Source organism: Lissotriton vulgaris, chromosome 1_2 (genome assembly GCF_964263255.1).
Source record: "Lissotriton vulgaris chromosome 1_2, aLisVul1.2, whole genome shotgun sequence".
Classification (NCBI taxonomy): Eukaryota; Metazoa; Chordata; class Amphibia; order Caudata; family Salamandridae; genus Lissotriton; species Lissotriton vulgaris.
In genome coordinates, this window is record NC_141686.1 from 153,894,337 (window position 1) to 154,038,515 (window position 144,179).

Sequence of the window (144,179 nt, forward strand, 5' to 3'; positions counted from 1 at the left end):
CACTAGCATTTATAAAGCGCAGAGCTACCTCCAGAGAGGTGTCCAGGCGCTGGGGGCTGTCGGGAAGATTAAGCGAGCTATTGCCCAGAGTCACATGGTGCTGGGCTAACCTGCTGCTGGCGATCAAACTGTTTCCACAAATCTTGTGGCCCTCAGGTTCAAATGGACCAAGTGGGTGAATGAAGTTTCATGACAAATACTGCAAAAGAATGGAGCCTTTTCATATCATAGCCACACCTAATTTGTTGACTTTTAGTAAGGAATTGAAAACTGTTTTCCAGATAATGATCAAATCTAAGCCCACTTAACAGATCTAGTGCCAAGACTACTCCAGGTATATATTTTTAATAACATAACAAAACATCTATAACACCTGTTCCTCTTCTGTGGAGATATCACCTTATGTCCCTCAGCCTTATACATTAGTTTACTCTTCATGTTCATGACTGATGCACTTAGGGCGCATCCGGCCTCCATGTCAGTCGCTTTATGATCAGCACACTCTTCAGCGCAAGCGGCATTGAGGACTTGTTCAAGCTCAAAGTTTTCTTCAGCATTCGTCGTCGTAAGGAATCTGACAAACATCCATTGATTACTCTGAGGCGGGGAGTTTCCTTGGGCTGATTCACAGAACTAATCTGAGACAAAATCCTAAACTTACTACTTTTGGTATTCAAAGGCATTTAGTAGTAGTAAAGTTAGGATTTTGTCTTAAATTAGGATTTTGTCTTAAGTTAAACTTAAGTTAAACTTAAGTTTGTCTTAAGTTTTGGTCTTAAGACAAAATCCTAATTTAAGACAAAATCCTAACTTTACTACTACTAAATGCTTTCTGTGAATTCCAAAAGTAGTGAGTTTAGGATTTTGTCTCAGACTAGTTCTGTGAATCGGCACCCTCGTTTCACAGGAATCCAGTCTCTAAATAAACTCATTGATGATTTCACCTAGTCTCTGGCATTCTTGACTGCATTTTTATCTTTCATAATCCACATTTGCCACTGGATTAAATTGGACATTCCAGGTTTTTTGATTTGTTCATACATCACTTCACTTTGTTTTGGTGTCTTTTTCATGGCTTCTTTCACTCCTTCACCAGCCACGTTTTTCAAATACTTTATGATCTTTTTCATCTATTACATCTATGAAATCTTCAAAAGTCTCTATCCATGCAGTCCATCTATTGCCAATATTATGCCTTTTAGCAGTATCAAATGCAGATGGTGGTGTTAATAATGCAGCAGCAGTATACACTTTGGTGGACAGTAGTAGTCTCTCATGAGCTTCTTGCAGAACTTGATCGGGCCGAGCTTCTCTAGTGCCTTGTGACATGCTAGCTTTGGGGTCAGCTTTAATGACTTTTGGAGCTTGGATCTGGCCCTATTTCACTATCAGAGCTCCTTGCTTGAGGGTGGTCTAGGGAGTTGTTCTGGGCCCCAGACTGAGTGGTCCACAGACATCAACCTGTGCCAAACATTCTTTCCCATTCCCTTTGCATAAGGACACTCATTCCTCTTACATTTTCTAATTCCATAAGCTGCACTTTACAAACCCCTAATTGACTGATCGATTGATGATGCTGAGTTCCAGATGGTTATAGAGAAAGCCCCTTGCAGATGCTGAAAAGAAATCTGGAGATCTTGGAGTTGCCATGCATCTCAGTGTTAGGTAGGTACATTTACGACCTATTGGTGTCATCAACCACAGAAGATTTATGTAGACAAGATATTGACCTGTTCAATCATTTAGATGAGACTGGAAATAAAGTGTCCCCAACCAAACCCCTATATTTTAAGAAGGAAGTCATGTATCTGGACACCATATAGTGAAAGAGGCTAACAAGGTGCCTCAAAAGAGAATCTCTGCTATTCTGAAGATGAACCTTCCCACAACCCAAAGTGAAGTGAGGATGTTTCTGGAAATAGTGTATCACTGTTGATTCCCAACTTATCTCTTAGGGCCTTAGGGCAAAGCCTCTACAGAAACTAACACACAAGGATGTATCTGATCCGCTACCTTTGGGCAACAAATGCATCTATGACTTCCTTGAGCTGAGATAAAGTCTGTACCGCACCTCAACTCTAGGAATGCCTGACTGTAATAAAGATTTTGTATTGTGCTGCAGTGAAAGGGATGGATGCTCCCTATCTGTGCTTACACAGATCCATGGCAATTCTAAATACCCTGTTGTCTATTAGTCTTTCACTCTTGATCCTGCTTACCCTCACATGAACACAACACATGACACATAGTTGGCTGACCAAGGATGGGCAACAAATTCTTGCAATTGACAACATTACTCTGCAGAGGTGTACTGGTCTCAACCCGGCAACACTGTTGCTTTTGCCTGTTACTGACGAAAATGATGATGGGGTTGATCATGATTGCTTTTGATGTTTGGAATGGTGTACCAAGCCACAACCGGGCATTCAAGATGTCCCTCTGGAAGAGCCCGATTGTATGGTGTCTAAAGACAGCATTGCTTGAGAGATGAACAAGGATTTTCAAAGCAGCCTATATTGTCTGCGCCTTTCAAGGGGCACTGGAAACCTCCTGGTTGTGTAACATGACCTCTGCACCGGTGGCTGAACAGACCGCTTCAATTATCTGAAATGTGAATTATGTTATGGACCTTCTGTAAGCTTTTCAGTTGCCCACTGAAATAGCGGCAAATGTGCAGCACACAAGAGTGGATATGATTTTGTTGGCAAATGCTATGCCGATGAGATGACCAGATACAGTGCTCTTGGGTCATGCACATTTAACAAGACTATTGAAATAATTCTTAAATTTATATTTCTACAAGCCACTTGTTGACTGTTACTTAAATTTGAGAAGAGGTCAAGAGATTGCAAGAAGATGCTGCAGAAAGTAAACAGGGGTATGGGTCAGAGCAGAGAGTTTGAAGAATCAGGATACTGTCTCGGGAGAGTTTTACCGCCAAACACAATGTTACCTGCTATGTCTAGACATTTTCATGGCCCAGTTCTTATAGGGAGATACACAATGGTGTGCATGGTTAAATCACTCTGGTTCAATCCTTGTTTTTTGTGGCATTACTAAGAATCTGTGTCACCAATGTGCCACCTGCCAGCAGTTAAATGTAGGTAGAAGGACCATGGCAACAATGAGCCACATGAGAAGATCAGGTGATCTTTTCAATGTTATGCAACTTGATTTTGTTGAGATGCCCGTATGCAATGGGCTTCGCTACATCTTAACAGTAGTATGCATCTATCACAATGGGTGGAAGCATGACTGACAAGAAGGAATGACAGCCCCACTGTTGTCAAGCTGTTATTTTGGGGATTGATCCCTTAATACAGCCTTGCAGTTTCTTTGGATTCAGATTGTGGAACACACTTCAAGAATTAAGTGAATGTTGTGTGTAGCCTTGCAGGTGGATCAGAGGCTCCAGTGCAGTTAAGTTTAAGAACCCATGAGCACAATTTTTTTAAGGCAAGAGTAGCAATAATATTTTTTAGTTCCTTCATGTTGTAGAAAATATTATTCTTTATTAGAACATGGGAATGTTGGGAGCTCCATTGAAAACAATGGAGTGCTCCGGGCTAATAATGGCTGGTATAAGCCTGGAGCTCCAACATTCCAATGTTTCTTTGTTCACAGCTCTGACTGTGAACATAGGCTTTAGGGAACCTGAGGGGATTCCAATCCCCTCGAACTCCCTGAAGGCTTTGTTTTTTTTGTTAGAACATTCTGTCCTCTAGTGACAGAATGTTCTAATAGCCTTATAGCCCTTCGTAGATGGGCTATACCGCTATTAAAGTCCCTCTCCCTTGTTAAAGGCCCTCGCCTTCGGCTCGGGCCCTTTAACGCTGGAGAGGGCCTTTAATAGCCGGTATAGCCCTCTACGGCGGGCTATAAGGCTATATTCTTCACAATTTATTCCAGATTAATGTTATTTGGGCAGTTTTAGCTTCAGATGTGATGAAATGTATGATACTCCAGTTTTAGGGTGTTAACACTCTTACATGCTGGATAAATTGTGATCTCCAAATGAACAGTCATGAAACTATTATTCCAGACAAGCAGTTTTTTGTTGTGTGTTTAAGGGTTTGTTTGTCAAAAGTTACAAATAACATGATGGACATACATCAGTAGTCCATACAGCGGATTTGAATATGTTATAGACAAAATATAATTAGATTAAATGGTTATTTGAGGGGGCACACATATATGCAGGGGTTTCATGGAACTCATTGGTCACAGATTTGGATTGAGAGCTAGTGAAGCTTTACTCTTCTCTTCAAATGCAGGGTATACACAAATTAGAACACACCAGAAATGGAGGATATATCATGATGATTAAAGTGGACAAATGTTTTGATTTAGTCTAGTGTATTCAAAGGGTTAGAAGGGACATTCTTTTTAGTTCAAAGTTGGGGATCTACCATCTACTTTCAATGTTCAAAAGTAGTTTATTGAGACTATAAATATATATATTTATATATATACGAACAGACAAAAACGCCACATAAAAGATACCTACAATAGAGAATTAATTATTCAGTAATATGTACACTCACTGAGTAAACAATTAGAAAAGACTACCACATAGATTCATCAAAGTGCCATTCTGCGAATTTCTAATTGCGAAAAATAGCGAATCGCAATTTGAAAATCGTAGAATGGCATTCATGAAGAAATGCGATTGAAAAATGCGAATCGCAATCGCCCGCAATTTCCGATTGCGATTTTGCCACCATCGCTTACATTTCTCAGAATCGCCCGTTTTCCATGTTGAAATTGTGATCTTGCAATTAGCGATCTCGCAATTTGCGATCTCGCTAACTGTGAGATCGCAAAAATGGGAAGTCGCATTTCGAGCCCATTGATGACATCACAACCAGGAAGTAGGCTTTTCCCTCCCACAAACAGATCATTGAGCCAGACAGTGGAAGCAGCATTGTGAAGAGCTCCACAATAGTGATTTTGCAGCACCCCAGCAGGACACATACCACCAACATGTCCCAGGATGCAGCAGGGAGCAGTGGCCAAGGAAGAAAGAGAAAAATAAAGTTCTCTGAACAAGAACTTGAGTACCTCATTGAGGAGGTCTGTAAGGACCATGGACGCCTCTTCGGCAAGGACTCCCGGAGGGTGCCAGAGGCAGACAAGCGCCGGATCTGGCTGCACATCCGCGCAAAAGTAAATTCTGTCGGGGTGAGCCAGCGGTCAATCAACGACTTGAAGAAGCGTTGGTACGACCTGAGAGGTCGTGCAAAGAAGCCCATTGTGGAGAGGCTTGGGGAGCGACTTGCGACCGGTGGAGGGGATCCAATTGCCACAGCCAACACTCCATTGGAGGACCTTGTCGAGGACACCCTCACACCAGAAACCTGTGTGGGTGTTATTCAGCTGGATTCGTCCCGACCCAGCCAACAATCACAAGGTAAGTGCCATGTGACTGCGACCCCGTCCTCAAACAATGCCCATGACTACTGAGCTGTGATGCCCGACTACCTAGATCGTCCAGGCGTTACTGTATTAGGCACCTTAAGTCGTTCCTAGCACGTAAACAAAGCGCTGACTAGCCCGTTCCACTGCAACCACTAGCTTGCTGGTCTGTACCTTATTCCATCGCGGCACAACCACGGTTCTTTGCCCACTTACGAGCATGTATCGTCCTCACTCGCCCTGCTCTGAACCTTATTTTCATTGCGGTTCCACGCCCACTTGCGAGCATGTATTGTCCTCACTCGCTCTGCAACCAGATCACTTGGAAACCCTGGAACACCGCCACTTTGTAAACGGTTGTATGCACTCTTCACAAGGATCACTTGTTTCAAATATTATTATTCTGCTCTTAAAGGATATTTTTTCTTTTCTTCACTCCTTCCTTTTCAGGCATTTTAAGGTTTTAGCGATTAAGGCAATTATTGTTTTGTCCTGATGATGGTCCCCATTACCCTTTAAGGGGGACCGAAACGCCATCGGCTTGTCTAGCGCCTTATACAAATACTTGATTGCTAATTATTGTAATGGTGCTTTTTTGACATTTTCTGTATAATCTCAATGTGAACAGAAGAAACGCTTGTTTGCCTTAAAAAACCCTTCTATTTTTCACCATCTGTAACCACCCCGCTAGTGTTGGGCACAGGCTTGTGTACCACACGGGTGTACTGTGGAAGGTATCTCCGCTCTATTTGGTATAACTGTTTATTAAGTAAACTTGAAGGACCTCTGTCCGGCTGGACATGCCACTCCAAATATAGATCTGACTTTGTCTATATTTATTTGTCATACACTATGGAATGCATGGGACCATTGTTGTTTGAATGAGCATGTCTCCTGAGCTAGCAATATGACATTCCCAGTAATGCAGGCCATGAACACCTGAAATGCCCCAATGCATTGTGGTAGTTGTAGTATTATCATAATTCCCCAGATAGCCCAACACAGCCAGACCTGTCAAATCATAGTAATTCCAAAAGCCAGTCAGGGAAAGCAAGCCTGCATGCATGTAGCAACATCTCATGTGCAAGATACATATCATTAATCATGCACCCTTGTACATCACAGGTGCTGCCAACCAACCCAGCACTGACAGCCAGGCCCTACCTATCGAGGAGGTAGCGGAGGACACCGAGGGAGAGGGCCAATCTGACCAACAACCAGGTCCATCCCAGCCACCTGCAGTGATTCCACCACCACCACCCCGTGTCGACAGGGCCACCCCTGCTGCCACAGGTGTCCAGCCACCACCCCAACAGAAACCCACGGCAGTTGTACAGGCCACACCACCAGCGGCTAGGAGGCAGATGAGGTGCACAGCCGGAGCAAGATCCCAGTCCAGCGGACTGAGGCGCAAGCAGCGTCAAGCCTCTACAGGCACGGGCAGGGCACTCCATCTACCTGATCCTGGCCTGGCCATTGAACCTGGCAGCGATACATCTTGAGCTGCAGAAGACCGGCCAAAATGTCGGACAGATGACAGCAGCTGTCTGTGAAAATAGCCAGCTGCTGGTAGCCCAGCAGGACATGACCCGCCGCCGCCACCACCAACTACAGGCCCGCCTGTCGGCCTACACCAGGTCCAACCATATAGTAGGCAATGTGTAGTAAGTAACCAGGAGACCACAGGAACAGCAGAAGAGGTTTATTGCAGGAAACAGAGTAGAGTAACCTCAACACAAGCTGGCCAGGCACAAACTGTCACCAGCTAGAACACTAGAAGGGGACAGAGCCATGTACATTCTGGAATGGATTGACACAGGTAAGAACCATGGTGGAGTAAGGGAAATAGAAGAGGGATAAATATACAACACAATGCTACATCGCAACTTTCACGCAGATCACTTGCCATGCAGGGGCAAATGGTACTGTGTTGCCAATATGTGGCCAGGTCACTTGAACTGCTGACAGCAGCAGTGCTCAGCATGTGGCCCACTGCCCATGGTGAACCGGGGGGGGTGACGATGTCAGCGAGGTTGCGTCGACCAACAGCAGCATGTCATTGTCGCCGGTGCCTGAACGCCACCCCAGCAGCAGGCCAACAGCAGGATCATGGGCCAACACCGTCCCTCAGGACCCTGAGATACCACTCGGTGTGTCTGAATGTAGGCGCCAGTGACACCTTTAACACTGTCTGTAGGACCATGCTGGACACCTAAGCAAGCCCTCTACCCCTGCATGGGGAGGTATGAAGCAATACTGTCCTCATGTCACACAAAGGAAATCAAAGGCCACAATATTGTGAATTAACAATAAAATTTTATGGTCTCACTTAACTCCAACTCATGTCATTATTACATTTGTCATGCACGAGTGCAGTGTTGTGTGAGGGGAATGGGTGCACTAGAAACAGTTAATAGTGATGTGGTTGCGGCGCCTGTGTCCTTCTGCAGGATTTTCCCTGTGTGCATGACGCACATGTGGAGGTGGGCGGTTGTCCCCTGCCAGATATCTTCACTGGTATCCGGCGCTTGGTAGCAATGTTGTGGAGTATTGCACACACAGCCACGATGCGGTAGCAGACCTCAGACGTGTATTTGATGGCCCCATCAGTCTTGTGAAGTATGCAGAAACGGATCTTCAAAAGCCCAAATGTCCTCTCAATGCAATTTCTTGTGCGTATGTGTGCAGCATTGTAACGCCATTGCTGTGGTGTGGCAGGGTTGAGGTATGGGGTGAAGGTACTCACGGAGACCATAGGCGCTGTCACCTGAAGGAAAGAAGCACAGGGTGAGTGCCTATTCTGCGCAGATACATGATCACAGTGTACTATTTGGGGGCAGGTGTACTTACCTAGTAGGGGTCCTTCGCCAAAGTCTCCCCTGGCCAGTCGTGTGTGCATGCCGCTGTGCCGGAATATGAAGGAGTCATGTGTGCTCCCCGGATATTGCGCCACTATGTCCGTGATGATAGTCTTAGCGTTGCACACCATGTGGATATTGAGGGAGTGGTAGAACTTGCGGTTGCGGTACATGTATTCTGTTTGTGCTGTTGGGCAAATGTGGATGTTTGTACAGTCAATGCATCCTATTACATGTGGGAATTGCACGATGTTGTAGAAATGAAGCTTGGTGTCATTCAAGTCCTGTTGGGTGGTCGGGAATGAGATGTAGTGGTGTAGCCGGGTCAGCATTGCCTCCAGGAAACTCCTTAGGCAGCGGGACATGGTGGGCTGGGATATCCCCCCTGCATCAGAGACTATCCCCTGGAAGCTTCCGGAGGCCAGTAGGTGCAGGCTGCACAAGACATGGACATGTCTGGACACGGCATTGGTCCTCCTTGTTGGGTGCTGCATCAGGGGGTCTAGTTCCTGGATCAGCTTGATGATCATTGCCCCATTCAGGCGGTACTTAGAGTAAATTTCCTCATCAGTTTGGCCCAGAAGGGTGATCCGCTGGCAGAATATTCGCTCTTGGATCCTGTGTCTGTTCTGTGCTGCTTGCTGTAGCCTTCGCCGCCTGACCACCATGTAGAGTCCTGGCATTGTGAGAGTCCTCATGCTCCAGCTGCATGTCCTTAAGTGTGTTTGGTCAGGCCTGCACCTGTTGGTAGTTTGTTAAAGTTAGTATTATTATTATTTTTTTTCCTTACTGGTTACCACCTGGTCTTGGTTCCCCTTAAGTTGCGCGTCACAAATAGCGATTTTCTGGTTTTGTCGCATTTTGCGATTTTACTTGAATAGCGATTGCAATTATTTTGCGATTTCGCAAATTAATTCGCAGAATCCATGGTTTCTTGCAATTTCCAATTCGCTAATGGGCTTCTTCCTGGATTCTGCAAATTACTTTGCGAACTCGCAATTTTTCTTTAGCGAATTAGCAATTTTAGAGTTTTCACTTTCATGTATTCCTTTTCTTCAAATTGCGATCGCAATTGCTAATTCGCAGCTATTGCGATCGCAATTTGGCTTCATGAATCTATCTGTACGATGTGAGCTATTGAACAAGATTCGTCAATCATGAATTTCAAACATTAATATAAGAATGTATGAACATATTAAATGTCATTAAGAAGCACTGAAAGAAATATATGTGTCAAGAGTATGCTACACCATATGATCGATCGCCACAGATTTGTTATAATTATGAAAGGAAGGAGATTGGCCTTTTTCAGATATATTACTCATGCACACCAGGTATTGACAGAAAAAAGTGTTAAATTGTTCCACTTCGATGTAATTGATTTGATAGCTGAAGAAATAGAAAGTCAAATAATTTCAGTGACAGACAAAGAATAAATAAGAGCTTTAACTTTACAAATACTAAAGTTGAATGATATGGATACCTTCAAATTAAAAACATCTTAGCAGTGACATCTCATACATCAGAACAAAACTGGTTGGACAATTATATAATAAACATTTTAGGGACATTTGCAATGCCAACAATTTGAGCTGTCAATTAATTTTGCTTTAAATAATTTAGAAGGAGTCCATAAGCATACAGGAAAAACCAATTGTTTGGCAGAGCGATACTGGTAACCATCCTGAAATACTGCATATCCATATTTTTCTCAGTTAATCTATAGAAAATTTAGTTTTAAGATCCAAATTCAATACTTGTTCCTGTTACAAGTGTCATAAAGATTGATACGTAACTCTAAGTCAGATATTTTTGCCAGTGGGAAGGTATTATTACATGCATTAAGAATAGAGTTACATAATAAAACATAGGTTATGATGCTTTGACTCTGGAAGATGACATTTACGTTTTAATTCTAAAAAAGATAAGAACATATTGCTTTGAAACATATCTTACATAAACAAAATACTGGAATCTTTCCAACGTTTCAGAATAATATGCCTTTGTTCATTTTAAATAAAGAACTATACCAAAAACATATTTTTAAAGTTTTAATACTGACATGAAACTTAGTATAAAATTCTAAGAAAACCAGCATTGTACCATTAATAACGGGAGAGACTTTTCAAAATGTGATATTAGCAATAACAAGATTTGCTGGCAAAGGGTCCACAAGATTGCGGTCAACTAGATTCCATTCCGCAAGAGAAGAGGGGTCACTTATGAATACATACCTCTAGAACATTTAGCTAGTTGTTGAAATTATATTTCTTCCAAGAATCTTTATTATTCCATATAAATGAAGCAAGTAATTTGTTAAATTCTTTTTAAATATAGCAGTAACCTGGGTAATAAATATATATTTGTGGAGTGATAACCATTTTAACATCTTAAACACTATCCCACAAATTCAAATAAAATGATAAACATTTCTATATTTGTTATTTATTTCTTTTTTAGTATATTTGCATACTTTAAATCAATAATTATTTAATAGAATATGAGAAAATGACAAAAAAATACTTACATCTAGAGGGACTCTAAGTAATAACCATTATTTCAAAGCATATCTGGAGTACAAAAACATTTAAGGGAATTATTTTAGGTTTGTTAAGATATGATGAACAGATCGCTGAAACTTTTCAGACACTCAACCCCAAACACAGATTTGGGTTGAATCCATCATCATTCTTTAGCTCACTTCGCCACCTCAGTTCAGACCCAGCTATATGCAAATTAGTCTTGAACCTGTGCCTCATGGGAACAGTCCAGCCCGAACTGCCAAGCCAGATCTTGCCTGAACCGGAACAAGCATCCTGGGACTGTTTTTTGGTTAACACCCTTCATCAGCCAGGCTAGCTTGAATCCAGTGGCAAAGTGTGCAAGGGACCGATGTCTGGGCATACCCTGCCAGCTTAGGGGGAACAAAGCAAACACAAGGAGATGATGGACGGAGCACCAAAACTTTTTAGACACTCACCCCCAGTCACAGATCTGGATAGAATCCATCATCATTCTCTAGCTAACTTCGCCACCTCAGTTCAGACACATCTATATGCAAATCAGTCCTGAACCTGTTCCTCATAGGAACAGTCCAGCCCGAACAGCCACGTCAGGTATTCCCTGAACTGGAAAAAAACATCCTGGAACCAGTTTCTGGGTAACACCGTTCATAAACCAGGCTAGCTTCAATCCAGTGGTAAAGTGAGCAAGGGACCCATGTCTGGGCATACCCTGCCAACTTAGGGCGAACAAAGCAAACACAAGGAGATGATGGACAGAGCGCAGAAACGTTTCAGACACTCACCCCCAGTCAGGGATCTGGTTTGAATCCATCATCATTCTCTAGCTCACTTCGCCACCTCAGCTCAGACCCAGCCATATGCAAATCAGTCTTGACCCTGTGCCTCGTGGGAACAGCCCAGCATGAACTGCCAAAAAAGGGCTTCCCTGAACCGGAAACAATCATCCTGGGACCAGTTTCTAGATAATATGCATTTTCTCAGAGGAACGAGTATGCCCAGACATGGGTCCCGTGCTCTCCATGCCACTGGAGTCAAGCTGTCTTGGCTGATGAGGGGTGAAACCCTGAAACCGGTCCTAGCATGCTTGTTTCTAGTCCAGGGGGGACCTGGCCTGGCAGTTCGGGCTGGACTGTTCCCATTGGGGACAGGGTCAAGACTGATTTGTATATGGGTAGGTTCAAACTGGAATGGCACGGTGAGCAAATAAACAATGGATTTAGGCCCAGATCTCTGTACTGGGGTGAATGTATGACATTGTTCTGCATTCTGTACATCAATTGTTGTGTTTTCACATTTAAAGTATAACCAGAAGACCATACTGACTGATAATGCGTAAAATAATTAGAACAATAGTAGACAGATTTCCAAGATGTAATAGTACATAGTCATTAGCCTTTAAAACTACATCTTGAATGGCACTACCTTTATTGACATGCAAATTACAAATAATGTACTGTATGAGTTCTACAGCAAGCAAAAATAATAGAAGAGAAAGTGGACATCTTTGCCTAGTACCTCCACATAAATTAAAAGAAGGAGAAGTAAAGCCATTATCAGAAATTGTAGGTGAAAGGGAGTAATGTAATGCTTTAGCCACATTCAAAAACATGTACCAAAATAGAAAAACACAAAGGGCCCAATTCACAGAATGAACTTGAGATTCAATCCTAAACTTACTACTATTTTGGTATTCACAGAATGCACTTACTACTTTTGGCATACACAGAATGAATTTACTACTTTTGGCAAACTTAAGACAGATGTAAGACAGACTTAAGACAGACTTAAGACAAAATCCTAACTTAAGTCTGTCTTAAGTCTGTCTTAAGACAAACTTAAGTCAAAATCCTAACTTCTGTGAATACCAAAAGTAGTAAGTGCATTCTGTAAATACCAAAATAGTAGAAAGTTTAGGATTGAGTCTTAAATTCATTCTGTGAATCGGGCCCAAAGTTTTTAAACAACATTTTCCAATTAACCTTATCAAACGTTTTTTCAGCATGCATTACAAATATTCCAGCATGGGTTTTAATTGTATTAGTATTGCATCGAACAAAACAAATATGTCTTTTGGTGTTATGAGCAGACAGAAAGCTGCCTTTTATAAAGAACTGTTTGATTAGGCTGTAACATGGAGTGCAAACTAGGTATTAATCTATTTGCCAAGATTTTGGAGTCTTGATTTATGATTAATTTTGGCTAATAATATGAATATGCTCTTTATCAGGTTTTGGTAATCAATAGCAGGAATTTATTTCAATGAACCTTCAGCAGTTGTTTCAGGCTGAAAATCATGAAAAAGTGAAAGCAAAGTTGAAGGTAATTGTGACTGAAAAGTTTTATTAAAATCAGACGGGTATGCAGACGAGGAGTTTTCTTAGAATTTAAATATTCAATAGCAAAGTAAACTTCCTCAATACTTATATGTATGTCTGATAGTGTTCTAACATCTTCATATATTTTCGATGAGTTTCATTCATTTAGAAATTTGTGCAAAGTACTTATGCAGTACCAAAACCGTAACACAACATAAGAAAAATGCCAAACCAATTAGACAATATAGAGTACATTTTTATAAATAAAATGTCAAAAACCACAAAATCTTTTGAGGGAACCCAAGTTATGAACTTTGAAAGTTTAAACATATAAATAGCTACAAAAAGGGTTAAACTTCAATCCCAGTCACAGTTGGGTAATACCTAGAAGCAAGTTAAGGTTGACTGCAATGCATACAGGTCAGATACAGAAACCATGTTCAACCCGGTTGGGAAGTTTACCTTCTGACTTAGGGCCAGATTTACGACCATTGATGTGTGCGACTCACAAATTGCATTAAATTGCAAATACTAAACTTTAATGTACAACAGTGTCAGAGACACTGTTTGCAATTCCCAATAGGGTCGCAAATTGCTTGCCTCATGCATATAAATGAGGGTGTCGCAATTTGGGATCCCATTGGGAATGTCTGGAACACCCAGGGATGGTGGCCTGCTGGGGTCAGCAGACTACCATGTCTGGGACTACTTTGTCAATAAAGCAGTTTTCTTTTTAAATGCAGCCCGTTTTCCTTAAAGGGCAAGGGGATGTATTTAAAAAAAAAAAAAAGAAATGAGACGTTTTTGTTTCATTTACTGGGGAAGGGGACCCTTTGGGACCCCTTCCCATTTGCGAATGGCTTACCACCTCTTGAAGTGGGTGGTAAACTGCGAGTGTTTTGCGACCATAAATGCGGTTGCAGAGCATTCCTACATAGGGTTCAGAGTCATTATTAGGAAGGGACGCCCTTGGAATGCCCCTTCCTAATAGCGAGTCGCTGACCCTATTTTGCGAGTCGCTATTACACTAGCGGCTCACAAAATAGGGTTTGTACATTGTGCTACTGTTTTTGCGGTCGCAAAAGGGCAAAATGCCCCTCTGCGACCACAAAAAACAGTCGTATATCTGGCCCTTAGTCTCTTAAATGCAAGTTAAAACCCCCCAGCAGGCAGCAGGACAAGACAGCAAGCTGAAGCTGAAAAAGTTTCCACATTATCAATTAGCCACTGGAGGAAGTTTTGATGAAGCCGTTGACCTGTGCTGGGAGAGCTCACTGTGGCATAAATTTGAATTTCGAGCCCAAAGAATGTCCCTTGTCAGCCAAATACGTTTGGCGCCTTCAACTGTTTAAAATTTCTACTTTTGGACGTAGTCACTTTTCTGGAGCTAGGACTCTTACAGCAGGGCAAAGCTGTAGTCAAAGAGGGCTCCATGAGGCCAGATACCTTCTCCTCAATGTCCAGCTGAATTGAATTTGCTGCTGCAGAAAAGCTCTGAGCGTGGAGCTCAATGAATCTTTGGCCCAAGAGCAATGCAATTTTCTCAAATTAGTTTGGAAGGTTGGTCCTGGTCCTCCGGATCTTCTTGAAACCAAAATGTTTCTAGATCCCATGTTTCAGGAGATGATAGGAGGAGTGCACTTTGGCATCGGTCAAGGGTCCAGGATCTTGGGGATACCACTTGTGGGTGAAGACTCACTCCAGCAGAGGTCAGTAGCAGGAACTAGGGCAAGTCTATTTGGAAGTGGTCAGCTGGGCAGTTGCAGAACAGGACTCTATTAGCTTCTTGTGCAGTCCACTTCTTTATTCTGGATAGAAGAGAAAGAGCAGGTCCAGTTGTCTAGGCTCATCTCAAGTCACAAACAGCAGGTCCAGTCCTCTTCTGTTCTTCCACAGGTCCATAAAGAGTTCTGAGGTGGACACAAGGGAATTCACCTTTATGCTTGGCACGACCCTTCGGGTGGAGAACACCCCTTGCCACTACCTAGACAATATTGTTAAAGATCCCAGAGGTAACTCTAGCCACTTTTGCAGCATTCGCCCACTGCAAACAATCCAACAGTGCCCCTTTCTACCTAAAACCAAGATGGCAAAATATTTTTCCCATGTGCAAAGATTCTGTGCCCACCCCAAAGGTTTCGGTATGTTAGTGAGCAAACCCTCAGCTTTGGTCACTCTAAACTAGATCTTGGGGCAGCTCCCCTTTCTCTGGGATTGCTGCCTGACTGGCTTGAGGGACAAATCAAAAGGGCAGGCCTGGTGTCAGCTACATTAGTTTATGACAGTGGCGGCGTCTTTGAAGTTAATCAAGTTCCGGTGCACAGCACACAGGCCATTCTGTTATCAGGACACTATACCTCCCCACACCTAAAGCCTTTTGTCCCTGTTCTGGGAGCAAGTTCACACTTTATCAAGGGGTGTATTAAGGTGCCAGGTGACAGTTGAACAGTTGAAGCTCATGCAAATAGGCTTCTAAAGGCTTTCGGCAGGGAAATTACTGAATTGAGCTTCTAATAAATATTTCAGAAAGTCTAATAATGACATTTTTAGGTGTTTCCTAGCCAGAGGAAACACTATTAAATGTAATACTGTGTTGCAATGCTTTTATATGAAAGAGCCAGCCTTGCTACAATAAAAATAGTTTTGGGGACTGTGTCACTGTAACGACATATGTAACATTACATGTCCCACTTTTAAATTCCATTCACCCTGCTTTATAGGCAAAAAGGCCTCCTTAGGACTAACATATCTTTAGAAGCATGGTTTGGACCTGTAAAAATGAGTTATTTTGAGAGTTAAGTTCATGGCTTAAAATTGCACAACCAGGATAGAAAGGATGCTGCAGTCAATTAGTGACATTTTTATACTATCCCCTGGGTACACTGTACCATATACTAAGGACATATTGGTAAAGTCAAATATACCAGTCAATGTTATATTAATTCCATTATATTTAAAAGATGGAGCACAAGCACTTTACCACTGATTAGCAGAGGTAGATGCACAGAGTTCTACAGCTAGAAAGAAATAGGGTTCTGAAAAACAAAATGCATGGTGACCCTTCAGAAAGGTCAAATTACTTACAATGGGGAATTGTTTTTATACCTTATTTTTAAGGAAGTAACATATACTTCTTATCCCTAGAAAAGATAAATAATGTTTCCAATTTAGAAATGTGGGGGCATATTACCAAGCAATAGCGATAATTATCGCTATTGCTTGGTTAGAGACAAAAATTTACTGCAGCGCTGCGGCGATTTTTACCGCAAATAAACCTTGCTATTACCAAGGTTTAACGCAAATGCGGTAAAATTCGCCGCAAAGCATGAATATCGCTGAAAAGTCAGCGATATTCATGCATTAGCGAGCTAATGTTCTTAGCCATGTTATCCACCTCCCATTGGATAACATGGCTAAGAACTGCTCAGGGCAGGTGTTAGCTTTTGGAGATATTCCCGCTTAGCGCGAATATCTCCAAAAGTTGGTGATAGGAGATAGCGACTGTTTTCAGTCGCTAACATCTTGGCACGCCCACTTTGCATGTCATTAGTGATAAATATCACTGACATGCAAAGTAGGGCCAAAGATGGTCGCTATCTCCTACTAGCTGTCGCTAACTGGTGTTAGCGGCAGCTAGGTAATAGGGAGATAATTTTATCTCCGCTTTCTTGGCTTTTAAAGCCAAAAAAGCGGAGATAAACCCCCTTGATAATATGCCCCGTGTTTCTCTAGATCAGAGTCTTGAGTTAAAAGCTTTATTTTCATGCACCATATTTGAAACGGTAGTTCTACTAATATGGGCTCTAAAAGCATCCTAAGGTATAAATGCATTTTGATAATTTGAGATTTGATGCCTCTTGACAGGGTGACAAAGACCTTTAAAATTTAAACAAAGCAATTTTTATACACCATTTAGCAGGCATTTAGGTATGAATATGAATTAAATATCATAAGCAACAGCAATACGAAGGCACACAGGAATCTTATAAAATCAAATGAGCAAAATAGACAAAACATAACAAATTCCTAAATAGAAACCATATTAAAAACGATATTGAAGAAAAGAGGTACTAACCAAGGAAACGACACACTGCAACGGGCTGCTATTAATATCTAATCTGATGAGACTAGTGACAACATTTTCTGCCACTTGAGTTTGCATCAAGGAACGATCATGCTGATCTATAAACAAGATCAAGTCGGTTGATGAGCTTGGAGGAACTGGCAGACATTGCGTTTCCATAATTTCATTGCTGAAGGGCCAAAGAGACCATATTGATTACCAGTATCTTTAAGATTCGGCCTTAAATGTGATAGTTGTTTACAAATTATCACAGTTTTTTTAGCACAATCTTGGTGTATAAAAACAGTATTGCCTTCCTGCATTAAAGAAGAGATTCTGCTGAGGATAAGATGGTTATGCCTCAAAATTTTGAACATATTTTGCGTAGCTTTCGCTTAATTAGGCTTCTGGAGGGAAGAAATGCTGTTGTCAATGTCAATCTCAAATGTATTAAAGAAAGTTAAATTCAGAATGTTGATTAGCCAGTTATCCAAATATATTTTAGAGCCTTGACCTTGAACAACTTCGGGCATCATGAAAAAATGCAGGTTACATTGTCATTTATATTGTTGGTTTTCTATTTTCTAAATCCAAAAGCTGTCACTAACCAGAAGACTAACACGTTCAGTTACCATTTTATGATTTAATCTCATTGTCAGCCACTTTCACTGATAAACCAGTAGGCCTCTTTGAATATGTTTAATGTCTACACATATACACTCAATAATCTAATGAATATTATGAATCCTCTCTAGGATCTTATTTCATGACGTTTTGTGATTCTACTACTTTTGATTTCTATGGTGGTGTGAAGCTGTTTCCTTTTGTACAGATGAGACTGAGCTGGTTTCATATCTATATCTGACAGCATAGCATAAAAAACTGATGTCAAATTAAATGAATCCAAGTAAAGCTATAAACACTTTACCCTTAACTATGCTAAAATACCATATCTCAAATTCACAATTAAAATTGTGACAAAAGTGCTCTTTGAAACTGTAGTAAATATTAGTAATTTTATGAGAGAAGAGGTAAAGCAAGATTGCTTTTGCCTTTTAATGGATAACGTCTATCCACCATTATAGAGTTTCAATTTAAGGCAGCGAAGATTGGAAAAAACACCTAAAATATGTCGGCCTCCTCAAAGGGATTGACAGAGTGGCAGATCAAATCGGCCACAAGTGCCTCAAGTGCCACACAAGGGGATGCTGTATTTCTTCAGCTAACCAGTCAAATATTGCCACAGTGCCAATAATAATCCCTAATTAATTTCCAATTGTCAAAACAATCATAATGATTTAAAGGTATGCATGGTGCTCAAAGCATTGTGGGCATCTTGGAGCACACCAACAACTGATCATCCCAGGCAAGCAATCTTAAATTTCAGTCTGGCTTGCAAAAGAGACCAATGGAGGATCCAAAGAGATTTGGGATGATATGGTCATATGTACCCATCTTGAACAATCAGCCCAGCTGAATATGGGAAGACAAGTTAAACTTTCTGTCTTATTGCAGTAAATGTGCTTTTTATTTCACCTTATGCCTCTAGGACAATTCTAACTGTCTACACACACTCTGGCCATTACTATGTTTTGGTCCATGGTCCATAGCTCATATCACGCCAATAGCACGAAATCACTTTATAGACCCATGACCAATTTCCTAACTCTTACACAGCCAATAAATGAAATCATTATTTTGTAGCATATTTCTGAGTGATACTTAAAAAAGCCTGAATTGGGGTTGTGTATTGAATTAAGGTCAACTAATGAGACTTCCATCCAAGGCCCAAATCATAGTATACCATGATGGGAGGATCTATATTCAGAACTGAAAGTTTATAGTAGTACGCTGTCCAGCATAAAAATAGAAGGGCTTTATATTGAAGTACATCAGTACTTTTCAACTGCCTTCCACTACCAGGTAAATTAAATTTCCCGTATTAGAGTATGAAAAACAGTATTCATGGTATAGCTTTTATTAATATTAAATTAATTACTCTATTTGTGTTATATTTACAAATGTATAGCTAATGTGAATGCCCAATGAACACTTGTTAAAATATCATTACTTCATATATCCTAAATGGCAGTTTAGAATTCAGCAATGTGCACCATGTTTTCAATTAAACTCATGGCACAATCTATTGCATTTTATTAGGTTAAAATTCAATAGAAACATTAAGAATTCTGAAGCATATTTGAACAAGTTCTGAATATTTTGTTTCTATACTACAATGCTCAAAACCAGTAGGCGACAATTCACTGCCAAATTATTTTTATCTTGGTCACTTGCAACCACTCTCTGTAACTGACATATTCTTGAGCATTCCTAATTTGATGTAAATTATTACTTTCCAACCCATGCAATAGACACTGAAATTAAACTTGCATCGACATTTCCAGGTGATCTTTCATGTAATCACATATTCTTTCTTGTGTAGGTGTATTCGTCCCTTTAAATGTCATGATAATACCACAGGCAAAAATGCACTTGAAACATTTCAGTTCTCCAGAATATCTTTCTATTTCAGTGCTACATTTGCACTTCTATATGTATTGTATTTATGCAAGGTTACTTGTATAGTGAAACCTAGTTGGCAAGCAATGAAGAGCTGAAGTGTGTATACAATAACGTACATACATTTGAGGCCTCATAAATCCTTTTCAATGATCCAGTCATGAGGTCTAATGTAGAAGTATTACTGTTAGGAAATGTATTGATTCATATATTTTGGTAATTAGTTTGGTATAGACAAACATTTCAGTACTAATGGCTTAAAGTGTTATCATATCCTTAATCAGTCATCATGAACACGGAGTTGTATTATTCACATAATATACAATGCAGCACTGTGATGGGCTCATCCTAATAATTTTTTTATTTAGAACAACCAGAATCCTGAGATTGTATGTGATCTTAAACTGAGAATCACTTAGAACCAGTTTCAGAGATTAATCATGATCCCTCCAAAAACACACCCAGCAACCTGATTAAAACAACTTCTAAGTGTTCTCTTAACTGTTCCTCCACTCTTTAAAGACATCTTGAACAGTTCCTTATGTTAGGATTGGAGCAACACAATTTAAATCACAAAATAAGGCATTGCATCTTATCTGCTTAGTGTGGAGGAGAGGGAAAGATACACAGCCGCGGTTGGTAGTGGGTGTACCTGCAGGGCGGTGACGTGGGGAGGGGCAGGGTAGGGGTAGTAATCTATGGATTAGGGATCTTTACAGGTAAGTAAACATATAAATAAATAAAACGAATTCTGTTGCACGCACTGCATCATATCTGGGGATGCAGTGCACACAACAAAAGTCATTTTATTTATGTATATGTTTACTTACCTGTAAAGCTCTGTAATTCATAGATTAATACCCCCAACCCTGCCCCTCCCCCTCCCCACGTCACCGCCTTGTAGGTACACCCACTACCGACCGCGGCTGAAGATACAGTGCTCCTCTCCCTTGATACAGAGAAGTCATTAGAGCAGGTAGACAGGAGGTCCCACATGGATATCATTCCAAACATTTGGTTTTAGACAGAGCTCTGAGGGCTAGGAGTGTGCCAGCTATCAAAGACCTATGTTGCAAATTATGGGTAGCTATTAGGGTTTGGCAATTCAAAGGAGCACCCCACAAGGTTGGCCCCATTCACCCTCCTCGTCACCTGTAATAAATAAAGATGCCTTTAAATCCTGTGTTTATCTTGTCACATTGGCTAGGCTGCAAAGACAAAGGTAAAATGCAGATCTATGTCTTCTACTGCATATGTTTTTATAAACTCCTCTCACTTTGAAGTCAGAGAAAGCAAAGTGAATTATGTGACAAACTTGCTGGGGTACATGAAGTGTGAATAGAAATGCTGTAGGATGTAATTTGTTCCTAACACAGAACGAAATGTAAATGCCTGTAATTGAATGGCACACATTCATCAGTCAGGAAAACAAAAACGGCCAAAAAGTGTTTTGTAATTCTGAAATGTAATGGAAACAAAGATTTTAATAGGATCGAAACAAATCAAGAGAGGTTACTTGTTCACGCACAAATAAATATTCACTGGCACCCGATTTCCACACTATATAATTTGTGTGCGATATAGGTTAATCAGCAAAACTGTATGTCTTTGCAAATGTACTACCACACAATGCACTACAATGTACTACCACACAATGCTTTAGTTACATTAAAAAATTGCCCACCGCAAGTCCATTAAGGCTAGCTTGGTCGCAAACGTTTCTTGTACCAAATGGTGGGTAGGTCATGGTTCCAAAAAGTTTGTGAAGCACAATTTAGGAGAGTTAACCTTGGACCATACACCTGGTGTACATTACCTGGGTGTTAGGCTGACTGTCAATCTATTTATATAGGTAGTTAAGGATATCAGGGCACTAATCAGGATGGTTTAAGCAAATCTGATATCTTGGTGTCTGGGTATGGTATTGTACATATAGATGAATAAAAGATGTAATAAAGTTGATGATTTATCCCTTAGATACTACACGTGTTCCAGCTCTTCCTCTCCGGAACACTCTAGTAGCAGTAACAAGAGATCTGTAATGCCTTTGCTTAGAGAGATAAAACCCTGAGAATGAGTTGAGGGAAGCATGTGTGGCACCCAGCTCCATCACGATGGATTGGTTGGGGATTCCACATATTCTACTCTTTTGTCAGGAAACACATTTGAGATACCTGCTTGGAATGGTGGCGAGGAGTAATGGACAAATTGTGGAGCTCCTTAACCTAAACCTTTCATCGCATCCCTTGGTGATGTCCCTTGGGTGACACAATGTATATCTCACCTGTTGTTGGCTCCAATCACAGATCTAGGACAGTAAAACCAGAAACAAAGGTTTAACCTCTGATCAGTCCCATCTTGCCTCATTATTTGGAAATGTGGAGTTTATGTCAGGATTAGATAAGAGTGAATTTAGAAACTGAAAAGAGGGACAATGCAGTAAAATACAGGATCTATTCCTTTTGGAGACATCAGGTAGTTTAAAACTTTTTCAAAAAATTGTCTTGCGCTAGACTGAAAAATACCATGCTGGCACCAGTGGAATAAAAATTAATATTTACTCCTAAGTACATTTATAAAAACAGTAGGATTCATATGAATAATTTAATAAAAGACACAATGATCATTAGGAGACCTAGGCCCCCATCATGCCCCAAGGCTTCCCTGACTGCATCAATGATTACTCTATTATAGTTTTCAAACAAAATACATGTGATCTGACACAGCTAGTAGGAGGCCTACTGCGGCAAAATGAGAAAATATAATATGAAATGTTAAAACAACAGGTGCTGATCACTCATTGATCACCAACTACATCAAAAATTATTAGATAGAAAATATCATCATTAGAATGACAACAGCACATCATTCCTTGAATAGTTGTCAGTGCATTTTTGGCCATGTCACCTCAACGAGCAAGTTCTGGTAAAATCTTTCTAATTCTTTACTCTAGGTCCTGGGCCTAGTTACTAAAAAGGACTGAAGTGTAGTTTAATGCATCCTCCCCAGAGTTCCAGGTCCCTGCTGCACAGCCAGAGTGTGAAGTCAAGTAGAATATTGGGAGTGTTTGGGTGGATTGACTATCAGTTGAAGATCTGGGCTGAGCAGCAAGGATGCTGCTCCTGGTGGGGCTTACTTATCTACTTATTTACCTGTAGCTTAAGATCAAATAAACCTTCGTATAAACTTCGCTACAGTTACTGGACTGTCACTTGCAACCACATCTAGTTCTCTTCTGCACTTACTATTGCTCATAGGCGTTTTGCTAATCTAATTATATGGTGCTGTATTTTAATTGTAATTTCACCTTCTACACAACCAAGGCATTGGGTCCCACATCATGAGGTCAAAATAGGTGCCATGAGTTGCTTACTTTGAGAAATTCCTTTGTAAATTAAAATAAATGGGGCACTTTGTTTCTAGTCTCTATCACTTCCTCACCTTGCAGGGACAGAGACAAAGACTCGTTTCAATTACAGTTGAAGGCAGAGTTATTAGGCATTACCTTGGATGCACTAATGGTGAAAATATATCAGAGAGCAAATAAATATGACAGTAACAATTTATAAGATTGTATATATTACATACATCGCACTCGAAGCCCTGCTAAACCAAGTGTATTTGATAAGAGAAAAGTTGAGGATTACTGGTGTGGTTCTGGTGGGAGGGGTGAAATCAAAGACATTTTATTGGACTGCCCCTTCTTTCTGCATTTTGGGGTGCTATCTTGAAAGGTCTTGGGTTGATAGTGGGAACAAGCATATAGATGTGCCCAAAGTGATTTTGTTGGGGAGGTCATCCATGGAGGATTATTCATTACACTCTGTGAAAACGAAGACTATTTCTCTGTTGTTGGTAATGGCCCAGCACATCATATTGACACCATGAGGAAAGGCCCAAATGGTGATTGTTAGCAATTTGGTTACTAGTTGACTGGGGTGTAAGCCCAGGTCAAACAGCAACCGCAATCTTAGTCAGGTTAAGGGGCAGGCAAACCCAAAATTAACCTGTGCTCAACCCTCTGGTAGCTCGGCACAGAGCAGTAAGGCTTAACTTAAAGGCAATGTGTAAAGTATTTGTGCAACACTTCAAACAGTAAAACAGTGAAAACACGACACAAAATTCTCCCACACCTTGTTAGCAAAATAGAGCTTAATGTAAAAAATAAAAGAAGACCAAAATGACAAAAACCCAATCAGTAGAACTGGAGTAAGCATTGTTAAAGAATAAACTATAAATTGGCGCCTAAAAGCACAAAGTGTCAACCACAGTTATCTAGTTACACTGGACCGGGTCAAAGTCAAAGGTTCAGGCTGACTGCTATGGAACAGGAGTCGGATACAGTCCCAGATGAGTCCAGCGGAAGTTTTATCTTTTCAAGTTTTATGCCAAGAGTCCAGTACATGTTGGAGAGGGTGAAGGGGAGCAAGAAGACCTTCAAGGGTGGTTGTCGGTGGTTGCAGTGTAGGGCAATGAGCAGGCTGGGCATCACGTATGGTTGGGCTAGAGCTTAGTGTTGGCAGTCTCTCACAGGTTGTCAATGCTGCTGTGTGAAGAGATGGGTGGGCGTCAATTTGTTGCAAGCTGAGGGGTCTCTGTGTGAACAGCCTAAGTTACACCAAGGTTACAAGACCTCAGGAGTTAAGGAACTCACTGCAGGTGGGCCCAGGAGCAGGTTGGGACCTTTTATGTTCCTGAGGCTCACATCAGGAGGTCAGCAGACTAGCCCATGGAGTCACGCTGGGGTCCTGTATTCAAGTTGTAGGCCCAGTTCTTCTACCCCAGGCAAGAGGGCAGCAGGCAGAAGATCAGCATAGCAAGGCAGCAGTTCCTTTAGAGCAGCAGTCCAGCAGAGTGGCGATCCTTGTAGCAGCGCAGCAGTCCTTATTCCCAGCACAGAATCCACAGGTCCAGAAGTGTACTGAACAGTTGGTGTCTGAGGTCCTTCTTTTATATACAGCTGTGGGTTTTAAGAGGGAAGCTGCTTCTGGATGCATTGCCTTTAAAGTGCACAGATGCCCTGCCTTCCCTGGCCTGGCTCCAGAGTAACTACATGAAGTATGCAGCCTGTTGTGTGGAGGCAGGACACAGCCTATTCAAGTGTAAGTGTGCCCAGCTCCTTCCTCACATCCTGACAGTGATGGCCCATCCAGTCACACCTAAGCTCCTACTGTATGTGGCCATCTAAGACGAATACACAAAGCCCAGCTGTCACCCACACCCAGTCATGTGACCCAGAGATGGAATGCAGGCACCAAATGGCTAAGGCCAGAATATGCTAACTTTTTTTAGAGTGTAAGTAACAATGGGAAACCCAATCTACCATGGAGGCTTGGGCAATACGGTATAATCGAGTAGATGTGCCTACAAGGGATTTATTTAATCTAGAGTATTTGGAAATGAATTGTTGTTCGTAACTTGAGGCACGTTTTTAGTGTATTACTTGCAAAATGATTTCTTCTAATTAACTTAAATATCATCAATTAATGCATGAATTAAACAAAAAGACTGCTTTTTTAATCACTTTAAAGTATGAAAATATATCAAAGACACTGGTGTCTATATTCAGAAAATTGAATTTATCTCATTTCAAAAGATAACTTAAAAGGGTACACAATCATTATATACACAATGCAGCAGGAAATTATAGTTGTATATACATTTCACACATTTCTCAGTTGCAATTGTGGACACCTTTTTCTCAAATCAATACAGAATAGGCAATCCAATTATTTTTTTTTATCAAAATTGCTTATAATATCATTTGAACAGGAGATAGGTGCCGTGGTCGACGTTTCGGTCTATCGCGCTGTCTCCGCTAGACCATCTTCAGGACTAAGTAAGTTTAAAAATTGGTTGACCCCTATTAAAACACAAAAAATAATATATTAGTTACTGTGTACTTTTTCTTTTTCTTTTAATTGTCTGAAATAACACCCATGTAGACAAAGAAAAGAGTGACTTTAAAAAAAAAACAATAGTAGTAAAAGTTTTTATGTCTCAATCCCAATAGATGAACAAAGTAAGGTGACGAAAAATGATGAAAATGGCACTTACTCTGAGGTTAATGCCAAAGATAATTTACCTTTTGGTTTTCCAAAATTAATTGGATCTGCACAAGATCAATCAGCGAGATATATCCAGAGTTTATTTTGTACCAAAGATATTCAATGGCACATGAGCAACTATAAAGAGGAACAAAGTGTCAGCTTTATAGATTTCATAAAGTGCTGATATCAGGAATTGTTAGAAGTTTCACAAATGAATAATAAAACTATTGATGGTTGTTATTTTCAATAAATTCAAGAAGCATGTTCCATCAATAGACAATCATGATGTTAAGTTTATATATCAGTATAACCTGTTTACAGGAACTGATATTATTTGCTAATAAAAAGCAGGACTTGTTCGTAGATCTCTTTATTGTCAGAAGTGACATATATTGGTATCAATCACAATGATATAGTATCTTAGTTGTTAAGGATAATTATGCCCATAAGTTCCAAACAAACAAGAATATCTTTGTCGAGACAAAACATATTTGTTAATCTTATAGGTTCTAAAGATAACAGTTTTGCATGATTCACAGTAAATATACCAGTATAACCTGTTTACAGGAACTGATATTATTTACTAAAACAAGGGAGGACTTTTTGTGGGTCCCTTCATTGTCAAAAATTAGATTTATTGGTATTAGTCATTACGATATAGTATTGTAGATATTCAAGGCAGTTATGCCCCAAACAAATAAGATGGACTTTATCGACGCAAAACGTATTCACTAAAAACCGGGAGGTCATGTTCATGGGTCTCTTCATTGTCAGAAATGCCATATATTGGTATTAGTCATAACAAAACTTATTCCCGGGTCTTATGAGTTCCAGAAATATTAGTTTTGCATTATTCACAATAATTAGATTAAATAAATCCCTTGTAGACACATCTACTCGATGTTAACTTTTTAAGAGTGGCATTTTTAGAACTGCAATTCAAAATCCGACTTCACCATAAGTTAGGTTTTTAAATTAGGATTCCAGAGACACCAAAGGTGAACTAGTTATCACTTCCCATTTGAACTTGCACTTATAAAATGTAATGAGGCACCTCCAATGTTATACTATGGGAGAGAAAGGCCTTGCAGTAGTGAAAAACGAAATTGAGAGTTTTCACTACCCTGACATGTAAAAGCGCATGCCCTACTTTTTAAATACATTGAACCCTGCCCTCTGTGCTGTCCTGGGCCAACCCTAGTAGTGACATATATGTCTTAAAAAGGAAAGTTTGGCCTGGCAAAAGTTTTATCTGTCCAGGTGAAAATGGAAGTTTAAAAGCTGAAAACACAGGCTGTGCAAAGGCAGACCTGATATATGTTTTAATGGCTACTTAAGTCAGTGGGTGGTTGCCAGCCCACGAGTAGCATTTAATTTACAAGCCCCAGGTACATTCAGTACCACTTTACTAGGGACTTAAAGGTAAATTAAATATGTGAATCGCGTAAAAGCCAATGTTGCTTCTTCAGTAAGAGGTTCTGGGATCTATTCTTCTTATTTTATAATCTTGCCTATTCTTTTGGGTTTTTTTGTTTTCTTTTCTTTACTTCAAGCATCCCTTTGGTGTTACAAAAATATTATTTCAGACGAGCTTGAAATTAGATAATTGACAATTCTTTTAAAGGAAATCACCTTTTTTCCACACATTATATTAAGAATTAAACAGGAAACATGTCTCAGAGGCCCTCATTTTTAGAGATTAAGGGATGCGATGAGGGCCACACAGGTGTTTGCACCCGAATTGGGAATACATTGCTAAAATACCGCCGGGTCTGGTGGCTCAGTGGACTAATGCGTCTACTCCAGGGGCCTGTGTTCGACCTCATGGTCACAGGTTCAAATCCCGGCGGGTCCACTCAGCCTTTCATCCAACTGAGGTCGATAAAATGAGTACCATTGAGTTGGGTAACAACAAACATCTGTTATTCAGCGCCAAGATACCCGTAGTGGTGAACGTGCGCTTTACAAATACACATGTTATGTTTATCACACACAAATGATTACAAGTAAGACATGGCGGAATTGGTGTGGTGAATTTACTGCCCAGCTTGTGCTAAAGAAAGTGGGCAGCATTTTCCTCTTAACCCACAGTCGGAGGTGCAGAAATCCCTATGGGGAGGTAATGCTGCTCTCAGCAAAAACCACACAGACTGGTACAGATATTTAACAGAATAAAGGCTAACCACTGAGTTATGTAAGTCAAGAACAAGTAAGTGGGACTTGCTGAGGGAATAAATAAATGTAAAATCGAATGATTGCTGAAAGAATAAAGGTGGAATGTGCGGAGAGAAATGGAAGAAAGAAGAGGAGAGCAACAAATAATTGTAAAAAAAGAAGAGACAGGAAAGAAAGACAGATTGAGCAGGAGCATCAATTAGGGGAAGCTGAGAGTTGCCATCATGATCATTATGTTGCTGCTTTGCATCTTAGAGGTAGCTTAAAACACCTGCGAATTGAGCAATATTTTAAAAGTTTGCGTTTAGCTTTTTCTAGTTTGGGTAACTAAGTGTCTGCATCATTTAGCATTCATGGTAGAGTAACAGCCTGCATGTGAAAACAGCTATTGTTTAAAACATAAACTACAGTAGGCCATCACTGGTGTCAAAGGTCATATGTTGACACTTCCTTCCTATGATGACTTCAAAGGTCTAAGGGGATATTAGGTCACTTTAGCTACTGCTGTGATCCTAATGAATCATGGACCTGGAGATGGGCGGCGTAGGATGATAGACGAGATGAATACAGACATAAGTAAAAAAACAGAAGGCTAAAAGAAAGGATGGAGCATGACTCGAGAGAGAGGGCTAATGAGAGACTTGGAAAAGAATGTAAAGCATAGGCAAAAGAGAAAGAGGACAAAGGATTAATAAGGCAAGGAAAATCCATATGACAGGAAATCAGAGGCAGTTGTAAGATAGCAATACAGAGATGACGACGAAGGTAGGGCAAAAGAGAAGGGTGCAAGGCACGAATGAGCTGAAAGGATGTAGGGGGTAGTTGAGTGCAAGGAAGAAGAGGAAAAAAATCTGAAAGCCGGAAGGAAAGTTTGTTGGGAGGGAGAAATTGAGACAGCAGTAAATATAGAGGAAACCCTAAGGCAGGGAGAAAAATGAGCCGTTTTTGTGTTTGGCCTTTGATTTTTGCAAAGTGTGGAGAATGGATTCTGTCCTGGGCAATTAGCACATTGTTGAGAATGACGCGATACAGGCAGTGGTATTTTGGGCCTATTGTTTGCAGTGTCACTGTTACTAAAGAATTCTCTTTCAGTCTCATTACACACTCCCTCCATTGTCCGGACTCTGCCACCCATCAGCCTCCAGCTGGGTGATAAATGACCCTGGCAAGACTAATTACTGGGAGGGCGTTCAGAGGAGGGGAAGGCTTAGCGCCTGATTTAGAAGCTGCAGCTAATGTGGGCTTTTGGTCAAGGTACATTGGCATGACTTCCGGGTCACGTGCAAATGTTGTCCGACCTAGAACCGACAGCCTGGCACATTGAAAATCAAAATATGCTAATTATGTTTACCTTCCTGGAAAACCTATAAAGAGTTACACCGTTACTAAAACTAATGCGACGGCTTCTCCCTCATTTGTGAAGCAGATAATGCAATTAACTCTAATGTGCTTGTTTTATGATAACCCTAATGGACCCCTGGTTTAGAGTTTGGAGGATGGAATACTCTGTCATAAACCTAATGGATATCCGTCCTCCAAATTACAAGATCATGATAGCCTAAGGGCTTGTATTATGGCAGATGGGAAGAAAGTCATGGTGTGACAGTATCTTTAAGGGCGTGGCTTCAGGGGGGTGTTTGTGGTGTTGCACCACCTGCTGCATTCTGTAGTAAATAGTTGGGCACAGGTGCTTTAAGTCGGCTATGGTGAGGTGTTTGCCAGCTTTCACTTGGGATTACTACATACATATACAGACAGAAACACACACACACACACTCTCTCTCTCTCCCTCTCTCGTCTCAGTTTTAAAAATTATTTTACAAAAATATTGAGTTTTAAGTACCATTCACAATCTGCACTTTACTCTCTTCGTACTGATCCTTAAGCCCCTCTCATGCACTGATTTTCAAATTATGTATTTTAACCAGCAGGATTGTTGGGAAATATGAAGCACCCCAGCCCCAATTTCACTGACTCTGCTACGCCTGTGATGATCGCCCATCCGCCAAACACTTCAGCAGGCCTTAAATCTTTTCACTATATAAAACTGTCATGTAAGGATAACTTGTCAGTTATATACCTCACACCTGTGAAGATCATACAAGTCACATGACCCACGTGCTTGTACCCGCTTGGCTTGCACATGCTTGTCATCTATAGGATGTTCAGGGGGTCAGCAGCAGAGTGAACCGGAACCCATTGCTTAGAGCGCCACATTCCCAGGCAGGCATCACACTGACAAGCACTCCCACACAGAGATAAGCTACCATGGACACCAGAAGACCTACATTGGGAGATAGAAAAGAAAGATGTTTTATATTGCTGATCGAGTCTCTTTTGTAATAAACAAGTTTACTTCCCTACACAAACACACAAATACAAAAAGCCCAAAATGAATCTTCAAATACTGCTTGACACAACTCTTCACAACGTGACACACTCCTCACCACCACTGCCAACATCCATCACACCCCCACTCTTGCCAGGCCCATAAAGTCAAATAATGCGGTTATATTGTCTAGGGCGTAGATTTTATTCACTTCAAGCAGGATAATTCAGGACAACCACGAAATGGATATAAGTAAACTACTTGGATACACAGAATATACATGTTGCACCCTCTAGTGATATTTTCATGTCAAAGGCACTAAGATATTAAAATGATTATTACATTTCAGCAAAGTATTAAGCTGTCCATCCTCATGAAACCCCTACTGCGCACATTCTGCCGGCAGGTCACAACGTGCTACAGCAAACAGTTGCATTATCTGAACCAGAGCATGGCATAACGCACAGGCTCTCAGAGGTACCTGAACAATGTCAAAACTTTCCAGCACACACCTATCAAATACATCAAGACATTAGAATTGTCATCACAGGTGAGCATAGCCTTATGTTGTTCGTAGTCTTGACACCTCTGCTGCACACCTTGTGCCGGCAGGCCACAGCGTGCCGCAACCAACAGTTACCTTACTTGAAATCCAGGGCACTGCATAGCGCACCGGCCCCCCGAGGTGCCTGAACACAGGCAGTCTCCCAAGATTCATCTCAGTCCTTAAGTGACGTGTTCGAGCAGTAGCGTTGAGGACCACCGGCAGGCCGGTCCCCCTTTTTACCGCCAATCCATTGCACACTTCAATCCTACCCCGTCTTGGGGTCCATCCAGTCACTCAACCTCCTTTGTTGAGCATGCCCCTTCGTTGCTAACTGTCAGCGCTCCGCCACAGGGCGAGAAACTACCCGGAGCCCCCCCCCACTGGCGTTGACTGTGCTCCCGAATAGCCCCCAAAATTGTGTGGATGAATATCTCTATTCCTTTTGTCGACAGGTGCTCACCATTGTGATGGAACAGTTCAGTAGACCCCGGATGAAGCAATCTGTGCTGTATCGTACCCATTGAAGAGCCACATAAGAGTTTATGTATTGAAGAATTCAATTTGCGCACAGAGTCATTAATGGCCTTCACTGAGGCCCCACCCAGCCAGAACGGCCTTGGTATCACCTCTGACCACAATATCAATGTTGTAGGTAGATAGTTTCGAATCCTAGCCAGGACTGAAAACAAGGCCTCTCGAACTCCTAGTCTGCCTAAAGGCAACATGTCATTCCCACCCACATGAATCACCAAAACGACCGGGCGAGGCATCTCTTTGGATTCTACAGCTTGTTGTAGGTGTACCAAAAGCTCCTTTAACCGTAGTCCCCGTACCCCAAGCCAGTGATGTGTAAACCCAGCCGCCCCTTGTGCTGCCTCCAAACCGGACTCATGAAATTGCTGCTCCGCACTGCAAATCAAGGAATGCCCACACCAACAAATATGCACTGTTTTGCGGGAAACAACTGTAATAGAGAGAGAATTGGTGTTAAGACCAAGATTGAAGGCACCCTGAGCATCACTTCATCCCTTAAACGAGACTTGACCGGACATACCGATGAAAACAATCTGACTACCAACGACCCACTTTTTTGATTGCATCCGCTGTCAATCCCATCGCCGCTGCTGTGGTGGCTGCCCCTATGCGAAAAGAATGGGAGCTAAACTGCGTGTAATCCTCACCTAGATATGCCAACGCTTTCCTAGAAACCTGGGTAAACTGATACCTTGTCATTGGCACGCCATCTTTGTGCACTAGAAGCCTTGTCAAGGGGACCACCGGGCGTACCTTAAGATAGTCCTGTGTCAATGCTACTGGACAATATGCAACTTGATGAGCCGCAAACAATTTCATGCATATTTATATGGCGCGAACTCGACCCGAAGGTGCAGGAGGGCTTTACATGCCCCTTATAGACATTCTCCCTGCAGGCACGGGAGAGTAAGGGATACGCCCCTTTCTTCGCTGGGCCATTTGTTCCTTTGAACGGAGGCTGCTCGGCAGACCGCATTACCACGAAGCGCTTGCCCATTTCCTGCTCCCGCAGCCTTCCTCTCACTCTACGTGCATCTCTCCTTAAGTGAAACAGCCATGCACTCCCACACGACCAACTCCACGTAGGCCATCCATACCAGACAGCAAACCACCCCCTTGACCCTCACATACCTTCCACTAGACCCCGCCTCCCCTCTACAGACGAGGTTCTTCATTGTCTGCAAACCCTCTTTAAGCATCTTTTCCTCAACATGACACGCTTTTCCCGCCTACCCTGACCTCGAACCTGGGACTCCCAGGCCAAAGGCGCGCGCTCTGACAATTGAGCCACAGTCACTGCCCCGATAGTTATAGTGAAACTACCGGATACTGTTATCTTAAAGAAGCCGACTGATGAAGTTGATTGCCACCTCGCTGCCACGATTCCCATTACGCGCCTACAGTAAAGTAAAGTAAAACACTCCCACGAGAAAACCAAAACACCTAAAATACAGATAGTCATTATAAACGCTACTAAAACTGAAGTAAATAAAACTGCGCCGGCCCCCCTGAACCCACCGCGTTGGTCTTCGGCCTTCAACCAGAAGCTCTGCACTCTTGGCCGTCTTTTCCGTCACTCTGCGGCTGTGGTCCAGGGAGACGAAGAGGACGTCCCCCCTCGAGGCACAGCCTTAAATACCTGGCAGATAAGATTCGGTTTCGTTTACCCCTTGACACTCCAGAACCGAAACATAAGCCAGTCTGGACCCCTCCTCAAACCAGCCCCCAGAGTGATGCTTGGTCACATGGCGCAACTAAGGGCGCCCCTCCTCTAGGCGAGTGGGGCTCCTGCTCATAATCATCATTCATCACCACTACCTAAAGAAACATACACAAACAGAAATATCACACACACACATCGCATTTCAACACTTGTGCTCACTTTATTGGGTTGTCACTTTTCTTAGAAAAAATATCTAGTAAAAGCAGGATTACTAGTAATACTAGTAAATATTAGTAAGAAATATAGGGGCAGATTTACAAGCCCCTTGCGCCTCTTTTACGCCGCCGTTGCGTCACTTTTGTGATGCAGCGGCGGCGCAAAAGATGCACCATGGTGCGGGGTATTTAAAACATGACGCATCTGGGAGATGCGTCACGTTGTAAAGCCCTGCGCCATAAGGAGGCGTTCCGGCGCAGGGGGGGCATTCCTGCATAGGAACGCTTCCTAAAAGTGGCCGAGTGAAATCTACAAGATTTCACTCAGTCACCTTTAGGCCAATGCTGCGTCAAAACCCTGCGCCTGTTTGAAGCAGGCGTAAGGCTTGACGCAGCATTGGACAGATAGGGCACTCCCGAGCCTTGCTGGAGCTGCGTCGCGCTTGCGACGTAACTCCAGCAATGCGCCGCCTTTACGGCACAGATGCGTCACGCATGTGTGCCGTTTTTGACCCATGGTGAGCCGCATTGTAAATGCTCGCACCATGGGTGGCGGAGCTGCGGTGCACAATAACTGGTGCATCCCTGGGAATGCACCAGTTATTGTAAATCTGCCCCCCCGGATTGATGTAATACTGCTGGTAGTTTTAATTTTTGTATTTTACATTTTAAGCATGCAGCACTTTAAAAATATTGGGGAGGTCATGAAAAAATGGTTACATTTTAATACATTACCTATCCAGTTTATTTATTCAATTTATGATTTTATGAATGTATTTTACTGATATTGAGGAAATCTATGAATTAATTAATTATTTAAATTTTGTTTTATTTATAAAGTTTTGTATAGTGCGAACATGACCCTAGAGGGTATCAGAGAGGTAGGATACAGTTGTAAAAAAAGAAACTCGTCACATATATGAAAGTAGCATAGTAAAGCTGGTGTCTATGGTTGCACATCAATGTAGTGGTCATACAGAGCTTTGGAATAATAGGCAGGATAAATAAACAATAAAACTTAATGTATCGAAGGGCAAAATTACGTATTGTATATGATTTTATAGAGTTTTCCAAAATATTTGAGTGATTGATTAAAATATATTACAGCAAATGTGTTCCATATAGGATCCGTGCAAATCATTAGTACGTTACATTTTCCTCTGAAGGGCAGGATATCTGTTTATAAATTCTTTAATATTGTCATTCCACGAATTATAGTTTTATATCTTTTTTAACGTTATTACTTTCCAACCCTTGACAAAAGCAATGTGTTTTTTAATTGTTCCTCCGCTCCCTGATAAGGAGCTGACAAAGAAAATGCAGGTCACTTTCCAGAAACCCATTTTAACAGCCAATAGGCAATGCAATATACAATTTTTATATGCACTGTGGACATACTTCTCCAGGATACTGGATGCATCAATGTTTGGACTTTTCTTTTCAAATTACCACAAACCAAAAACCATACCACCACCACCTTCTACCGGTTTATATAACATAGCCGAATGCTCACAATATTCTTTGGGTCTGATAAAATAAAGCAATTTATTACGAAAACAGAAATTTAAAAATCACTGAGACAGAGGTGGTTACTAATTCCATAGTACGTGTGGCATACGCCGTTCAGTACACAGTCCTCTCCAGCACAAACGGTAGGCAATGTTAAAGATAAACTCATAGTACTTATGGCCCCCATCATGAAAGTTAAGGCTGCCATCAAGCATCCACAAAAAGAGCAAAACATATCTGCTTTGCATAACCATACTTTGATATTCACACTGAAAACTTGCAATTGCTCGAAAAACAATTGTTTCCAAAACTATCTATAAAAAAAATACTTCCAACAGACATGAGTGAACATATAAATTATTGATGGATGTTGGAAATGGGATTTCTGGTTGCCAGGGCATGCACCTTAGCCAGGCAGAAACCACCACTCTAGTCAGGGCAAGGGAGCTACACAGCGAAGATAACCCCCGGCTCACCCCCTTGGTAGCTTTGCAGAGCAGTCAGGATTATCCCAGAGGCAATGTGTAAAAGCGTTAGTGCAACACACACACGCAGCAGCGACACACTAGAAACACCCCAAAAGAAACTCCACACAAGGGTATATAAAAAAAAAAGCCTTTGTATTACTCCTAAAACATATTAAAATGTAATCACATATATATACACTGTGCCACCTGGCACTCAGTATGACTTTACAGGGATTATATACACAACAGGGCCAATTGGGCCACTCTCATAACCTCACATATATCACAGTTAGTGAAAATAACTAGTAATTACCGTTAAAGGTACACTTAGCCAAACATATTAAGCATTAGCAACAGTGCCTCACCGTACCCACTTTCAGAAGGCACACCTTAGGCAAAAGCTTTAGGCATAAATCATATCATTGATGCACTGTAAATAATGACAAGTTGCACACAGCACCTAATGGCATTATGTCCCAACTAAAAAATAGGAGCGAACTTCAGGCCATCTGGCCTTAACCTCGGGGTCCTGTCTGGGGCTTCCTGCCAATATCCTTGTCCCAAAGCGAGGGCTCTCCATGCTGCGTGTCCCTTCTAACACAAGGCCTCCAAACTGGCCCCTTGACTGCTGATGCAGCAGAAACAAGGCCCGTAATACACAAGGGAGGACATCGCTGCTACCAACTGATAGAGCAATGCCCTTGAGGGGGGGAAGGCCTTACTTAGTCTCCCCCGTGTTGGCAATTCCTCCCAATGGACTCACTCTCACTCCGGCGAGTCTGGTCCCAAGAAGCTGTTGTGTGGCCTCTCAATGGCCACGGCATGGCACTGCGGCTCCTCCATTCCTTTAGGGGCTCGGAGAGGGGGATCGCTGCTTCTCCCAAGCACTGAGCCGTCACGAGGCTCCCGGCATGATCCCGCTTGTGGGACTCTGCCCACAACCAGGCGTCCTTCTCCTGACTTCTGCCTGGGGTCTCGGGACACTGACCCATGTAGCTACGGCAACCCGCCGAAGCTCGGCAAGCTATTGGTGCAGCCGACAGAGTACAGAGCGAAGTCTCCATAGACGCTGCCCCCAACCAGGCTCAGGTGAGCCTGGCTTCCATTTTGCGGCTCTCTCTTTTCAACATGCCCTGCCCACAATCAGACTTCCTTGTGCCAAAGCTCCGGGCACAACCAGACAACACAAAGGAATGCCCATGCCCGTATTACTACCCAGCAGGACTCTGGGATGGCGATGGCTTCCTTGCACAGCGTTTTTGAGCGCAACAGCTCATGAAACGTCCCTCATGCTTCATGGCAGTGTGAGCCCACACCTGGGGCTCAGGCCACATAGGAGAGGGTGGTGCTGCCAAAGCTGCAGGGTAAAAGAGCTCCTCTCTAAATCAGCCCATTTCTTGGGCAGCTGGATAAAAGAGTGCTCACCATGTGTCACACACGGCACAGCTGGGCCCAGGCAGGCCAGCTCACAGGGCCCTCCAGCAGGAGGGAAGTCCTTCGTGGCGGTTCCTCCTGGCGCCCAACAGTCCTCTCTTCACAGCTCCTAGGTACCAGTACAACATTTTCATGGGGTCACAGCCCTAATACTTATACCAGTCAGTGTCTTTGTTCTTCCCCTTGGCACAGGACTAAGCCCAGTGCAATCCAGTTTTGGGGGGGGCACTTAAGAACATCTTTACAGAGCACAACAACCTCCTTTGTCATTGTATGCTCAGGCCCCAGACACAGGACAGGGGGTGGAGCCAGCATTGTGAAAGGCAGGCACAGTCCTATTCAGGGTCAGGTGCTACTCCTCCCACAACTCCAAATGCAGATCGGCCTATTCAGCCTAGCGCTGACTCACCAAGACCCTCTGGAGCCACTGCACCGCCCCAGCCCTTGTCATCCAGAGCCAGACATGCAATACACAACAGGCAGGCACAAAGACACATAGCACACAGAAATGCCCACTTCTAAAAGTGGCATTTTTAAAATAGTGATAATAAATCTGCGAACACCGGTATGCAACATTTATCGCCATTATTCCGCACATACCAAACTTGATCATGCTACTCCTCTCATGTCAGGAATTACCACTGAAACACATATCAGGGAATCCCCAATGCATTCCTATGAGAGGGCAACCTTACAGTAGTGAGAAACCAAATATGATGTTTGTCACTTCCAGGACATGCCACCCAGTTAAGGCACATGTCCTACCTTTTACCTACAGTGCACCCTGCCCATAGGTGTAGCTAGGGCCTACCTTAGGGGTGACTGATATGTATTAAAAGGGGAGTTATAGACGTGGCACCCACTTTATGTGCCACGTCACAGCAGCAGTAAACAGTACACGCAGGCCCTGCATTGGCAGAGGCCTGAGACAGGTTTGAAATGCTACTTTGGTGGCTGGCGCAAGCAGCGCGTCAAGCCCACCAGTAGCATTTAATTTACTGGCCCTGGGCATATGAGATACCACTTTACAAAGGACTGATAGGTACATTAAATACACCAAACAGGTGTAGGCCTATCTTACCACATTTACCATATAGAGCGCATGTACTTTAACACTGGACAGCAGTGATAAAGTACCCAGAGTCCCAAAACCACCGACAGGTCAGAAGAAATACCAGGAGGAAGGCAAAAAGTTCAGGGATGACCCTGCAAAAAGGACCAAGTCTAACAATGGGTGTTGGAAAGTGGGTTACTGGTAGGGGCAAATGTAGGTCTGCCACTGGCAATAAGGCCACTAACACATGATAGGACTCAGCATAGGTCTTAGAAAAGTATTCCTTTGTTCAACCCTTGGTAACGTGGCTGCGAGCAGACAGGCTTAACTTCAAAGACAGGTATGTAAAGCATTTAAAAAAAACACAATTTCAGTAAATAATTAAGACACAACACAAAATAAAAATCCAACACCAATTTATAAAAATAGGTAATATTTTTATCTTTTAAATGACACCAAAACGAAAATAATCCACTGTAGGGAACCAGAGATATGAATTTTAAAGATTAGTCACTTTCTAGTGCTTAGAAACCCCCAGTACCCCTTAAGTCATTTTGTTTTCTCTGTCAGGGACACACCTTTATAAATTATTCTGAAGAATTCTCACCACTGTAGTAGGCCGCCTTCTTCAGCAAGCGGGGTCCAGTTAAAACACCTTCCTGGCGTTCTGCTTGCAGGGACCAAAGTATCCAACACACAATCCAAGGTTCTGGAATCTCCAAGAGGGTCCTTGAAAGTGTGAAACTTTAATTCCGCAATCCACTTGAACAAAACCCTTACAAGTCCACTGGTACTCCAGGCTCTGAATTGTTTGTGGGGCTGTTCAGGTGAGCTCTGTTAACCTGTAGCTTGTAGGGAGTTTCCACTCTTGAGTCTTTTAGCAGCAAGGTAATCCACAGGGCTGTAGTTTCAGATGGTGCTGTCTTCATAGGTCAGGCCTTAGAGTTCCTTGCACACAGCAAAATCATCAGCAGGGCACTTCTTGCTTCATTCAGTTTCAAGCAGCAGATCTGGAGGGCTCTGCCCCTCTCAGATACTTATTCAAAATTTACTGGGTCAAGCACCAGGTCACTGCTGACCAATGAGAGCAGGGCAACTCCTCATAGTTATGACCAAATCCTGTGGAGTGTGGCATTAGTTTGTCCCAGAGAGCATCATCCTTCCAAATCCATAATGGCTTATTTTCCAGCAAGGAGGTAAGAGCTGGCTAAACACACCCCCTGGGATATCTCATTTCCATGGACCATCCTCGTACCATCTGCAAATACCTTTCTTAAGCCTAGTCCTGACTCTGGGTCACTACTGTCAAAGTGGACTAAAACCCAGGCCTCCCCTCTTGCCTTTGAAGAGAGTAGTTTACAATGCCACCTCCTGGCCTGGCATTCCTAAAGAACAGATCACTGCCCTCCCAGCAGCCTGGCTAATCCACTTAACTCCGACCAATCAGGCAGACCACTGAAAGGCTGAATTTGGACTTACAAACAAGAAAGTCTCATAACTTATTGTATCTACACTTTAGGAGAAATTCAACAATATAATATTGTTGGATTTACTACGACCATTCTGGGAAGTCTTTGAATGGTCCGGCTAGTCCTCTCCTATCAATATTTATTAATCAATCACTTCCTACCATGTTAACCTATGGGCCATGGGGTTTGCAATGGGGAAAATGACTTGCGCTACTTTTGTAGCACCAGGGCATATAAAACAATATTTTATAAGTATTTCCCTAATTTCTACCGGACCCCCACCCTTGTGCAACTAGGGGAGAATTCAGGGGTTCTGAATCTGCAGAAATATTGCAGATCAACCTCACCCAATTCTTCCAGCATCAAAGTCGAATTTGAGCACCTCTTTAAGACGAATGTCTGACATAATATCGACAGACAGAATATCGAAATGCAAAAATATCGGAGCAAAAATATCGACAGCAAAAATATCGGAATCCTATCTTCATTAAGGTAAGTACAAAAATATCGAAAAAATAATATCGTAGTACAAAAATATCGGAATCAAAAATATCGTTTTTTAAAAGTATTAATAATAATGTAAAAATAATTTTAAAAGACATATAATTTTACAAATATTAAATAAAAATATTAAAACAAAATTAAAACTAATACATATACATTTAAGATAAATAAAACACTTAATAATTTAATGTAATTTTAATTTTTTTCATGTAATTTATTTGATTTAATGTAATATTTTTTTGTTTTTACCCTATACGCCTGTACCCCAAAAACCCAAAACTGACCCTGAACCCTAAAAATATCCCTGTACCCCAAAAACCCAAAACTGACCCTGAAACCTAAAAATACCCCTTTACCCAAAAACTGAAAACTGACCCTTATCCCTAAAAATACCCCTTTACCCAAAAACTGAAAACTGACCCTGAACCCTAAAAATACCCCTTTACCCAAAAACTGAAAACTGACCCTGAACCCTAAAAATACCCCTTTACCCATGAACTGAAAACTGACCCAGAACCCTAAAAATACCCCTTTACCCAAAAACTGAAAACTGACACAGAACCCTAAAAATACCCCTTTACCCAACAACTGAAAACTGACCCTGAACCCTAAAAATACCCCTTTACCCAAAAACTGAAAACTGACCCTGAACCCTAAAAATACTCCTTTACCCATGAACTGAAAACGGACCCTGAACCCTAAAAATACCCCTTTACCCAAAAACTGAAAAGTGATCCAGAACCCTAAAAATACCCCTTTACCCAAAAACTGAAAACTGACCCTGAACCCTAAAAATACTCCTTTACCCAAAATTAATTAATATTATTTAATTACCAATAATTATTAATTAACAATAACAATAAAGTAAATATATTAGCACATTTGCTGTAATTAATTTAATTTAATAATTAATATTATTTTTCCCAATTAATTATTTAAGAATAACAATAAATTATATATAAAAAATTACTATAATTAATGTAATTAAATAATTAATATTAATTAATTACCAACTAATTAATAATTATAAATATGTACAAAATTATATTAATTAATTAACTAATTAATAGAAATTAATTACCAATTAATTATTAATTAAAATATGTACAAACATATATCAATTAATTAATTATTATTAAATTACTTCCCACCCTATTCCCCTATAAACCCATAACCCGCTACAGAACATATTTATCAATTAATCAATTATTAAAAATAATTAAAAATGATTTCTCAATTAATTAATTAATAATTCCTACTAATTAATAATTAATTTAACATAATTAAATTACTTCCCACCCTATTCCCCTATAAACCCACAACCCGCTACAGTAGCAAAAGACAATATTTAATTAAATTACATTAAAAATAAATCATAAAACATAATAAATACAATATAATACACACTAAATTTATTTAAAAATTGATATTAGTAACATCGAAGTTATTTATTTCGATATTATTGACATCGATATTTACAACTTCGATATTACTGATATCATAATAATATCGATATTAAGACTGTCGATATTACTTACCTTCGATATTTTGTCCCACCGATATTTAAACTTCGATATTTTTGTATATTGATATTTAAAAATCGATATTTTGTCTGTGTACCCTTTAAGACAATGTGGGGAGTGAAATGTAAAATTTCACTTTACCAGGCTTCTGAAAACTCATTTTATAAGGGCGCTCCTTGTAGATAGCTGACCCCCCACCCCTGGGATACCTAGGGGTGACCCTGGGGGTCCCTAATATGCAAAAACATGGTAGGTTTTTAATTTTTAAGGGCCCTACCCCCAAAGTCGAGTTTCGACACAATTTAAGGTTTAAAAAGCTGTCCTGGCCACCAGTGCAGCTTTTAAACTGACCTCAGGCTTCAGCACTGCACTGCACACATGCTGGTGCAGAGAATCTGCTGGCCTCTAAACTGCCATGCCCCAGGATCCTGGAGACTTCTAGGTAGTTTCAATCCCCTGCCCTATTACATACTAGGGGCTTAGGTGGTAGGTCAAGCCAACTACAGGGGTACCCCACCATACTATAGTGTACCCTAGTGTATGTTGGGTGTCTTAACTATGTTCTAATGTGTTCCTTTTAGCTTGGCCCAGTCCCTGGGTAAACAGAGCCCAGGGTCAGTCAGAGTCAGTTACCACCAGTTCCAGTCAGCAGAATGTTGGGGGTGCCCAGGGCACAGGATGGCTTTGCAACAATGGGCAACAGTGATTTACGGAGATTTTTTTCTCCAAGGGGGTCTGAGTGACGTCAGATAGAAAATAGGAGTGAAGCTCGAGTTGTCACTCAGAACCCCGAGGTGAAAGACATCCCCGTAATTCACTTTTTGGTCATATATATTGTTAAGTTATGTATGGCCCCAAAATCTTCTTCCCTATCTTTCAACTGCTACCCAGGGATAACACAGCGATACAAAAGGGGATGATGGACAGAGTGTTTGAGCAAATCAAACACTCACCCCCAGTCAACTGATCTGGGTTTAATCCATCACCATTCTTTAGTTCACTCAGCCACCCCAGTTCAGACAAGGCCATATGCAAATCAGTCTAACCCTGTGCCTCATGGGAACAGTCCAGCCCGAACTGCCAAGCCATGTCTTTTAGGGATAACACTTCCTGTCCGCCCTGTCGCACATTAATTTGTTTTTTATCTGCAATCCTTAACCAACCCGGCCACCTACTGTACATTCCTTCCCCCTCCTGCAACTGTGCTTTCTGTCTTATTCAAAACGTTGCAGAAACCAGGCGGCGTGTATTTTAAAAATCTTAAATTGATTCTAGACTGTCATTTGAAAGTTATTTTATGTGATTGAATGTTGTTAAATTATTTTCCCATAAGTATTCTTTTTTGTATATTGTAAGATTTTAATTAATCAACAATAAAGTGGACTTACTTATTCAAAACAGCCAAGCAGAGCTGCACTGACAGGCTCCCAGAGAGCCCTGTCAGCCTGACCTGGAAGGCCTCGATGACATCGCAACAGTGGGTAACCAGTTATTGTTTACTGTTTTTATGTCACAGCAGTAAGTAGTGACATTAAGAAACTGAAATAAACAATAGAGGCTCTCTGTGAGAGACATACATAACAGACAAAGAAACATGCGAAGAAAAATGTTCCTTAGGAACAAAGGATACATGTAATAAAATATAAAATACACATGAACACTGCACACAAACATGGGCACAAGGGCCTGCATTCACACCACAGCTAATATCACCACCTTTACTAATGAGACACATGTTTCTTCTGACCTATCATGCACATTTGAACGTCTAAACCATCAGTGACTGACCTCGGGCTATTGGGAAGAGAGTTGTGGTGCCGCGGCCAGGGTGACTGACGTTAGGGTCTGGGGATTATGATTCGATCCCCAGCACTGGAGGCAGATTAGCCCAACACCATGTGACTCTGGGCAGTAGCTTGCTTAATCTTCCGATGGCCCCCAGCGCCTAGAGACCCTTATGGGTTATTGTGCGCTTTACAAATGTGAATTATTATTATTATTAGGGTCCATCAATCACACTCTCCTCATCATGAAAAGTCCACAGGAGCATCTTTGTCTTCAACTGTAAAGAATACTCCAGCCTCAACATTTATTTGGTATATAATGCCTAAATATGCTTCGATACATAGACCACATGTTTACCGACTTTCTGGCATGATATAGTCATCCTGAATGACATGATGGTTTTTGGCATGGACACACAAAGCACACATCCAGGATTTCTGTCCCACTAGCTCAGTTGCACACACAACGTCCAGCCACACCCAATACTGTTCTCCAGTCACATCTACACCCAACGTTGGCCATGATTTACTTCCCACCTTACCTCCATGGAAGAATGAGAGGTCACTTTGAAGACTTTGCTGTGACACCCTACCGCAACTCAATAACATAGCATGCGTATTTGTAAAGCACACGTTCAACCAGTGGCATCTTGGCGAAGGATAATACGGGTTTATTGTTACCCAATGGTCCTCATTTTATCGACCTCAGATGGATGAAAAGCTGAGTGGACCTGCCTGGATTTGAACCTGTGACCATGAGGTTGAACACAGGCCGCTGCAGTGCAGACACATTTGTCCACTGAGCCACCGGGCCCAGCCTACAGAGTAATACAAAACCTACAACAGGGGAACTTGTCTAACCAAGATGCATCATCGAGTAGCTCTTGAGGTGCTCAAACAGAGATTCACGTCTCTTCAATAGGGGATATTTCAAATAGGGCATCTTTCAGTCCCAGTTCCATCCTCTGGTAGATGGCCAATTGCAGGCATGTCTTAAGCTCTGCAACTGAAGATTACCAGTAATAGTCACCCACAGGCCAAACCTGACGGATCCAATGCCTCTCTTGAATGGAGCAGTCAAAGGCCACTGTTAAGGCAGCATCCAGGGACCAGTGCTGAGCAGTCGGATAGTACTAAAGCCTGGGGGGCTCCATCACTGAAATGTACACAGATAACCATTCCAGAGGGCTCTTATATGACTTAAACATACGCAAGCTGTTCTGGCTGTGTGGCATCTGATGCATGATCGTGTGTGAGCTTTCCTCTCTCAGATCACCGGAGTCGCATTGATGCCCCCTGCCCCACTCACACGGACCTTAGCCTGCAGAGAGATGGGACAGGGCAGTGATGGCTGCAGTGAGCAAAGCACTGCTCACACAAAGAGCAGCAGACAGGTGCTGGGGAAGGGACAGTTCGATTGGCAAGGAAGAAAGAACATGATGTTAAGGCACAGCGTTCCTCGTCTTTAAAAAATAAATATGAACTCATGTGAATTCCTGAAAGCTGTAAACCAGCACTTATGCAAAAGAAAACACATTTTGGTGCACTTAGGTGGCTTTCTTATTTTTCAAAAACATTGGCCCACACCAACAGCGCTTTACTAACTGATGCCTCAGAGAAATTGTATTTCAAGTTGTACAATAATTTGCAAAACTCTGTTTTCAAGTTCCATTATTTTATTACGTTATTTTAAAAGCTATCACTAATCTTACTTTTATTCATCCGTATGCATTCACAATTAATCAGGAAGAAATCTGAAAGCATTTTAAGTAGCTTCAAATTGCTACCTTTTGCGAACTTGTGTGCACGTTTTTATACTGGAACCACTTTCAGTAATACACGCTGAGCTAACAGCTTGCAGTATTAAGGGAGAGCACTCACCATAATAGTAAAGTTTTTTGTAATATGAATCATAAATGCAACTTTGAACAACTTACACACATGGATACACATCTTTTCTTAGTGGCAAACTATCCTCTTTCGTAGATAATAATTTGGCACTGCAAATTATTATCAGCTGAAGGGTTTGTGATGCAGTGAATTAGGCTGTCTTATCCAGTGAATACAATAAAAATGAAAACATGTTGTCCTTGACTCAAACTATATGTTCTTGGTGTTGAGAGATAGGCATTCCACACACCTGTATGTGAGGTGGAGAATGGCATTGGCCTTGGGAACTCACTGTATTTAGCTTGTATTTGCTATGGGACATGTATTGTTGTTGGGACATAACAAAACTAAGCGCGAATATCTAAAAAAGCTAACGCCTGCTCAGACCAGTTCTTAGCCATTATATCCAAAGGGAGGAGGATATAATGGCTAAGACCCTGTTAGCGATAATGCGTGAATAGCGCTGTATTCTCAGCGATATTCACGGATTTCGCCGCTATTGCCGGAAATATTATTGCTTTTGAGATAAACGTTGCTAATAGCACGTTATCTCGGTGATAATATCCGACGATGCACGGCGATAAAAAAATTGCCGCTAAGCCTACTTAGCAATAAATATCGCTAGTTTTTGGTAATATGCCCCTTTGTTGCTAAGACAAACAGCGTCCATTCCAGAATACGAAGTGGGCTTAATGCAGGAACTGGCGTGTGCCTGGAGAAAAACATTGGGGCCCCTTCACTTTTGCGAATGCATTACTGCCTCCTTTTAGTTGTTGGTAAAATATCAATGTTTTTGGGACCGGATTTCAGTCACAAAACATTGATACATTAGAAACTGATTTGGTTTGAATGAGACGCCTACATCATTTAAGACTAATAAAACAAGATTAGTACATAAGAATTAAAAAACAAATGTGTTGAAGAGTAAGCAGTGCTCCAGGATACCACTGCTACTTTTCAAACAACCAATAAAAGAAAGTAAACTTTTCTTTTTTTAATACATACTGTTTCTCTTACAGGAAATGAGATGTAGTTTAAAACAAAGTTTACTTTAATGAAAAAGCACTCTTAGGCATGGTGGCCTGCTGACCCCAGCAGGCCACCTTCTTTGTGATGGCCTCCAATCATAGTGAGTTGCAATTTATGACCTCCCTCATTATTATTCATATTGCAGTTCAGATTTTGACCCACTGCAATTCGAACATTTAAGAACTAACTTATTAGTAAATAAGTCAGTTGCTAAAAATGTTTACTTCTCACAAAAAACTGGTTTCAATTTGCGATCAGATATTTGTACATTTGGCCTCTACCTCCTAACTTGCAATGAGGGCTTCAGAATATTTTGGGAGATGTGTCAATCTTTATAAAATGATGACCTGGTTTGACCGTGTCAATAATAGTGATTATTCGTTTTCTCGTGAATATGAAAGCCTTTTTATTTTCCCATTTATTAATGTTGCTTCAAATTTCTGATGTAGTTCTGGAAACCTTCATTTAGTCTTTACAATAGTATTTTTTGTCTGGGAGCCTCATGTGTCAGTATTTAGTCTTGATCTGTGCCACCGATCACCTGTGTGGTGAATGGGCATGGAAAGTTCTGAAGAAGTTATGGTTTTCTTTGAGGGCTCTCTCCTGATGACCGAAATGATAGCGCAGCTTCACATGAGCACTTCTAAGTAAGGATGAGCATTTAACCTTTGGAGAATTCAGTATTTTGTGTGTTGTCACTTGGTTTGTCCTTGTAAACTTCATGGATGGACTTGCTTGGTAGTCACTGAATGTGGGGCTGGTGTCACCGATGGTGTTCTCTGTAACAGCCCTAGTCACCTGCAACCTACCTTAGCATCACCACGCAGGTAGTGTGCTACATGCTAAGGCACAAGAGGCAGAGTCCAATAATGTCTGGGTGGTTGCTGGACTCACTGTCCTTGTGACATAAAGGCCCACATGCATCATTGTTTCATTTTGCACTTCCTAATTTGCGATTTTTAGGGAATCGTAAATTAGGAAATGCAAAATGGGATGCATGTACATTTTCTCAAAATATTTGAGAATCGGTAAAAATCGCAATTTTTACCGATTCTCAAATATTATGCGATTAGCAAAGTGCGAATTCGCACTTAGAATATCGCAAATCCTGATTGCATTTCAAGGGTGGAGAGGGGGGTTCAAATGACCCCCCCCCTGCACCCATGAAATGTTGTTTTCGCATCATGTTGCACACACACATGTCCTAAGGACATGTGTGTCCGTAACATGAATGTGTAAAAAATGCTTTTGCAGCGTTTTTAACACTTTTTGCAAATTTACCGAGTGGTTCAACCACTCGGTAAATTTGACACCCTAATTGCGAATTCGCAATTATAAAAGTAATCATGCATTGCTTTTAAGAAATAGCAAATTTGCGATTTCTTAAAAGCAATCGCATTTTTAGAAATCGCAAAAATGTTGCGATTTCTAAAAATGCTTGATGCATTCCAAAAAGCATTTTTGGAATCGCAAACGGCCGATTTTAAGGAATCGCACCGTTTGCGACTCCAAAAATGCTTGATGCATGTGGGCCAAAGTCCCTAATGTCTGATCTATTCCGGCCAGGCCCCTAACTCCATCTCTGACAAAAATCCTGAATTCTGTCAACTGACTGTCATATCTGTTATAAACAATAATAACATGAAGGTTGTCCAACTGTATCATTCTTAGAAATGAGAGAGTGTCAAGTTATTCCCATAATGACTCAGATATAACACCTAATGAGACTGGACAAAATGTCCCCTTATCAATATGTCAGGGTCCTCAAGACAATTTGTTAGATAATTCATCAAAGAGGTGTAGCTCGTATTCATGTACCCTTGCCTTTCAGCTTTTTAAAGATATATCTTGAACCCTTTCTCTGGTGTCCGTAATCAATGTACCACATTCCTGAAACTATGTCAGAGATGTTCATCCCTAATAATGTTTCGAATTTAAGGACCACCACTCAACCTCTTAGGTAGAAAGGTCCTTTGCCCCAGATTATCTTACAAGATACCAAATTTAACTATTGCCAGCCCTTAAAAAAGATGATGCATCTTCCCTGACACTGATAAGAGCCGAGTTCCAGAGAGCGGCTGCTACCGCAACGCGTGTTTGCCCTTCTCAGGGATGCTTCACCATGGCTCTTCCTATAACAACAGCCTCAGCTATCAACAAGGTATGCAGTGCACCACTTTGCCCTGAGAAACCCTAGACTGCAAATTACTCTACTACATGCTCTCCTAGAGTAGTGCATAGAAGTAGGTTGTAGGGTGTTAGACGTTTAAATGACATTTTAACCATGTTATAAATGTTCATTTTATTCTTATTGATACAACATGACTTCTTGCTGTTTTTATGATATCCTTTGGGATTATTTTAGATATACTAAGGGCCATATGTATCAAGCATCAATGCGTTCGCAAATGGCGAAATAATTCTTTGCGAATGCATTTTTGCTAAATGGTATGTATCAAAGAAATCTGCGTGCAAAATAAGGAATCGCAAAATTTGGGATTCCTTATTTTGCGATTGCATTTAAGTCATTGCAAATTTTGCGATTCCTTAAATGCAATGTAAGAAGCCTAAAAAAAATTCTAATTGGCCTTAAGGAATCGCAAATTACCACCAACTTCAAGTTGGTGGTAATTAGCGATTTCCTTAAAAAATTCACTTGTTTGCATTTTTCAAATTGCCCTTAGGGCAAGTATGTGACCCCACATGTGCACCCATGCTTATTTCAGGGGTGCAACAGGGTGTCCTTTGGACACCCCTGCACCCTTGAAATTGCATTCTCAATTTGCGATTCGCTAATTGCTAATTGCAATTGAGAATGTTGAAGGACTGGGTTATTTAGAACCCAGCGGTGCCAGGGCACAACACCTGAAACCTTCGTGGGTAACCTGCTCCGGCGTACGAATCACAGAGACACGGGACACTTCCTTCGGCGTCAAAGATTCAAGGTTTATTTGCTGCAGGGAAACACAGAAATCACGGAAGTACAACAAGTGTAGTTCAGAGTGACTGCTTCAAATTGGTTCTGCGGATCGCTCCTTTTATACACGATTTTCCCATAGGGTTGCATAGCACACAAAAGTTTATGACCCGGTTCCCACAATTATCCCCCAGAGGGGTCGCTTTGGTCACTTTGATACACACAAGGTCCGGAACATAAGTGCGGAAACATTTGGCGGTTCCCAACTGTAAAAACCCATCTTCCCACCATTAGTGCATTCCAATCAGCAATAAAACAGATCGAAATAGGAACAAGGACAGGTGCAGAGGAAGATGGAGACAGTGGGGAGATCGGAAAGGGTGTAAAAGGGGAGGTATCGGGAAACACGAGATACAGGCATCAAAGGGACGTGCCTAATGAGATGCACGGCTGAGACAATAAGTCGGTACGGCAAGATGAGCCTCGAGCGGCGCCATCTGCCTTACAGTATCATCCCCCTCGTCATAAAGACACTTACAAAGGACATGTGTCTTCCGCAAATATCTTGGGAGTCCTAGGGTCGCGAAGCGGACAACGTCCGTTCGCTGGCTACTTGAGGGCAAGAGACAAAATGGATGCCGTATCTAAGATGGAACCCGTGGGTACAGATAGAAATACCCACGTAACAGACGAAAGGTTTAGGTTAGCACAGCGAAACTGCGTACACCCACTAAACTCGTCATTTGCGGTTCATAGATACCAGACTCGACTATATTCGTGCGAGTCGAAAACACCACTTACAATCGTCACGGAACCTCAGACGCTCCTTTTGCCCTCATGTAGGCAAGCACTAGTCGGAATCATACTCGATATTCATCAGACCATCTAAATGTTGTTGTAGCATAGCTCTGTCCAACCGAGTTCCATTGGTAACAGGCGGCTGTCTCATACACGTTGTAGCACAGAGGCCACATAAGGCAGGACCGCACTGCACAAAAAGGCAACACGTGAACAGGAACGCCACAACAACTCCGATAATCATCAGAATCTTCCAACCCCAAGTCGACATCAGGCCCCAAAACCACCCAAGTAGCGTCCAATCCCCTACATCCACGTGTATGGATTCAGAGATCTTATGCAACTTTGAGATGGCTTGATAAACGGTCGGAGCGTTATCAGGAATGAAAATACAGCAGCTCGAATGGATCACCCTACATACCCCACCTCGATCTGCTAAAATCACGTCTAAAACCATACGGTTTTGTAACGTCATAAGTCTATCCGCCTGAAGTTCTGTGGTGATATTACCAAGGGCACTGGCAGTAATATTAGCTGTCGATTCTACCACTCGAGTCAACTGTCTCAGGTTCCTACTATTAACCATAGGTCCCCAAAACGGGAGGAAACCCTTGAAAAAGTCTCCTGCCTCTTGACCGGCAGTATCCTCTTCGCTAATTACGCCTCTCACAACTCTAGTCTTGTGATAATCTGCATCTACAGTGAACGTCGGAGGCAACAAATTTGCAATGAAGCATGAGCCCATGAAGTCAGAGGGCAACCATGCATACGCACGATCATAACAGATAAAGTATGTACCCTTGGCAGCCAGAAACACAGGGGACGAGACCATCGGCAGAATGGAATTTTCAGTGCAAGCACTCTCTCCAAGTCGGGCTTTCGATCTTCGGCCACGACCCATTAGACAGAAATTACCAATGTGGGGTACGACCCATATCGGAGGCGAGCTTTTAAGCTGCTTTTCACTAGTGAACACACTATACTCGCCTCTACTCAGGACCCTGTAGGCTTGTACCTCTTCTTCTGGAATAAGCGAGGGATCATAGATATCGCTATCTAAGTCCTCTATTGCTATAGACAAAGGTTTTTGATACGAACTAGGACCAGAGTAGGGGGAACGTGGTTCTCGAATGGGGTAGAAACCTAGTGCGCTTCGAAACATTGTTTGAAATGCTCGAGCGGACCCTTGGGAACTATACGGTAACACCAGATATGGAATTCCCTTATCCGTAGTATGTGGCATCAACCCACACACCCAACAATTAGTAGTGTTGACGACTAACTGATGCTGGTGAAGGAGCTGAATAAAGGAATTATTGCGGAATTCTGCACGTCTAGCCTGCTCGTGTTCGGGTAGAATGTGAAAAGAATGGGGAGATGCAACAGTGGTAAGTTTAGGATCAGGTGTAGGAGTAGGTATGACAGGAGATAGAAAACAAGACATCATGTAGTACACCCCACCCGCCAATAATGCAGAAACAGTCAAAAACAATACGAATATTTGGAACATAAAACATTTGGTACGACTGAGTTGTTGTAACTTGAATCTTTGTGCCTGAGCTTCTTCCAAGTCCATCAGCTTCGAAAACGCCATCCCCTACGACCGTCCGCAACGTCTCTTGACGCACTTCGTTCCGTGTAGCAGCAGTCAATCCCTAGGAGTTCCCAGGAACCGACGGTCTTTAACCTAGTGTCAAGACCTGCTAACCAGAAGGAAGTACACGCGCGGCCCTACGGCCTTTGTTGCACAAATATATATATATATGCGAAAACAATGTCTCTCAGCTGTGGAAGCAAAAAGTACAAGGAACGAAACTCAATGTATACATACAAAAATAATCACAATAATACGAATGTTCAAACTAATCACGGAAAACGGGATAATGCAATTGTCAACGAATCAAAGCAGGATCTTTTATTAGTCTTTAGTGCTAGATCGCAAAAAGTATCGGGTTTTCCCAGGACGTGTCTGCTCATCAAACAAAGGATCCGTTGAAGAGACAGCGTCCTGCTGATCAGTTGAATGTTCTGGTCTTGAGTCTTTTGGTGATAAATGTTCAACAGTGTCTTTCTGCTGCACTGAGGATTCTCCGACAGGTTGTGCGTCGCTAAAAGGTACAAACGCCGGCAATCCTTCGGTTTCAGTTGATGCAATGCCTCTCCTCACCCACGAGTCTGCCGGCAACGGAATAGGGACCTTCTTCGTGTGGGTGGCGTGCACCCAGTTCTTCCGTCCCTCAAGACGAACAGCAGTCCTCGTGGCAAGGAGAACTTGGTAAGGTCCAGTGAACCTGGGATCCAAATTGTTCTTGCGCGAAAAGTTCCGCGTCACCACCCAGTCTCCGGGCTGGAGCTGGTGACCTAGACCCTCCGTCTGCGTCGGCAATGCTTCGTAAACCTGTTGGTGAATTAACCTCAGTTTAGCAGTCAAGTCATGAAGATAATCGATCAACATTGGATACTCAAGATCGCAGAACACACCTGGCCTAGGAACCCCCCAAACATTCGCAGGACGACCGAACACTATTTCATAGGGACTAAGCCCTACTCGGGAGTGTACAGTCGCCCTAGTTGACAGTAATGCTAAGAGTAAAGCGTCAGGCCACGAGAGACCAGACGTAGCCTGAATCTTTGCTAGTTTTAGTTTAAGGGTGCCGTTATACCCTTCAACCAAACCAGCTGACTGGGGATGATTGGCGCTGTGGAATTTCTGATTAATTCCAAGGCCCTCACACACACTCTTCATCACACTCCCCACAAACTCACTTCCGTTATCTGACCACACAACTCTAGGCATTCCGTACCGAGGAAAGTATTCCTTCAGTAGGATTTTCGCAGTAGACAAAGCAGTATTGTCTTTGAGAGGATAGGCCTCGATCCATCGGGAGAATGCGCAAACCACAACTAAAACGTACTTCAGGTTATTGCATCGCTCCATATGGATGAAGTCCAATTGAATCACCTCAAAGGGACATGAAGGGGGAGCAAAACTGCCAGGAGGAGTTGGGGTTCCCTTACCAGGATTGTACAACATACACACCATACAGTTCTTAACCAGACGTTCAGCACATTTCGTGATACCATCATTCTTCCACACAGGGGACAGCAACTTACAAATACCTTTCGCGCTAATATGTGCTAACCCATGCGCCATTGTCACAACGGCCAGCACATACGCATCAGGCAACATCCATCTTTTCTGATCCGATAAATCAATCCAACAACCATTTGCATCCAACTTTCCCGTACTTTCTTTCCACTTCGTCTTTTCAGTCTCGGTGGCCTCATTCTGAATTTCTTTCACACTCTCAATAGTGTCTTCACACATGCTCGACTCTGCAGGCCACCTAACCGAACTCGTCACATACATTCGAGTGCTAAGGTTCCGGGCAGTCTCCTTAGCAATCTCGTCCGCAAACGCATTACCACGACCAACATCATCCGTCACCTTACGATGCGCACTACATTTAACAATCGCTACCTGCTTAGGCAACGTCAGTGCATCCAAAAGATCATTCACAAGCTGGCCATGCTGAATCTTCGTACCATGCGATGTCAGAAAACCTCTCTCTCTCCACAATCGTCCGAAACTATGGGCGACGCCAAACGCATATTGGCTGTCGGTAAACACATTCACACGTTTCCCTTTCGCTAACACACACGCTCTAGTGAGAGCGATCAACTCTGCAGCTTGGGCAGAATTCTGATTTAACCTTGCAGTCTCAACAACAGTATTCAACGTTACAACAGCATAAGCAGTAGTCACATCGCCATTCGGCAACTTAAAACATGAACCATCCACATACAGCGTTCCATCTGGGTCTTCCAATGGGGTGTTTTTAAGGTCCACTCGACCTTTTGTTTCCTCCTCTGTCCTCAAATAACAATCATGTTCTGTTATTTCATCTGACTCTGAGCTAATTGGTAACAAAGTCGCCGGATTCAGAACATTGCAACATTTTATCTGGATATGACTTGCCAGCAACGTCAACTCGTACCCAGACAATCTCGCACTTGTCAAGTGCTGAGTTTTCGTACGATTCAAAAGAGTGTCGACTGCATGCGGAACCATCACCGTAAGCATATTATCCATGACCAATCCTGCTGATTGTCGGATGGACACCGCAGCTGCCGCTGTTGCTCTCAAACAACTCGGCAATGCTCTAGCTACCGGGTCCAAGGTCGAGGAAAAATATGCACATGGACGTTGCTTACCACCAAAAGGTTGCGTTAAAACACTCAAAGCACAACCTTCCCTCTCGTGAACATATAATGTGAACGGTTTACTGTAATCAGGAGTACCTAACACAGGAGCCGAACACAATGAATCACGCAATTCAGAAAAACTTTTCTGACATTCTTCCGTCCATGGTAAAGGAGTTGAAACATCCTTGCACGTAAGAGCCACTAATGGTTTCGCTAGCAATGAAAAATTAGGAATCCATTGCCTGCAGTACGACGTGATACCTAGAAAGGCACGCACATCTCTTTGGGTTGTTGGCACAGCCATTCGCGCAATCGCTGCAATCCTCTCTGGGGTCAACCACCTTCCCTCCTTTGACAATAAGTGACCTAGATAGGTAACTTCTTGACAACAATATTGGAGTTTAGAAGGTGACACCTTGTGATTTAACTCGCAGAGATGTTGCAGCAGCGACACCGTAGCAATTTTGCAAATGTCCTGAGTATCTGCAGCTACCAATAGGTCATCGACATATTGGATTAAAGCCGCACCAGCCGGCAACCTAAACGCATCCAGTTGACCCTTCAAGGCTTGACTGTAAATCGATGGACTTTCACAGTAGCCCTGAGGAGCGCGTTTGAACCGGAAGCTGCGTCCACCGAGAGAGAAACCGAAAAGGTCTCTACTCTCCTCTGAAATCGGGATGCTGAAGAACGCATTCTTCAAGTCAATCACCGAAAACCACGATGCAGAAGCTGGAATCAGAGTCAGTAGCGCCGTGATGTCAGGCACAACGGGGAACTGAGGAACCACAATTTTATTCACCTCCCGTAAATCGATAACAAAACGATAAACAGGCGGTTTTGAAGGATCAGTACGTTTAAGAATGGGCAGTACAGGGCTGTTGCACACGTTTCCCCGAGTCTCTTCAATAACGTCTTTCTCGATCAGGTCATAAATGATCGCTAACAGTGCTCGTTCACCATCAAGAGAGATACGGTACTGGGGAATTCGTGGCAATCGCACATTAGATTTCAACTGAACAACATAAGGGGAGATGTCAAGCAGGCCCACATCATTGGGACCTGTTGCCCACAAAGACGCAGGAAGAGAACTCAATTCCGGTGGAAGCTTATCGAGAGACAAGTACATAGGAGAGACAACCCTCTCTCCCAACGTAAGCTTTACACCCGCAGGAGAACAATACAGAGTTGCATACAAACGTTTAAGCAAATCCAGGCCCAAAAGATTTTCACCACAACCAGTAGTCAAAATCAACGGAGCTTGAAGCTCACGAGGCCCAATTGTAAGGGGCAAAGGGCGCGAAACTGGATTGCTAACGGGGGCGCCAGAGAATCCAACGGAAACATTTGTTAAGCCAGACAAAGGTGCGCCAGGGAGTTTCGAATGCATGATGGAACTTTTTGCTGCACCAGTGTCCAACAGAAAAGGCTCAACGACGCCCGATGTAGCAACTGCGACGTAAGGCCCTCTCTGATCAACCGGAACTGATACCACTCCCTCTCCTTGTCTTTGGCTGTCCTAGTAATTACTGTCGTCAGTTCCCTGATCGACGTAATAATCGTCTACATTGTACTGCGCAGATCGTCCTTGCGATGATCCACGTTGATCGAAACAATTATTTGAATTTGATGAGTTATCTGATCGATCGGTCTGAGCACCACGACCCCTACCGCGTGATACCTGATGTGAACCACCACGACCTCCTTTAGATGAATTACCACTATTACGATCATTCAGAACAGGACAGTTGAATTTAATATGTCCCTCCTGTCTACAATAAGCACATTGATTGTACCCTAACGACGATCTTTGGGAGGAGGAGTCATTACGAGGCTGTGATCGGTTCGATTGCGACTGCGATCTATTCTGTTGGGGAGCATTCTGATTCGAACGTGGAGGAAACGCCTGCTGTAGCAACACTTTAGTTTTAAGCTCTTTCGTCTTTTTCTCAGCACGGTCGTTCTCCTCTTTCTCTCTATTCTCATAATATTGTGCTGTGGCCAATATCTGAGCTGAAGTAGAAATGGCCCACGCACTTTCTGAATTCTTTAATTTATTGCTCAAATCGGGCAATAAGTTTGAAACAAATTTATCCACGAACAACCGCTGACCACCCTCAGTACCCATATCCTGACCACTATGGTCGATGAATGTCTCCTCGAACCTCGTAAAGAAGTCGGAGACACTCTCGTCCTTCTTCTGTTTACAAGCTGACAATTTGTCCCAGTTCACCCTCATAGCTGGCATAAGAGTTTTCATTAGCGTTATTATTCCTTGAGGAAGAGCAGTAATCAATTGCTCGGGTTTAGCTCTACCAGTTTGTAAACCATCCGCCGCTACAATGGCAGCCCAATCACCACCTAATTCATTGGGATGATTTTCCTGACGGATCTTAGCCCATACCGGTTGCGGTACGACATTGCCGAACAGCATATCAATATCGGCAAGATTCATTATCGTAGCATCTACGAGCTGCGATAATTCTTTGTAATACCCTGTAGGATTTTTGCGAGGGTCAGGCAATGATTGCTTCACCTGTAACACTTCTGAGCGTTTCCATGGGAGATGGATCCATACTCTCTGGAAATGTGGCAAGATCGGTGGAGCAACAGTAGCGTCGCCGGGCATCCACACTGGTGGAACTTCGCGCATAGGAAATTGACCAGACTCATCTGGCTGTCTTTCAATATCCTCAACAAACAAGGCTTTGGGTATAGGAGTGGGACGGAAAGATAGCAACCGCTCAACAGCACGTCGAACGTTGGTATCCACTATCAGTCCAGTCGAGAACTGAAGCTGTAGATCAGACAAAGCGGTCAGCACCTCGTCAGGTGCATCGGCCGATATCTGATCACGAAGGACCTTACACATTTCCTCGAACACAAATCTTTGGGTTGGTATATTGAATTGACAAAATGTGTCGAGTACGACACGGGGTGGATTTCTAAGAGGATGTGTCATCCAACCCATCGCCATATTGTATAGCGAAGCGCGTTCCCTGTTACCAGGAAGCTGACTACGTCTCTGAGGACCATCGGAACCAGCGGACCCACGAACAGGTCCGAGCGAATGAAAGAAGCTAGCCGCAAGAGGGGTAGTACGAGTACGAGTAGAGGGAGAAGTATAGGACACAGGACTAACAAGTGAAGGGGTAGAAACAGTAGCAACAGCAGGAGTTAACAGAGCAGGAGCAGTAGCGGGAGCAGGAGTATGTGGAAGCGGAGGAGCAGTAGGGATAGCAACAGGCAAAGGAGCAGGAACAGTCGGAAGAACGGGTGCAGGTTGAGGAACAGGCAAAGGAAGAATAGGCGGAAGAATAGGTACAGGAGGAACCACAGGAGCTGCGGCACCCTGTACGTACAGAGGTGGCGACTTCATAAGATAGGACATTAAAGGATCCTCAACTGCTTCTTCCTTCTTTTCCGACTCCGTAGGCAAAGTAGGATAGCATTTATCTATGGACATACGCTGTAGTCTATCAAACACTTCCTTTTCCTTAACCTCCTTATCACGCTGAAATTGCTCTGCTTTCTTTACAATGGTAGCAACGCTATCTCGCTGATTTCGTTTAGTCTGTCTGATTTCTTTCTGTCGGGCTTCTTTACGCCACAACCGAAAGGCATCAAACATGGCCGGCCTTGACTTTCTCTCGAACAATTTAGCCTCTAGGTTGTCTAAAATCGGGGTCTCAAAACTACCATGAGGTGGCCAACTAAGGACACCATCCTTCTTAGTATAACGGATCCAATAATCATTAAAGGTAATCGGGCCTAGCCCATGCTTACTGTACAGTTCATAAGTCGGAGTTCCAACCGGAGGTATCGGACACGAATCCTCCAGTCGGGAATCCACACCACAAGGTCTGAAACAACTAAACAAAGTACTGCGACCAGGCATCTTGCACACTAGCCGAGTTTCACAAACGTCAAGGATTACGGGATTTACCAAGTCCCTGTAAAGAACAAAACCCTCGTTTTTTGGCGGCTGCAGTCGTCAAACAACACAACAAAGTACCAAGAACCACAAATGCAATGGAACCATGCAACCACTAAGCAACCACAACCAAGAACTATGGGAGCGACCCACAAATACTTAACTCAAAGATCGATGGCGTCACCAGGAAGGCCCGTCAATCGTCTCGCTCTACCAAGGTCTACGCCAAGCGCCAAAACAGGTCTACAGTCAGGGCAGCAGTCCGTCGCAGCCGTCAGGAGGCGGGAATCTTCGCGGGAAAAGTCTTCGGGCCACTTATTTCGACAACAGGATCGATGAAGCGGAGTGCACCTTCCCTCGGAGATTTCACACGAAGTTCCTCACGATCGTCGGGCTTGGACCGGTACCACTGATGCAGCCCTACGTTGGGCGCCAACTGAAGGACTGGGTTATTTAGAACCCAGCGGTGCCAGGGCACAACACCTGAAACCTTCGTGGGTAACCTGCTCCGGCGTACGAATCACAGAGACACGGGACACTTCCTTCGGCGTCAAAGATTCAAGGTTTATTTGCTGCAGGGAAACACAGAAATCACTGAAGTACAACAAGTGTAGTTCAGAGTGACTGCTTCAAATTGGTTCTGCGGATCGCTCCTTTTATACACGATTTTTCCATAGGGTTGCATAGCACACAAAAGTTTATGACCCGGTTCCCACAATTATCCCCCAGAGGGGTCGCTTTGGTCACTTTGATACACACAAGGTCCGGAACATAAGTGCGGAAACATTTGGCGGTTCCCAACTGTAAAAACCCATCTTCCCACCATTAGTGCATTCCAATCAGCAATAAAACAGATCGAAATAGGAACAAGGACAGGTGCAGAGGAAGATGGAGACAGTGGGGAGATCGGAAAGGGTGTAAAAGGGGAGGTATCGGGAAACACGAGATACAGGCATCAAAGGGACGTGCCTAATGAGATGCACGGCTGAGACAATAAGTCGGTACGGCAAGATGAGCCTCGAGCGGCGCCATCTGCCTTACAGTATCATCCCCCTCGTCATAAAGACACTTACAAAGGACATGTGTCTTCCGCAAATATCTTGGGAGTCCCAGGGTTGCGAAGCGGACAACGTCCGTTCGCTGGCTACTTGAGGGCAAGAGACAAAATGGATGCCGTATCTAAGATGGAACCCGTGGGTACAGATAGAAATACCCACGTAACAGACGAACGGTTTAGGTTAGCACAGCGAAACTGCGTACACCCACTAAACTCGTCATTTGCGGTTCATAGATACCAGACTCGACTATATTCGTGCGAGTCGAAAACACCACTTACAATCGTCACGGAACCTCAATGTCTTTCCATTCATTCCTGTGGGCCTGCAGGCCCGTAGGAATGAATGGGGAGGTATTCCTTAACTGCGAATCGCAATTCGCAATTAAGGAATATGTAGGATTCGCAACATTTATTGCAAATCCTACATACATAGCATTTTGCGATTCGCAAATAGTGATTCGCAAAAAATCGCTATTTGAGAATCGCAAAATGACTTCTTGATACATATGGCCCTAAGAAACAGGTTTGCACTTTAGTATTAAATACTTTTAGTTTAAAGGGTCTGTTCTTCTTACCACTATGTGTATCATAATGTGAAGAGTGTAATAGGTTCACTGTTACTATGGTGCTCCTGATCCCCTTTTTGGAAATTGTTAATAATTCAAAAGCAATGACTTCACTTTAACTATATACTGGGGGACGGGGGTTCTACAGGACTACAATGACCTGCCTTTCACATTCAGTGCTGGTGCATTGAACTAAGTCTATTTGGCTCACCACTGGGTGGGAGGGCAATCCTTGTACAACTATACCAGAGTTGTATTTTATGCCACAGTTGGCGCCCAGCACGGGACCAGCCTTAACTATTTCTTTCACCATTCGCACACACACAAACACACCATTATTACATCCTCATAATGACATCCGTAGTAATCGTAGTAACCTCCTACTGGGAATAAGTAAGCACCTATTTCCGTAGGTTTGCCAAGCTTGACTTTTAAAAGGTTGTTCCCCCTTCTGTGTCTTTTCTTATTATTTGATTCCATTTTCAATTGAATCCGTTCACCAGGGCTGCACCTACAGTAATAGGAGACAATTTCACGGAAGCAGTCACTTTGGATTTCACTTCTCACGGTGCTCAATGTGGACCGCGGCCGTTACTTTTGTAGTTACTACACACGCGGCATATGCCTTTGAGACATTTCACTCATGGGGGGAGCTCAAGTCTATTGATGCATCTTCAGGGCAGTTTCAACAATATACAGCAGTAGATCTGCCAGTACATTATTTGGCTTACCAAGATTTGGAAATCCCCTTAACTTACCAAGAACACCAGAACTGGTTAATTGGTCAGTTACCACACACTCAAACGAAGGTCCGCATGGGACCTCTGAATAATGAAGGGGCTACATGGACAATCTTGGCTTGCTATACGCCACTTCCCTGTCCTGATTCCTTAGCACTTGCTGATATGGTCCTGGGTGCTGAACTACCCAGTAGCCTTATACAGGAGACTGGTGCAGTTTGTTCAGAGCACTTTGAATTCTCACCCCAAAGGCAGGGCTAGTAACTCCAGCACAAGTGAAAACTATTAGTCCTCAGACTTTTAATGGTAGCAAGAGGATATGGGTTTCTGGATTGCTCGCAAGACCAATCAGTTGAAAGTGGTGTATCCAAACACCAACGCCCAGGATAAACTTAGGATACTGAGTATGTGTCTTCTTCTTGGGATGGGGCCACCCATAGAAGAGTGTAACTTCTGAGTAAGCATATTTGCATGCATCTATACTAGTACACATGGTACGCCTTCATTGGCATTACTCTCTGATGCACTGAAACAAGCACAGATGAGTATGGTGCAGCACCAGTTCTGGAATTAGGTATGAAAATAATGGGAAACTATTCCATGGCTTCCTCTATCATTCTAAGTAACATTAAGGGAGAAGCTTCACTTCTGGTTATATGTCAGAAGCTGGAAGCTATTCCAGTTCAAGTTCATGAACTGGAACAACCTAAACAAAATAGCGGATGTTTTCACCTCTATAGATCGAGCGATTAAGCCACATTTAAAACCTGAAAGCGACATTGAGGGTACGATTACATAGAAATTCAGAACTGAAGGAAAGAAGAAACAGAGGGTGAAAGAGAAAAGACAGATCGGATCACCCACATCTCAGGAATATGTTAGGGGCGGTTGCAACTTGAGTTTCTGAGAAAAAAATAAAAAGCTTAAACGGTATCAGCATATCGAAGAAAGGAAGAGTATAGCAGAAAAGGCGATGCCATACGTGAGACTAACATCAGCATAAAAAGGGAGAAATGATCGACTTCAGAACTCCAATAAAAAGAAGAAAGTAGCATGCCACTCCACTCAATGACACTCTACGCCACTCCACTTTGCAACACTATACTCCACTCCATTCTATACTACTCTACTCTTCGATCGTACACTCTATGACATTTGATTCTAAAACACGTTACTTCACTCCACTATACGATATTGTATGCCACTCTAGGCCACTCCAATCTACACCACTTTACTCAAATCTATGCCACTCTGCTCTACTCTTTGATAGTCTACACCACTCCACTCTACTCCACACATTCCTTTCCACTCTACAACACTCCTCTATGTGCCACTCTACACTACTTAACTCCACCCTACACCACCCCACTCCATCCTACGCAACTCGACTCTACATGACAACACTTTACTCCATTTTATGGCACACTATACCCCTCCACTCCACTCTACAACACTCTACTCCATTGTACGCCACTCTACTCTTATCTACTCCACTCTACAACACTTTCCATTCTATGTCACTCCATTATATGGCACTCTACTCTACTCTATGCCACTCCAGTCTACAACACTCTATGCCTCTTCACTCAACACTACTTTACTCTACTCTGCGCCCGTCTACTTTGACACTCTACTCCACTCTACATCACTCCACTCTATGCCAACCCACAACATTCTACGACACTCCACGACACTCCACTCTATTTCACCATTATTCCATTTACGTCACTCCATGCTACGACACTCCACTCTACGGCACTCCACTCCACGCTACTTTACTCCATTCTGTGCCAATCTATGCCACTTTACTCCACTCTACTCCACTCTATTGTGCTCTACGACACTCCACTCTACTCCACTCCACTCTCTGACACTCTGCTCTACAACACTGAGCAACACTCCACTCTATGACACTCCATGCTACTCCATGCTACTTTACTCTACTCAAGTCTGTGACAATTCCCTCTACGACACTCAACTCTACACCATTCCATTCTATGGGCCCGATTCACAGAACTAACTTAAGACAAAATCCTAAACTTACTACATTTGGTATTCACAGAAGTTAGGATTTTGTCTTAAGACAGACTTAAGACAGACTTAAGTTAGGATTCTGTCTTAAGTCTGTCTTATGTCTGTTTTAAGACAAAATCCTAACTTCTGTGAATACCAAAAGTAGTAAGTTTAGGAAATTTGTCTTGAGTTAGTTCTGTGAATCGGGCCATATGAAACTACAATATTTTACGCCATTCCACTCTACAATACTTTACTCCACTCTATGGGCCAGAGTCTGTGTTCTGGCACCTTGCTTATCTGCAACATGCCTGTTCACTCAAGTGTTTCCAATTCATGAAGCTCATCTTCATAATTTCTGCTTCCATTTCACTACAAAAACATGGGGTGCCCATCAATCAGCCTGAACACAACTTTTCTAAGCATTGCCATTTGAGAGGAGGAGTGAGGTGACTCTCCCACACTGTTTCTGCTATACAAAGAAAGAAAAAATTACCTGGTACCGAAGATGCAAGAGAGCAGTACATTGGCTGCCAGGTCGGCCATCCTAATCACACTTTATAGCACTGGCGAAGGTGCTACAGCAGTTTCTAGTGAAAATTATACAGTAGTTGGACAATTTTTGATTATGCCATGAAGCATATGCAAGCCTCCACCCTTTGTTGCTTCAAAGTAGAGCTACATGTGCAGGCCAGGCTCTTGAGCATGTTAAACGTGTCACCACCACGGTGCTCATCTGTCCACGGAGATTGAAAAAACACAAGGACTCAGCAGAAATATGAATGCTTCAGTTTTCAGCTGATGTACAGAGGTGGGTGATAGAGGAGGAGGAGAATGATCTCTTGCTGTGGACAAGGCAGAACTCTGTCTTAAAGGAAGCACAGAGTGCACTGAATGATCCAACCTGTAAAAACATCAATTGTTTCTAGCCAGGGCTACCAGTGCCTTTCAATGACTCACTATTTGGAATCCCTTAAACTACTTTGTACTCCTACCCCAGGGTCCATACAGGAAGTGCAAAGTTATCACAGCTTTAAGAGGCATATCTCTTTTCTGTGGTAAGTACTCTGGGCCTCATTTATAAGAAATGACGCATCGCTGCATGAAAGCAGCGATGCGTCACTTCTCAGTGCGCACTCCTTGCGTCATGATTGATGCATCATATTTATAATATGATGCATCATGTCGCAAGGAGTTATAGATACGTCAGTATTTCTGACGTATCTGTAGGCGCAAAAGTGACGCATTACTGGAGTGTGTCACAAAAGTGACGCAACTCCAGCAATGTGTACTTTCACATGGGCAAGTCCCATTGTGTTAGTGCCTGCGTCAGTCTTACGCCTGCCATGAAGCAGGCGGAAGATTTTGACGCATTAGCGGCCAAGAAATGGCGCAGTGAAATCCTATAGATTTCACGACGTCACTTCCATTACCCTTTCTTGCGTCAAAACGCCCCCTTTGCATACATTATACCTGGCGCAGGGGTTTACAAAGTGACGCATCTACTGAGATGCGTCACTTTGTAAATATGGCGCAACAAGGCGCATTTTTTACGCCACTGGAGCGTCACAAAAAGTGACGCACCGGCAGCGTAAAAGAGACGCACAGCCTCATAAATGAGGCCCTCTGTGTCTTTCGTCTGGGCCTTGAGAAGCAACTGGGAGACAATTGGGGATACATGTGACGTCAGTGCCAGTGAGAGCTTGGTACCACTTCTGCCACTTTTGCTAATCTTTAGCATTCCTTTTGGAGCCTCAATGTCCACATCAACCAATCATGCGCACCACAAAACAATAAAGAGAATCAATGTGTTAAATCATTGACATTTTTACATCCTGAAGCTTAGAATTGCTATACATCTTGTCTTACCAAGTGACAACGTTCTTGAATGTCTTTAAAGAAAGTTGTCCTAGCCAGGGCCTTCTAAAACCTCACAAAATTGTACTTTTATGTCAAAGTGACCAAAAAAAATCTAGGCATCTACAGAACATTGGTCCATCAGGGTGATTGGAGGTTCGAAGGTTCAGCTCCTCCTGCATGTCCTGTTTTCACAACAAAATCACATTCCTTCCCATCAGGCATTTTACTATCACTTGATATTCCCATTATAGAACACGTGGGTCACTGGCAAGTAAATCGAGTAATCACATTAAAATCCTTCAAAATAGAAACTCCAGTGTCATAGATAAATGTATCCAGGAAAAAGAAGTCGTTTGGGTAGTGTGTGAGATGCAGGGGCAGAAGCTAAGCTTGGCATGGCGCTGGAAATTGAACAGCTGATTGCTGTGTAGATGAACATAGGAGATGGAAGCAAACGTGATATATGCCATAAGGTCTTTGAACTCACTCAAGCTGTCAAAAGAGCACAAGACTAACCCAATAAACAATAAAGTTACAGCAATAATTAATAAACACTGGATTAACCACTAACTCTGGGATACAGAGTAGTGTACTGCAATTGCATGCCTCATCGAGGGTAGTAAGCGCTATGCACATTCAAGTACAATCATTATGCAATAAATTGTGAACATGTCTGAAACAGCTACTGTTGGGAGAGAAAAGTCCCTCATCTGGTGACAGGCCTGCATCCCTGCCCTGAGTCCCACTGCTTCAATCGTGTCTCAATTTCTGGTGCAGATTTTTGTTGTCATTGGTGAACATTGGTCATGCGTGAGCACCATGACATCGGCCTGCCTCATAGAGTGTGGTCTTGTTGGACTCGGAGAGATGACCATAGTGGTGAAAGGCTAATGCTTTGGAAGGGGTTAAGTAGCACAGGCACAGTGGTGGGAGCATAACATGTAGTGGTAAAAAGGACGTTAGCAGGACATTCTTGTGAGCTGGATGGGACACTCACCAGAGGTGGTACAGCCAGCCTCATCATATTCAAAGGCTGTTCTTTGATTCAGAGGGAGGCCTCTAGAAAAGAGCCAGGGCACAACCCAAGAAGGAGATCAAGCTAGGAGAATCATATGGAGTAGGACTGGGGCCTTGGGGTACATTTTTGATTGCATATACCACTGGGGCCTGACATCCAGATGTGAACCTCTAGTCACTCCGATGGCCTGTGTTGGTAGTTGATTCTGCTGTGACAGACTGTTTTCTGGAGGAATAGCAGGACAGGATAGTAGGTACTTCGAAAGGTAGCAGACCCCCATCTCAAACATTAAAGACCCAGAATCTAAGTCACATTTGGTGTCTGTAGGTGGCTTTTCAGAAGGGGAACTCGACAGCTCCCAAATTGTAAACTGGCAAACAGCCAGTTGTGCTGTGTGAGGAGAAGCTCTGCAAGACTTCTGCCTGTGACCAGGACTGGGAGCCAAGCCTGCTAGTCTCCCGGCTGGGATGTCACCCAGGACACATTATAAAGTGGCATCCAAGACCACCTGCCCCTGGACCCTAGATCACCATTGCCTGCCTGCTTGCCAAGACCACTGTGCCCTTTGAGGAAGAGGGGAGCGCTGGATGGAACAAGATCCAGTGGGGGATCCTGGCAATAGGATGCTTGTAGAGAAGTGTGGGGAGATGGATGCTGCACCAATTGGGCCATCGCCTAAGTGCAGGTTTAACTCAGCAACCCCATATGACAGAGGTAACCATAATCAGAAACATTACTGTGCAGATCAGGCCATAGCCTGCATGGAAGGAGAGTCAGCAACCTGTATGCCAAGAGGGGGCGTCATGAAGCGTGATGCCATGCCATTTGAGTCATAGCACGTCGGCAGAGGAAAGTCAGAGAACCAGGAAGAGTACTGCCCAACCAATCGGACCATCGCTTGTGTGCAGAATAAGGTCAGTGACTATGTAGGCCAGGTGGGGCCACTGGAGAGGATAAGGACAGTTGCCTGGCTCAAGCATCGTCTTGAGGAGAAGCCACAGGGGTGACCTGTGTGGGCCTGAGCCGAGACTGAGGAACGGAACTGGAGCAACCTACCCTCACCTGTGGAAAGGGAAAGAGGAAGGATGCCTAGCCACGGGTCATGCAGAGCTGCAAGTTTTACTCACCAACAGTAGTCAATGCTGCTTCCTGCAGAGATTCCGGTCGCACCATCCTCGCATGGAAGACTGATCTCAGGGCTGGAAGGCCCAGCAAACTTCTTCTGCTACAGAGCCCTTCGGGTGCTGGAACACTTTTGGCCGTTTAGTGTTACAATTTGAGAAACACAATTGTTTATCTTGCTTATTGTTTATCTCTACAGACTTTGAGTCTTTTGTCTGTGGATATGGATTTTGCTGATCTATTTCCATTATATTGTTTCCCTAAAGGGTATTGCATCTAGAGCACCAAGACACCTATATGGCATACTAAACTCTGTACGACGCTCTCGTGACTATTTGAAATATGTAAGTAACTTACATATTTCAAATAGTCACAAAAAATGTAGTGTATTCAGTGACATGTCTGTGTGGTAAATCATACATTGGGCAGACGACACAAGCTGTCAAGATGTGGATATTACAGCATAAGTCGTGTATACGCTGCAAGACTTCAGGAGCCCCTATGGTCCAACATTATATGAAAATGGGCCATGATGAAAATGAATTGATATGGACTATTTGAAATATGTAAGTAACTGGCCTTTTAGCATGCTTTGGCCTGCTCCTGTACACGTGATATTGGATTGGGGCACAAGGGTCCTCGCATTGTGTTTATAGTTCTCCTAGGGGTGCACCGATCTCTAACCTATTTAATTACTATTTCTGATTTATTCTATTTTATTATGATTGTTTTGCACTGGTAATATTTAACAGACACACATTATGAAGCGGTATTTAGTGCAGGTGTTTTAGTTTGGTAGCACTGGTGTTTGGTCACATGTTGTTGATAAGGGCAGTCACGATTATCAGCCAGCTTGCTCTCCGCATACTAGTAGGTTGGAGTAATGTTGTCTTTTTGTGTTTTGTTTAGTACTGTATAACCCCTGTACTGAGGAGGCCTAAGAAGAAAAGGCTGAAACGTGGTCACGTCAACACTTCTAAGGAGGAGTTGTTGAAATAACAATAATCTGCCTAATTTTAGGGTCTCGCTCTAGAACTAGGTCAACTAGTCTGCTAGCCTTAGGTGTGTCACCTTGACTAACTCTTAGTGGTTTGCCCAGAATTGTAAGGGGTATACTAGTAAAAATCATTTTTGTAGGGTTACTGTGTTATGGTATATATATTTTTTTGTTCCTGTCCTTGTACACAATGTTGTGATACATGTCATTTTTGTGTTTACTTCATTGATTAGGTGCCACTGTGCTTGTGCGTTACAAAAAAGTTTTGATATATTCCTCAAGAATAATAAGAATTGTGGAGAGGGTAATTAAATGTGCTCTACTCATAAATTGTTCTGTATTTTTTCCTTTATACCATTTTTTAATGTAGAAACTACGTCCCATACTTAGGTATAAGAGGGTAATTTGGGTATATCCCTGTTGATTTTGACCAGGACCCATAGTAGGTCAGTCCCCGGGACATCGGGAGTAAAAGATCTTATCCCCCAAGGTTGGGCCCAGTGGCTCTTGCTTGCCCAATGGCCTCTGAAAGGGGTTCTGACAGCTACCTTATTTTTCATCACAGCACTAAATATGGATTTAACACAAATACTCCTGAGACCCTCCTGGCTGTTGGTTCTCTGAAATATATTTCCTAAAGAATGTAAAGTAAGTTTTGTTTGTAAATCATAATAGATGTCAGTCTAAAACAAAACAATACCCTGTCGTGGAGGATGAACCCACTGTGGAATCGTGGGCCAGATGTCACCCTCCCACCCTGACTTCCTAGATATGTAGCCATTAAAGCAAACATTGTGTGCACCCAAAAGAGAAACCCCCCATGGTGGAAAGAGAGATCCCCATCATGAGTTCCCCCGGGCAGAAAAAACCTCTGCATGAAACGGAATGGGAAAGTCCTGCTGACTGGCTGTACATTCTTTAGTTTTCTGTTCAAATCTACATCATTATTGGACTTGACCCCCTCTGCAGGGATACCTCCAAACTTGTTACCTTCTCTCCTCCTATTTTGCTGAACTCGTTTTGTTGGCCTGAGGATTCTGTGCAGTTTATCACTGCTGACCAGTGCTAAAGTGCTAGTGCTTAGTCCCCAAAACATGGCAAAATTGGCTTATACATGTAAGTATGTGTATAATTTACTTTTAAGCGCCCCTAGCACAGTGGTATAACATGTAACTAGGGCTGGTAAATTAAATGGTACTTCTGGGCCTGCAGCGCTAATCGCACCACCCACTTAAGTAGTCTCTAAAACATATCGCAGGTCTGTCATTTGCAGCCTGCATGCAGTTTTAAACTACAAATTCGACTTAGCAAAAAAGAGTTTCAGCCAAGCCTGAAAATCCCTTTAAAATACAAATAAGTCAACCCTAGAGTAGATCTTAAAAGGCTGTGTACATTGTATTTAAAAAGTGGACATGTAATTGAAAGTTTTACATGTCCTGGTAGTGAAAAACTCACTAGTTTGTTTTTCAATAATTTGAGGCTTACCTCTTACATAGAATAAGATTGAGTTACTTCATTACATTAAGAAGTGCTAAATTATGTTTAGGAGCAGGTAGAAATAGCATGTTTGGTGTCTAAGAAATTGCAATTCTAAATCCTCTTTAATGGTAAAGTGAAATTTTAAGTCACAATTCTGGAAATTCCACTTTTAGAAAGTTGCAATTTTCTTGTCCTAATCAATTGGTGCCTGCAACCTGCTTCTTGGGTAACATGACTAGGTGTAGTTGGCAGTTGACCTTTGTGTGTTCCTACCAGAAAGCCACACAATAGAGAGAATGGGTGTTGGCAGTTTAGGAAGGCGGAGCTACACACAGCACAATAATTGCACTTTAAAGACACTGCCTCACCACACAAAAGCTTCACACTAGGCAACTGTGTCTGCAGACAGACTGGGCAATGCTGCCTACTGCCTGTGGCCTGCTGTTTCCTGCTGCACCAAGAGGACTGCTCTACTGCCTAAAGTCTACCCTGTGGCCTCAGAGGACTGTCTTGCTGCTGGAGACCTACTTTCTGCTAGAATCCAAGATTTACAGATTGACACCAAGGGCTGGTTGGCTGGCCTCCTGATAACAGCCTTGGAGATAGAAAAGCATGCAACCATCTTGAACGGGCACCTAGACCCAGACTGAGTAAATCTTGACCCTCCAAGTGGTGCCCCCCCCAGTCCTGGACCCTTGCAGGTGGTGCTTAAGGTGCACAGATAGCGAGAATCACAAACTTGGGACATTAGAAATGTTCTGCCAAAAAGTCATCAGAGGGGAGACCAGGACTTACCTTCTTGCATCACCTGTCAGCCTGACTTCTTGGCAGCTCCCTTTGCTTTGTTCTCCACAGCAGCTAATCTTGTTCAGTGGCTCTTCACAGAGGGGTATCCAGGCTTGGAAGTCTTCGTCGGTTTTAGACTACAGCTTTGTACTGCTGGTGATTTTATTCTTCCATAAAAGAGACTAAGTCAGAAAATAGAAATCTTCACTGTGACTTTGTCCAGAGGCTCCCCGATGATGATGCCTCCTCCGTGGACACCGCCAGTTGGCTTGCTTCTACTGTCTCAGATATTTTTCTTTCAGATTTCTATTAAGTCTGAAGGTAAACAGAGACCAGGCTCAATCCACTTCATGTATCTAACATTCATTCCATTGTGGTTTGCCATAACTTTTTACTTTACCCACAGTCTCACTCGACTAGATGTCCGCGGTTGGCGATGTGCTCTTTTAGGTCCTTTTTTTTCACTTTAAACTTTAGAAATTTCTACCTGATTTGATTTTTGTCATTTTGGTACCAAATATTTTCTAAATTTGTGTGGGATTTTTCTTATGTTGTGTTTTCACTTTGTTGCTACTTTTGTGCTGCATGAATAGGTTACACATTGCCTCTCAGTTAAGCCTGACTGCTTTTGTGCCAGACTACCAGAGGGTTTAACACAGGTTAATTTAGTGACTTTATGCTGTTCACCCTGACCAGGATTGTGGCTATCGCTTGAATAGGATTTCACCACCCTCATCTAACAACCCAATATGGCACAACTGCAAAGTAAGTGAGGGTAGGTGAAGAAAAGTCCCTAGTTCAGCCTCTGCTCTTTATGGTTGAGAGAGTAAATGGCATGCACTATGGCCTCCCCTCCTTAGTACTTCAGAAGTCTCTTTGTTATCTTGCCAAAGGTCCCCCTTGAAAGCATGTTCTTCCAGCTACATTTGAGCAGGCTTCTAAATATCCCACAAGCTACATTCCGATGGGAGAAACATGGAGGTAAAACACCCAAACAAGAAGAACCTGCTCAACTTCCCAGAATTGACAGAAGGCAAAATAAAACAAGGTTTTTCAAGGAAACATTAACCCTATCTGCAAACAACACCAACTCCAACAAACAACACAATTTGAAGGGATCAGGGCAGAACAACCTGTCATAGTACCCCACAAAATGATCCCAGCTGACCCTAAATGGTAGGGTTGAAAGGGGTGGATTGTGGCTGCAATGTTACACACAGCGCAAAATCCACCCCCACCTCCCCTCCCCCAGTAAATGAATACATGAATCACTTTTACTTCGAATGTAACCACAGTGTTCCTTAGGAGATCGTAGCAGATTCAAGACAGTTTCATTTTTTACCATCAAATCTTCAATGCCATCCCTAAAAAATATTTAAATGTTCTTTATCTAGGCATTCCTTGCTTACAAAACACTTATGTGATATGTGGTAACCCAAACCATGCCACCCCATTTCAAGTTGTTGGCCCACTTCAAATGGATCCAGAGTTTTATTTCATGTTTGGAAACGCTGCATTTCAAGCCCGGGACCCCAAACTCTGTGTGAAACAGTGACATCCCATCTTAGTTTGAAATGGTGCCCATCTCGGATACGTTTTTCAGCACTGTGGTGTCTTGGTATACCTTGTCCCACAAAGCAAACTATAGTAATCTGTGAGTTTCAAAGTAAAAAAATGCCCACTTACGGAATTTAGCATAGTGTAATAACGATCCACTATTAAAAGCTGTTTTCCTTTAGGGCATCATTTTCACAATAAGTAAATAAGGCCTACTGACTTTGTCATAAATTTTCATTTTAAACAGATTCACCTAAGGAATCCGACATATCCTTTCCTAGTGAACTGATAAGGCATCTACCCTTTACTAATAACTTGAAACTATATAAAATACAAGACTACAGAAATGCACTGAAGCTGCCAACCCTCAGGCAAACATTTATAAAATTACAAATACGTCAAAAATTACAGTTGGAAAAACAATATAAGCAATGTAAACCAATTTACGGACCCTCTCAATAGGGCCTAACAAGAATCATCACAGTGAAATTTTGCTCCCAGGGTTTTCTGATTCGGTGACCAACACCATAACCCTTGTCTACTTGATAATCTGTGAGATGTTACCAAATACCTTTTGACGGCCTGTAACATACAGTGATAACAATCCACTCTTAAAAGCATATTGGCTTGACCGTATGCTTTTTAAAAAAATTTATTAAACCAGGCCTACTGCCTTTGCAATACATTTTCAAAATAATGCCTATGGCATTGGGCAGAGCATTTTCCTGCACACCAAGCACGCATATAGCTTTTATCAGTGGCTTGTCAACGTAATCAACTCAGGACTACTGTCCTGAGTGTTAGCTTTCCCACAAGGCAATCATCAGGCATGCAGTCAGAAAATCGCAAACGTATATAAAATAAAAGTTGGCGAAGAAAAACACTATCTCTCCAAAAGGGCTTAGCAAGAACTCTCACAATGCAAATCTTCTACACTGGTTGTTTTTCAGAGGGGATATCTAACACCAGAACCCTTGCTTACTAAGGTAATATATGAGATTCAATGCAGCAAAACACCTATTTGTAGGCTTTATTGCGGAATAATGCAATCCAGGATTATATGCCTACCGACTTTAACATATGCTTTTCACAATAAATACATGAGGCCTAGTGCCTTTATCCTAATAGGCTATCCTGTTTTAGGTTTAAACCAACAATAACTGATAAAACCCCACCAAAAGGAAAATTACCATCACCACTATAAACATATAAACACTGAAAAACACTACAATAAGCTTGATTTGTAAAAATATTTTTGGACCTCATATACCCTGTAGACACACTGTCTATACAAATGCACCTTCAGTGCAGAAATAGAAAGAAATAATGTTATGTTATGTTATGTTATTTATTCTTTTGTATAGCGCTCGGCTACTCAAAAAGAGTGTCCCGGCGCTTTATTGGAGAAAGAAAAAACTGCGACAGAATAACATAACACCAGATAAAAGAATAAATGGAGTGCCAGACAAATAATAAACACAAAACATTCCATAAACACCAGAAAAATATTGTTTCTGTTGTTTTCAATGACACGAAAATGTGTAACCACTGATAACCACCGTTTTTTAAGATATTGAAAACAAATTTACCAAAAATAGAAACTGAAAACAGGAAACCATAATCATAAGATTTCATAATAAACAGATCAGGATTCTAGCCATGATTATTGAAAACCCCTGAAAATTCAAGCTCTGACAACTTGATAAATAAACAAAATGATCACAGCTGCGTGGAGGGAAGCACTTTTTTTGTAGAGGCACGCAATGTCTGCCCAATCAAAACTCCCAGGCAGCGAGTCACCTCCCCCACCTTCCAATCTTTCTTTCCAACTGCATCACTCTTAACCTCTAACATACGCCAGTGACCACATGCTTGGTGCCTTAAAAGGTTGCAGTTTATTATAACATAACATTTATAAACATTACCAATTTCTGGCTCGTGCATAACATTCCGTTGACACATATATTATTTTGCAATTATAGTCCTTTCAGTCCATTCTTGTTCATTGTCTGCCTTCAGGCAGGTGAATTTCTGGGGAGGGGCCCAGCCAGCTGGGCCATTGTTTTCTGCGGTGTTAGGCTTCAACTTGCTACCGATTCAGTGGGTGTCTGTCAGGACCAGCCCGGGCTGCAAGTGCCATCCCGCTTGCCTTTGACCCCCTTCTTGGCCCCTCCCTGCTCTCCGGGTCTCTTCCGTGTGGCATCCCAAGGATCCTGTGTGAGCACTTCATCTATTCTGCCTGGTGCTGAGTTCCGACATCTCCAGAATCTCCGCCCACGCACACAACTGCAAAGAACTCTTCAACATCATCAAGGAGTTTGCCAAGCCCACCAGCGAATCGACCAACATCCCTTCCGCTCAAGACCTCTGTGACAAACTCAGCACCTTCTTTCAGGACAAAATCAAAAGCATCTACAACAACTTTGACAAAGACAGCCCACACATGGAACCCCCACCAACCACCTCCGATACCCTGAAGCCAACGATTGACAGCTGGACAGCCCTAACCATCGAAGACACAATGAAGACAATGAAGTCAATCCACTCCAGGACCCCCGCGGACCCCTGCCCCCCCCCACATCTTCAACAGAGCCGCCAACACCATCGCACTCATGCTCTGCCACACCATCAACAACTCCCTGGCGGCCGCCTCGTTCGCCGACGACTGGAAACACGCTGACGTCAACCTCCTCCTGAAGAAACCCTCGGTGGACCCCACCGACCTCAAAAACTAAAAACTCATCTCCCTGCTCCCGTTTCTGGTGAAATTCATTGATAACAACAACCAACTCAACACTTTTATCGAAGAGCACAACATCCTTGACTCCTCCCAATCCGGCTTCAGGAAAAAGCACAGTACGGGAACCACCCTCCTCGCCACAACATATGATATCCGCACCCTAATGGACAAAGGAGAAACATTCAAGTTCAAGTTCAAGTTTAACCTTTGTATAGTGCACTACTCACCCAGGGGGTCTCAAGGTGCTTGAGGGAGGGGGGGTACTTTACTTATCGAATATCCAAGTTTTTAGTTGTTTTCTGAAGGAGAGGTGGTTCTGTGTAAGGCGGAGGTGGGTGGGGAGAGAGTTCCAGGTTTTGGCCACTAAGTAGGAGAAGGATCTTCCCCCCATGGTGGATCTATGGATGCGCGGAATTGCGGCGAGGGCTTGATTGGACGATCGTAGTTGGCGGGTGGGGGTGTAAAAGGACAGGCGCGTGTTGAGGCATTCGGGTCCTAGGTCGTAGAGGGCTTTGTGTGCATGGGTGAGGAGTCCGAACGTTATTCTCTTGTTGACGGGGAGCCAGTGGAGGTCTTTCAGGTGACCGGAAATGTGAGCTTGGCGGGGGATGTCTAGTATGAGTCTGGCTGAGGCGTTTTGGATGCGTTGGAGTTTTTTCTGTAGTTTGGCTGTGGTTCCTGCGTAGAGGGTGTTTCCGTAATCCAGTCGGCTTGTGACCAGTGTGTGGGTGACCGTTTTTCTTGTTTCGGCGGGGATCCAACAGAAGATTTTTTTGAGCATGCGTAGGATGTTGAAGCATGATGAAGAGACGGCGTTGACTTGTCTGGTCATCGAGAGGGAGGAGTCTAGGATAGCCTAGGTTGCGCACGTGGTCCGTAGGTATGGGTGCGGTTCCCAGGGCCGGTGGCCACCATGAGTCGTCCCAAGCAGAGGGGGATGAGCCTAAGATGAGGACTTCCGTTTTGTCCGAGTTCAGTTTTCAACGGCTGTTCTTCATCCACTCGGCTGCATCTTTCATTCCTTCGTGTAAGTTGGTTTTGGCGGTGTTTGGGTCTTTGGTGAGGGAGAGGATCAGCTGGGTGTCGTCTGCGTAGGAGATGATGTTGAGGTTGTGCTGGCGCGCGATAGATGCGAGGGGACTCATGTATACGTTGAAGAGGGTGGGACTGAGTGTTGATCCGTGTGGTACGCCGCAGGTGACTTCGGTGGCCTCTGATCTAAAAGGGGTGAGGCGGACTCTCTGGGTACTTCCGGCGAGGAACGAGATGATCCAGTCCAATGCTTTTCCTTGTATTCCGATGTTGCTGAGGCGTTGTATGAGGGTGCTATGACAGACTGTGTCGAAGGCTGCGGAGAGGTCAAGTAGGATGAGGGCAACTGTTTCTCCGTTGTACAGTAGTGTTCGAATGTCGTCTGTTGCTGCGATGAGGGCGGTCTCAGTGCTGTATTTGGCTCAGAAGCCGGACTGTGAGGGGTTGAGGGATTTGTTGGATTCGAGGAAGGCGGCGAGCTGACTGTTGACGGCTTTCTCAATGACTTTGGTAGGGAATGGGAGGAGCGAGATGGGGCGGTAGGGCCCGATTCACAGAATGAACTTAAGAATCAATCCTAAACTTACTACTATTTTGGTATTCACAGAATGCACTTACTACTTTTGGCATTCATAGAAGGAACTTACTCCTTTTGGTATTCACAGAAGTTAGGATTTTGTCTTAAGTTTGTCTTAAGACAAACTTAAGACAGACTTAAGACAAAATCCTAAATTCTGTGAATACCAAAAGTAGTAAGTTCATTCTGTGAATGCCAAAAGTAGTAAGTGCATTCTGTGAATACCAAAATAGTAGTAAGTTTAGAATTGAGTCTTAAGTTCATTCTGTGAATCGGGCCCGTAGTTCTTCAGTTCAGTGGGGTCTGCTGTGGGTTTCTTCAGAAGGGCGCTGAGTTGGGCATGTTTCCAGCTTTCCAGGAAGGTAGCGGAGTTGAGGGAGCAGTTGATGACGTCTAGGAGATGGGGAGCGATGATGGAGTCTGCTTTGTTGAAAATGTGGTGGGGACATGGGTCGGTTGGCGATCCTGAGTGGATGGAGTTCATCAGGCGGATGGTGTCTTCAGTGGTGATTGGGTTCCAGGCGCAAAGGTTGTTAGAGGGGGGTTTTGGTTCGGAGGTGGGTGGAGTGGACTTGTCTTCGGACTGGTTTTCAAAGCTGTTATGTATGTCGGCGATTTTGTTGTGGAAGAATGAGGCTAGGGAGTTGCAGAGGTCTTGGGAGGGAGTGATTTCGTTGGTGCCGGCGGTGGGATTGGTAAATTCTTTGACGATGTTGAATAGTTCCTTGCTGTTGTGGACGTTGTTGTCAAGTCGATCCTTGAATGCTGATTTCTTGGTAGATCGGATCAGTTGATGGTGTTTGCGGGTGGCGTTCTTGAAGGTGGTCAGGTTGTCAGTGGTTGGGTTTTTTCGCCAGGCTTTCTCAAGGGTGCGACAGAACTTCTTGGATTTCTTAAGGTCATCGTTGAACCAAGGGGCTTTTTTGCTACCTTTCATGATTTGATGGTTTTTCAAGGGTGCTAGTTTGTTGGCGCTGTGGGTGATCCATTGTGTGAGGTTGGTGGCTGCTTGGTTTGGGTCCGATGACTTGGCAGGAGGGTTTTCGTGAAGCGATGTGAAGAGCTGGTCGGTGGTAATTTTGTCGAGTTTCTTCGGGGAATTGGTTGTGGGAGGTTGTGGGTCAAGGTTTTTTTGTAGTTGAAGTGAACGCAGCTGTGGTCCGTCCAATGGAGAGCTGTGGTGTGGTTGAAGGAGATGTGCTTGCTGGAGGTTGGGGTATCAACAAGTTGTTCAAGTCCGAGGTTGGCCAGGTTGTCCAGAAGGGTGGTGGTGTTGCTGTCGTTTTTCTTTTCCAGGTGGAAGTTGAGGTCTCCCAGTACAATGTAGTTCTCGGAGGGGAGGGCGTGGGGGCTGATGAAGTCAGTGATGTCTTCGCTGAATTGTGTGCGGGGTCCAGGTGGCCTGTAGATGAGGGTGCCTCTGAGTGTGGTCTTGGGGTCGGTGTGGATCTGTAAGTGAAGGTGTTCGGCGGTAGCGAGGTCATCGTCTGAACTGGTTGTGATGCGGATGGTGTTCTTATGGACGATGTCGATGCCTCCTCCTGTTTGGTTGGTGCTGTCCTTTCGGATGATCTTGTAGCCGTCCGGGATGGCTATGGCGATGTCGGGCGCTGATGAGGCGTTCATCCAGGTTTCTGTAAGGAAGGCGACGTCCGGCGATGTAGTGTCGAGTAGGTTCCAAAGGTCGATGGCGTGTCTGTGGACCGAGCCGGTTTTGAGCAGGATGCATTTCAGGTGGTTAGTGTTGGAGCTCTGTTTGGAGTTAGTGGATTTGGTGTGGGTCCTGGTGGTCGGCCGGGGTTAAGGGCTAAGAGGGTTGTGGCATTGTACGTTATGCGGGTGGAGTGGATTTTGCGGGGACCAGGGGTCTGGCGCTGAGCGCGGTCCAGGCGCGGACAGGCGTAGACGGGCTTACTTTTGGCGCACCTTCGGCGCGCATGGGGCGCGACCGCAGCGCGTGAACGCTGGACGCAAAAGCATCTGTCATATGTGGATAGTGGAGGGGGGAGGGGCGAGGGAGGAGCAGCTGGGAGGCGGGAGCGGGGTGGAGAGCCGGGCTGGGAGGACCAACAACAAACAACAAAATGGCAGCAAGCCCAAAAGCGAAACAGGACGAGATTGGGGCACAACCTGGAATCGCTATTAAATGGGCAGTGAGGCCGGTACAATAAGGCACAAATAGTTGAAGCAGGCAAAGCGAGCAGTGCACAGTTGTACAATTAATGCAGAGCAGTCTATCAGTATAGCGCTACGATGTCTATATCATTAGGCACAATAATTAATTACAGTGAGCAGAGCGAGCAGTGCGCAATTCAAATAAAGGCAATGATTAGTCTGGCAGAAGCGCTACAATACCACTTCTATCAGCAGGGAGCAGAGGGAGGAGCGACCGCTCAGCGGCATTTGATACAGTCTTGTACGTCACCCTGATACGCAGACTTCATGACGCAGGGATGCAGGACAAGGCCTTCAACTTGATCAGCTCCTTCCGTTCCGGCAGAACGCAGCAGGTCAGACTCCCCCCCCCTTCTTCAAGGACCCCACACCAACTACCTACGGAGTCCCCCAGGGCTCCTCCCACAGCCAGATGCTCTTCAACGTCTTCATGGCTCCGCTCGCCCCCATCGTCAGAACCTACGGACTCAAAATTGTGTCATATCAGACGACACCCAACTCATCCTCTCCCTATCCAAGGAATCCAACTCCCCCAGACTCAATTTTCGAGAAGGCATGGAAGCCATCACCAAATGGATGAAGAACAGCTGCCTACAACTAAACACCAACAAGACAGAAGTACTCATCATAGGCCCAAACCCTGATACCTGGAACAACACCTGGTGGCCCCTCGCCCTCGGAAACCCGCCCATCACCACAGACCATGCACGCAACCTGGGAATCATCCTGGACTACGAGCTAAAAATGGACCACCGGATCAACTCAGTCTTGGCCTCCTGCTTCCACACCCTCCGCCTCCTATGTAAGATTTTCAAATGTATCCCCCTCGAAACAGGTTTCGCAGCTCTCTCAGGTGAGCCAAGCACATCGACTTTAACTGTTTTTAGGAGATATCTTCGATACTGGGAGGGTCGTCAAAATAGGACTTGTAGCCAAGGTCATTAAAAAAGTTCCGTACATAGACCAACCATGGGATCTTATGCCAATTAGTTAAAGCTAAACAGTCCGTGATCAGGGATCGTGTTAAGTGGCACTCGGGTTTGGACCATATACGTTGCCACAGTAAGATTGGCTGGGAACGGATAGTGTCTATAATATAAAATTATTTAACAAAAGATGTTCCCAGAGGTGAAATATCTGCTATAAGTTATAGAGAGTGCAAAATGAAAAAGAGCACTGCATTCGCAAATGCATATATTAGAATGTAGATACATTGGAACTCATTTTTATAAAGATCTCCATCTTATGAGCTGTCAAATTGTGGATTGCTAACATACACCCTTGCTTGTCCTCGAGTTTCTAGGAAAACTTTATTTCTTGTTCTTCTGTTATCTGTGTGCGACTTATGTGCACTTTCAGGCAAACATTTTTAATGAAGTTTCGGATTGAGCATGTTTTTGCTGATAAGACTGAACCTTGCAAGCACTGTCTGTATTTGGTGATGAGTCAGCTTGTGTAATATTAACTTATGTAATCAAGAATGTATAATTGACCGGAGACTATCTACAAAAGGCAGAGTTATTTGAGAACCGGTCGATTCATGACTCTCAGCTTACAAATAAATATCCGTGATTGTACCCTGAACCTTGGACTTGTGCACATTTACTTTCTTTAGGAAGAAAAGTATTCTTTTACAAATGGAGACATTGCTGTTGTTCACTATGGCCAGTCTAGTCGGGCTGAAGTATTGTGGTTGAGGGAACCAATTTAGGGCCAGATGTTGGTAATCCCAGTTTACCGACTCTTAAATACTGAATCATACTGATTCGGTGTTTAGGAACAGGTAAATGGGATGTAGGTGATTTTTCGTTAAAAATTACCGAATTGGTAAGTTTTGGTAATTACCGAATCGGTGTTTACCGCTTCGAGAATTGCCCTTCATTCCTATAGGCCTGGTGGCCCATAGGAATGAATGTCAATTACCGATTCGGTAAAAACCGATTCGGTAAAAGGGGGAAACATTGAAGGGTGGCAGGGTGTCACCTTCACACCCTGTTGCAACCCTCAATTGGGTATGGGTGCACATGATGCTGACATACATGCCCTAAGGGCATGTATGTCTGCAACATGGCACTGATGGAAAAGCAAAGAAAAAATGCTTTTTCAAAGGTTTTCATTATTTACCACCAACTTCTAGTTGGTGGTAAATAACGAATCCTTAACTGAGGAATTCACTAACTTGAGCGCTCCGTACATCCTGGATTCAGTAATTTACCGAATTGGTATGTTAAGAATTCGGTATTTTACTGAATCCTTAAATTACCGATTCGGTAAAATACCAAATCCTTAAAAAATGCAACCTACATCTCAAAAACCCAAATTCGGTAATTTCGGCCGTTATCGACCGGTAGTGGGCGACCTACATCTGGCCCTTAGTCCGTTTGAGGTCCTGAAGTGTACACTTCCAGAGTGGATTGTGTTTCCCAGGGGCGTAACACAGGCCATTGCAGCCCCCGCAGTGTGAGGGGGGCCCAAGCTCCAGGGGGCCCCTCAGCACAGCACTCTGGCTGCATAGACCCTGATTGACCCCGGAGGGGGACCCTCCACTACCTTGCAGGGAGGCCACCTCAAGTTTCGTTACAGCAGTGGCGTTTCCCAGAGTCAGCACCAGAGGAGGATCTATCAGCCATACCCTGACACACCGGACTGACCAGGCTGAACCCGAAACTGACTGAACAGCATTTGACATGTCAAGGTACAGCTATAGGGACCGGGTAAGCCAAAATGCGGAATGTTGTTTAGAGAAAGGTTGATGACAAGTACAAAATAATACTGATATAGAGAGTTTAACCTAAAAAGAATGATTCTGAGGATGATGATGTTCCAATAATTGACCTCTTCGAGTTTACTGTTAGGAACAAGATGGGGAAATTATTTCCGAAACCCAGAAGACCTGCTCATGCTAGGCTGGCACCTCCTAATGACTCGCCTGCCTGTGGACTAATGACAAAGAAGGGTTTCAAAATGGGAATGTTTTTTGAAGAATGGCATGAATTTTGCAAAAACAGATTCTAAGTTGCAATGTCTTTTAAATGGAACTTTTGATTTTTGAGCTGATGTTTCTGAGAGAGAAACTATCTGAATTAGGTAAAAAGGTAATAAGATTAGCCCAGTTCGATATATTGAATAAATAGGTAGATTATGCCACAGAAATACAAATCAAAGAAACAGTCTCATAAAGTACAAGGAAATGTCATAAATTGTTAGGCTTGAAAGACAGACTCATTAAATGCCTGGAATCAGCCTGAGTAGATGCCCTGGCAGAGGAAGGCTGTTTTCCCATCCATACCCTCAGCACTGAAAAGGCCCACAATCTATTAATTCACTGTAAAAACAGGACTAGAAGGGGGGCGGAGCTTGCCGGCGTCCCTGAAAGACGTGTGAGCGCTGAGCTCCTTGCCTGAGCCCCTTTAATATTCGACAAAACTATACTTTCGGCACCTTGCCAGCCTTGAACACTGCGGTGGACTCTCCAGTTACCCCCCGGCCTGGTGGGGGGCCTTTCCCCGGTCGAAATCCGGTGTGGTTTCGCTTCGCTGTTTGGAGGAGTGCGCAGTGGCGGACCAGGCCGTGGTCCGCGGTCTATCCTGAGGAACCGCCCGAGCTGCGTCACGTTACGTGCGGCCAGCGGAGCTAGAGTGGTGTCGGCCTGCCTATTTGGTGTCTGCGCAACTGTTCCTGCTGTGGGTTCTCATGCCGTGTCCCCGGGAGCAGCAGTGGTGGACTGGCCCTCGTTTGTGCACTTGGTGGGTGAAGGAGTGCCGGTGCTTTGGGGTACAATTGGACGCTACAGAAAGCCACCGGCGGGCTGCCGTCTCCTCGGGGAGAGTTTCATCGGCCGTTGCCTGCGCCCTACGTGTCTTGAGGGCCATTGCGGAGCTGCGGATTGGAATTGTGCTGGAGTGTGGGGGCCCAACTGCTTGACATTGGTGTGGCCTGGCCCTGAGAGAGTGCTTGGTGGCGTGCCTCTCTGGCTCCTAGGCCTTCTCGTTCTCCGGGGCGTTTGGCCGCCATCTTGGCTGCATTTCTTGCTGCGCAACATCTCGCCCTTCGGAGCTTGCTCCCACAGTGCCCCCGCTTCGCCCCACTAACACTCGCTGGCGATCTTTTGCTGGCGGTTAGGCGCCCTGCTGAATGTCTACTAGGAACGCCATGGGGAAAGGCGATAAGAATCAACCCAAACTGTCGTTTGATCAGCGGAAAGCAAAAGGTGCTGAGGGGCCGGCCCCAGATGCCACGTCGCGGCCTACGGCAACCGACAGTTCACTGTGTGCGGACATTCGTGAAATGCTGGTCGCCATGGAAAAGGGCTTGCAGGACAGCATGGCAGCGATTGGCACGAAAATTGACGCTCTGTCCTTCAGGATGGACCGAATGTCTGAGAGGCTGGATAAACATGCTGAGCGACTGGATATGGCGGAACGGCGGCTAACGGAAGCAGAGGAAGCCCAAACGGAATGGGATAAAGACCGCAAGCAATTCGGACGCCTCCTCCAAGTCATTCAGGACAAGACGGAGGACTTGGAGGCGCCCTCACGGCGCTCCAACGTCCGCATTACTGGGGTGGCGGAATCTACCAACACTGGCAAAATGGAGTTGTTCGTGGAGAAGCTGCTCCAGACGCTGTTGGGGGAGGAGGTCTTCTCCCCTATGTTCATCGTCGAGAGGGCTCATCGCACTCTGGGGCCGAGACCGCAGCCTGGACTCCCGCCGCGGCCGATCATTGCGAAACTTTTGAACTATAGGGACCGAGACTTGGCGCTCCGGCTGGCGAGGGAGAAAGGAAATCTGCAATTCGAGGGCATGAACATCTCCCTCTATCCGGACTTCACGGCAAAAGTGCAGGAGGAGAGGAAGCGCTTTGCCCCGTATAAGAAACAGATGAGAGATCTGGGGCTGGACTACACCATGTTGTACCCGGCAAGACTCCGAATCAACAAACAGGGACACTCACACTTTTTCACTGACCCAGCGGACCTGAAAAAATCTCTGAAGGAGTGGGCCAAGGAACAACGCAACAGCCCGAGGGGCCAACGTGAGGACGCGGAGGAGGCCGCTTCAATGGACGGTCAGGGGTAATCTAATTTGTGGATTCTCCTCTGGGTCGGCTGGGCCCCTTCCGAGTGTTTATCTCTGCTACAGGTGCTGTGAACATACTTAATAGACTATGTGGGGTGTACTCCTGCTAGTAGTGGACTGCGATAGGGTTGTGGCGTCAACACGTTTAACTGTTAGCTGGTAGCTCTGGGGAAGGCTCTCCCGCGAGTGGGAGACTCGTTTTTTTGATTGTGTGCTTTTTGGCTGGTGAGGGTGCTGAATGATTCTAGGGGGCGGGGTGGTGGAGCCACCAAGATCTGTGGTCCTTGATCTAATTGTACTGTTGTCCATCTGGGAACCTCTGCCCCTGCGCTTTCGGCCTTTGGCTCTCCTGAGGGCCCTTGGGTTTGTAGTGTTTTTCACTGGGGTGGGAGGATGGTGGGTGGTGGTGGGACCTGTCTGACCGGGTTGGGGTTGGTCGGCTGTGGGTGGGTGGATGGTTGCTTTCTTCTTCTCTTGTTGACCATGTTATGTAGGTCTTTCGAGGTCTGTTGGGGGGAGGGTTTAGTTAGGCCTGCTACTGGATTGTGTCTACTGTGCCACCTGGGCTACCCTGATTTGTTCTCTGACCTCCAATGGTGGACGTTGAGTTTCTAGGGCCGGAGAGTGGCCCCAACTCTCTCAGACTGCTGTCCTGGAATGTGAGGGGGCTGAATGATTTCCGGAAGCTTAGGAAGGTAATAGCTTATTTGCAGCGGCACCGAGTTGATCTCGCCTTGCTCCAAGAAACCCACTTGCCTCTGACTAGTCCTATGTTACAGACCAGGGGTCTTGGGAGCGCTTGTGTTGCTTCAGGGTTCACTACACATGCAAGAGGTGTGCTCACGTGGGCTAATCCCAGATCTCAGTTGACATTGCAGAAGGTTGTTGTGGACCCGGTGGGTCGGTATGCTGTTGCCCGCTGTGTGGGGAAAGGCCACGATTTGTTGGTTGTGAATGTGTATGGCCCCAATTGCGACACACCCACTTTTTACACCTCGCTGGCGGACCTCTGTAGGCAGTATGAGGGCTCTAGGTTGCTATGGGGGGGTGACTTCAATTTTGTGTTGAACCCGGAGCTGGATAGGTCGGCTGGTGCTCCCAGGACCCCGGCGGCCTCTGCATTGCTTATGCATGCGGAGCTAGTGAAACTCGATCTGCTGGATGTGTGGCGTCATAGGCACCCGGGGAAGGGTGGATTCACTCACTATTCAGCCTATCATAATGTGCACACGAGGATTGATTATTGGTTTGTCTCCCGCTCCCTCCTTAACTCTGTGAAGGGGTGTGCTGTGTTGCCCCGCACGTTGTCTGACCACTCACCACTGCTTTTGCTATTGGAGGCCCCGGCTAGAAGGATACCCCCGTTCACCTGGAGGTTCCCCCCGTATTCGCTTCTGGATGAGGCCTTCAGAGGGGAATTGGCTGAGGATATAGATACGTACTTTACGACTAATGTGGGGTCGGTGGACAGTGTCCAGGTGCTCTGGGATGCATTTAAAGTGTACATACGGGGGATGACGATGGCCAAACACTCAGGGGTGCTTAAGGCTATCAGGCAGCGGTTGAAATATCTGGAAACCCAGTTGTCTGATCTGGAACGCCAAGCGGGGGGTGCAGGAGATGCAAACACAACCGAAAAGCTTAAGCCCCTGCTATCGGAATTCCATGAGGAGGCGGATAGGGAGATACAACATATGGGAAAGTACGCCACGGCACGCACGTATGGGGAACGTGACCGCCCTGGCTCCCTGCTTGCCAAACTGATGCGAAATAGTAGGCCGCCACTGGTGATTGAGGAGTTATTAACAGCTAGTGGTGATGTGGTGACTGGGGAACAGGATATACTGACGGAATTCCATGCTTATTATACCGCATTGTACACGTCGAAATCAGGCCACCTAGAGGAGGAAATAGACGACTATCTGAGATACATCCAGATGCCCTTTTTAACTGATTGGCAACGAGAATTCCTGATGGCGCCATTCCAGAAAGAGGAGATCACGGAGGCGCTGGAGGGAATGAGGTCAGGCAGCGCTCCAGGGTCGGACGGCCTTACGGTGGCCTTCTATAAAGCTTTTCAAGACAAATTGGTACCCTACTTGATACTCCTTTTTGACGATATCTGCCAACAGGGCAGCATGTCGAAGTCTATGAGGGAGGCGCTTCTCATCACCATCCCGAAGCCGGGAAAGCCCCCCAACGAGTGTGGCTCATATAGGCCGCTCTCACTGATTAACGTAGACGCCAAATTATATGCAAAGGTTTTGGCGGCACGGTTGGCTCTCCTTGTCCCAGAATTGGTTGCCCCGGAACAGGCAGGGTTTGTCCCCGCCCGGAATTTGACTTATAATATTCGTACGGTGCTAGGCACCATTCAGCATGTCCGGCAAGAGAACAAGGCTGTGGCTATTTTCCTGGATATGGAAAAGGCCTTCGACTCGGTGGAGTGGCCGTTTATGCTCAGGGTACTGCGTAAGTATAGGGCTCGGCGAACCCTTCCTTCAGATGCTGGGAGCCCTGTACTACAAGCCGACTGCGCGGCTAAAGATAGGGAACTCGGTCACTGCCCCAATTGAGATCAGTAGGGGCACTCGGCAGGGCTGCCCCCTCTCCCCACTTCTATATGCTCTAGTGGCGGAGCCCCTGGCCTGCGCTATTAGGGAATACCACGGGTTCGAGGGGATCAATTTCCCTTCTTATCAGATTGGCATATCGACATATGCCGATGACACTCTGTTATATGTCCGAGAGCCGGAGGTGAATCTGTCGGCTGTCTTGCGGGAAGTGGTGCGGTTCGGAGCCCTTTTGGGCCTTCGGGTCAATTGGAACAAGTCTGTGGCGTTGCCTCTGACTCCGGTGACCCTCCCATTTGACTCGGAATACCCGTTGCAATGGACCACGGACTCTATACGTTATTTAGGGATCCGTATTCACACTGATCCCGAGATCCTGATACGTGAGAACTACGGGGTAGCGTACTCTAAGCTAGTAGATGACGTAGAGGTGTGGTGCAGGCTCCCGCTGTCCCTGATGGGCAGGATAGCAATTATGAAGATGGTGGTTCTCCCCAGGTTCCTCTTTCTCTTCGCTAATATACCTGTCGTACTCTCAAAGGCCTTTTTCCGTCAGCTTGCGCAGACGCTTATCAGACTTGCGTGGGGGGGAAAACAGCTGAGGGTTCGATGGCAGACTCTAATGCTTCCATATGAACGCGGGGGTCTGGGTGCTCCTGATCTAGAAAGGTACTACAGGTTGGCACAAGGGGCTCATCTCCACACCTGGATCCATGGGGACCCTGGCATTCCGCATGTGAAGCTGGAGCGCCTCTTTGCGGATCCCACTCCGCTGCCGGCCACAATATGCTGTCCTGTCGATCGCAGAGTTGGTAATTTGGACTCCATTGCAGGCACAAACCATGCTTGGCATAAGCTAGTCCGCTCCCGTGAGAGCGAGCTGTTGTACTCTCCCCTTCTGAGAGTGGAATGGGCGGTGTGGTTGGCCCCGCTGACAGAGAAGGGTGTCCTGAAGGCGTTGCGGGACTTGGGCGTAGAAAAGATGGGGGACCTCTTTTTGAACGGCACGGTGAAGACGTCACAACAAGTCCTCCAATCCCACTCTGGAACGACGCTGTTACACAGCTTCCAATACCACCGGGTCCGTAGAGCTCTGCAGGGGTTACGGGGCCCGGACTTGGCAGAGCCGCAGGAAGTGCCTGAGCTCACGTACGTTATTCAGAACCCCTCGTCCCGTAAATGGGTAACTAATCTTAAGAAACTGGGGGACCGGCACCGGCAGTACCCTCTCTCCAGGGCCAGATTGGCCTGGCAGTGTGATCTTCAGTTGACGATCTCGGACGAGATGTGGCAATACTGCTGTACGAACACTAGGAAGATTTCACTAAATAGTAGACATCGTCTGATTCATTTTAAATATTTACAGCGGGTCTACTACACACCGGACAGATTACATAGATACGGTTTGCGGGAGTCGGCGGAGTGTGAGCGATGCCATTCCCCCACAGCTGATTTCTTGCATATGTCCTGGACTTGCCCTAGTACCAATGGGTTTTGGCGGGAGGTATTCTCGGAACTTAGTTCTATGCTGGGTACGGAGGTTCTGCCGTGCCCGGCTCTGGCGCTGCTGGGTTTTTCCAAACCGTTGCCAGTGGCGGTGCGGCGCTTGGCTGATATGGCCTTGCTGACGGCCAAGCGCCTGGTTGCGGTATGCTGGATGAGGGGGCCGGTTCCAACCAAAAGGCGCTGGGAGACGGATTTGCTGTATTGCTGTACGCAATCGGAGGTGTATAATGAACTGCTCCCCCAAAAAGTCGCCCTAGGAATTTCTGGGGGTTATATAGGGAATATCAGTGCGCTAAGGGGGGCGGTGAATCAGACCCCGAAGGGGAGGAGTTGGATGAGCTGCAGGAGGGCGGGGTGGAGGAGGCGGAGGCTGTCATGTTGCATGGTTGACTGTCCCCTTCTCGGAGGTGGTTGTCTGGTTCCATCCGGGTGTCAGTTGAGAAGTTGAGTGCGTGAGTCCCCGGGACGGGTGAGCTGGGAGGGTGGCCTTAGTGGTCCCTTTTGAAGTCTGTATCACACCATTGGGCCCTCGGGTCCTTCGCCATGGGTGCTATGTTCATCTATAGAATCAGTAGTTAGTGCAGGTGGGTGGGTGGACACGGGTACGGGCAGGCTGGCTTGTTTGATGGGTGGGGGTTTGTTTAGATGTGGGTTTATTGCACCCTTTTTCTTCCCTTTCTCAGGATATTTTGTCATTATGATTTCGAGACTTTGTTTAGCACACACGAATTAACTGCATTGTTTTTTTGCACACCGAACTATGGTCATGGGTGTCGGCACCAGTGTTAACTGCTTTATTTTTGATGTCAGTCATAAGCTCTTTCCACAGAACGGCCTTCTTTTTCTTTCTTTCATATGTGTACGCCGCCAGGCCCCCGGGATGCTGGCATTACGGCTGTGTATGCGACTGCTGACCATTGACCCAGGTGCTATCTATTGTTGCCGCCGGCCTCCGGGTTGTGGGCGATGAGTGCTGTGTGCTTGCATCGAAGGTGTAATAAAGTATAAATTTAATTTTAAAAAAACAGGACTAGAAAGATGTCACTGATGAGACAGGGGTCACTGATAGTAAAGAAATTGAATTAGGAAATGATAACTTCCCTGAAGACACAAATACAAGGACCGAAACGGACCCGCCAGTTGATATAAGCAAAAACATTATGCAGAAACTTTTAGATAAACCAGAAAAGGCAAAAAATAGTTCTCCAGGTGGAAAAAGTGTTAGATCATGGGACCAGAATCTTTGGCCCAGGGAAACCAAACTTTTCTCTGAGTTTACTGATCACATGCACAACTGTGCCTTGGAGGAAATGTGTAAATGGATGTCTGAGGCTTACCAAGATTATCAAGCAGAATGTCAAAATAGCAATAAAAAACAAAAGTTGCCCCTGCCGCCAAGATTTAAAGAAATAGATAAGGCTTTTGAGAGACCAGATTCCCACTGATGCACCAAGGAATCGTTGAAACATCTGGTCAGGTGGATTGAATCTCCAGAAAATGCCCAAAATAAGATGGCCATGCCCGTGCGGGAAGTCCCAAGATTTGGCATGATCACCCAGTACATTTTGAACACACTCCATGGATCAAGGCAGAGTTAATGGGATGAGGTAACAAAGATTACACAGAGAGAGGAGAATGGCTTATTGTCAGAACGAGTTGTGGGCCTGCCCACAAAGATAATACAAATTCCAGGAGACTTTAATGCCACCTAAACTGATTGACGGAACCAAGTTACTATGAGCAAAACAAGAAACATCAGAAACAATCCATGCCTTTAACAGTAGACTACCAAAAGTATTTTCAGCCCATAGTGGCATGGTTGCTTTCTCTGTAGTTTCCACATAGGCGTTTGTGAACTATTTTGTACAAGGCTTAGACGAAATATGATGACTGCACTAACACAAAACACTCCATGTTAGACTGTTAACTCTATAGCAGAAGTATTGGCAATAGCTCAGTATTTCACTGAAAAGACAGAAAGGGATAAACTACAAAAAGATAAACAGAGACAAGAACTAAAGGGACGATTGCTGATGCAACAATTGCTAACTAATAAACAAAGAGGAAGGCAAGAACAAATGGGAAATAACAGGGGTAGAGGTACTCTGGGGTACTCTGCACCTCTCGTTCCACAACAAGGGATTTGGTCCTGCCATCACTGTGGGGCCCAGGACCATTGGTTGTGTGAATGTCTGCATTTATCAAATGGAAGAGGCAGTGGTTTCAGGGGGAGAGCAAGCGGTACCATGTCTCAAAGACCATATGAGCTACAGAGGTCAAATGACTCCAGATCCCCACCAAGGGGAAATTCTAACAGAGTACAGGATGCTAAGTACCAGATGGTATTGCATGCAGAGGATGACTTTGTACAATAAGAAATCCTGAAAGGGAGGAAGGAGTTTATACAGATATCAGTTGACCAGAGAAGGCCCTTTGTAAAGATAGTAGCAGAAGGGTAAACTGTCAATTCCTGCTGTACACTGGGGCAACTAGTTCCTCCATTTCTAAACATTCCTTCCCACCTGTACCTCTCTCAGGATAAACTAACACATCAGTGGGATATTCCAAAGTTGCAATTTCTAGCCCCATTAGAGAACCTTTAACATTCCATATCGGTCCTCTCAAAGACACAGATTCCTTTGTGATAACTGACAAATGTGCCTTGAATTATTGGGAATAGATTTGTTGAAGAAGCTAAGGGCCTGATTATGATCTTGGCGGACAGGGTTACTCCATCTCAAACAAGATGTCCGCCGTATTACAACTCCATTATATCCTACAGAACTTTCAATACGGCAGCCAGGATATCCGTCACATTTGTGATGGAGTATCCCACCTGCCAAGATTGTAATCAGGCTCTAAATGCTAATAACATATACACCACAAGGATTATATCTTGAATGCTCCATTGACTACCCTCACAATGCACAATTAATTGATATTTCTAGAGACCACATAACTGCCCTTCCCGAGTCAACAGGGAATACTATGCACATTGACCCCCATTAATATTCCTGTCAAACCAGGTACCTGACTACCTCGAATGCCCCAATACCGAATTTCAAGAGAAGGAGAGGAAGGATTGTGGAAGGACATTGAGGATTTATTAGCAGATAGGTTGATAAAAGAAATAGAAGTAAGCCTGTGCAATAGCCCTAGACTATCTTTAGTAACAAAGAGCGATGGCCAGTCCAAAACTGATCAGTATCTCCTAGTGGCTGTCTGCTGGGCCATCAACAGCATAGTGCAGGCTCGATTTCCAGTGGTTCCTAACCCTACCATGATACTGGCAACCATACCACCACCAACAACTTATTTTATGGTAATAGATGTAAAGAACACCTTTTCTATCCCATTACATGAGGTTTGCCAGTATCTATTTGCTTTCTACTTTCAAGGTAGATCCTATACATTATTAAGAATAGCCCAAGGATTAACAGAGTCCCCTTTCATATATTCACAAGCATTAAAAGCTGAACAAGACACATTTACATTGAGCGACACTACCACTTTGATTCAGTACATAGACAATATTTTGTTATGCAGTATAGATGAAGATAGTTCCATTACCAACACATTTAACATTCTGAATTTTCTCTGCAGCAAAGGACAGAAGGTTTCACCTATTAAATTGCAATTTGTTCAACTGGAGGTATCATATTTAGGCCACCTCCTGTCTAAAGGGGAGAGGTACCATATTGCAGATTTCCGCACCACAAACACACCAGCAAGTCAGAGCATTCTTAGGCACAGAGGGATACTGTGGGCAATGGATGCCATTTTATTCCCTTCTCGCCAAGCCCTTACAAATGCTGACCAGGAAAGACGTACCAGACCCCATCCTGCGGAATGAAGAATGTCAACTGAATTTCAAGGTTATTCAACGAGCCTTGTGAGATGCACCAGCCTTGAGTTGCCTGCCTATAGAAATGACTTTCACTTATATGTACGATAAAAGGAGGGTTGTGAATTAACTGTACTGACACAGACACTTGGATTCCAGAAATGGCTTAGTGCTTACTTTTCTGCAATGCTTGAATCCGTGGCAAGGGGTCGACCCATGTGTCTGCGAGCTACAGCAGTGGCTGCCACTTCTATTCAGTAAGCTGAGACATTGGTCTTAGGAAACACATGCCTTGTATATGTAGATCAGATTCTGAACAAAATTAGAACACAACACCTAAGGAATGCAAGATTGACACACTATGCCTATATGCACCCAATATAATTCTGCACAGATGTAATACTCTTAATCCTGCCACACTGGTACCCCTGCCAACATCCAACTGTGAAGTACCCCATGAGGGTGTAATTATAACAGAGGAACAAACAAGAGGGAGGGTCGCTCTAACTGATACCCTGTTACAGCAAATAGATAGAGACCTGTTGGTAGAAGGCTCTTGCTTCAAAATATCAGATGGCAGAACAACAGCAGCATATGCCTTTACCACCCTTGAGACTGTGCTGGAAACCTGTCAAATATCACAATGTTCTGCACAAGTTCCCGAGATAATTGCATTTACTAGAGCAGGTGAATTAAGTTACAAACTAATGGTGAGCATTTATATTAATAGTCAGTGACTCAGATACATTTGGTGTGGCTCACAAATTCAAAAAACTGTGCAAGGGGAGGGGATTTTTCACCTCTCAGAGACAAAAAATACAACATGGTTCCTTGATTGTATAATTGCTGAATGCTTTAGCCTTAACTAAGCAAGTATCCATTATAGAATGTAGTGCTCAAAAGGGAATTGTGGATGATGTGGGAAAGAAGAATGCTTTTGCTGATGCAGTAGCGAAGGAAACAGCCCAGACTGTTCCCTTACCTGTGTAACTTATGTATTAAGGCCAGCTGAAACGGATGAACTAACTTTAAACAGGCAGACTGTTGGGGTCCTTCAAAAACTGGCCACATAAGAGGAAGTGAATACATTGGAAGAACCTTGGAAACAGATAGCTGGGATGTGGGAGGACAAGAAGGGTAGCATAGGATTGCCAAACTCTATGGTCCATCAATGGCACAATCCATAAACAGTCCAGCGCATTTAGGGAGAGATGCAATGTGTGCATATGTCAGTACATGGTGCAATAACACCAAGTTTAAAAAGACTGCAAAGCAGATATGTAAAAAACTAGGGGGCATATTACCAATGAGTAGCGATATTTATCGCTAACTAGGCTTAGCAACGATTTTTTTATAGCTAAGCATCGCCGGAAATTATCGCTGAGATAACGTGCTATTAGCAATGTTTATCTCCAAAGCGATAATTTTTCCAGCGATATTCACGCATTAGCGACAAAATGCTCTTCGCCATGTTATCCACCTCCCATTGGATGACATGGCTAAGAACTGGTATGAGCAGGCGTTAGTTTTTGGCAATAGCGGGAATATTTCCATCGCTATGCCCGCCTTGCTAATAGGCGATAGCGAGGTTAGCGACTGCTTTTAGTCGCTAACAGGTTGGGTACGCCCACTTTGCATTTCATTAGCGATAAATATAGCTGACATGCAAAGCGGGCCCCAAACCGCTCGCTATCGCCTAAAAGCTGTCGCTAACATCAGTTAGCGACAGCTTGCTAATATAGCGATAGAATTATCACCGCTTAGGGGCTGAAAACGGCCGCTAAACCGGCGATAATTGTCTATCACCCCCCTTGGTAATATGCCCCTATATTGTTTGAGCACACCATAATGCTTGAAAGGGAACTTTACACCAACAGTGGAAGAATGCACCGACCACACCTTTGACTGAAACCGGGCACAACAATGCTCGGGGCAAGCTGGCAATGGTAAAGAATTTTCAGTGAAACTAGTGCCTACAACCAGGTGGAAAGGCCCAGTCCAATTCCTGTTGGTGACCAACACGGAAGTAAAGTGCACCGGCTATAAGAACTGGATACATGCTTCACATGTAAAGAGGGCACCTCTAGTGACGAGTCAAGAGCAACCTGGTGAGCAAACAGACTTGCTGCAAGCAGTGCATACTAATAAACCCTGAAACAATATGTGACCAAGAGTGTCGCCCAAATTCGACCAACAGTAGTAATACTGAATTTTGAGCCTCACAAGGACTGGTAACCTTTGGAGGCCTAGTGAGAAAGAAGATGACGAAAAAAGACTCTGGACCACGGAAAGGAAATGCATGGTGGTCGCAATCCACATCATTAACATTGCGGTGGGTGCTGCTGTAAGCAGCACCCTGCCCAATGCCAATGAGGCATGCTGTACATTGCCATGCACAACGTGACAGGCACCGTGCGGTGCCTGCCACCTTGTGCATGGCAATGAAGGGGGTACCATAGGTACCCCCCAAGTGCACCCCCACCACCCTGGGGGCCCGCAATGGGCCCCCAAAGCAATTCCGGCCAGTCTTTCGATGGTGGCATCAGCACCATGGAAAGGCCTTGCCTTCCCGTCCACCGCGGTACCCCCGCCATGCTAATGTGGCAGGGGGTAAATCATGTTGTGATGGCGGGCAGATCGCCACAGCCGGCTGGGCAGTGGTGACCTGCCCGCTATCGTAATGATACCCTATATTAATATTTTGTATAGTGATGACATAAGAGGCAAATCCTACAGGAATGCTAAGAACACTGGGAAGAATACAAACGGACAATGATATATACTTATTTAAATACCTCACTAAAAATACTATGACAATGTAGTAGTACACATACTGAATGCATATCATAAGGGAAAGAATGTCTGAGATTGTTGGATATGAATGCAAATACCTGCCAAAGTGAAAATGATTCCTATTTGTTACAAATGCCTCTAAGATTTCATGCATCCTGCTATGTATTTTGGTCAATAGTTAGGGAGCTTACCTTTGAGACGGGGCAGAGAAACGTTAGAACATCTACGATAAATGTATTATTGGAATATAATAGGTAGGTCATCATATATTCTTCACTTACGGAATGGGCGATGTCAGGTAATAAGGAAGAGGAACCCTTAATAATAAATACAAAACATCAAAGCAAATTTCGTGATGTATTCTGGAATTATAAAGCCCCTCCTATCCAGGTGCTTTTGAATTTGAGAAGGAAATTAAAGGGGAGCTTCTGTCTAAAGGATGACGGAAGGATGCCAGTAGGAGACAGTGAATGTAAGAAGTTTTTCAATATAAGCAACACCTCCTCATTGGGCTATGCAATGTACCCAGGTAAGCAAGTATATTTTGCATGTGGGGAAAGAGCAAACACCTGGTTACTAAAGAATTGGGAATGATCTTGCCATATAGGATGGGTATTTCCTACTATGCTACACTGAGCAAAAGACCATTTACAAACACATACATTGACAAAATTCAATTCTGAAGTTAGGTGAAAAAGAAGGGTAGATAGATTATCCCAAAAAGCCAGTGACATTGGAAAGGCGATCATACCAATGCTGGGAGTAGCCCTTAGTTCTAGACAGATAAGACAACTGGGTAGAGTATTGGAGGCAACTATAAATGAAACATCGTCAGCTTTAGAAAACTTAACAGTAGAAATGGTTGCCATAAGTACTGTGGTTTAGGAGAACAGGATGGTTTTAGGCATGGTACTAGCTAAGAGAGGTGGGGTATGTAGGATGATTAAAACTGAGTGCTGCGGTTACATCCGAATGTGTACAAGGCACTGGGAAACCTGCATGATTTTAGACATCAAGTGCATAAGGTCACTGAAAGAACATTATGGTATGATATAGAGTCGCTATTTGGAAACCAGGGTTGGCGGCTGCTAAAAATAATTATAGTAGCCGCCCTTCTGATATGTTGTGTATTCATTAATGTATTACCTTCATGAATTTATATGTGTAAAAACGTGCGTAGTAAGGAAAATGTCTAAGAAAAAGCTGCCACAAAATAAAAAGGAAAGTGAAGTTGAAAATATGATGGTGATAGAATCACAATAAAGTTGAAGAAATGGCCGAAGATTAGTAAAAAAGGAGGTATTGAGAAAGAGCACAGCATTCACAAATACATATGTTTGAATATACATGCTTTTGAATTAATTTTGTATAAAGGCCTCCATCTTATGAGCTGTACAATTGTGGCTTACTAACGTACACCCTTGCTAGTCCTTAAGCTTCTTGGAAAAAACTTTATCTCTTACACTTGTGTTATCTATGGGCGACTCATGTACTTTCACTGATGTCCCGAGCTGAGCATGTTTGTGCATGTTTGTGATGTGATGTGATGTGATGGAGAAACATAAGTGTGCATGTGTGTTTGGCTAGCCTGAGGCGGCCAAACAAATACTGCCTTTAATTTAGTCCCCAGGCGAGTGCTCAAAGATATGGGAACTCAATCCCCAATTCTTAATTTGGCTACTCGACTACACAAAAACAACTTTGCTTGGATAATATGGGGTATCTCAGGGGCAACTCACAGATCATATCCAAGTTAGAAGGGAAGTCTGCCAGGGTTGTGTTCTGGCACCTACGCTTTTTCCCGTTATATGAATAGAGTAGTACGTTTTCTATCACAAGAGTCCGCTGATCAGTGCATAATTTGTGCCGATGCTTTCCGGTGCTTAGCACCGGCACCTAATTATCAGGGCCGGGTCTACACGCATTGCTGCAGGTAACTGTTGAACTTGTGTTCAACTACTTCTCATCCACACTGTCTTCTGCTGCTCGTCGACGTTGTCCGTTTCCCGACCTGAGTTCCGAGTCACGAGTCAGTCTGTCTGACTTCTCAATGATCTCTAAGTTGATATGTTGATGCAGTGGCACTGGCAGTCCTTAGTTCAGTGTTTCCGGCCCAGTGGGCGGGACACTGAGTTGGGCTGATTTTGGTTCTCTGCAGGGGTTGGGGCTGTGCGTGGCAGCAGGCAGTGTGCACAGTTTTTTTCAGATTATGGATTGTGAACGCATTCGCCTCATTGCCACGCCCCAGCACGACCGCACCCGACCACCGAGTCATCGTGGTTCCGGTGTTCATTGTCTTCAATTAGTTTGAGCGCGACCCGGAGGACATTGACGTTGAGCCTTGAGTAGTAGCCAGTACTGGTAACAGCTGCACCAGGTGAGACAGGGCCTGGTAGGCCTAATCAGTTACGTTAATTAAGCTACGCAAGCGCGCTGCAGCCTAAGGCAGTGCAGAGTCCCGTGTGAATCACTCAGTCCGGAGTCTCACGTCCCACTCAATATACTGGTCCTATCCCACTCCCAGCGAAGTGTGTTGGGGGCGCGCCTGTGAGCCTCAACCTGCCTGGCCTGCCTTGGCTAAGCCAAGAGGAGACAGAGATTCATTAATGAATCTCAAAATCTGAATATTCTCACTGATATGTTTATGGCATGGCAGCCGTTAGTTCGGTGTTGCCGGCCCGGGCACAGGCTGGATTTGGTTCTGCAAATCTGCGGGGTAGGGGGTCAATCTTAAAATCTAGAGGAGGCTCGAATCGGTTGCAGATGCTTCTGAAAGCACACCACTTGCACTTTCTTGGTGCAGCTGGCGGCATTCTAGGAAATAATTTCATCCTCCAGTCCACAAGCTGCGCTGCTCCATAGTCATAAGTTTGGCTCAGGGTAAGTGTTGCTGGTTCACTTGATGCTCTGCATTTTCTTCATTTTTTTTCACCATGCATTGTTTTCCTGCCTTTCAAATACTGTTATTCATGAAGTAGGTTAAAGATTACTTTAGCGATTGTTACAGGCTTGTCTTACTCTGTTTCGTCTGCCCTGACAAAGTAATTTTGTTTTTAATACCAACATGTTTATCGTTTACCATAAAGGCAGTGCTACTCTTTGCAAAGGTGACTCTCCAATCCAGGAACTTTTCATTTGGACGGGTACACGTGCACCCAAACGTTCATTCAGGCGCATAGATTGTATGCTAACTTGACGTGATATTCTTCCATGGGTCAGTGAAGTGGAAGCCAATAATTGCAGAGCAGAAAAAGAGGGGGACACATAATGTGATTTTCAAAATGGTGTAATTCTGGTGGCGATAATCTTCCGAAACTCAGGGGTCAAATCGATGGACATCAGAAGTCTTCACACAAGTTCAAGTTCAAGTTCAAGAATTTATATAGCGCACTACTCACCCAGAGGGTCTCAAGGCGCTTGGGGAAGGGGCTCATTATTTATCAAATAGCCAGGTTTTAAGTTCTTTTCTGAAGGAGATGTGGTTCTGTGTAAGGCGGAAGTGAGTGGGGAGTGAGTTCCAGGTCTTGGCCGACAAGTAGGAGAAGGATCTACCTCCCATGGTGGATCTTTGGATACGCGGAACTGCGGCGAGGCCTTGGTTGGAGGATCTTAGTTGGCGGGTGGTTGTGTAGAAGGATAGTCGAGTGTTGAGGCATTCGGGCCCTAGTTTGTAGAGAGCCTTGTGTGCGTGGGTGAGGAGCCGGAATGTTATTCTCTTGTTGACAGGAAGCCAGTGGAGGTCTTTCAGGTGGTCCGTAATGTGATCTTGGCGAGGGATGTCCAAAATGAGTCTCTCTGATGCGTTTTGGATGCGTTGGAGTTTTTTCTGTAATTTGGCTGTAATTCCAGCGTAGAGGGTGTTTCCGTAGTCTAGTCGACTCGTAACCAGTGCGTGGGTGACAGTCTTTCTTGTCTCGGCTGGGATTCAATGGAAGATTTTTTTGAGCATGCGAAGTACATTGAAGCAGGAGGATGAGACGGCGTTGACTTGTTTGGTCATCAAGAGTGAGGAATCTAGGATGAAGCCAAGGTTACGTGCGTGGTCTGTGGGTATGGGTGCTGAGCCCAGATCCGAAGGCCACCATGAGTCGTCCCAGGCAGAGGGGGATGAACCTAGGATGAGCACTTCCGTTTTGTCTGAGTTAAGTTTAAGGCGGCTGTTTTTCATCCATACGGCTACTTCTTTCATGCCTTCGTGAAGATTGGTTATGGCGGTGGTAGGGTTTTTGGTGAGGGAGAGGATCAGCTGGGTGTCATCAGCGTAGGAGATGATGTTGAGGTTGTGTTGACGCGCGATGGAAGCGAGTGGACTCATGTAAACGTTGAAGAGGGTGGGACTGAGTGATGATCCTTGTGGTACACCACAAATGACTTCGGTGGCCTCTGATTTGAATGGGGGAAATCGGACTCTCTGAGTTCTCCCAGCAAGGAACGAGATGATCCAGTCCAAGGCTTTTCCTTTTATGCCGATGTTGCTGAGGCGTTGTATGAGTGTGCTGTGACAGACAGTGTCGAAGGCGGCGGAGAGGTCGAGTAGAATGAGGGCCACTGTTTCTCCATTGTCCAGTAGTGTTCGGATGTCGTCTGTTGCTGCGATGAGGGCGGTTTCGGTGCTGTGTTTGGCTCGATAGCCGGACTGTGAGGGATCGAGGGAGTTGTTGGATTCGAGGAAGGCGGCGAGTTGGCTATTGACGGCTTTCTCAATGACTTTGGCTGGGAATGGGAGGAGGGATATGGGGCGGTAGTTTTTAAGTTCAGAGGGGTCTGCTGTGGGTTTCTTCAGGAGGGCGCTGACTTCGGCATGTTTCCAGCTTTCTGGGAAGGAAGCAGAGATGAAGGAGCAGTTGATGACATCACGGAGATGGGGTGCGATGATGGAGTCTGCTTTGTTGAAGATGTGGTGGGGACACGGGTCGGTTGGCGAGCCAGAGTGGATGGAATTCATTAGGCGGATGGTGTCTTCAGTGGTGATTGGGTTCCAGGTGCTGAGGTTGTTAGAGGGCGGTTTAGGTTCTGAGGGGGGTGGAGAGGATTGTTCGTTGAAACAGTTTTTGAAGCTGTTGTGTATGTCGGCAATTTTGTTGTAGAAGAAGGAGGATAACGAATTGCAGAGGTCTTGGGAGGGAGTGATGTCGTTTGAGGCTGCGGTGGGGTTGGTGAATTCTTTGACGATGTTGAATAGTTCCTTGCTGTTATGGGCATTGTTGTCGAGTCGATTCTTTAATGCTAATTTCTTGGTGGATCGAATCAGCTAGTGGTGTTTGCGGGTGGCTGCCTTGAAGGTGGACATGTTGTCGGTGGTTGGGTTTTTTCTCCATGTTTTCTCGAGAGTACGGCATAGCTTTTTGGATTTCTTAAGGTCATCGTTGAACCAGGGGGCCTTTTTGTTGTCTTGTTTGGTGTGATGGTTTTTCAAGGGTGCTAATTCGTCAGCGCTGTGAGTGATCCATTGTTTGAATTTGATAGCAGCTTGGTTTGGGTCCGATGAGAGGGCGGGTGGGTTTTGGTTGAGCGATGTGAGGAGTTGGTCGGTGGTGATTTTGTTCCATTTTCTTCGGGGGATAGGTTGTGGGGGGTTGTGGGTCGAGGTGGTTTTGTAGCTGAAGTGAACACAACTGTGGTCCGTCCAGTGGAGAGCTGTGGTGCGATCGAAGGAGATGTGTTTGCTGGAGGTGAAGATTGGGTCGAGCGTATGTCCGGCTACATGGGTGGGGGTGTCAACAAGTTGTTTGAGGCCGAGATTGGCCAGGTTGTCAAGAAGGGTGGTGGTGTTGCTGTTGTTTTTCTTTTCCAGGTGGAAGTTGAGGTCTCCTAATAGAATGTAGTTCTCGGAGGCGAGGGCATGTGGACTGATGAAGTCAGTGATGTCTTCGCTGAATTGTTTATGGGTTCCTGGAGGCCTGTAGAGGAGGGTGCCTCTGAGTGTGGTCCTAGGGTCGGTGTGGATCTGGAAGTGGAGGTGTTCGGCGGTTGTAAGGTTATCGTCGGAGCTGGTCGAGATTTTGAGGGTGTTCTTATGGACGATGGCGATGCCTCCTTCTGTTTGGACGGTGCGGTCTTTTCGGATGATCTTGTAATTGTCCGGGATGACTATGGCGTTGTCGGGTGTTGATGATGCGTTCATCCATGTTTCAGTAAGGAAGGCGACGTCAGGTGATGTAGTGTCTAGTAAATCCCAGAGTTCGGTGTTGTGTCTGTGGACCGAGCGAGTGTTGAGTAGGATGCACTTCAGGTGATTAGAGTCAGAGCTGTGTTTGGGGTTAGTGGTTGTGGTATGGGTCTTGATGCTGGTAAATTTGCAGGAGTGTCAGGCGAAGGGACCGTGGGTACGTCCCGGGGCAACTTTGTAGCATTGAGGTGTGCGTCCGGGGTTAAGGGCTAGGAGGGTGGCGGCTTCATACGTTATGCGGGAGGAGTGCGGTTTGTGGGGGCCAGGGGGTCTGGCGCTGGGCGTGGTCCAGGCGTAGACGGGCTTACCTTTGGCGCGCATGGGGCGCGACCGCTGCGCGCGGAGGCATCTGTCATATGTAGGTGTTGGGGGGGAGGGGCGAGGCAGGGTCAGCTGGGAGGCGGGCGCGGGGTGGAGCTACGGCCTAGGAAGCACAACAAACAACAAAATGGCTGCAAGTAGGGGAAAACGAAACTGGGCGAGCCTGGGGGGTAAACAGAGACACAATCGGGCTAAAAATTCTAGTACTCTTCTAACAACAATGCGCAGCCTTAACAGCACAATACAGAGATGTTAAAAGCGCACAATGCACAAATTCCAAAACGATATGTCAAAAACGAGCAATGCAGGCAGCAGCAGTAATGCGGGGGAGAGGTCGCGCTGTGGATTCAGCTGGAAGGCGCTACGATACCGCGGGACAGCTATCAGGCGCTTTTTTGTCACAAAGCCACCAAGCCTTGGGAGCGTGGGGGGGAGCGACCTCTTCCAAACAGGTCGGGAGAGTCAGTGGGTGTGGGATAGAACTTTCTAGAGAGAGAGAGATAGAGGTGATGGATGATCTATTTTTGCAGACACTGATGAGGATAGACGTGATGATGGGGCTTAATCGTTCAGTCAAATTTGAGGTTGGGAGGAATTACACATAGATTGATTACTTATGGACGAGTGTTTGTTGTGGTTTGCTGTCCTACTCCTACACTAAGCTCCTCTTTTCTATTACACTATTATTAGAAAGGGGGTATAGGTTGTTGATAATTGGAGGGACAGACCCGGGGGGGGGGGAGGCAGTTTGAGACAACTGACGTAGGGCCTTGAAGGGCTTAAGGTACATTCAGCACATCCAGCCACTGGGAGGCAACGTTCACTCCATCAGCTAGTCTGCACCGCCACCTCTAAGTTCAGCATTTTCCTCTGGCTACTGTCTTGAACATTGTACCATTAATGCCTGCATTTGAGGAAGTCACTGGCACATCAATCAATCAATCAATCATAACATTTGTATAGCGTGCTACTCACCCGAGGGGTCTCAAGGCGCTGGGGGAGAGGGGTCCGCTATTGCTCGAAGAGCCAGGTCTGAGTTGCTTCCTAAAAGAGAGATGGTCCTGAGTTAGCCGGAGGTGGATGGGGAGTGAGTTCTATGTCTTGGCAGCCAGGTAGGAGAAGGATCTTCCTCCGGTGGTGGCTCTGCGGATGCGTGGAACTGCGGCAAGGGCGAGGCTCGTCGATCGTAGCTGGCGGGTGGGAGTGTAGAAGGTCAGGCGGTTGTTGAGGTACCTGGGGCCCAGGTCGTGGAGAGCCTTGTGTGCGTGGGTGAGGAGTCTGAACGTGATCCTCTTGCTGACCGGGAGCCAGTGCAGGTCTCTCAGGTGTCCGGAGATGTGGCTGTGTCGGGGGATGTCCAGGACGAGTCATGCGGAGGCGTTCTGGATGCGTTGGAGTCTTTTATTATTATTATTATTATTAAAGGCTTTTATAGCGCGCTCTATTACTAAAAAAATAGTATCCTGGCGCGTTGAAGGCAGAGCAGTTTGGGAGAGGACAAATATCTAGAAACAGAAAATAAAAAAAAGGGAAAAATTTAGACTATAATATTAAAAAGGTGAGTTTTTAGTCCTTTCTTAAAAGCACTGAGAGTCGATGCAGTTCTTAAGTGAAGGGGAAGAGCGTTCCAGGATTTTGCTGCTCTTACCGAGATTGATTGGCCACCAAGTCTACAATATTTAAATTTGGGAACGGACATTTGGCACAGATTGGCCGATCGCAGAGGGCGATTAGGGACATACAAACAGAACCTTTTCCTCAAGTAGACAGGGCCAGTTTGATGAATGGCTCGGTAGGCCAGCACTAGAATTTTGAACCGAATCCTGTGGGCAACTGGAAGCCAGTGAAGAGCACATAGCAGGGGACGAGCACTGGAACGCCTAGGAACATTGAACAGGAGTCTGGCAGCGGCGTTCTGAATGACCTGAAGGCGGTGAATCAGGTATGCCGGCAATCCACCGAACAGTCCATTCGAGTAATCCAGCCTAGAGAGAACTAAGGCACGAATGACAGTCTCTTTAGCTTCTTTCGGTAGGAAAGGAAAGAACCTACGCAAAGTTTTTAGGGTAGCAAAACAGACCCCCGTGAGTTTCTTTATGTGGTCCTCAAACTTAAGGTTCTTACCGAACCAAACTCCTAAGTTTTTTACTGGGCCAGATGTGGCTTTTGGTGGGGGTAGGTCAGCAGGCCAAAGACGCTCACTAAAGTCCTCAGGAAAAGAGCCGTACAACAGGATCTCGGATTTACTTTCATTCCATTTTAGCTGGGCATGTGCTAACCATTGAAAGACAGAGGACAAACAATGTTGGGCCGCCGACGTATCTAAATTATCTCTAGACCAGGTAAACAAAAGCTGTGTGTCGTCGGCGTATGCCATAATTTTAGCCCCCAACTGTTCAGCAAGGTAAATCAGAGGGGTAAGGTAAATATTAAAAAGTAAAGGGCTTAAAATGGACCCCTGGGGAACACCTGTTGAAAGTAATTTAGGGGTGGAGGCAAATGGAGGCAGCCAAATTTGTTGTGTGCGGTTATTTAAAAATGAAGTCAGCCAGTCAAGTGCAGGGCCAATAACACCAATATCGGCTAGTCTGGCGAGTAGGAGGGAGTGAGGCACCGTATCGAAGGCAGCAGAGAGGTCTAATAAGATCAGAGCCGCTCTGCCACCTTCGTCAAGACACTCTCGAATAGCCTCCGAGATTTCGACTAAGGCCGTCTCGGTACTATAAGCGGCCCGGAAACCAGACTGAGCTGGATGTAGGGCCTCTGTTGATTCGACAAATTTATCCAGCTGCTTGAAGACAGTCTTTCCACAGATTTTTGCAAGAGCTGGGAGCAGAGATATAGGCCGGAAATTAGACGGCGTGGCCGGGTCTAGTCCATTTTTTTTTAGCAATGGGAGCAATTTTGCTTGCTTCCAACAAGCGGGGACAGTAGCCGTAAGGAGCGAAAGGTTGATGAGCTGGGTGACCTCATTTCCCACTGTTTCCGCTAAACCCGCAAATACTATAGCCGGGCAAGGGTCAGAAGGAGATCCTGATTTTAAAGCAGCGATAGTAGAGCTGATATCAGAATTTAGTTGGAGGGTGAATTTAGCCAGCTGCTCAGTGCGTGGGGGCATTGAGGGAAGCAGAGTAGTTAGAGGCGATGTGGGGCCATTACAAACATTTTGCAGATCCTCCTGGATTTTAACAATTTTTTCAATAAAGAACTCAGATAGTTCTTCACACCATTCCTTCGATGCAGGTAACAAAGGTTGAGATGCACAGGGAGATATAAAACTTTTTACAATCGTAAAGATTTCCTTACTATTGTTGTTCGCTTTATTAATACGTCCTGCATAGTAGCTACGCTTGGCAGATCTGATGGCTGCATAATACTTTTTTTGCGCAGCCCGCAGATCTTTTTTCGCCTCGGGAAGATAGGCTTGTCTCCACAACCTCTCTAGCTTTTTGCAACCTGATTTGAGGTCGCGGAGGGCATGGGAAAACCAAGGTTTGGAGGGGGTAGAACGGAGCCTGCAGACCCGGCTGCTATTGGTTGATGCAGCAGTCGCGCATTCCATCCATGAATTAAATGCGCTGGCTGCAGCCTCAATATCAGGGGGAAGCAAAGGGCGAGAAGCAGCAAGGCCATCAGAGAGGGTATTTAGATTAATCTTCTGTGTATGGGCGGTTTGGGGATGAATCGCAACAGAAGTCAGTAGAGGCCAAGAGAATCTGACAAGCTTATGGTCCGACCAGATTACTGGCTCAGGTTGGGCCATAGTGATATCAAAATTTGAGCATACCAGATCCAAGATATGCCCCCTAGATGGGTTGGAGCAGCCACCCATTGTCTTAGCTGGGCCATAGAAAGAGCTTCTGCAAGGCGAACCGCCTCTGGCAGGTCCGAACTATCAACATGAATATTGAAGTCCCCTAGAAGGAGATACCGGGAGTGACGTAAAATCCGAGGGACTATTAACTCTTCTAGGACCTGCACAAAATTACCAACGTGGCCTGTTGGGCGGTAAACCAGCGTGCCACCTATGGAGGAGTGAGCGTTGAATATTAGGGAAAAGTGGAGCATCTCGGCTTCAGGCAGTTGTTGTTGGGAGTCGTAAGAAAAGGTCCACTGTTCTCTAAAGACAACCGCAATCCCACCACCTCTACCTAGAGGGCGATCAGATCTGAAAATCTTAAAACCGCGTGGAATGGCCAATTCAACAGAGGGGGCACAGGTTTCATTGAGCCAGGTTTCCGTTATAAAAAGTAAATCCAGCTGACTTTCACTCAGCAGCTCAAAAATATCTGCTGCATGTTTGACCAATGACCTAGCATTAATCAAACCAGCTTGAACCAGTGAGGAGTCAGCGGGACGAAGGGGCAAATAGTTAAGTGTAGGCTGAAAGCGAAAATTACACACCTGGCAGACCCGGGATGCACTGTTTGCCACTTCCCATGCGGCATTGCACAAGCAGGGACTGGCTTTCAGCGTCATGAGGATCCCGCGTGAGTACCGCATGGAATTGTTATAGGGACGCCTAGGAGTGTTGGTAGGGAGGTTGGCCCTGGGCCCGTCCGAGGCAGGGACGGGCACAGACGGGCCCTCCTTTGGCGCTCCTTCGGCGCGCAGACGGCGCGCCCGCTGCGCGTGGCCGCTGCGCGTCTTGAAGTGCATGTTTATTTGTAGCCACAGCCCCTCCCTCCGCTGGACCGCTAACTCGGGTCCAGCCGGGTCCGAGCCTGACTCAAGATGGCGCCCGTCTAGCCCTCCACAACAATCGGCACCAGGGAGCCTCGTGGAACGGGGCACAGGGGGGCCAAATCTCAAGCGCTATAAAAGGTAACAGTTTTAGAAGTTTTAAAAAGGCACAAAAGTTATTACACACAATTCATAAAATCGATTGTAGGTAATCTTACAAATGACTCGGTAATTCAGTGGGAGCTAGAAGAGAGCAGAGGAGAACCCTCGCAATCTGCTCGCCTTCGCTAAGCGAAATATCGAGGTGCTGCCACCACCTCCAGCAAACGCCCAGACCCACCTACTCCGATTCTATTTGTAGCCACAGCCCCTCCCTCCGCTGGACCGCTAACTCGGGTCCAGCCGGGTCCGAGCCTGACTCAAGATGGCGCCCGTCTAGCCCTCCTTCTGAAGTTTGGCTGTGGTTCCGGCGTAGAGGGTGTTTCCCGTAGTCCAGTCGGCTGCTGACGAGTGCCTGGGTGACCGTCTTCCTGGTTTTGGTGGGGATCCACCGGAAGATCTTTCGGAGCATGCGCAGGGTGTTGAAGCACGATGATGAGACGGCGTTGACTTGTCTGGTCATCGCGAAGGAGGAGTCCAGGATGAAGTCCAAGTAACGTGCGTAGTCCGTTGGCTTGGGAGTGGTGCCCAGGGCAGGGGGCCACCAGGAGTCGTCCCAGGCGGAGGGCGATGATCCCAGGATGAGGGCTTCCGTATTGTCTGAGTTCAGTTTCAGGCGGCTGTTCTTCATCCACTCGGCGATGTCTTTCATCCCTTTGTGTAGGCCGGTTCTGGCGGTGGCGGGGTCGTTGGTGAGGGAGAGGATCAGCTGGGTGTCATCGGTGTAGGAGATGATGTTGAGGTTGTGTTGGCATGCAATGGCTGTGGGGAGGCTCATGTAGACGTTGAAGAGGGTGGGGCTGAGTGATGATCCTTGTGGTACGCCGCAGATGACTTCAGTGGCCTCGGATCTGAACGGGGGGAGGTGGACTCTCTGGGTTCTTCCGGCGAGGAACGAGATGATCCACTCCAGTGCCTTTTCTTGGATTCCGATGTTGCTGAGACGCGCACTAGGGTGCGGTGGCAGACAGTGTCGAACGCTGCGGAGAGGTCCAGGAGGATGAGGGCCGCTGTTTCCCCGTTGTCGAGCAGGGATCTGATGTCGTCAGTGGCTGCGATGAGGGCGGTCTCGTTGCTGTGGTTGGCTCGGAAACCGGATTGCGAGTGGTCAAGGGATCCGTTTGTCTCGAGGAAGGTGGCAAGCTGTCTGTTGACGGTCTTCTCGATGACCTTGGCTGGAAAAGGGAGGAGCGATATGGGGCGGTAGTTCTTGAGGTCGGTGGGGTCCGCTGTTGGTTTCTTCAGGAGGGCGCTGAGCTCGGCGTGCTTCCAGCTCTCCGGGAAGGTGGCGGTGTTGAAGGAGGTGTTAATGATGTCCCGGAGTTGGGGTGCGATGATGGAGTCGGCCTTTGCGAAGACGTGGTGGGGGCAGGGGTCGGTTGGTGATCTGGAGTGCATGGTGCTCATCGTGCGGGTGGTGTCTTCGGTGCTGACCGGGGTCCAGGTGCGGAGGGTGGTGGTGGGGGGCGTTTGTTCAGAGGTAGGGTGCGTGGTCTGTGTGCCGAAGCTGTTGTGTATGTCGGCGATCGTGCTGTGAAAGAACGAGGCGAGTGAGTCGCAGAGGTCTTGCGAGGGAGTGATGTCGTTGTTTCCGGCGCTGGGGTTGGAGAGCTCTTTGACGATGCTGAAGAGTTCCTTGCTATTGTGGGCATTGTTGTCCAGTCGTTCTTTGAATGCTGTCCTCTTGGTGGTGCGAATCAGCTGGTGGTGTTTGCGGGTGGCGTGCTTGAGGGCAGTCATGTTGTCTGTGGTCTGGTCATTGTGCCAGGCTTTCTCGAGGGTGCGACAGTTCTTCTTGGAGTTCTTAAGTTCGTCGGTGAACCAGGAGGCTTTCTTGCTGCCGGGTCTTCTGGGAGGGGTCTTCAGTGGTACGAGGTCGTCTGCGCAGATGGTGATCCACTGTGTGAGGTTGCTGGCTGCTTCGTTATGGTCCGTTGAACTGGCAGGAGGGTTCTGGCTGAGGGAGGTGGTGAGCTGGTCGGTTGTGATCTTGCTCCAGCTCCTGCGAGGAATCTGTTGCGGGTGGTGGTGGGTCGTGGTTCTTCTGAAGCTGAAGTAGACGCAGCTGTGGTCAGTCCAGTGAAGTCCGGTGGAGTGGCTGAAAGAGATGTATTTGCTGGAGGAGAAGATTGGGCCAAGCATGTGGCCGGCGTAGTGGGTGGGGGTGTTCACCAGTTGCTTGAGTCCGAGGTTGGCGAGGTTGTCCAGCAGGGTGGTGGTGTTGCTGTCCTTGTTGTTCTCCAGGTGGAAGTTGAGGTCCCCAAGGAGGATGTAGTCAGCGGAGGGAAGGGCGTGCGGGCTGATGAAGTCTGTGATGTCTTCCCTGAATTGTGTGCGAGGTCCCGGGGGTCTGTAGATGAGGGTGCCTCTGAGTGTGGTCTTGGGGTCGGTGTGTATCTGGAAGTGGAGGTGTTCGGCGGCGGTGAGGGTGTCGTCGGAGTTGGTCGTGATGCGGATGGTGTTCTTGTGTATGATGGCGATGCCTCCTCCAGTCTGGTTGACGCGGTACCTCCGGGTGATCTTGTATCCGTCCGGGATGGCGATGGCGATGTCAGGCGCTGAGGAGGTGTTCATCCAGGTTTCCGTGAAGAAGGCGACGTCTGGTGGTGTTGTGTCAAGCAGGTTCAAGAGTTCCACGGCGAGTCTGTGGATGGAGCGGGTGTTGAGCAGGATGCACTTGAGGTGGTTGCTGCTGGCACTCGGCTTGGCGGGTGCAATGCAGGTCCGGAGGCATGTGAATCAGCAGGCTTGGCAGGTGAAGGGTCCGTGGGTGCGTTTCGGGGTGGCTCGGTAGCAGGCGGGGTTCCGGCCGGCATTGAGTGCGTTGAGGGTGGTGAAGTCGTAGGTCCGTAGGGTGGGTTGGCATCGGCGGGGGCCAGGGGTTCTAGCGCTGGGCGCGGGCCAGACGCGGATGGGCGCAGATGGGCTTGCCTTTGGCACGCAGCGGGCGCCCCGATTGTGCGCCGAAGTTGCGTGCCATTCGCCGGGCGGCCTCCATATGGGGGGCTGAGGGAGGGAGGAGCAGCTGGGAGTCGGGAGCAGGGTGGCGAATGGGAACGGCGGGGGGCGGGCCGCAGGGAGCAGCGGCGGGAAGCAGAGGGCGAGGTGGGGCACAGAAGGCAAAAGGGGGAGCGAGGGGGACACGATCACGGGTACAGAGGGCAGAAACGGGGAGACAATCACAGGGACACCAATTACAGTATAAACAGAAGGCAAAGGGGAGAAATGGAAACGATTAACACGGCAAGGTTACCACGGAAATAGACTCAGGAACAGAGGTCAGACAATCACAGGCAAAGAAGACACCAAGTACAGTGTAAACAGAGGCAAAGGGGAAAATGAAAAACGATTAACACGGCAAGGTTACCACGGAAGTAAACTCAGGAACAGCGGTCAAGCGTAGCACAGCGCACAGCACGGGGAGGACCGCGCGGTGGCTAGGGGGGTGACCTACCTGGTGACAGGGTCAATGGGTCGCTCCCTTTACCTCCGGGCAGCCTCCATATGAGGGGCTGAGGAAGGGAGGAGCAGCTGTGAGGCAGGAGCGGGGTGGGGCATGGGAACGGCGGGGGCGGGGCAGCGGCGGGAAGCAGAGGGCGAGGGGGGCACAGAAGGCAAAAGGGAGCGAGGGGGACACGATCATGGGTACAGAGGGCAGAAACGGGGAGACAATCACAGGGACACCAATTACAGTATAAACAGAAGGCAAAGGGGAGAAATGAAAATGATTAACACGGCAAGGTTACCACGGAAATAGACTCAGGTATAGCAGTCAGACAATCACAGGCAAAGGGCACATCAATTACAGTGTAAACAGACGCAAAGGGGAAATATGAAAAATGATTAACACGGCAAGGTTACCACGGAAGTAAACTAAGGAACAGCGGTCAAGCGTAGCACAGCGCACAGCACGGGGAGGACCACGCGGTGGCTAGGGGGGCGACCTACCTGGTGACAGGGTCAAGGGTGTCATGTGTTACAAAAGGCTAGCTTCAGTGCGGTCGGTTGGGCCTGTTATATTCCTTGGCCTATTTTCCTGCCACACCTGCTGCACTAATGATGATGTGGTACAAAAGGGGGTGGTGATGGACGGAGCATCTGAACCAATCAAACACTCACACCCAGTCAAAAGATCTGGGTTTGATCCATCACCGTTCTTTAGCCCACTCTGCCACCCCAGTTCAGACATGGCTATATGCAAATCAGTCTGACCCTGTGCCTTATGGGAACAGTCCAGCCCGAACTGCCAAGCCATGCCTTCCCTGGACCGGAAACAAGCTTCCGAGGACCGGTTTCTGGCATTCCAGCCGTCTTTAGCCCGGCTTGCTTGAATCCAGTGGCAAAGTGAGCAAGGGACTCACGTCTGAGCATACTCTGCCACACTTATGGCGGCCAAAAGCGGTACAAATGGGGGTGGTGATGGACGGAGCATCTGAACCAATCAAACACTCACACCCAGTCAAAAGATCTGGGTTTGATCCATCACCGTTCTTTAGCCCACTCTGCCACCCCAGTTCAGACATGGCTATATGCAAATCAGTCCAACCCTGTGCCTCATGGGAACAGTCCAGCCCAACTGCCAAGCCATGCCTTCCCTGGACCGGAAACAAGCTTCAAATGATGATGGCACCCCAAGCCTACCTCCTCCGGGCACTTAATTCCTTAAAACTGTTGGGCCCTGTACCCTCCTTGTCTTAGAACTCTGGCCCACCTTGCATTAGTGTTTTTAAGGGTGCCATGGACTCTAATGGAAGCAAGCAAAATGGCTCCTGTATCCCCACTTTGGTAGTAAAACAGCCACAAGTGGTGTGCATTGGTGCCATCACAACACTGGGGTCTGGCCCCTCTGACACTAACGTAGAACCAGGGACCCAGGACTAGGGCTGTGCCTCTGACGCTTCTTGTACTTAGTCTGGTGCTTTTATGGGGCCAGACCCTTCCCACAAAGGAGCCAGAATGCTCCTTTGCAGTTCAGTTGCTTCTTTTACTTAGCACTGATTTTGTATTGAAAAATGGTAACGTGATTTCCTTTGTTCATTTAACGTTTGTATTGTTCTACATTGTAGCACGTGTCACGGCGCTCCTGATTTTGGCCATGTGTGTATTAGAGGGTATCCAGGCACTTGGGCAGGTGTGTAGGTGTGAGGTCCTCAAGGTGCTTGTATGGAGAACTAGGTCTTCAGCTTCTTGCGGACCTCAAGAAGTGAAGAGGGAGCTCCAATGTGTTTAGGCTTGTGGATGTGGCTGGAGCCAATAAAGGAAGTGGGTGGAGCCACTGGAGGTTTTGGGCAGAGCCAAGGAAGTGGGTGTGGCCTCCTAAAAAAATGTGCGCACCTACACTTATTATTTTGCAAATTAAGCACTGCCGCTGATGCTCCATCCTTAGGTGGGGAAAAAGTAGTGATACTTTTATTTGCAGATGACATCCTGCGGGTGTCCTAAACCCTGGCGGGGCCACAGTTACTTATTAAACAGATTTAAACCTTTCTGCGACACTCAGGCCTTGAAATAAATACCTCAAAAAACAAATGTATGTTTTTTAATTCTCATAAATCATATAAAGGTAAGCCAACTTTATGAGGGACTCCCCTGGAAGGAGTAAGAACCTTCGACTATTTAGGTTTTAAACTCTCAGAGAAAATGACCTGGAAGCCCCATGTAACGAAAATGGTAATGAAACACAAGCGTGTAACAGTGGCACTAGGGAAAGACCATCTTTCCCCCTCACAGTAGACCAGTTGCCACTGCCCTGTAGGTTTATGACTTAAAAGATGTTAGCTCTGCCTTGTATGGGTCTGAGTTGTGGGGCTTCGACAAGATAACCAAGCACACTAGATCAGAGCGCAAATTCCTAAGGAATCTAGGCCCAGATGTAGATCGACAATTACCGGTCGGTAACGGCCGATTTCGTCCGTTACCGACCGGTATTTGGGAATTGGCATGTAGGGGGCCTTTTATTTATAGAATCGGTATATTTACCGAATCGGTAAATATACCGAATCTGTAAATCAAGATGTAGGTGGCACTGTAATCAGTGTCACAGGCCCTTACCGAATCGTTATTTACCATGGAATACTATTCCATGGTAAATAACGAATTCTAGTGTACATGCACAGATGTGCATGTACACTAGAATTCTGTGTGGTGTGCAGCGTGCTCATAAATGCCATGTGGGCATGCCTTAGGGCATGTCTGTGTGCCACATGGCACACAAGCCAGAAACAGGGGTGCAACAGGGTGTCAAAGTGACACCCTGTCCCCCTTGTAAATTCGGTAATTTTACCGATTCTGTAATTACCGAATCGGTATTTGCTATTGAACTCTATGGGCTTCAAGGCCCATAGGAATCAATGGCAAATACCGATTCTGTAATTACAGAATCGGTAATTACCGAATCTTACAGATTCGGTATTTTTACCGAATTATTTACCTACATAGCAATTACCGAATAGTGAATACCGAATCGGTAAAATTCGGTATTTACCATTCGGTAATTGGCTATTACCTACATCTGGGCCCTAGTGATGCTGCCCCAAAGTACCCCTCTCCTCCCTTTAATACTAGATATGGAACAAAGTCCCATTAGTGACATTGCTAAGCTCCTTCCATTGCTACTCTGGGCCAGAATTTGGAGGAACCGGGAGCTACTGCCTTATTCTGAAGCCCTGGAAAGGTCATCCACCTAGATACCTCTAACAGGGTTGGGTGGTTAAGCAACGTAAGGAGGCTTGTGTTTGATATAGGCTTCAGGCAAAGCACGTGAACCGGATTGCGAGGCAGAAGCGTCCGGAGCCTGTCGTGTTGAGACGCTCGGCGCTCTTTTGCATAGCGAAGTTCCAAGTGAATGAAAGAACCTGACAGAATTATCTGGCGTCCCTGTGTCCTCTTTTAGGGGTGAACTTACAACATTACAGACTCATCCCTGCTCCAAAAAGACACATTAAAGAGACACTATTGGAAATGGGTCGCACAACTAGATTCCAATAGGACTGACCAGATAAACTTACTAAAGAATCCCTACTTCACAAACCGGTCAGATATTTTGAACCTTACCTTGACTTAATCCAAGCAACCCAGGACAGAAAGCTCAATTTACAATTCAGGTTTGGCACTCTTCCTCTGAATGAGGTGTCATCCAAGTCGCACCTTAAAGACCCAAGCCCAAGTAATTTCCCAGGATGCAAGGCACCCGCGAAGTCCGTAGCCCACCTGCTGCTTGCCTGTTCAGCTTATGTACATCCTAGATCAAAATGGATTAAACGCATTTGTAAGCAAATGGGCACACAGAAATACTGGGATGCCTTGCAAATGTTAAAATCGGACACCAGACCTGTTTTTGTCTGTGTAGTTGTCAAGTTCCTTGGCCACATCTGGGGCATCAGGAAAAATGTGCAAGAAAAAAAACAAAGAACGAAGTGGGTCTGCCATCGGCACATTATTAGATATGGAAAATGATTACAAATAGAGACGCTACCCCAGCATTTTACTGCATACAGTAGACAAGCCGACTCTCACACACCGGTTATAAAGTAATGAGGCTCTATTGTGTAAATATCAGCAATGTGATTTTTATGTGTTCTATCTTTTTGCATATATGAATTTTCTATCTTGTAAGGCATTTTAACTTCTGTGAAATTCCGAATGCTTTTTATGGTACAATTGCGATTATTATGAATGTTTTATTATTTATTTGAAAGAATGTATTCTTGAGATGATTCGCTTTTCCTTTTAAATATTGTATGTGAATCTTTTAAGGCATGCATGCCGGAATAAAGTTTTAATTGTAATGTAGTGGAGCGTCATCGACCGCTCTACACAGGGCTTGGATACACACCCACCTGGTAAGTTCCTGGACCTGGTACCCTGTCCAGTCTCAAACACTTACAGTCTTACCACATTCTTTTTATGACCCTAGTAATGCTGCCCATGAAGACTGATGACGGATGTTGAAGTAACAAGTACAACAAGCATTGGCAAAATCACTCTATCTCACTTTGTCAGTGCTTTCTGGTGGCACCTATTAGCTATGTCATTTTCGGGTGGCTTTATAGTGTGCCGGTACTGGATAAGCCAGTTGTGGTGTCAGGCCGCCTTGACAGTCTCTTTGATATGAATTGAAAATTACCATCACGTCACAAACTGGCATTCCACTGACACTGTGGTGTGCAGCGTGCTCATAAATACCAATTACTGAAATAATAAAATGAAACTTTGCCATCAATAACGTGCTTTGTTAAAACATGTAAGCAACACTATTAAAACAAAATAAACAGGCATCCCCACAGAGGTAGAATGTACTGGTCTAGGAGAACCTAATGTTCTGTGGCAGGGCTTTATTCTAGGGAAGCACATGTCCCCATCTCGCCCTTTCTGGCAACTCAGTGCTTACCTGATTCCATTATCCAGTTCTCACAGGCAATGTCAGTGTAACAACAGCACTCCGGCTCTTCTGGAGTTTGTAGTCCTCCTGGAGCACTATGGGGCATGTCTACAGGGAAGTGCCGCAGCATGGCACCGCAATCCCTTTGGCTGCGCCATGCTACGGCATTTCTGAAGCACAAGGATACATCATATTTACAAGAAATTGTTGCATTTCAGTGCTTCCTCCTGCGTTGGTGCACAAACTGCAGCCATGCGCTGGTGCAGGCACCCTTGCACCATGGTGCAAGGATGCCTCAGTCATGAGATTGTTTTAGTGCAGGAAGGTGCACCTTCCTGCACAAAAACAATCCATACAGGCCTTTTCCTCTTTTAATGTGTGCTGTTGAATGCAGCACGCATTGAAGGAGGAAAACATTTCTTCTGCTTGTCCCTTTAGAGTGGCGTAGCATTCAGACGCACTTCTAGATTTACGATTTCTCGTAAATCTGGAGATGTGTCTTGTTCCATTAGTGTTGCATGGGAATACCCACAGCAACATCCATGCAACACCCCTTCAATGCAAAGTGCTGCATGTGAAGGGGCCGTATTTATTATGAGAGGAAAAGTCACGCAGGGTAGCTTTTCCTCTTCTTGTAAATATGGAGGAGCCACCTGCGCCACCAGTACGTCATAAAAAGTGACGTACTGGTAGCGCAAGGGGCTTGTAAATCTGCCCCTATGTGATTAGCAAACATTCAGATGTCATTCCTTTGCTTCCCCAGGTACAGAAGAAAGGATGGAGGACGTTATCCACATCCAAACCTTTCTAACCATGGACACTCTATGTAAAGCCAATGACATGCTAGTTCTCACCAGGCGTCATCAAGGAAACTATGGAACCAGGCTTTTGATTGGTGGTCTGGTTGTAGTTTTGTGAATGAATACTCATTACAATTGGATACAATTATAGTCTAGGAGCTAGAAGATCTACTGTGGAGAGCCAACTCTTCTTTTAGGCTATCTTTAGGAAGACCATGCTCAGTAGCGTAAACAGAGAAGTAGGCTGTTCCAAGTTAGATGTCACATGAGACTTAAATAGTACACAACAAGAGAAGGTCTTTCTGCAAAAATTCTCAAAACATTTCACAACTTCACCAACGTATTATTGGTACTGCTTATACCCGGGTGAGACAGAATGTGTACCTTCAGAGTAACATTCTGTTACAATCGGAGGAGAAGCTGCAAAAGTAACAAACACAAACTAGAACCTTACACAAGGTCATATTAATTTTTTTAAGCACAGGAAAGTTACATGATTTGCCCAGAAACACAGGATTTTGATCCTATGCCGAGACTTGAACCTGGTTCCCCAGTCCAACGCCTGCAAGTCTGGCCATAACACCACTCCCTACCCCCTGTGCAGTATTCATTGTTTCTGCAATGGAATGAGTGAACAAGCCAGGCAATGATAACTTGACTCACCTGCATTACAGGGCGGTTTTAGCGCTGCTGGTGCACGGTGTGACAATCTTCTTTGCGCCCCCCCACCCACATGACCTCTTTCTCAGATTTCATCACTACTACCTGGCAAAAGTGCCCCTCATCTCTCCATAACCCCTCTCTCACACTAGACAAAACTCTGATCTCTCTCCCTAGCAGGAACAGTATTCACAAGAGTTATTCTGAAATTTTTATTGCTGCCTGAAAGCTGGACACCCAAGGAACTCTGCATCAGGTGCTTTTAAATTGTTCGTTTTTGCTAAACACAGCACCCCCCTGAGGTCAGTGCTTCCCGTCCAATTCAGCGCCTAGTGCAGCTGCACCAGTCACACCCTCCTAAAGCCGGCCCTGCCGCATTGCTTTGGAGCTGCCCTCCGTGGAAAGAAATAGGTTTCGATACATCTGGACCAAACAATGTCCAAGGGCCTTGCCCTGTGTATGCCTTGGTTACTATTGATTATTATTCTCGGTGTCCTGAAGAGGGGTTTGTGAATCAGAAAACAACCCAGGAGTTGATAACATTTTTGGAAAAGCTGTGGTAGAGAGAGGGTGTTCTAGAAAGCATTGTAACCGACAATGGTGTACACTTTATATCTCATGCCATGAGAGTTTTTGCTATTGTATGGTGTAGAGAAGACCAGGTCATCAGTATATTATTCACAGAGCAATGGCCTGGTGGAAAGGTGGAACAGGACGTTGAAGGAGGGAATTCAGTTGACAATAAGCTAGGGTGAACAGTGGAGAGTTGCTGTGTGTAAGCTGCTGTAAGCTTATTGAACAACTCCCAACATTGTCACTGGTAAGATACCGTTTTTGCTCATGAGAGCTAGAAAGCCTAGAGCTTTGCTGACCAAAGGAGTGCAGAGAGAAAGAAGTGCGTGCTCAAGGGCAGCTAGTTAAAGTGATTGGGTGTGATTAAGGAAAGAATGGAAGTAAAGAAAGGAGTTGTCTAAGTTTTCCAAACCCATACAGATAAAGAAAGTGAAGCATCTGTGCTGTTGAGTGATGGTATTGTGTGGAATAACAAGAGGTTGGTGAGGGTGCCTGATTGTTTGATGGATGGAGAGTCGTCAGAGGAGAACAAGAATGTAGTGAATAAGTCAAGTGGTAAGATGGGTGGCGAGGAGTGCGAGGGGAGTTTGAAGATTGAGAATGTTTGTGAGGGTATTAGTACCCGGAGAATCTCTGCACAAAGGAAGTTGAGGCAGGAAAGAATGCTTTGTATGGCTAAGCAGCTTCAAGATTTCATCATGGGCCATTAAAGGTATTTCCTATATATGTATTTATATAGAACCACACTACAACAAAAAAGGCAAGATTAGCCTATACACTGAAATTAGTATAGAATCAGAGTTTGCCAGCATTTCTTTTTTTATTTTACACTTTTCCTAGTCTGAATTCCCTTTAGGTTGTTTAGGCAGTAATAGCCTTGTAGTCAAGGACTGTTTTCCATTAGACTTGTTTCTGATTGATACAACATGCATAGACAGAAGAATGTCTTCCATGTTTGTGATTCTGTCCAATTATTCTAAATTTTATTATCATTATTGCCATTACAGACACAACTCCTTTAGGTATGGTAACCATGTGTTATGTTCAACATTGACCCTATAACATACACTTCCTGGGTCGCTGATTTCCCACTAACGATCAACCACAGATAGAAGGGTAACCCCTATTGCACATGGTGTTCAATATGTATACAACTGTTTAGAGAAAACTAAGTTCCCTAAGATACTCAACGTCTGTTCCAAAATTAATGCCCCACTATCGACAGCCTTTATCTGCATCAAACTCCTCTCAGTCGCAGAACCTACAAAGAGAAATTAAATTGATATGAGTTGAAAAGTAGGTACTTTAAACAATGTTTACTCTATGAAGAGACTTTACTCTGTATCACACTGTTTGCAGACCGCAATACTTTCATGAAAAATCAAAAAGTATTTAGTAAGAATGGTATACACTCTATGAAAAAGACACTATTCGCTTATAATAACCAAGTTCTGAAGGTGCTAAAGATCATACCATCTGCAGCCTTCATGCTGTGGCTAAAACGTTAAAGATAGACCATCTTCTGAAGCAAAAGGAGCATATTTACATAATTAGTACCTGATGCACACAGTCTTCTATATTATGTAGAAATTGTCATACTGAGACTTTTACTTTATAAACTTTATTTCGCAGTTAGAATGAGTTGCATAAAAGTACACATGTTAAAAAACAAAATTACATTAAATCCTTCCCTTTTATGTGTTTCACAACTTTGGCCCCAAATACACAAATGCCAGACCACCTTGACTTGTTCTCTTGGTTCTAGGAACCACTGCCAGCTCCTGATGGCTAGCATGGAGTGGGTGTACGCGAAGACAACAAAGGTCTCAGATACATGGTCCCTGTTTTGGAAAGACACTTATGCACATAGCATAAAGCTTTGAATTGAAACTGATGTCCAACAGGCAGTCAGTGAAGCTTATGGAACATACTGGCTGATGAGGTGACTCTGGGTGGGTGAGGGAGAAGCTGTGTTCCACATTTTTTACAGTGTGAAGCCATTTAATAAGAGATTTTGCTGCTCTCAGATATAAAGCATTGCTGTTGCCCAGTCTGGATATTACCAGAGCCTGAACTACAGTTCTTTGAGCAGGGACCGGGAGGTATATCAGAATTTTCCTTAACCACTTAAATGATACAAAAACAAGTGCCAGCTACTTTATTCATCTAGGGCCTCATAGACAACTTGTCATCGAGCCATACCTCCCAATTTGTTACCACATGAACAGGTGAAGGAGTGCTGCTCATAGTTGAAAGCCACAGAAGAGGACCCCATAGGTGGTGGTGGTTGCCAACAGCAGAACCTCTTTCTACTCCCCATTAAGTTTTAGTGAGTTTGTATTCATCCAAGATGAAACATGGGTAAGACAGGTGTTGAGGGATTCTGCCTTGTGGTTATCATGAGATGATCAAGATACCACAATTTGGGTATAACCTGCGTACAAAACTAATGTAAGCCCCTACAATTCTGTTGTCTCAGCAAGAGGTCTCACGTAGAGATTGAAGAGACGAGGGCTTAGGGTGGAACCCTGCGGCACCCGAGAAACTAAATGGTGTAATTTTGACCTGTGTTGGTGTGAATGCACCTGAAAAGTGTGGTTGCATAGAAAAGAGCTCAACCAAGCCATGGCCTGATGTTTACAGTCTCCAGATTTTAATTGATGCACTATTTAACTGATAGATTTGAAAGGGATACACTGCAATTAATTTTCTACAGATGCTATTTTATTGTATTGATTATTCTTTTATGGTATGATACAAGTATAGTTTGTTTTATCTTTATGTGTTTTGTAACTTGATATATGTACTGTATTTGTATACCTTGATCTTACCTTTGTAAGGTATACAAATACAGTACATATACATATAAAAAGCCTGAATAAAGTGTTTGATGAGGATATCATGGTCAGCGCCATCAGTGATGACATCTCAAGTGACATTACTAATGGCATCTCAAATCACATTACTGATGACATCATCCACAGACCCACTCACACACCCACTTACATCCCCATTCATCTCATACAGCCACTCCCACACACCCACTTAAATACCCATTCACAGACTCGTATAAACACTCACACTTCTACCCACTGATCCATAGAGACACTCACACATCAACTCACCCATACAGCCACTAACGCAACCATTAACTCATGTATACAGCCACTCCTGCATCTACTCACTGGCCAATACAGCCCCTCACACATCCAGTAATAAAGACACAGACACTCATAAACCCAGTCACCCATACAACTATTTACACACCTATTCACCCACTCAGTCACTCACACAGCCATTCACTCTCCCATACAGTTACTCACATGCCCACTCACTTACTCATACATATGTTAACACATGTACTCACTCACCTATAAAGCCACTGAGACAAGCACACACTGTCCTATACAACCTCTCTCATACGCACTTACTCACTCATACACCCACTCACACACCCACTTACTTACCCATACACCCACTTACACACCCATTCATACACCCATACAGCAACTCATGTACCCTGTCACTCACCCATACAGACAATTATGTACGTGTTCAGTCACCCATTCAGCCACTCATGCATCCTCTCATTCACCATTTAAAGCCACTGACACACCCGCACACTCACTCATACAGCCACTCATTTTCCCTCTCATTCACCCATACAGCCACTTACACACCCACTCACTCATACTTATATTCACAAGCCCACTGACACACCCACTTGCTCACCCATACAAGAACACAGAAACCCATTCACTTATGTATAAAGTCTCTCACATACCCACTGACTCTTCTGTACACCACTTACACACCCACTCAATCACCCATACAGGCACTCCCAAATGTAAATGTAAATGTGTTTACATTTACATTTACATACACAGCTACTTAACTCAGCAACTTTTAGAAAACACACTCACTGGATGGTATCATCAGTGAGGTCATTGGTGAGGTCATTTGAGATGTCAACAGTGATGTCATCAGTGCTGCCATATGAGATGTTATCATTGATGTCATTAATGATGTCACTGACCATGTCATGAGTGATATCATAAGTGAAGTCATATACAGTGCACTGCGGTTGGTCAGTTATAGTTAGCTCGACTTACTTAACTGCAGAATTTCTCTGGTTGAAATGAGTGAAATGTGAGCCTAACTATAACGTCCCTGTAACCTTTGGTTTTTTCAGCGAATAGACAGATAGGTAGGTAGATAGCTAGATAGCTAGATAGATAGATAGATAGAACAAGGTATCAAAAAAATATCCCGCAGCTTACTATGTGCAGTAATAAAAGTCAAGATCCTAGTACAGGATTTCAAAGCGTGTGTGCTCTGATCAGCTGTCGAGAAAATAAGAAAACAGAATTTGATGACAGATAATTATATAGGACACCACGCCCATCCCTTCTGTTCCTAATTCCTCTAGCAGGCAGCCTCTCAGACAAAGTGCACTTGGCTGCAATGGAGACAACCTGTTCTGCAGCAAAAGAACTCGTCTTTCTGAATAATTTGTCTTCGCAAAATGGGCATAATAAACACATATTTAATGCTGATAAAAATTGCCACCCACAGGCAACCAGCCACGAGGAACAGAAATATAGAAGAAAAAAATCCCATTTCCGTCCCTAACGTGAAAATAACTCATCTAGCGCTGCTGCTTTGTGGGCTAGCCAAGCAGCCAATATATATCGACTAGACTGCATTAGTGAGATCGAGCATGCAGTGGCAAAGGAGTTCTCTATTATAGGGAACCTTCTGGGAAAACAAACAGAACCTGGCATCTAAAACACGTCAGTAACAAATAAATATATTCATGAGTTAAAGTGCTAGTGAAGAATCTAGAAGGAAATGCAGCACTGTCTAAACTCTGCTACCACAGGAGGTTGTCCATTATAAATAAACCAGGCCACAGTCAAACAAAATAAGCGTTGGCAAAGCGAATAGGCCTGGCGTTGGCAGGTTAGTGCAATGTTTACGTTTTATTTATGTTTTAATAGCAAGCATATGCCTCTAAAATAAAGAAAAGGAATAGAATGCATGTAATGAAAAGTTTACATTAAAAAATCATTCACTGTAATGGCTGTTTTACCAGGATGGTCTTAAATAACAAGCCTTTTAGTTGTAAAAGGCTTTTTTAAAATTATTTTTCTAGAAGACAAGAATAAATCACCAATTAACCAAACGCTGAGATCAGGGGCAGCTACAATATTACAATGTCACTTAAAGACTTTATAATAACTTTAAAAAGGAGGCAGAAAATAAATCATCATTCAACAAGGCATCCAAATTGCGGTAAAAATAAAAAAAACCGGGTAATTAAAGTTAACATTAACAAATAAAACAAATAAAAAGGCACTTTAAACCAACTTTGCATCTGAAAAGCAAGGAATTATTTTAGGTGGATGTGAACAACGTAGACATACCTTGTGTAGTCACTCAACGTGAAGGGAGCTAATGGTTAAAGTTGGCTGGCAGATTGATCCAGGCTCTGTGCTACAGTGGGCGGAAGCAAAATGTGAATGACAGTTTAACAAACCAATGGATGAAGCCTGCTGAACAGAAGCCTCACTGTGCACTTATACTCTGTAAGATGTTTTGCAACAAAATAATAGTCTGTTAAGGCAACTAATGCTGCCTTAAAGGCTGGACCTAAAAACACAGAAAAAGGCAAGCTGGTAGGAGATGGGGAGTTTTTTTTTACAATGTATGCACTTTTACCACACATGAAAAACAACCATTCTCTGTTTCAAAAATGGTAATGGATACTTGAGACAATAGAGTAGCCTTCAACCAACTTCTCATATGTGTAAAGGCCTCTCCTTATTTGCCATTTCTTGGTAAAGAGTTGGACACAATGTAACCAGAGTCAAAGTTACCACTGGCCAACACCTATAGGGTGACAGTGAAATGCTGTCTCTGGAGATCCAAGTGTACTTCAGTGCAGCTTCCATGTCATCGGCCGGAGAGACTTTGCCATGAGAAGGCCTTTTTTGCATGTTTGCAAAAGCCCTGACAGCCCCTTTTTGCAGGCTCAGCTGTCATTTGTATTTATGTCTTGAGAGAACTTGATGCATTGCTGCTTCCCAGAGTGCCAATCAATGAAAATTATACTTTTTTTTCACCACAAACTGCGTGCCAGTTCTTTGCAACATTTAGTAGATAGTGTAGTAGTTGTCTTCTTCTGAGGAGTGTTGAAGGATTACCCAACCTTCTCCACTCTTTCCTGTTGCCGCAGGAACATACTAAAATATTGCAACCTCACTACCTTATACCTCAGATCCATGGACCCATGCAGATGCTGTCACAAACCCCAAGGAGAGAAGCTTACTGCTTAAGGCTGGTCGAAAACACACTCAGCCGCTGCCCCATATTTCCTGGCATTCCAGTACTCAGTTGGATGAGTGCTGTGGCATTGACTACCTATCACGAGCTTCCCAACACTGCTTTTCCGACCCTCTAGGTGTTGCTCATTCACTTTGTCCAGTTTATCAATCTTTTCAAGCTTTTGTTTGCCAGCATTTTAAGAAGTGTTTTATTTTTTTCTATAAAAGATTTCTCCTCTGTGACCCCCTATCCTTCTTCTCTATGACAGGGATGCACTTCCAATAGTCCCAACTGGAGTCCTCACCTTAGTGGCACTCAAACCACGACTGTAGGGTTATCCCACGTAAATCTGCAGAATGTGGTTCTACATGACACAGATGGAGCTCTCCAAATTGAAAAGAATATGGAAACTGGTATCACTTGAGGAAAAGAATGCACACCTGATAAACCTTATTACTGGGCGCACCTAAATAAACCGGCTCACCTTGGATTTTGGCCTCTTCTGCCTGACATCAGCTTCATTTATGTTGTGTATGAGAGAGAGAGAGAGAGAAAGAGAGAGAGAGAGAGAGAGAGAGAGAGAGAGAGAGAGAGAGAGAGAGAGGGGGAAAGAGAGTGTGTATGTGTGTGGGAGGGGAGGATATTCAATGTGTTGTGTCTTTGATTGTCTGTAGAGTACTGTTAGATGTGAGATGAGTCGAGATTTTTTTTCATTCATTCACAATTTCATTGAAATTTGTACATGTGTATGTAAGTGCATCTGCTATGTTTACATTTTTATAATATGATGTGTTACGGTGTCTGCAATTTATACATTAATATGACCATTTTTTTTACAATCATTTTATTTTTAGTTTATTTTATTTATGTTATTTTTCGTTTTTTTTTACATTTTTTAAATTAAATATTTAGTAGTGATAGGGAATGGGATGTAGAGTTTGCAGGTACTGGAAGCTTTATATGCATCATCATAATCTTCATCATCGTCAAACGGTTTTTCTGAGTGCTTCCCAGTGCTAACAGACCTTTCTTTAGAACTGAGCTATTAGACAAATAGATGGGTTTTGAGTTGCTTTCTGAAATGTAAAAGATTGACATTAGTATCCTACATTTAAAGACTGCACCAGCTTTGCATTATGAATGAGTGCCAACATGGTACAAAAATATTTTTGACTTCTCTGAAGTAAATAGCAAACTCAAATGTGATTTTCATTAATAAAAGTAATTCATATATATATAAAGGTGGAACAGTTTTCAATGCAATGTGTCAGACAATCAGAGGTCCCTTTTGCATGACAATCAGCCATTGTTATAATGAAATCTTCAGTATTGTTATTTTTATTTAGATTTTATTTTGTTACAAATCTGGATAATTAATATTAACAAACATATAAAACGGTTGAAAGACAATGAGTTAGAGCTCCGTTTACTAATGCATGCAGTCCTGTAATTACAATGAGCATGGCCAGAAGTGATGGTACCCACGTGCCTCCTAACAGCCAGGTAGGAGAAAGCTTATTGTGGGGGATCTTGGATTGGTTAGGGACCCCTTTTGGTGGATTGACTTGGGTAGCTATTGCCAGGTGTTTGCTGGTTGTGGACCTTTCCAAGACTTTATCTCAGCGTTGATTCCTGGCAGTGCTTGTCCATGCCCGTGAAACACTGTCCAGATCTGAGGGAACTGGAAGACTGATGTCAAGGTGGGACGAGTGCAACCGACTAACTCCTGCCCTCCTGCCTGCTGCTTCAGCCTTCCACACTCCTAACTGGGCACTTCCTATCTTGCTACACTTCTCAGGGACCGATATAGGAATGGTGATGAGAAGTACTCTCCAATATAGATCTGCTGCCAACATTGCTGCAAAGGTCTCTATGGATGGGACACTTACACTGTTGCTATAACGTGCAACTTGTCTGTTTGAGTTAAGCATGTAGTGACACTGCTGGCATGGAACCTGTGTGATGAAAGCTTGCATTGCTGCTGTCTGGGTTTGTTGCGTGTTAGTGGGATGCTTGCATTGATGATGCGCAGGTTGCACCTCTTCCCTGTGTGAAGGAAGCTTGCATTGTGCATGTCCTTGTGTTATCTCTTCGCTATGATGTGGGAGAAGCTTGCACTGGTTCCGCCTCTTTCTATGTGTGCTAGGGAAGCTTTCCTCCTGTACAATTACCCTATGCATCTTGCACTGCTTGCCCATGCCCCATGCCATGCTCTCACCTTGTATTCTTCTATGGTTCCATTGACACACTGTACTGCCCCTCCTTGCACCCAGCCCTGCTTCAACCTTGGACTCTACAGCTTGTACCAAGCGTCTCCTACTTTCTCCCAGCGCCAACCAATGCATCCTTTAACACTCACCATTGGCCCCTGCCTACTTCCAACCTTGGACTCTGTGCTGCTCCATCTTGATCTGAGTGACTTCTACTTTGCTCCCCTTTTCACCATTTATGCCCAACTGTGACCACTGCACTGCTCCTCAAACTTGTGAGCATCTTATTTTGCAAAAGCCAAAACGTTTTGCATTGCCAATGCCAGTTTTTCTTCCTTCCCTCTAATATCACGCATTGACTCCCTGGGTCCTTCCCTTTCCTGTGGGTAATGAGGCTTGGAATGGCAGGTTCAAGCAAAGCCGAGCAAAGTAGGTCGGGATTATTGCAGAATCTGTTTTATCTTCATGGACACCGATCTCCACAAGAGCATTATTGAAGTTATGGTGGTTGTTTTTTTGTGTCTTCTCTTCAAATTGGGAAGTTGCTTGTTATCTTTAACTTTGACTTCCCGGGGAATTTGTGGTAAAAATGTGGAAATCTAAAACGAATGAAGACACACAACAGCCAGATTCCAAGCTTAGCTTTTTTATTATTCAGCTGCGAGGAGCTTACAGCCTGATTCATGAAGCCGAAATGGGCTCGCAGAGGGTCAGATTCTGAGAATCTGGCCCTTTGCGAGCTCTATTTTTGCATTTGGGATTCATCATCCCAAATGCAAAAATCGGTAATAGCGATTTCGCTATTTTGCGATGATTTACATTTAAGGAGTCTCAATTTGAGATTCCTTAAATGCAATTCATCATCCATTTTAAAATTGCGAATTCACAATTTCAGCCCGCTATTTACCGCGAGGTCAAACCTCGTGGTAAATAGCGAAAACTTAGAAAAATGATTTTAAAAGCATTTTTCTAAGTTGCATGTTGCACACACACGTGTCCTTTGGACATGTGTGTGCGCAACACCTGTTCGTATTTACTGTTAAGGGGTGCTACAGGGTGTCCTTTGGACACTCCTGGCACCCTTTAAATCGCAATCTTATTTGCGATTAGCAAATTGCTAATCGCAAATAAGGAATACTCCCCATTCATTCCTACGGGCCTTTTGGTGGCCCATAGGAATGAATGGGGAGTTATTCCTTATTTGCGATTAGCAATTTGCTAATCGCAAATAATGAATATGTAGGAATCGCTTTTGTTTTTGCGATTCCTACATGAATGCCGTTTTGCGAGTCTGAAATAGCGATTCCTTATGATTCGCTATTTCAAACTCGCAAAACGGCACTATGATGAATCAGGCTGTTAGTGCCCCAGATGGACTTGCTCGATTTACAGAACTTAAAATGGGGTTTTATAAATTACAATACATGTTGCACATATTGGACAAGTGATGCACAGCCAATGAGAGTCAGTTGGGTGGCAACACAGCTGGAGCTTTCCACTTATTTATCCAATCGTTAATGATAATAAAACATTTAGCTATGGGCATTGATTTATGAAATCAGCAAATGAAGCACAACAACTGCTTGGCACGAACACTTGTGACATTACCATTTCTCAAGGTCCTGCGGTTACAGCAACAGTACAGACCGTTCAAGGTCATTTAGAGGCCAACAGGCCAGTGCCCCTTCTGCAGGCTTCCTCCCGTTGAGTGTCAGAAAATGGAACCTGAATCAAAATGGATTCCACACAAGGACCACAGGCTTGCCATAAATTGGTGCACTTTTCAACAAATCACAGGAGGTGCAGTGAAATATGCGTGCACAGTGACCAACTTTGTATTATATGCAAAAATGTTGACAGATTTAAAAACGAAAACGACAAACTATCCCTACCTGACAGCAGTAAATAAATTGTTCCCTGTGTCTACAGCACTACAAAATGGCAGTTGCAATCCCTCCACCCCTGCTCGGCATCACTCACCCTTTCCCACCTGCCAGAAGTCCTGGACCTTAGGATGGAACTTCCAACATTCACTGAATGGGCAGGGTGTGTCTAGAGTCCTCACCCACTGCAAGTACTTACATGTGCAGCTGGCAGGAAATGGATAGTATGTAGCTGCGCTGGCATGTTCTTGCTACCAATCATGGTGAAAGGTAGCAGGTGAATCTCCACAGCCAATATGCCTGCATCCTCACATCCCACCCTTCTTGGGCAAGGGCATCTAGCTACAAAAATATCTGCTGGAGAAACTGACCTTGAAATGGTCCTTCTTAACTTCGAGCTGTGACTTGCAAAGCAAAAAAACGTGACAAATAGGAAGAATGAAGAAGATGATGCGGAAAAGTATGGGGGAGATGCAAGTGAGCGAGCAAGCACAAAAGAAAGGAAGAAAGTAGGATAGAAAGTAACAAATCAAGGAATTAGGAAGGAAAGAAAAGACTGAAGGAGGACAAGAAAAGTGGGTTAGCATAAGGAAAGGATAAAAATGAAAGGAAAAAGGGAAGCAGAAAAGAATAAAAAGAAGGACAGGATGGATAGAAGGTGAAAAGGAAAGAAGGGATGATACGAAGGATAGAAGGAAGTATTGGACAGCAGGGAAAACAGATGTATAGAAGATAGGAAAGAAAAAGTAGAATTGAAAGAAAAAGTAAAATAAAGAAAAATAAAGGAAGTCAAGATAACGATTCAAATAATGAAGGAAAGAAAGTAAAAACATAGAATGAAGAATCATAACAGAGAAAGATAGAATAATGTAAGGAAATGTAGGAAGAATAACTGAACTATAGAATGAAAGGTGGAAAGAAAGATGGAAAGAAATGTCAAAAGAGAAAATGCCTAAATTGAAGGAAAGAAAAAAAGAAGATATAGAAGATCAAATGGAAAGGAATAAACAAGAAAGAAAATATAGGACAAATAACATTACATGCTTTAGAAGATGTTTTAGACAACCTTCGACAAAAAGGGTAATCGGTGATGGTGCTTTCATTGTTATTTGTCAACCGTATGGCCCTAACTAATACTTCATATCTCTGTGGTGCCAACACTTTTAAATGTGCGCTACAAAAGGGTCACATTGACTACATATTCCTGTTACTACCTTATGGTCATCTCTTGTGGATATAGTGGTTATAGAGTGCCATGATAGTGACCGCAACGCTCTTCATCTGTCTCTTAGAGGGCTTGGGCCCATCAGAGTGGGAGCTTGAACCCCGTGGAAGTACCACCACCCGCGAATAGGTAGCAGGCCCTAAAATAGGAGAATGTCTGTAAGGATTCAACTGTGCCTACCCAGATTTGTGACCATGTGGCAGACACCTTGGAGGCACTGCCATATGCGGGACAGAAATCACTGACCCCGGTGATATTGTTAAGTCCCATGAACATCTTTTTATTACCCTTAAAGCCTCACTTAGCAAAGCGGTCCGTAAGGGCCCTGGCCTGCACATCCGCCGGACATGGTTTAATAGCATTTGCAGGAAATTAAGACATGTCCTGATCCAGAGTCTAAAATCTGGCATTAGACAAGATATTGCTTGAGCCAGAAAGGATTACAAAAAGGGTCCAATTCAGGCCAAACTTTTGTGTTTGTTGGATTTCTGGGTTCTCTCTTCCCAGGTATCTCGAAGTTTTGTACTCAGATGCACATCCCTCAATTTGTCTCTTGTTTGGACTTGCATTCCAATTTCGGCTTTCTTGATAATTTCCTTTAGCGACCAATGCCCTCTCAGTATTTTGTGCCTTGTTTCGGGGTTTTCACAGCCTTCAATTATTCGGAGCCGAACAGCATCCTCATTTGTGAACGTGTTAAAATGGCCGCCTTGTACCAGACTTTGCAACCGAGTGATGAAATGCGGCAATGGTTCGCCTGGTTCTTGCCGTGCTGAGTTGAAGAACATGCGATTATGATCCACCTCTGCCTGTGCATTGAGATGGGCACAGAGCTCCTCTTGGAGTCTATCATAGATGTCTGCTCCTTCTTTGGAAAATGTTCTAATTGGGCATCGGCCCCCGGGACCCACCAGATGGAGGAGTAGCACCAGACATTTCCTTTCTCTTTGCTCACCGTTGGCTTTCAAGAAATTGTCCAATGCTTCCAGCCACCAGTGCCGTTTGAGGCCCTGGATCCAATCGTCAATCCGTGCCGCTGGGGGCGATACTTCAAGGTGTGGATTGAAACATTGAGCTACGTCTCCTCCCGCCGAGAGAAGAAGGTTCTGATCGGTCGTAGGCGCGAGGCATTGTGCTGTACCCTTTTCTTCGGGTTTCAGTTGCTTCTGCTTGTGTTCTAGCTTGAGATTGATTATTAGTTTTTTCTTCAGTGTACTCATGTTTGGTCAACATTGCACTCTTGAGTTTATCCATGGTTAGTGACAATGTTGGATTTCACTTGCTTGTTGTGTGTGTTCATTGGCTACTCCACACTTGCATTGGCTTGTGCTCGTTCCGTTGTAATTATGTATGCGTTGTCTTTGTTTATGTTTGCTTGTCGCTTCTGTTGTTGTATGGACACGCGTTACTTCGTTACATTCGCCGCTGCGCATTCGCTTGCGCTTCTCACTGTTCGCGTTTCCACCCGTGCTGACTTTTGTTTTGTCAATGCTTGTTTGTTAAGTCACTCCTGTGGTTGCTCTTGCTTGGTAGTTGATTCACTCTCGTGTTAGCATGTGCTTATTCTGTTTGGTCACCAAGACTTGTTCATTGTTGTCCACGCGCCGTTATCCACGCTTGTTTATTTTCCTTACCAACGCTTACTTCTTTGCATTTACCAGTGCTTGGTTACTTGTTCCTATCAATGCTCGTTGGTTCTTCCCCAATGCTTGTTTGGCCTTCGCCAATACTTGTTTGGTCTTTGCCAACTCTTGTTCGGTCTTCGCCAGCGCTTGTTTGGTCTTCGCCAACGCTTGTTTGGTCTTTGCCAATGCTTGTTTGGTCTTTGCCAATGCTTGTTTGGCCTTCGCCAACTCTTGTTTGGTCTTCGCCAACTCTTGTTTGGTCTTCGCCAACTCTTGTTTGATCTTCGCCAACGCTTGTTTGGTCTTCGCCAACGCTTGTTTGGTCTTCGCCAATGCTTGTTTGGTCTTCGCCAATTCTTGTTGCTAAACTCAGCTCGCCTGACTTCAAAATGGCCGCCTGCAGTTTGCACAGGGAAGGTGTCCCAGAAGTTGCCTGACTCAAAGATGTGCCGCCGTGGTTATCTGCAGGCACTACTTTCTTTCTCTTCATTCGACCCAATTCTTCACACAGGACTCACCGGCAACTGCTCCAAGGGTCAGCATACTCCGGATTTGGCTCCCTCTGGTCAAGGCATCAGTCAGGTGAGGTTGGGGTGGGCTCCCGCCTTATTTTGCAGAGTCCTTCGGCAGCGGCGTGCCAAAACCCACGCATCCGGCGTGAGGTTTTCCGGCGCCAGGCTGCAATTTTACCGCGCTCAGCAGCGCTTGACAGTGGACCTTCGCGGGGGCAGTCCACACCAGGGGGCACTCTCTTTTGGTCACAGAAGGCCACAGCAGTCCTCAGGTGAGCTTGGGGTGGGCTCCCAGCTCACTGTTACAGTTCCCGCTCTTCTTACGCCGACTACATGCCAAACCTCACGCATCAGGCGTGAGGTTTTCCGACAGCATGCCAAACCTCACGCATCGGGCGTGAGGTTTTCTTTTCACCGGTATTCAAGCTCCGGTTTGGCGCGTTTAGCCGCGCTTGGCTGCAAGGTTATCGGGGCAGCGTCCTCTCCTCCAGGACCCCTCTTCACTCGCCGTGTGGTGCTGGACAGGGTCGGAGTGGGCTCCCGACTCGTGTCTCTTCACAGTTGCTGGGTCATCTACACACCCGGCGGGACTCGCGCATTCAGCGCTCAAGGGCTTCTTCGACCGAGCGTTTCAGCGCTCGCAGGTCGGGATTTCCTCGGGGTTCCCCGGCTTCTCTAGGGTCGCAGTCACTTGCTCTCGGCCACAAACACCAGGCCTTAGCTTTATTCGGCAGCGGAGCTCTTCCCTCGACGCTGCAGGGAACAGGGTGCCTTTCTGTGATCCTGTGGGCTGCAATCAGTGCAATCCCACCCTCGTCGCCAGTTGTAGCATCCTGCTACCAATAATCACAGACACCATTACTTAGTGTTACTGGAGCTTTATTGTATTACATCCAGCCTGTACCCTGTCCCTACTCTAACTGACCCTTTCCTGTGTCTGCTCCTCCTCTTCCTCTGGCCCCCTAGCTCCGCCCACTCCCAACTACTAGTGTGCTGACTTCACAACACATTCCATTTCATTGGGAGCCTCCATATGATAGGTGAAATACAGGGGGGTATTTAAAATAATCTGGGGGCCATGTCAGCAATTAACAATTCTCCGTGTAATTCCTCATTTCTAAAGGGACCTTCAGGGTCCTACTTGAAGTCAATGGGCCATACCACCAATATTGGTAATTCTGGAGGAGGGATGAATTACTCTCTGCTTTGCCATAATGAGGTCCTTGATCTCTCAAAGCATCATCCTCTTTTACTGTCTCTTAACCCTGAATACCCATTTCAGTGCAACAACTTTCTCCAGAATCGAAGAAAAACAGCCATTCTCTGTTTCAAAAATGGTAATCGATACTTTAGACAAGACAAAAGCTTAGCCTTCAACCAACTTATCATATGTGTAAAGGGCCTCCCCTTATTTGCCATTTCTTGGTAAAGAGTTGGACACAATGTAACCAGAGTCAAAGTTACCACTGGCCAAGGAGGATACCTGTAGGGTGACAGTGACATGCTGTCTCTGGAGATCCAAGTGTACTTCAGTGCAGCTTCAATGCCATCGGTCAGATAGACTTTGCAATGAGGGGGACTTCCTTTGTATGTTTGCAAAAGCCCTGACAGCCCCTTTTTGCAGGCTCAGCTGTCATCTGTATTTCTGTCTTGAGAGAACTTGATGCATTGCTGCTTCCCAGAGTGCCAATCAATGAAAATATACTATTTTTTCACCTCAAACCGCGTGCCAGTTCTTTGCACAGTTAGTAGATAGTGTAGTAGTTGTCTTCTTCTGAGGAATGTTGAAGGATTACCCAACCTTCTCCACTCTTTCCTGTTGCCGCAGGAACATACTAAAATATTGCAACCTCACTACTTTATACCTCAGATTCATGGACCCATGCAGATGCTGTCACAAACCCCAAGGAGAGAAGCTTACTGCTTAAGGCTGGTCGAAAATACACTCCGCCGCTTCCCCATATTTACTGGCATTCCAGTACTCAGTTGGATGCGTGCCATGGCATTGACTGCCTATCACGAGCTTCCCAACACTGCTTCTCCGACCCTCTAGCTGTTGCTCCATTCACTTTGTCCAGTTTATCAATCTTTTCAAGCTTTTGTTTGCCAGCATTTTAAGAAGTATTTTAATTTTGACTACAAAAGATTTCTCCTTTGTGACCCCCTATCCTTCTTCTCTGTGACAGGTATGCACTTCCAATAGTCCCAGCTGGAGTCCACTCCTCGCCTTAGTGTCACTCAAACCACGACTGTAGGGTTATCCCACGTAAATCTGCAGAATGTGGTTCTATATGGCACAGATGGAGCTCTCCAAATCGAAAAGAATATGGAAACTGGTATCACTTGAGGAAAAGAATGCACACCTGATAAACCTTATTACTGGGCGCACCTAAATAAACATCCACACCCTGGATTCGGGTTTTTCTGCCTGACATCAGCTACATTTATGTTGTGTCTGAGAGAGAGAGAGAGAGAGAGAGAGAGAGAGAGAGAGAAAGAGAGTGTGTGTGTGTATGTGGGAGGCGAGGATATTCAATGCGTTGTGTCTTTGATTGTCTGTAGAGTAATGCTAGATGTGAGATGAGTCATGAGATTTTTTTTAATTCATTCACAATTTCATTGAAATTTGTGCATTTGTATGTAAGTGCATCTGCTATGTTTACATTTTTATAATATGATGTGTTAATGTGTCTGCAATTTATACATTAATATGACAATTCTTTTTACAATGATTTTATGTTTTAGTTTATTTTATTTATGTTATTTTTAGTTTTTTTACACTTGTAAAATTAAATATTTAAACGATTGTCATTTGTATCCTACATTTAAAGACTGCACCAGTTTTGCATTATGAATGAGTGTGAGAGAGCCCAAATTTGAATAAAAATTATGTATAGGCCATATTTACAAGCATATCATGCAACGTAGGAATGAAATGTATATCGTAATATGAAGTTGACGCTTATAGCATATAATTAACTGATGAAGTCAAAAGTAATATAGGAAATGTATAACTGTATTCACTTTAGGATGTATTAGATTTAGAAGGCCGTATACGTAGTGGGCTAATGTAGTAATGTGTAGAAATGCTTACGAACAGAAGAACGTGCAAAGTGAAATTCATATACGTGTGTAACTTGAAATGCAGAAACGGCGAGAAATGTAACATGAAGAAACGTGCAGAGAGCGTCCGCATAACGATAAGCAATGAGAATAGGCTTTATATTCTATGTATGTGAACTATATTCTATGTATTGAGGTTCATATTCTACGTAATTGTATTCTATGTAAGATGTATTCAGACATGAGCAAAGTATTTGCTAAATGCGATTATATATAAATGTATGTTAAAGGTTATACTGTGTAGAAGAAGTTTGTAGGAATGTTAGAAGAGTTTAGGTCATTTGTGATTATAACCTGACTAACCAAGAGTTCGCAGGAGCATAGTCCAATGTATGTAATTTAGTGGACTCACAGGAGTCGTGAATAGTCTTCACTTGAAGGTGCGAGCCGAAGAGTCTAGCATTTGTTAGATTTAAGGTGACAAATGTCGAACGAAGTTTATTGCCTAAACATGAGAGGAGGCGATTGGAATTTGAGCTTTGTTTTGAATGACCATTCACAGGATCTAGTAAGGTCAAGAAATAGTTGTAAGTTAAAGTCTTGTTTAAGTTCATTTGACTTTTGATCTGAAAGTGTCAAATTAAAGTCGCCAACAAGAAGATGAAGATGACATCTAAGGAGAAGGGTCAACCTAACGGACGACGCAAAGAGATGAAGCAATGGAAAGAGCCAGAAACTGACATCATCGGGGAAAGTCCGTGGTGGGCGTCAAGGGGCGTTCCACCCACACTGTGATTGTGTATTTTAGGGACAGCACCCCGGGGAGGAGAGAAGAGCAATGAGCAATTGGGGATTAGGAACAGCGAGGTGAATTGCTCAGAGCGAAGGCAAGGGTAGATGCCTTGAGCAGATGCGCTGAGAGAGATCAGAGCGCAAGGGAGCAGTAGGCCGAGGACCCTTAGAAGAGCGGATGGGTAGGCAGAGAGGGTACTGCTTCTTAAACTTAAGTTACCTTTAGAGGCTAAGAGAGTTTGAACTTCTTTGGAAGTCAAACTGCTGACACCTTTTTAGGGAAGAAACTTGCGAAATAGGGATGTCACCTAATATAGAGTAGGGACAGATTTAACTTGATTATTTTTCTCTTTTTGTAGATGACGCAAAGGAACCACTTTACATCGAAACTTTAAATTGCTGATTTTGGAATTGACTTTGTATTCTTTGTATACTCTGAGATTTATCCTGAGAGGATTGTAATTTGCATTCAAACTTGACTTATATATAAAACTTTTAAACTTTATCAGTTGTAAGTGGTTCTTCAGAGTGGCATCATTTAATGGGGCTGAACTAAACCTGTGTGGGGGTGGTCTTTTACTCAATGACAGATACTAGCGGTCCAAAATTAACGAATGAGATAAATTATTAAATTGATTATAAATTGATACCAAAATCTCATTCCCCGCAGTTGGTAGCAGAGGATGGTTATCTTCTTGAGGAAGACGACCTAGGCCAGGTTTAGTTTACCCCAAGGTCCCTAGTCATCGACGACCAGAAGAAGAATCCCTGCCGAAGAAGGTGCTGACGGTGCGTCGAGAGAAAAGCAGCAGAATCGGTCGAGAGTGAGTATAAGGGTCATGCGTTGTAAGATTGCGGTGTTTTATGTTGTTCCTGTGTTGTAATGTCAAGCGGAGTTGAATGCCTGTAGTGTGATTGAGGGAAGGTTGTGAGCGCGCGCAACCGGATAAAATCTTATGTCCAGAGGGCTTAAGTGGTTCGGGTGTATCGAACACCCAGAGTAATTTGTCTACCATTTAATGGGGGTCATGAGGTACCATTGATCGCCCACAGACCGATGATAGGGGGAGCGTTTGAGTGAGTGTATGAGTAAACGCATGCTGGTCGTACGTTTACTGTGTGTAAGTAACCTATCAGTTGAGGTGAACGTCTGACCGTACGAGGAAAGACGTCTCGCCAGTTGAGGTGACAATTACAGTTAGACTGTGGCCGTACAGTCAGAGAAAAGTGATCGCTTGGACGGAAGTAGTCATTTTTCGGCGTATGAATGAAACGCATGTAAGATCGCGAGACGAGTTGAGAAACGAAGGAAACTGCTGTAGAGGGAACAAGTGACGTCAGCGTAGAATCGCGCTGAGATTGGTCGGTTAGCGTAGAACCGAATCGGGATAGGCTGATTAGCGAGAGTTGCACAGGGATTGGTGGTTGTCATCAGGACGTAAATAAGGAAGAGAATTAATAAGAGAAAATCGTAGATAATCAAAATGAAGTGCTTTAAGGGTTTAAGAAAAATCTTTAGGAGGAAAAGGAGAAACTTATATGCAGGAGAAGAAGCTCCACCAGAAGGCACACCAGCTTATCATATGGCAGTCAATGTAGGCTTACACTCGATACTATGGATTTCCGAGTGGCACAGGCTAACTGAAGGGCATAAGGAACTGGCGTTTCCGAGATTCGGAACGTTTAAACTAGACGTATTGAACCAGTTGAAAGCAACAATGCTTTCAACAAGACCTCTACCGAGGCCAACACAATTTGAAGCTCTTGGTGTGTGGTTTAGAACAGCACACGAAAAGAGCGTAAAAAGGCGCCAAGAAAGAGTGAGAAGATCGGTAAAGGCAATGCAGGATGCTAAATGGGACGATGAAGCTAAGAAATGGAGGGTGCAGAAGGTAGAAGCAGAGAAACTGTACCCGATGTTAGAAGTTACGGGAGAAAGGAAACCTCTGGAACAGGAAGATGAGGAAAGCGAGTCGGAGGAGGATCTGATAGAGAGGCTATTAACAGATAGACCACCTCCAGATAGTGGGGAACTTGCGAGTCCCATATTACCGCAAGCGGACGGAACTAGATGGGGAGAATATAAGTCGATCCCAGTAACAGAGTGGGACGCTAACAAGAGTGAGGAAATACCTCAAACTAGTTCCGAACAGAGAGTAGTGGGAAGATTTGTGGTCCAGAAGGTGCCAGAGACGCAATGTGCAAGGTCGTACCTAATGCCAGACGCTTTACAAGTTCCTGTTACCATAGGCCCTATTGTGTCAATCTACAACCCAGAAGGGGTCCAGCAGGAGGAACAGGCATGATGGGACAGTGAAAGAGCAGAAGTAGAGAATAGGAATGCCACAATGAATCCACAAAGGCAAATACTAGCACCAATGAGTCGGAGTACCCCATTAGATTCTGCAACGGGTCCCAGGATAGAACAGAGAGGTCAAAGAGGGCCAATGGATTTGAGGGGTCCTAAACCTAAGTCCTTTAAGGAATTAAGAGAGTATTTGAAAGAATGGGAAACTACCGAAGAGGCTCGGAGTAGGAGTTTAGAAACGGGCCCTGAGTGGAGAGAAGAGGACAACAGGATTCTCTCTCATTGTGGAGCTGGCGAAAGCAGCCCCGAGTGGGAGAGAGGGAGTCAAGAAAGCAGAAGAGATACTTGTCCTACGGTTAGCGACCATAAGCAAATGTGCGATGACAGGAGTGCAGGGTGTGGCGAAGTGCCTCGCGTCACCTTCAGTGAAGGGGAACGTAGGACACAGGAGTACCGGAATACTTTTAGGTGCACACACCATGCCCCAGGTGAAGATGTGAGACACTGGAATCACGGAAACATGGAGAGTCGCGAAGCGTCTCGACATGCATCCGGGGATAGTGGACGGAGTCATGAGAACATAGGGAGTCGCGAAACGTCTCGCCATTCATCCGGTGATCACGAAAGAGATCACGGGAGCATGGAGGGCCGTGAAGGACCTTATCGGTTATTAAGCGACACCAGACAACAAGCGAGCTATAGTGGGTTAGAACAGAACGGTGGATCCTATCTCATATCTGGAGAAACCGAGCCGAAAAGACGGAATGTAGGGTTGGGGGACGGAGCATTATTCCACCATACCCCACGTGAAGATGGAAAGGCTTGGGATTTAGAGAGGTGGGAACAAAGAGATGGAAGAAAGATTCCTCATAACTCACCTGTGCTCAGGCGTAGGGCGCATAGTGGAGGGGAGAGGGATATGAGAGAACAACCTAGGACTGACGTACTGAGAGCCGAAATAAAAGCAAGACGCATAGATGTAATGAGTTTAAAATCAGACTTAGATGAAATAATTGACGGCACAGTGGCAATCGAGAGATTAGAGCTGTACGCACCAGATGAGATACTGTTTTTATCCAAAGATGTTACTCGGAAAGCGAGAGCAGCTCATGAAAAGTTATCTGAATTGGCAGAAAAGTACATGATAGACATATCACGAACTAAGGCTTTGCAGGCCAATCATAGGCTGAATTGCACGGATCTAGACTTAGATGAGCGCAGAACGATTGGGCTGAGAGTACACATAAGGGAATTGATCATGTGTATTAGAATATGGAGAGATCTGGATAGATGGGAGGAAAGATGGTCCAAGAAGGGATCTGTCAGACGGAGTACACTTGTGAAGTCTCAGGATACAGACCTAATGCGAATGGAAGCTTTCCCTTTGCGAGAAATCGCGAACGGAAACTACGTGCATGTACCATGGAGTAGGGGGGATTTAGTGGCATTCACTAATTCCTTCCCGAAACTTAGAGAAAATCCCGTTGAGTGGTACAAGCAGGTAGAAAGATTCGTGAAGATCTCTAAGGTACTGTGGATCGATTTGAACACATTGTTCGATATTGTGGTACCCGGAGATTTGTGGACGGCATGCAAACTCAGTATTGAATGGCCCACTTGTGAGCCTCAGAGAGATACCCAGACAGGTGGTCCATCAGACAGGGTCATGGAAAAATACGAAAGGGTAATAACATGGCTAAAAGAGAAAGTGCCGGTGCAGGATATAGACTGGGTTAAGATAGATCGAACAACTCAGGAGCCTAAAGAGACAGTTCACGAGTTCTATGAGAGATTACTGAAAGCATTCAAACAGTACAGTGGATTAGACGTAATGGATCCTAAAGACATAGGACAGTTTGTGTCAAAGTTTGTTCTCGGATTGAGACCAGACATAAGCTTAATGATTCAACAGCACTTGATCTGTTGGCAGAACAAACCTTTAGACGAAATTCTGAGGTATGCAAGGTACTGTAGCGATGAGATAGATTCGAAGGCAAAGAAGCTCAAGGAAAAGTTAATGTTAGTACAGATGCAAGCAGCTGGAAAGGGTGGACAGCGACAGCAGGGAACAGGAGCGCAGGCAAAGAAACAGAATAATCAGAGCAGAGAAGAGGAAGAAAGACCGAGACCGAGAATGGATATCGCAACACTGAAAAGGACAACCAGGTGTCATCAGTGTAACGAGGTAGGACATTGGAGACGCGAGTGTCCTTACAATATTGAGACAGGGGAATTAGAACAGGAGGAGGAAGAGGTACAGAATAACGTGGTTAAGGGAGCGACAGTCCCGAAGGGAAAGTTTATCAAAGGGGGGACTCAGACTCCTCGAGCCCCGTTTCCTCAACCACCTCGAATTGCAAATGGAGGGAAAACCTATAGACAAATGCCATTGTTCGTAGGAGGAGAAGAATGCTACTACGTTGATCCTCTTACAGGGCAACGAGTGAATAGGGAAGAAGATTGTACTTTAGGAGCAGCCCTAGAAGTAGATCAGAGAGGACCATACGTAGAAGCTGAAGTAGCTGGATGTCCTACGACCTTTTTGGTGGATACGGGAGCCACAAGATCCACGTTGAGATCAGCGGTAGTCCCAGGTCTGCCGATATCAGGAGAAATGATTCAGGTGGTAGGAGTCGCAAACAAGAGGATGACGAATCCTCTGACGGAACCAGTGTCAGTAAAGATAGGGAATTACAGTGACGAACATCACTTTGTGATCTGTGATTCTAGTCCGGTGTGTTTGTTAGGAAGAGATCTGTTGTGTAAACTGAATTGCACAATACATTGCACACCTGAAGGAGTAGAAGTGCAGACCAATGATGAGGATGCTGATTTTAAAGTTGTAAATTCGCAAGAATGCGTGGAACTATATCCTACCTTAACAGTGGAGGAGCTTCCACAGGATTTGAGGGAGAAAGTGTCAGCTGAGGTGTGGGATTTTACCGGAGAAGAAATAGGCTTGATTAAAGGAGTAGAACCAGTAAAGATCTTGGTAAGACTCAATGCCGAATATCCAAGAACACCACAGTACAAGTTGACACCAGAGACGATTGCAGGAATAAAGCCTGTGATCGAATCCATGATTAAACAGGGAATACTGAAGGAGATCGTGGGTAGTCCATGTAACTCACCGATTATGGGTTTGCAGAAGCCTAGTGGAAAATACAGAATAGTGCAGGATCTTCGAAAGATTAATAATATTGTTGTCTCATGTTGTCCAGTGGTACCGAATCCATCAGTGATATTATTTCAGATACCGTTCCAAGCTGAATGGTTTACCGTGATAGATTTGTGCCAGGCTTTCTTTTCGATACCTTTAGATGAAGATAGCCAGTATCTTTTTGCTTTTAAGCTGGAAGATCGTGTTTTAACATGGTGTCGTATCCCTCAGGGGTATACAGAAAGCCCATCGATTTTTAACCAGCTATTAAAGAGAAATCTTGAAAGTCTAGTGCTGCCCAAGAACTCAGTTCTAGTCCAGTACATAGACGACCTCCTAGTTGCGTCAGAAACAGAGGAAGCTTGCAGAGAAGACACCATCACCTTGTTAAATCACTTGGCCGAGAATGGACACAAGGTGTCACCAAGTAAATTGCAATATTGTAAGACTGAAGTGCAATACTTGGGCCACAGGATTGAAAAGGGGAAACGGAAGGTGTCTCCAGACAGAATAGAGGTGATTATGAAAATGAACGCGCCTACAACACAAAGAGAGGTCAGGATGTTTCTAGGCATGGTTGGTTATTGTCGACAGTGGATAGCTAACTTCTCACTGAAGGCAAAACCTTTATTACAACTGACGCACAAAGGAGTGAGTGATCCGGTACCATGGGACAAAGATTGTTTGATGGCGTTTTTGCAGCTGAGGGAGGACTTATGTCGCGCCCCGGCTTTAGGAATGCCTGATTACACAAAACCATTTTTGCTTTACTGCTGCGAAAGAGAGGGATGCGCTTTAGCGGTTTTAGCTCAGATCCACGGAGATGCGCGCAGGCCAGTGGCGTATTTTTCGGCTACATTAGATCCAGTAGCCGCAGCGTTGCCCGGATGTCTCAAATCCGTAGCTGCAACGGGTGTCAGTATTGAAAGATCTGAAAGCGTGGTCATGGGACATCAGTTAGTGGTGTACGTACCGCATTCTGTGGAATTGTTAATGACCAGGACGAAGACTCAGCATCTGACAAATAGCAGGCTCACACGCTACGAGCAAGTCATACTGGCTGCCGAGAATGTGACCCTAAAAAGATGCTCCGTCTTGAATCCTGCTACGTTGATGCCACTTCCAAATGAGGTGGATGATGAAATTTGTACAGATCATGACTGCCTTGATGTGACTGAACTATGCACCAAACCGAGACCCGATATCGTAGATGAGCCATTGACTGACCCTGACGAAATTTTCTTCGTTGATGGTTCATGCGTAAGAAACGATGTCGGTCAGCTGAGAGCAGCTTATGCAGTATGCACGATTACCAGAGTTATAGAAGCCGCTTGCCTGGAAGGAGTACACTCCGCACAGGTAGCTGAAATTGTTGCTTTGACTCGTGCTTGCTTAGCAGGCGACAAACTTCGAGTCACCATATACACCGATAGCCAGTATGGTTTCGGGGTAGTTCACGATTACGGGCAGTTATGGTCTCAAAGAGGTTATATGACCTCCTCGGGTTCTCCCATCAGGAATGGAGAATTCGTGAGACTATTGTTAGATGCATTGCAAGGACCGTCAGCTATTGCGGTTGTCAAATGTGCTGCGCACACGAAGAACGTAGACTTTGTGTCGCAGGGCAATCGTTATGCTGATGAAGTAGCGCGTTATTGTGCAGAACAAGGATATTCTCACACTGATGTGAAAGTGGGGGGAATACAAGAAAGAACTGAATTGACGATGTTGTTAGACACTGTAGATACGTGGGATGAGTTAAGGAGTGTTCAGGAGAATGCACCAGATGTTGAGAAAAAGGGCTGGGAAACAGCGGGTTGTGTGAAAGGCGAAATGAATTTTTGGGTCTCTGCCGATGGGAGAGCTGTTTTACCAAATGAACTTGTTAGCCCAATGGCAAGAAAATTGCATGGATCAGCACATATAGGGAGAGATGCCATGGTGAGAGTATTCAGACAAACGTGGTTTAATCCTAAGTTTAGAGTAGCGGCAGAAGCAGTATGTCAGCGATGCGCGATTTGTCAGCAACTAAACGTGGGAAAAAGAACACCAGTTACATTGAGTCACATTGGGAGGTCTGGGGGGCCTTTCAATAGAATGCAGCTTGATTTTATAGAAATGCCTCCATGTAACAGACTCAGATATGTTTTAGTGATTGTCTGCATATTTTCTAGATGGGTTGAGGCTTACCCTACACGTAGATGCGATACACTTACAGTAGCGAAACTGTTACTTAGAGAGTTAATACCGAGGTTTGGGGTGCCATCCTCTTTGGAATCAGACAGAGGAACTCATTTCAACAGCGAAATAGTGAAGATGTTGTGCTCAGCTTTGAATATTGATCAAAAGTTACACTGCAGCTATCGACCAGAAGCTTCAGGGATTGTAGAACAAATCAACAGTACAATCAAGTCCAGACTGGCTAAAGTTTGTTCATCGACATCCCTGAATTGGCCAGACGCACTTCCAGTGGTTCTTATGAGCATACGTAGCACACCTGATAGGAAAACAGGCCTCTCTCCACATGAAGTGCTAATGGGGAGAGCTATGAGATTGCCATCGGTTCCGACTGCAGCGCTAGTGAACATCACAGACGACTTGATCTTGGACTACTGCAAGGGACTATCTGATGCCATTAATTCTGTGTCCCTCCAGGTCCAGGCTGCAGAGGTTCCATCATCACAAGATTTGTGCCATGACTTGAGTCCGGGAGACTGGGTCCTGGTGAAGAAGCATGTCAGGAAGAACTGCTTAGACGTGCGTTGGCGAGGACCATTTCAAGTCATACTTGTCACGAACACTGCGGTGAAGTGTGGAGGCCTGCCAAACTGGATACATGCCTCACACACCCGAAGAGTGCCAACACCTCTAGAAGAAACAGCTCCTCTCTCGGATGAGAATCCGGCGGAAAACGGAGAAGCCATAGAGGGGGAAAGCCAAGCTGTGGAGGTGATCGAAGAGGCTGAGACTGTGTTGGAACAGGACGACGAAGGTCAGGACACTAGCGAGACCGAAGTCGCATCAGGAGAAGAAAGTAACTGGGAGACTGAATCGGATACCGAACAAACTGAGAGTGACCAAGAGACTGGTCCAAGAACAAGGAGCAGAAGAACAAAGAGTGACGAAGCCAGTTGGCCGGAGAGAAAGAAAAGGCCAAGCTCGGAAGAAAAGCAAGAAGGAACTCTTGTCCCGATCGCTGAAGAATCGGATCAGGAGGAAGAAACGACAGACTCAGGAACTGAGAGTCCACGAAGGTCGAGAAGGGTACGTGTGCCCTGCAGAAGGTACGCCACCCCAGAGTGGACTTATCTAGCAGATGTCTTGGGGACAGAAATCTGGGAGAGTGAAAAGTGTGAAAGTAATCGATCTCGATCCATTTGTGGCAGTGGAGATATGGATGTTGACGCCTGGACTCGAGACTGAGGGATTACTGACTTTCACACTTCCCATACCCCCATACTTGAGTCGGATTAAGTATTTAGTGTTGAACAGATTACAATTTCCAACCTTTGGTCATCAAATATCAGAGGAAGAAGACAAAGTCATTCGTTTTGAATTATTGGAACTTGTTGCAAGAGCTGCAGGTACAAGAATAATTGTTGATACATAAAAGACTTTTGTATATAAGCTATAGAGAAGAAGATAACCTAGCGCCGAGTGGAAAGAAGAATAAAATTAGGGTTTACATTTAGAGGACGGAGAAGAGTTAGGGTTGTCTGTTGTTAAAAATAGAGAGACATTGTTGCGAAAAAGAGACTTTGTTGATAAAAGAGCACTTTACGAACTGAGAAGAAAACAAAGCAAACGAAGGACTGAACTGATAAACCTTTCGCAAAAGAAAGAGTCACGCTGTTTTGACAACATGGAGAACGGCAACCCAAACAGAAAAGCTAGATGCATAATAGGTACACTTATAGCGGTAGTGATATTTCTCATAATTACAGTAGTGACAATATCATACATAGTAGGACATGAAGCAGATAAAGAAATAGCAGATGTTAAGCTTGTAACGACTTTGAAACCTGCTCCTGATGGAAAGAAGGAGGAGAGCAATGTTATACGTGAAAAGACGTTACTAGCAGATGAAGTTCGTAGATTACATGTAGATGAGTCACAGGGAAACTTTAGGTCAAACGCATATGCTAAACTGTTGTACGAATATATCGATGCCATGGAGGCCAAAGATTGCTACGTTTGTATGCAATTGCCGGCTTCTGTAGATGAGGGCATCCGATATCATCATCTCCCATTGACTTATGGGATAACATGTAGCTTACTGCTAAGTATATTCTATGGTAGAGAAGGGTTTGAGTACTACTTTTCAAACTATGATTCGGTACTGCCTGAAGTTCCGAATTATAAGCAAATGAATAAGTGGGACTATTACAAAAAGGAGGATAGACTAGCCAAATTCTTTCTTCCTTGGGATACATTAGATACTTCATATGCACGCAGAAATAATCTAACTTGCAAAGTGTCAGAGACTGAGAAAAAGTTTATAGCACAAGTAGATGACCGATACAGAAGGCAAAAGATTCTAAAAATGTCAGGACAGTGGAAAACTGATTGGACCGAAGAAGAGAAGGCACATAAAAAGAAAGGTAGCAATGGTCCAATAGCATTGGATAGAACACAGAAAGGAAAGTTATGTTTAACTCGAAGCAAGACATATTATGAGAGTGAATTCGTAGGTGAAGTTAATTGTGAGCATGCTTTTAAGTTAGAGTATTATACGAAAGATTTTATGAAAGGGATGCAGGCTATTCCTAATGTATATTTTGTATGTGGGAGAAGTGCCTATGTAAAACTGCCTGACAATTGGTATGGTTCGTGTTACTTGGCAATTGTCTTCCCCAAAATATATCATGCAAAGGATTTAGCGGTCATAGAAAGAAAGGCTTCGATAAGAACGAAAAGAGAAGTAGGAGATGCAGAAGTAGTAGGAGACGTATTTGGAGCGATGTTTCCTATGTTAGGTTTAATACTTAACGATGTTAAGATCAGGAGACTAGCTACAGTCGTAGATAGATTATCTGCAAGTACCGCAAGGTCATTAATGCTAATAGAAGGTGAGATGCAATCGATCAGAGCAATGGTTCTTCAGAATCGACTTGCTCTTGATGTGATATTAGCAAAAGAAGGCGGAGTTTGCAAGGCTTTGAAGGTTCAGGAATGTTGTACTTATATTCCTGATAATTCAAAACCACTAGAGAAGGTTATAAGAAACATTACACAGATTCATCAAGAAATCGAAGATTTGACAAAAATAAATGTTTGGGAAAAAGTAGGTAATGGAGTAGGAAAGGTTGGAAGTTGGTTTGCTAACCTTGGCAAAAGTATAGTGTGGTACATATTAAAACCTGTATTAATAGTATTAATTTGCATAATTACATTGATAGGATTTGTGAAACTATATAAATGGTATAGGACGAACCGGTTACAAAGATCGATGAGAGAACAAGAAAGGAGATTAGCTGTTTTACAAGATCAACAGTATAAAAGCTTGAGAGCACTTGAAACGATGAAAAGAGGAAATGATGTAACTAGTTCGGTTTAAAGGGTGTTATTCAAATTGCATTTAGTGATGACTCCTAAAAGTCATCAAAGGGGGGACTGAGAGAGTCCAAATTTGAATAAAAATTATGTATAGGCCATATTTACAAGCATATCATGCAACGTAGGAATGAAATGTATATCGTACTATGAAGTTGACGCTTATAGCATATAATTAACCGATGAAGTCAAAAGTAATATAGGAAATGTATAACTGTATTCACTTTAGGATGTATTAGATTTAGAAGGCCGTATACGTAGTGGGCTAATGTAGTAATGTGTAGAAATGCTTACGAACAGAAGAACGTGCAAAGTGAAATTCATATACGTGTGTAACTTGAAATGCAGAAACGGCGAGAAATGTAACATGAAGAAACGTGCAGAGAGCGTCCGCATAACGATAAGCAATGAGAATAGGCTTTATATTCTATGTATGTGAACTATATTCTATGTATTGAGGTTCATATTCTACGTAATTGTATTCTATGTAAGATGTATTCACACATGAGCAAAGTATTTGCTAAATGCGATTATA